Source organism: Aristolochia californica, unplaced genomic scaffold (assembly GCF_029961685.1).
Source record: "Aristolochia californica isolate CCGP_79_NKW_82.1479 unplaced genomic scaffold, dmAriCali1.0.hap1 SCAF_12, whole genome shotgun sequence".
Lineage (NCBI taxonomy): Eukaryota > Viridiplantae > Streptophyta > Magnoliopsida > Piperales > Aristolochiaceae > Aristolochia > Aristolochia californica.
This window is the reverse complement of record NW_027181793.1, coordinates 2,315,336-2,459,306: the sequence shown is the minus strand read 5'-3', so window position 1 is coordinate 2,459,306 and position 143,971 is coordinate 2,315,336. Positions and strand designations below refer to the sequence as shown.

Here is a 143,971-nt window from a genome sequence, read left to right as displayed (position 1 = left end):
GACCAAAACCGGCTTTTGGGAAGAGCTGGATACAGATGTCTGTGGCGATTTCTTTGACCACATCAATTTGGTATCTTTGTTCTTCTCCTGCTCTTCTTCTCCATCTTCTTCTCTTTTTCCATCTCAGATCTTTCCCTGCTCTGATATCGTGTTAACACTTAGGATTTCATGATATATAATCAAAGTAGAAGAGGATTAAAGGGTGAGAACAAGAAAGAGAGTTGTGGAGAGAAGGTGTAGGAGTAGAAGAAGAAGAATGACGAATTTGGAGAAGGAGAAAGAGGCTAGAGAATTAGGGTTATGGACTTGATCCAAACCCTCTCCATTGAGCTCTATTTATAAATGATAAAAATAAAATATTATAATTATACCCTTCACCCTAGTAAGAGTGAAGAAGAGACATAAAACATAAATTAATTACTTCAATGACACCCTAATTACATCATATCTTCCAATATAGGTAAAAATTGCTCTGATATATATTGAGCAATTTTGAATTACTCATCAGTCGCAGTATGGGTGACTGAAGGATTCAAATAATAATATGTAAGTATAATGATAACTTTAAATTTCTTATTATTTATACACTTTATTTTAGGTGAAAGTAATATCCTACTTTTTTATGCACTCTTGATAGGAGGAGATGCAGTGGATGGTGCGAGAGGCACAGGAGGCTAGTGAGCAAGTTGATGAGCGAGCCATAGTGTAGAGTGTTTGTGGAGCTAGTTTTAGGGGAATGGATTTAGCTCAACTGCTTGTGTCCAAGATGGGTCGATCATCTTCTTATCACACAATACGTCTTGAGGAGGAGCAACAACACACTAAAGAGGCTTTGAACAAGACTCAGGACCAACTAAGGGATGTACACTCTTAGACTCAAAAGTAGTTGAGGGTGTTAGACCTACGGTAGAATCATATTGATCTCCATTGTTTTGACGATGACAAAATGGGTAGCTTGAAAGTGTGCGACTAATGGTGTTATTTGTGTAATTAGACACATTCCTTCCAACATGAACATTACAGGGTCTACAACAAAAGCTTAAAATAAACAAATGCTGAATCAAGTTGCCAAGTCAAGACCCAAAGCAAAATGACCTTAAAGATTGTTGTTGAGAGGAAGAATTTACGAAAAGAGAAAGAGCGGAGAATTGAAGATTAGAGTCTAAGAGTTATTAAAACACCTCAAGAACTCTCTACATTGTAAGTAGACAGTCAACCAATCTTTGATTGTTAATTACATCCACTTTAATAGAGCTTTAGGACATGCATATTTCAAAATCGTGTTTAGCCGATGCATTAAAATGTTTTGTAACTTGTTAAACCACTAAGGAAAAGTTTTTATCATGCTCTGAAGTCAATTCTAGCAAACTGGATTTGGATTGATCAATCATCATATTCCAATGATTGATCAACTAGAATGTGCACTTGCAAGAAGTATAAAGCATGATCGTTCAATATGTAAACATTGATCGATCAATCAGAACTCTGCAAACTATGCTATAAAGCATTATCGATCATTCCATGTGGGTTGATCGATCATACATGTCCAAACATAAGAAATTTTTAGAGCATGATCAATCACCCTGTTGGACAAATTGATCAAGCAAAATTATGCCTGTAAGGGACTCAATGTATGATCAATCATTGCCTAGACATTAATCAATCAAACACGTATTGCATAGCCAATAACTTCATTGCATGATTGATCAGTCTATGTACACTAATTGATCAACTTAACTTGTTAGGCCCAATAATAAAATATTGATTGATCATTCCAATTGATCAATAAGCCATTTCTAGCCAAAATTATAATTGTTACACTTGATTGATCTGTCATCACTTTATATTGATTGATCAATGATATCTCAATTTTTTGTAAATTGGCAAATAACGACTAGTTTGGTTTGGGGAATTTATAAATACTCCTCCAACCATCTCAAGGATGTAGAGTTGAGCCTATACTTGAATATCCAAACTTTGGAAAATTGATTTGAGCCTCACTTCCTTTTTTTACACATTAGAAGAGAAAATTCTGAAAATTGCCCAAACTTTAATTCTCTCTTCAATCTTCTTATTCATCTTAGTTATTACCAAGCTCCCTACACATTCTGATTTGTTCTTGAATTCTTGAGACTTTGGATATCACTTGGACAAAGGGCTGTCTCTAAAGTAATTTGTAAGTTTGTGTATTTTTCCTTTTTCTCTTTCATTGGGAAAGCCTACTGAAGCTAGAATCTAGTTGTAATTCCTTGGGAGAAATTGTATAATGTATTTAGGAATACACATAGCTTTAAAGAAAACCAAAATCTCTTTAAAGCTATTTGTATTTCCAGCTATTAGATCCAGATACCAAAAACTTCCCAAGCAAAGGTTCTTGGGCAATGACTACCAATACGGGAACATTAATGACCAATTTATTTTTGTTCCTTTTTATGGTTGTATGCTTATGTCTTAAATTTACAATTCATGTTTAATTTTCACAATTTAAATGAATGATCAATTACACACCCCCCCCCCCCCCCCCCCCCCCCCCCCCCCCCTCCGTACATACACACTTTGAGAAGCCAAATGGGATAATAGAGGGATGTACACGTGAAACTTAGGAGTCTCATTGTATCGCTAAAGAGCAACTACAACCTATACGAAATGAGTACAATCATAAGATGAGAGTTATGCAAGCTTTCTTCCAGGATGAGATGTGTCAATTTTTTTAGTAAATGCAACATCAATGTCATCCTCCTCCAGATCCTCCCTCAAATGGTGTATAATATTTTTTTGTATTTGTTCCTTTTTATACTATTTAAAAATTTAATTGATTATTTTTATTATTTTTATATTTTATATTATTGTGTTTGTATAAAAATTTTATTTTTATATTAAACAGGAAAATATAAAATTAACAAAAGGTATTATTTTAACTATATTATTACAAAAAAAAAGAAATAGCTATCACAAAATATAAAAACAATCTTTTAGAAATATCATACTTGTGAAATATGAAATTTGATAGTAGAAAAAAATTTTAAATACTAGAATTAGTAATTTTTTTCTGCAATAGGAGAATAGTACCAATAAAAAATGATTTTTTTGGTAGAGATTTGAATTTACTTGTCGTGAATTTCATAATTTGTTGTTGTAGTTCAAATCCAACACCAGCAAACTATATAATTCACAAGTATTTGTCTTCTCTACCAAAAAAATAAAAAATACTACTCTTGAATCAAGAGATGAAGTTCACCTGTATTACTTAGTTCATCTCTTGGCGTCGTTAGTGGTGCACCAGTGTCCGATTCATGTTGATGAACTAGACAAATTCGAAGATGATGCCAAGGTATAATTTCCAGAATCAAGAATCCTTAGTTTTTTTTATTCATCCGGATGAACTGTCGGCACAGGTCGTCCCTCTCTCCCGAATTTTTTTCCCTTTCTCTCCTGCTCTCTTCTCTCTCGGTCTCCTTCTTCCTCTCGCACTTTCTTCTCCCTCTCGACCTCCTTCTCCCTTCTCCCTTCTTCTTTCTCCCTCTCGCTTCTCCCTTCTCCCTCTCAGCCTCCCTCTCTCTTCTCCCTCTCGCCACGAACATCCTCGCGGCCTCCCTTTTCCCTTTGAGATCATTTTTCAGTTCTGTGGAACTTTCATTTTTTGGGTCGCTTGAGGATGCAACAAAATGGGATCCAGCGACAATGTTGGAATTAAACCTGGAGGCTTTGAAGCCTCCGAAAGGTCGCATTCCTTCAAGTACGATGGACTTCTTCGGTGGGGTTTGATTGCAACTGGTTTGGGTGTGAGAAGTTTTCCGTTGTCATGCCTGAAATTTCTTGGATATAAGTCCTTTACCGTCTCCTGGCTTTTCTCTTCTCTACTGATAATGTGGAATTTGAGAGAACTCCATCCTCTAATAGTATCTATCCTCGTTTTTTTTCAGTTGCATTTATCATTTTAAAATTAGAAGTTGCTTTGTTTCTTCTTCTTTGCTCTTAGGGGGGATTAGTTATTAATAAAATAATATTTTATTTATTCTTTATAATTTTTTTAATTAGTTTATTATATTAGTGATTTAATAGTGGTAATTAAAATATTGTTAAATCAAGCATTTGATCAATTATTTTAGTTTAATTAACCTATTTTTTATAAGTAATAAAACCAATGGTTTTAAATTTAACGGAAAATATTATTAACTAATAATACATAAAAATATAGTGTGTTAAAGTAAGCATTTGATCAATTCTTTTTGTTTAATCATTCATTTTTATGTTAAAGTATATCTTATGTTATTAATAAATTAATAAGTTAATTTATTATATTCGCTTATGTCATTTTTAACCTTATTTTTTATAATTAATTATGTGCACAGTTAAGTGGCTCACATAATTACTGTATTAATGTACAATAAACTGCAATCATTCAATAATATAATATCTAATTTAATTAGTTAGTATATTAATATATTTTAATTATACACTAAATTACTTATTAGTGTAGTAATCATGTTTGTTTTACCTAATTTGGTGTTTAGGTATTATATTTTATTTAATTATATTATTACAAGTTACTCATTCTATTATTTTTGTTATATTTCTCATTTTGGGGAATTAACACTGGAAACTGTTTCCAGTGCACACGAACTCCATGTAGATGATTCAAATGAACTTGAACTTGAATTTGAAGTTGAAGTTCATATTGACACTAGTGTTGACTAAAGTCAATTTTGAAATTCGTTGGATGAACTTTTAGCAGAGAAAATACTTAAACAAACTCTTCCAATGGTTTTTTGGTTGGAAGAAGTTCCAATAGAGAGTTGTATACTTTCACCAATGAATTTTTCGAGGGCAAAAGTTTTCTTGTAGTTGAGAGAAGCAAATTTTGGGCAAAATTAACTTAAATAAATAAGTTCTCAATGTTTAAATTTTAAACCATTGAGCTTGGAAAGGGACATTTTGTCCTTTTCTGAAATCTCAACGAATCTCAATTAAAACTTATAAGAAAATACTTAAAATTTTTATATTTTGCTACTAATCACATAGATAGGTCACTTACATATTTTAGAGACCTATCATAGCCGAATCAAAGTCTACAATCATATTCCACAACTTTTCTAGAATGCATTATCTAGATGACTGGATATCAATTGGTCGACTTTCTTCAATGCCTCCTCTTCTTAAGGCCTTCGTGCGCTTTGTTCATCTAGTTGATTCAGCATGCGACTTCCAATAGAGACTTTTTTGTCTCCAGCCATTTCGATTGAGCAATAATCGGTCAATCGACCTTCATCTTCCTCTTAACTCCTTTTTCTACACAACGTCTAGTCGATCTAACTCTTATGGACAATCTTCTATCCCATCCTTTCTTTCTTGCATGTTTACATGGGTCGTGTGATCGACTCTTCCCAAGTCAAAGAACTTGCTTTGAACGGTTTCTTTTCTTCTTTTCCTTTTCCTTTGTTCTTTCTTCTTCTACGTTGGGGATTTTGATTCTTTCATCCAGTCGGATGACCTTCTATACTTATCTTTATCTTCTTCTTTCCTTTTCTTCTATTTTCTTTATTCTCTCTTTCTATAATGAGGCTAGTATGCAAGCACTCTTGTTTGGTCAAATAGTTCTACTAAGCTCTATGGATGATGTGCTTTCTATCGTGTGTTACCCCCCATGTGGCTTCTCAAGAGGGGAGTGAATAGAGAATTTGCCTTTAAAAATTTAGTACTTTTAATTAAAATTAAAAGTGAATGAAGCACTTAACAAACACACACCACAATAGGAGATGAAATTTTTATGTTATGATGTTCCTCTATTGCTAAGCACCATCCAAGAACCCTTGCTTAAGAAAATTCCACTAATACCTCTATTACCATAAATTACACAAAATAAATTTTGGCTCTTTTAAGCCACTTGTATGCTCAAATACACAATTATGAATCTCTCTTTGAGATTGATCAACTAGATTCTAGCTCTTGTAAGTTTTCCAATCTAGATTAATTGGCTCTAAATTAGTCATATGAAGAAATCAATGAAAATACAAAATAAAGGAAAAACTTGCACCCTTAAAATTTGGAGAATTCACCTTGAGATTTCCAAGTCTCCAACCTTTGATGCACATGTGGAAAAATTTATGGAGCTTTAAACTCTATGAAGCACAATGAATTTGAGAGAGATCGGGAGCTGTTGCAAGTTGGTATCTATTTTTTCTCAAAAATGAGTTTGAAAAAAAAAAATTGAAGTAAAACCAGTGGGTGAATGCAATAAATTGCCAATAAATGCTCTCATTACTATTCACAAGACGTTTGGAGAGTTATCTATAAGTTTCCCTATCAAATTAGCCATTTTTTTCCGTTTTCAAAAATGCTCTCAGTACTATAACTCAATAAGGTAGGATAATCAGTGACATTGATCGATCATGATTTATATGTTTCTACCAGTCTACATTCTGTATGACCGATCCTGCATTATGCCAAACTATAAAAATTAGATTTGAAGCATGATGATGATTAGTTAAGGGGTTTTGCAAATTTGAACCTTTCTAATGCATCGATTAATAGGGTTGTGAAAAATATGCCCTATAGCACCAAAGTCTCTTGTGTACCTAAAAATCGGAGTTTGGTGTTATCTTCTCTAAATGGCTAGAGTTCTTGAGACATTTCTTTTTATCCTAGACTATAGTCTTCAAATCCCCATTTTTTCACTTGAATATGCTTATTCAAGATGACTTGACACATAGTTGAACTCGAGGTCTTCCATTGAATTTTGTCGGTTCTTTGTGTCTATGAAAGGAATTCAACCTAGGTCTACACCATGATTTGCCTACTTCCATTTTGTATAGGTCATCCAATAAGTCATGTGTAAGTCGAACAAGTATGATGTTAGAAATTTTCTTTGGAGGTTTTTCAAGCTACAAATCATTCTTAATGCACATCATTAATAACTTAAGTATTTTTCATCATCAAAATGATCTCAATATGGATCTTGAGACCAACAAAATTGTGTTGGTTTATTGATTTTTTATAAGATTGAAAATTTACTTGCTACAGAAATACTCAGAATCGATAAAATTGGGGTAGCCTAGGTTCAAACCGGCTTCAACCAAGCTAAGCCAAAGTTAGTATCTTGACTCCGTAGTAGTGGTTCAAACCTACACTGAATAGGTCCATCTTTTGAGTACCTTATGAGGTAGTTGATGTGCCCTCCTTAGTTGTTGTGTCTCCTAATACAACTTCCTAGACATTGTATTATCAAATATGGCCAAATTTTACTAATGTTGTCACTAAGAATAAGGTTAAAATAATTATTATTTTTTCTTCTAAAGAATATTATTTAAATATAAAATCATGGGCTCTTTTTGCATCAATGAGGAGAACAATCCCCTGATTTTTTTTTTCCTAGAAAAGGGACAATGCACCGTTGCACCCCTTCTATAAGGAAAAAAAAGGTGGAGGGAAGCAGGAGACTTCTTTGTATCCTCTATCTATGTCAATTAAAGAGAGACAAAGAGATAAAAAGGTAGGGGAGACTATTCCTTGCTACCATTTTTTTGTAAGAAGGGGCAGCCACACCCCTAAGTTGAAGAGGAAACTTTTTCTCCTAGGTGATTAGTTTCAGCTGGTTTAGATTAGGTTTTTGAAAACTCCAACCCAAACCCAAGAAAAAACCGATTGGGATTTGAAATCCAACTCCATCCCCGCCTAATCCCCGCCCCATCCTCATAAGTACCCCTTTGAATCCATTGTTAAAATATTTGTTTGTATCGACCGGGTCAGTCATTGTATAAGATCCGTGCCGTTGTTATCCTAAAAGGTTCAAGCCTTTTAGCGCATTGGTTTCAACATCCATGCTTCAGCCCATGGCCCAACCCACATGGTAAAAGAGAAACTCCTAACCTCTCTGTCAAACCAAGTTTTCTTACTCCAACCTTAAATCATTTTATCGTCGCATACTACTAATTAGAAAAATTAAGCAAGTGAAAGAAGAAAATCAAGCTCTGCTAAATGTATCCGTTCGAATCAACCAAAATGAGAACGAGAGGCATATCATCTTCGTTTGCAAAATTCCGAATGAAGTGTATATTCAAAACCACGTTACAGATTATTCGTGCTTGTGATTAGGGTAATAAGAACGAACAGCTCGACAAAACGATCCTGATTATTGAGCATCCCCTCGGTTGCCTGAACAAAGACTCACATCCTCGCAAGCTGCCGGATGTTCATCGGGTAGACGTCGGAGCAAAGTTTCGAGCTGTAAGCTTTTTCGGCAAGGACTATATTGGCCGCCTCTGTCAAGTGAAATGCATCCCAAAACAGGTACTCGTCCCTGTTCTCGCATGGTAGTTGCAGAGGAAGACAAGTAATTTGCCCATTGTTCCTCCCCACTCCACAGCATCCCTTATCAAACACTTTGAAGCCTGCCTCAAAAAGAAAGATTTATTAAAGAACAGTACCATATTCATGCAAGAAATTTACAATTCAGCGAATTTGGCTTCTTACCATAAGACTTGGCATGATTCACTATGTTTTTGGAAGAACGCTGCGTGTTAACGAAGACGAAGTGAGCACCGCGTAGCTCGCCGCTGTTATAACGATCAACCATCTTAACGAGGGCAGAGTTGAACATTCTAATGGCGTTGTTGATTGCTTCGTTACATCGGTTCGTCCTGCTACTGCTGTTGTCGTTGTTATCGTTATTGTTATTGAACCGGGCTATCTCATAAGGGATGCAGCCAATTTCTCCGACACCAGAGACAACTATTTTACGCGCACCCAGGTCGTAAAGTTGCTGCAGGGAATCAAAACCTTAATCCCTAATCAGATTGCATTTCCATGGAAGATCAGCTCTTGAAGAGATTGAACATTACCTTCAGTTGCAGAGAGTAGTCTTGAAGAAGCGATTCTGCGTAAGCTCTTGGGCTGTATTCCCGACTGGTTGTGTAGTACTGAGGCATGAAGTAGTTGTTCAGGTAATCGTTGCTCCCCATTCCCGCAAAGAAGATGCATTTGCTCAGATAGTTGTTGAGACTTCTTCTGTTTCCACTGAAATACATCCTCAGCTGTTCAACTGTTCTTGCAAAATTCTGCACTTGTCGATTCATCGGCCAGTGATCTCCCTATAAGAAACATCTTTTTTTCGTTAATATACAGATCATCTAGCTACTTCATTTCACGATTACTTCGTTTACAAAGCTCACCAAATTATTCCCAGTTTCATCCCTGATCCCTGCGGCGCCGGACGCATAATTTACTCCTCTTAGTAATGCCGAACCTCGAGTGGTCGAATACGGCGGAATGAAATCTGAAAACCCTAGTAGCTGAGCTGAAAAACGGAAGAGACGTAGTCTTCTTAATTTCAATACAAATCTAAATCAATACATGAAGAATGGAGGAAGAGGAGTTGAACAAACCTAAAACATCGACAGTCGTTCGGCCGTTTGTGAACCTTCCGGTGACTCCATGAGAGAAGTCGATTCCGTAAGGCATGTAGTTGGCTCTTGCAAGCGTGAGGATGCCATTGTTGTTGCCATTGTCCACCAGAGAGTCACCGAAGATGAACATGCCAGGCACTTGAGGCCTGGAACTAGCCCTTAAGAGGCAAGGGAAGGCGACGATAACCAAGATTAGGGAACTTATTACTGCCCTCATCGTAATTTCTCACTCGAGCTCCTATCTGGGGAGTTTTTTCTTGTTTTCTTGAGGTTTTTTCTTGCAAGAGAAGAATTTATAAGAGCGGAGCCTGAAGAATTCATTCTTCTTCATGGGTTGCATGAGATAATGGTAGCAGAAGGCACGTGAATGAGAGGTGGAGTGGAGAGAAGATGACTCGTGAGCCCTGATGCTATTCATTCAGATTTGAAAGGTGGTGTGGTGAATCATAATTGAAGCTTGATATAAATTCATGATTTATTCTGTATTTTGAAGTTCTACCGCCAACCGCAGTTGACAACGCCATCTGCCCTCCGCTTTGGGAACGGAGTAATTCCCTCTCATCCATCTTCCTGCAACCTAATGCCGGAATCAGAAAGGTATTAAGGTGTTCATAAGGTAACAAGTAAAAAAAAGGTATTATTTACATTAAAATTAATTTTAAAATAATTAATAATCAATTTTTTATTATATTAAAGTGAAGGTAAATGAAATGGAATGTGTAAGATTTTTTAAAACCAGAAATTAATATTTTTAATTACAAAGTAACAACCTAAATCAATCATGAAAAGAAAATGAGAGAAAAAAATAAACTGATGTGGATGGCTTACGTAGCATCCGATGATGTGTCAAGATGACATGTCATCCTACATGGAGGATGGTGTGGCTTCTCGATGATGTGGTGGGTAGCATGTCGTTAGACTCTTTGGATGCTAATGAGGCATAATGATATGGCACCACATGTTGGAAGATGGGTCCAAACTCACACGACCAAGGAAGGGCCACATATCAAGTGTATTGGAAGATGGGTCCAAACCCAGAAGATAGGGACCCACCATGATCATGTGAGGTGGCATAAGAAATCTTACACAATAGGGGGGGTTAGTGTGGACGAGTTCATGTCCACTGGAAAACAATTTCTAGAGTTAGTGCCCCCAAATGAGAAAAACGTGGAAAATAACAAAATCAGTAACTTGTAAGAGTATACTTAATTAAAATATAATACTTAAACATTAAATAGGTAAAATAAACATGATTACTACATGAATTAGTAATTTAGTGTATAACTAAAATAGATTAATATACTAATTAATTGAATTATATATTATATTAGTTAATGATTACTGTTTATTGTACATTAATACAATAATTACGTGAGCCAATTAAATGTGCACATGATTAATCATAAAAAATAAATAAATAACGTTAAAAATAACATAAACGAATATAATACATTTAGTTATTAATTTATTGATAGTATATGGTGTTCTTTAATATAAAAAAATCATGATTAAACAAGAAAAATCGATCAAATGCTAACTTTAACACACTATATATTTTTACATATTATTAATTAATAATATTTTCCATTAAATTTAAAACTCAAATACCTGCCACTTTCAAATAAAGATAAGTTCTTATCCACTACATTAGCCACTAAATCAGGCTCCAAATAAACTAAAAATCATATCTTAAGTGAAGTAGATCAATAACTCACTTAATACCAATTAAAATCTTCTTTTTGGTCTTCAAAAACTCAAGAACTTATGGTTGGTTCTTAACCCAAGCATGGCTTAACTTTCCTTATGATAGGTGTCATATTTATCACATAAAAAGACTCATTTCCCTTACTCATTTCCAAAAATCCTTTAGACGATGAAATTGCTCATAAGTCTTAATGGATTGGAGATGGAAATAGGAATTCCAAAAAATCATAAATCACCAAAAACCTACTGTTCTTTGAGCTTAACAAAGTCCCTCAAACAATTTCAATAAGTTTGGAGAATCCGAGTACCATAAATCATAAACCAACTTGATTTAATCCAAAAAAATCAAGTAAACTATTGGTCTTGAATAATGAGAGATCAAGCTAAGTGTCATGCAAGTCTCAGATCATTCTTCCAACATACAACCATCAACTTCATAATCAATAGGTCTTCATAACCTTGTAGGCAACCGATCTTGATCAAACTTACAATATTTGAGTGCAAGAAGATCAAGGTTGTAATATCCTTTAAACACCAAGTATAAGCTTTCACAACTTCACATATGAAAGCAATTTTTTTCTTTATGTAATATAGAGATTAAGGACTCGGTACATAGTATTAATGTAAGGAAAAATATAACTAGAAATCACTTATATTTTCATGGTTGAATCTCTTCCTTCAAAAGCACCTTGCATGAAACCTTCAAGGGTAGTTAAGCCTCACTTCAATATGGGAGTCCTAAATCCCCAGATCTGATACCAAGTAGAATTTAGGACTCCTTCATAATGATCTCAAGCCAAAGAGGGAGAGGAGAAGAAGAAAAAGGATAAGAAGAAGAGAAGACAAGAGAAAGGAGAGAGAGTTTAGATATTGACTTCCAAGATAAGGGAGAGGAGAGTTTGGATGAATTTGAGAAGAAGGAGAGAACTTGATTCCTTGGACGTGTGGGCTTGAGTCCATCTTCTAACATAATGCAATAGGTATGCCAATGAAAGATCATTAAATTCTCAAAACAAAGTCCAGTGGGGTATTAATAAGTTCCCCAAGCAAAACTAGTCATTTTTAACCGTTTGCAAAAGAACTGACTTTGCATTGATCGATCAGTGTAAATTATTGATTGGTCAATTGTGTGTAAAGTATCGATGGTATGATCAATTAATAACCCCCTATTGGGTCAGATAATTTAAGTTGATAGATCAATATATAGGTAATGATCAATTAGTTAGAATTCCTACTAGCAGTTTATAACAAGTATGACCAATCAATGGCTTTGCTATGAATGATCATGCTTTACGTCCCTAGTTTGCAAAGTTATTTATGATTTATCAATATTTGGAGGTTGATCGATCAAGTAGGATGACTTTACATTGTTTGGGCCTTGATAGATCAATCCACTGAGAATGATAGATCATGTTTTACAACACAGTTTGGCCATATTCTCATTGATCGATCAATTGACCCTGATTGATCGATCATGCTTTACAATTTTTTCCTGTGCATTTTTTGTTAATCGATTATTGGTAGATGTTGATCGATCAATCCAATGCCAATTCACTAAGTGGATTTTCAAATAATGAATGAAAATGATCCTAAGTGACTCTAACATGTTTGAAGTATGTGTATGCATCGGTAAAACATGTAGAAATACAAACTTTTCCTAGAGCTCCAAAGGTTTCCATTGGACCTCGAGTTTGGAGGGTTTGGGGATGTTCTCTTACATAGACTGAGTTTTGCGATTTTTATGACTTCCTAAACTCTAGTCTTGAATTCATTGTTTCTTCAAGAACACGTTGACACAGTTGTGTACCTCAAAGTCTTTGAGAATTTTTTCTGGTTCATCACATAGACTTTGATTTTTGTCTCTTGAATGAAATGTATCTGAAATGCTAGAATTACCATTGTTACATCAATTAATTTTGTTATCATCAAAAGCAAGAAGGGAGTCAATGCTCGGTAAACCTAACATTGTCATCCAAAAAAAAAAAAAAAATGGTAAGATGTAAGTGGGTCTACACTGTGAAACATAATACGGATGGTGGTATTGCTCGTCCTAAAGCCTGAATAGTTGCCAAGGGGTATACTCAATCCTATGGGATCGACTATGAAGAAACCATCTCTCTCATTGCTAAAATAAACTTGTAAGTGTTCTTATTTCACGTGTTACAAATTTTCAATATGACCTTCACCAACTTGACATTAAAAATATTTTTTTTAATGGTGACAACCAAGAAGAAGTTTACATTATCCAACCACCCAGTTTTGTGGTTGAGGAGGAAAAGTATGCAAACTTCAAAAATCCATGTATGGTTTAAAATAATCTCCTCTGGCATGGTTTGACAAGTTCAACAAGGTCATTCTTGGGCTAAAATTCCAAGAATATGAAACTAAACGCTTTGTATTTATTAAACACACTAGGTTTGGCACAAGACTTATGGTTGTCTATGTGGATGATATTATCTTGAATGGTAGCGATAAAAGTGGAATAGAAAAAACAAAACAAGGAACTGAGTAAAACACTCCAAACCAAGGATCTAGGTGTACTCAAATACTTCCTTAGCATAGAGGTTTTGGAGTCAAAATATGGCAGTCTTATCACAAAGAAAGTATGTGCAAGATTATTGGAAGAAACGGGTATGATGCAATGTGAACCTCTCGACTCACCAATGGACCCCAATACCAAATTACACATGGAAGAAGGAGATGAGGTAGATACAGGAAGATTTCAAGGACTCCTTGGAAAACTAATCTATCTCATTGTAATCTTACCTAACATTTCCTTTTGCAGTAAGTATTGTTAGCTAGTTCATGTATCACCCTTGAATAGCCCACTAGCAAGCCTTAGAAAGAATCCTGAGCTATCTCAAAAAGAGTCACGGACAAGGATTATTATACAAAAACCATGGACACATCATAATTGAAGGATTTGCTTATGCGAACTGGATTGGATCACCTAATGACAAAAAATCCACTTCCAAATATTGCATGACAGTGGGTGGCAATCTGATTACTTGACAGAGTAAAAGATAGACAGTCGTAACCCGATCAAATGCAGAAGAAAAATATCGAGCCATGGCCCATGCAATAAGTGAAATGATATGGCTAAAATCCTTGTTATCAAAACTGGGTTTCTCTTGTAAAAATCAATGCAACTTCTCAGTCAACAATTCACATAGATACAAACCCAGTATTCCATGTAAGGATCAAGCATATTGAAATTGACTACCACTTTATTAGAAGCTAGAGATATAACCATACACTAAATTCCATCAATGAGGGGACTACCAGATAAAAATTTTGTAAGAGAGGGACCTTATGATGTTTGCCAACTTGGAAAGCAACACAAAACTTCTTTCAAGGTTAAGAATGTAGTTTTAACCTCTCGTCCTCTTCAACTAATCCACACGGACTTCATTGGACCTACCCAAACCTTAAAGCCTAAATGGGAATCACTTCACCCTATTGGTGGTAGATGACTATTCAAAGTTGACATGGGTAGATTTCGTAGCCCAAAAGGATGATGTTTTTCTAGTCTTCATTAATTTATGTGAAAAAGTTAAAAAAAAACAAGGCTATAGCATTATCAAAACTAGGAGTGACCATGGAGGAGAATTTGAAAATTAAAACTTTGAGGAATATTGCACAAAGCATGTTATAGACCATACATTCTCAACTCCTCAAAATCCTCAACAAAATGGTTTTGTTGAGAGAAAAAATTGAACCTTAATTGAAATGGCTAGAGCTATGCTTCATGCATACAACATGCCACATAGGTTTTCAACTGAAGTTATAAACACTACATGTTATATCATTAATCGACTATGCATAAGGCCACTTGTCAACGAGACTCCTTATGAGTTTTATACAGGTACCATTCACAACATTACTTATTTTAGAACCTTTGGATGCAAAAGTATTCACATTGAAAGAACCAGAGGAAAAATTAGGGAAATTTGACTCTTGTGCTCATATAGGAATTTTCTTGGGTTATTCTACTCATAGCAAAGCTTATAGAGTTTATAACAAGACATCTATGAGAGTACACGAGTCGGTTCATGTTGAGTTTGATGAATATGATTCGCCAATTCCAACTCCAACTCCAGTTTTTTATGACGAAGAGGGAAACCCCTTCGATTCATCCCCGAGATCTCAACCTCTAAACCAAAATCTTAAAGAGAACCCAAATTACCCGAATAACCAATAAGAGCCAAGGAACTATAAGTTCATGGCTGATCATCCTTTAGAACAAAGTATTTGTGACCCACAAGGCAAGATTGCAACTAGAAGAACAACCCATGAAACTATGGTAAATAGTGGTTTCAATTCTCAAAAAGAGCCCAAATGCTTTGTCGAGTCGAAAAGGATGACTTTTTTATTATGTCAATGCAAGAAAAATTGAATCAATTTGAAATAAATAAAGGTTGGACTATAGTACCTAGACCCAAAAATCAACAAGTCATAAGAACAAAATGGGTCTTTAAGAACAAAGCAACTGAAGAAAATCATGTAGTGAGAAATAAAGATAGGTTAGTTTCCAAAGGATGCACTCGTGGCAAGAGTAGAGGCAATTCAAATCCTCCTAGCCTATGCTTGTCACATGAAATTCAAATTGTACCAAATGGATGTAAAAAATGTTTTCTTAAATGGGTACATCCAAGAAGAGGTATACGTTGAACAACCCAAAGGATTTGAAGATGTGAGTAATTTTGACCATGTAGAAAAATTACATAAAGAACTGTATGAAATAAAGCAAGCTCCAAGAGCGTGGTATGAAAGATTGAGTGAATTCTTAATGGCTATAAGAAACGAAGCATAGATAAGACTTTATTTACTAAGAACCATGATCAAGACTTGATTATCATTCAAATTTATGTGGATGATATCATATTTGGTTCTACAAACCCCTCTCAATGTGAAAAATTTGCTAGTGTAATGAAAAATGAGTTTGAAATAGTTTAATGGGTGAACTTACATTCTTCCTTTGACTTCAAGTAAAGCAAACTAAAAATGGCACATTCATAAATCAGTCTAAATACACTAAGGGATTGCTTAAAAGATTGAATTCCAAAAATTTTAAGTCAATTAGAACACCCATGAGTTTGTCCTTGAAACTTGACTCAGACAACTCCGGTATGGCCATAGATCAAAAACTCCATTGAACCATGATAAGATCCCTACTTTATCTTTCAGCCAGTAGATTGGACATAATGTTCTCGGTATGCCTATGTGCTATATATCAATCCGATCCTAGAGAATCTCACTTAGTGGTAGTGAAAAGAATTTTTCATTATCTACTTGAGACACCAAACTTACGTCTTTGGTACTCAAACTCTTCGGCCATTGATCTAGTCGGTTACGCAAATACTGATTTTTTAATTTGCAAAATTGACAGAAAGAGTACTAGTGGAAGTTGCCAATTACTTAGAAATATGTTTTTTTTCTTGGTTTTCCAAGAAACAACATTCAGCTGGACTATCCAATACTAAAGATGAATACATAGTATGTGGAATTTGTTTCAACTTCTTTGGATGAAACAGCAACTACATGACTACAGCTTAAAGAAAAAAGAAATTTCAATCCATTGTGACAACATGAGCGCCATAAGTCTAAGTGAGAACCCGGTTCACCACTCTCGGTCAAAACACTTTAGAAATCTGACATTATTTCATTAGAGAGTTGATCCAAACCAAGGTCAATAAAAATGGGTTTGTCCATACCGAAAATCAATTAGCTGACATTTTTACAAAGCCATTAGGATTTGACCATTTCTCTAAGCTTCAAAGAGAACTAGGCATGAGTAACCCACATTGAGTCACTTAGGTTGAAAATTTTGAGCTTAATGAACACATCCCATCATTGTAGTGCCAAAAGAGTGAAGTGGAAATTAAAAGATTATATTTCAATCACTTTGCACAGGTCATTGATCAATCAATGCCTATTGGTTGATCGATCAATCGAAATAGATGATCGATCATTCACAGCACTTATAGTCTCAAGATCTCTTCTTATGTGAAGAAAACGCCCATTTCTATTCAGATTCCCACTGTGAATGATCTCCTCAACTCCATTGTCATGGGCATGACGAGATATGTGAAATAAAATTAGCCGACTGATCTTCATGAGGACCTCCCTCAGAAAATTTAAGATGTTATAATCACTATCTTTGGACAAACAGACTGGAGCTCTTATGAGGTGAGGATACGGGATCTCACCATGCCACTGAGAGTCACCATAGAGATACTCATGTGTTGAATCCAAGGAAGGGAACCTTCTTATGGCTCACAACAATCGACGTTCTAGTTGATGGATATCTTCCAGAAAGTCTCCTTGGATTATGGATACTTAATGACCAGTAGGATAGCCAAGATTGTTGTTAACTCAAGGACAGAAAGTCTACCATTCACTCAGGAGATCACAGTCATCCTTATTCATAATGGAGTAGACCTATTGGACATGAAAAAGAAGATGTCCATTGGAGAAATAAAATTTGGAAAATTTGGGTTCACCAAATGGCGAGGACAGTGGATACAGAAGGAAAAGATATCGAAGGAATCTACCATGCAGCCTACCGCTTCCGGAGATGAGCATAGTTCAGAGCCTCCAACGGATCAATTTGAATTCACAAAGATGAGAAGAACAGAAGAATACGACTTGTCATCCACCGATTGGCTCTCTGCTCTAGAATTTGTCATGGATGATGTTAGAGCTACTCAGGTATCAGTTCTATCCATTCTAGACGATTGAAGGCATGATGACAAAGAATTGAGCATCTCCTCGATAGCATCCTCAGTCGACTCTCGCCACCAACTTAGTTGACCTAGGATCCACCCATCTTTTTTTGACTCCCAGTGTAAATATTTTTAATCATATACTTGTATGTACTAAATTTTATACTTGTACACATCATTTTGTAAAGAATTGAAAACATCTTTATTATATGGCCTTTGACCACTTTTTGTTCTATTCTATGCATTTCATTTAACCATCTTTTGAGTATGACAAAAAGAGAAATTAGGGAACTTGGATCAAACGACCTAGGCACTCACAAAATTACGCATAAAAGGATTAAAACAAACTATGTAAAGATTAAAGAGGAACTTATGATAGAATTGTATCATTTACTTAACTCCAACCCTTAGGGAAGTGTAATTTTTTTTTTCCAAGTTATATTTTTTCATCATTAAAAAGGGGGTGATTGTTGACTTTAGATTGACTCCCACATTGCTTTCGATGATAACAAAACTTAATTAACCTAATAACTTGAAAATCTAAGTATTTCAGATACTTCACCTTCAAGAGCATCTTAAGGTCTAAAGCATTAAATCCAAATTCAATACCTCAAGCACAATTAAAGAATGTCTCTTGAAGAAACACCAACAAGGAAGAAGACAACGAGAAGACTCAAGTTCAAGCATTATAGACAAACATCTAAACTCAGTCAATTTTTGTAAGAGAGCATGCCAAACTTCTTATTCTTTAAGTACATTTGTGAAATCGGAGCTTCAGGTTATAAATTGCATATAGGCATATTTAGGATCATCATAAACATCATTTAGAAACATTTTAGAGAACTTAGAGAAAAATTCTCATGCTTTAAAAATTCTTCATTTTTAAACTGGCATTGGAATGATCGATCACCCAGAATTGTGCAAGCCATAAATATAAAGTATGATCGAGCAACCATAATTTGATCAAGCATCCAGGACATGGTCATTTCATACTATAATGCATGATCGATCGTCCTACTTGGATTGATTGATCATTACTATCCAGGCAAGCAAAATTTTCATGGAATGATTAATCATCCCACTTGATTGATCGATCGGTTAGAATCTTGCCAATAAGGGACTTCAAAAATGATCGACCATAAGAAAATGCACTGATCGATCATACTTAAATTATAAAGCCAGTGAGAATCTCGATTGATTGATCATCCATTGTTCATGATCAATCAACTTGACTTGTTTGGACTGTTGAATTTATAGAAAAGAGAAAAAGTTCATTGACTTTATGTAATTAGAGTACATGAACCCCTATTTATAATATAGGAAAATAGTAGAGTCCAATTACAATTAAACTACCCTGGTCCCAATTACACCCAAACTCTAACACTTAAAGATAAGTCCTAGCATAATTAAATAACTGAACATAAATAAAAGACTAACATAACTAAAACAACTTTAAACTGAAACTCTTCTGTGAGACCTCCTTCCATAATAATTTTGGCTCTGTAAGACTTCTTATTGTGAGAGTCATGTAAGACTCTTCCATACTTGATCTTCGACACTCGCCCTCAAGCTGGAGTTTATAACTTCAGCTCGCAATGAAAATGATTTTTGGTCTTCAATTTTCTTTTGCTGAAAAAAAAATCTTTACAAATACAATTCTTCATAGATGCAAAAACTTTGCCTTTTGTGCTCCCCCTTTCTTGAATATTTGGGTCACATAAAAATTACCACAACATATAGAATAAAGTACCTCTTTCTTGTACTTCTTGTACTTCTCCTCCTCAAACTGGGAGGTAGTGGCAGTGATCCCAGCTTGAACCAAATAATATAGATGTAGTAATAAACTCCCCATCACGGTGTCCCAAGTATATGTACGACACTAGGTACCAACTCTCAAAGGGTAGAAATGGGTCATGAAATATAAGTCGAAACCAAACTCAAAGGATTTCAAACAAATATAGTGATAATAATCACTAAAGTGGGTAATGCTTGTCATTCACAAGACAGCAATAAAAGACCCATGGATACATATGAAAAGTCTCAATGGACTTAAAACATCCATATATCTAAATAAAAGGGACAAACCAAAGCAATGCTTTAAAATGGTTGGCCAGTAAGGGTAAGTGAATGGTAGGAGAAAGATTGCCAAAGGGTAATAGGTAAAAAGGAAGATAAGATGGGTAAATGATGTCTCTCTGCAATCATCGGCGCCGTGAGGAAGAAGACCCATCGCTCCTATTGTGTCATTTCAAGTTCCGCATCAGACGAACCAATGCTGACAACAGTCAACAAATAATGAACCCAAGGCAAGCAACCAAGGAGTTCTTCTTCAGAAATAAAATCTCAATTAAAGAGACACAACAGCAGTAGCAGAAAATGGGTCAATGCCCAAATAACATGTAACACATGTGCAGTTGTATAGTAGCGGATAATAGGTAAATAATAGAAATCAATAAGAGTAGTAAGGACACATGAAATAATTCACAGTGAGTCCATCAAGAAATAAGGAAGTTGCACCAAATAGTATGTTGGAATCGAGTAATAATCCAAGATAATAATCCAGCCAGAGATAGAGTATCGAGTAAGATATCAGACCAATATAGCCTAGTCGCAAAAAAATAGGTATAAACCTTGTGACCCGGACCTGGACCCGTATAACCGAGGAAAAAAATAAGTGGGCCGAGTCACGTTGACCCGGGTTCACTTGGTAAAATAGCAGCAAGTGATCCTCGGGTTAGCAAAACCATCGTTGGGTGAACTCGGATGGGCCCGGTCCGAGACTCGAGCAGAACTAGTGCTCGTTTAATTTTTCCTAAACTTAGGAAAAATTAAATCGGTAGCAATGCGTCTTCTTCCTCACGGCACCGATGATTGTAGAGAGACATCGTTGTGACCATCCGCTCAGGCAAGTATTTTTGGAAGATGTCAACAATCGATGAGAGCAAATAACTCAGCGAAAAAAGAGTTCATGGCAGAGGAAATAATCCAGCGGACCGAGACAGAAAATTGACTCAATAAAGTCGTCTTCTTTAGCAACGGCAATGGGAATCAATCAGCGAATAGAGAGGATTGCCGGTAATGAACTAATGATGGCAGACAAGTCCGAAATAGAACCCGGTAGGCTGGACCAGTGTCTTCATCCTTTCGAAGTGGTTCTGGTGATTGTCGAGCAGAGTGGGATGAGCGGATGAGACAGCTCTATGATTTCCAAAAAAATAGCATAAACAATAGAAATAAGATCTTATCAAGTAGGTTCAGCAGATTAATCAGCAAGAAAATTACTAGAGGAGACCATAGGAGTTTCCGGAAATCAATTGGCAATAGCAATGGAGAAAATATCTCACAATGCTAAAAATACGACGAACCATGCTTAATCAACGTCTCCTTCATCCCCACGATGCGTGAGACAACAAAAATATTTTCAGATGATTAGCATCGCAGCAACGGATTAACAAAGACTTTTTTACCAAAAATAATTGTGTTGGACTTATTCGAACCAGCAAGAGTTTCCGAAACCAGCAATGAAAAATAAATCTAGTTGTTGTATTTGCTGTCGACGTCAATCCGACATCTTCCTTCAATATTTGGATTATTGTGAAAGCCTTGATGTTTGTGGCTTTCGGGGTTTTAATATGGCACGATGACAGCTAGACAGAGTTGATCTCGAATGATCTTCTGAAAATAAACTAATAGCAACAAAGAGTCGAACCAAGATAGTTGCTATAATCGAGAAATATGCTATCATTTTCCCCGTAGCACTGGCTACCGAACAACGCGGGATCAGAACTAGCTCAGTAAACCAACCGAAAGATTTTGACAATAGGAAGATACAATTCTATCTTCGAAAGATAGCAGTCAGAAGATAGTAGAGAACTCGGATTAAAAACAGTAATCGAAGCGGAAAAATAGAGACTCTCTTCTGACAGATTAAATTCAAGATGAATATAGTACTAGAAACCAAATCCATAAACCAAAATGCCAAGGCAGCAAAGATAGAGTAAAAAATTTGATAGATTGGTCATCATGTTGATCATCCACCAAGTAGTCATCCATCGAGCAGTAGTAAACAAAATAGAGAAGAAGATGATTCTTAGAATAAAACTCTGGCAATATATAATATGCAATATTAAAGGCTTAGTATAGAGGTGAAAACGTAAAGCAAACAACGGGTATAGGGTTTGAAAAGAGAAAAAAATAGATACGAACCTAAACTGCTAGAGATAATAGATTAGAAAATGATCACATTATCTCTGTGGGTTGATTGAGTCAACTCACAGAACTTGCTTTGATACCATGTTGAATTTATGGAAAAGAGAAAAACTTCATTGACTTGATGTAATCAGAGTACATGAACCTCTATTTATCATAGAGGAAAGTAGTAAAGTCCAATTACAATTAAACTACCCTTATCCCAATTACACCCAAACTCTAACACTTAAAGATGAGTCCTAGCATAATTAAATAACTCAGCATAAATAGAAGACTAATATAACTAAAGCACCTTTAAACTGAAACTCTTCTGTGAGACCTCATTCCATAATAATTTTGTCTCTATAAGGCTTCCTATTATGAGAGTCATGTAAGACTCTTCCATATTTGATCTTCAACATGGACCAATGGTAACATATTGATCGATCAGTCCATCAATCAATAAGTCACTGTCTAACAGAAAAGTGATCATTACGATCGATCAATAGAAGTACTTATTTTTTTCAAATGGGCGAATAATAGCTAGTTTGATTTGGGGAAGATATAAATACCCCCACCAAATCGTGAGTACAGGAGTGAATGAGCATTTATTAGCTTATCTTTAAGCCACAATCCTTTATCTTGCAAATTCCTATCAAAAGTGCTTTATAAAGAAAGAGAGAGAGGCACATACTCTGAAAAACCATTATTCTCTTTCAATCATCCTAGCATTCAACATAGTACAAGCTCTTTGATCATTTCTCAACGAGCTAAAAACAAGAGCCAACTTGAATCTCTCAAGGAGAAGCATCTCTCCAAGTAATTGTGTATTTTTTCTCTTTGTTTTTTATGTATTTGTGAAAAGGTTCATCTAGAACCTGTTAATTTAGGTAGAAAGGCCTAGCTAGAGCAAGAATCTAGTAGCAATCTCTTGGGGAGATTGGCATTGTGTAAAATCATGTAATGAGCTACATGTGGGTAGCTGGAATCTCTTTTGTAATTTTCCTAGTATTAGAGCTTAATAGTGGAATTTGTCCAAGCAAGGATTTTTTAGCAGTGACTATCACTAGGGGAATATCAATAACCAAAAATCTATTTGTCGTTGTGGTGTGTGCATGTTGTTCTTTTCTTTTAATTACTTTTATGCATGACTTTTTAATCACATGTACAAGTAAATTTTAATTTAAATATCTCAATTCACCCTCCTCTTGAGAAGCCACCTGGGCCAACAAAGAAAGGTTAAAGTTCAATTCCAACGTTAAGCCTCTTGTGTCTTATATAATAGCTTAAACTAAAATATTACATAGCTTCCCTTAAATCTAAGGGCTGGAAAAAGTAATTAAAACATAACAAGAATTAAAAGTATACCATTCTACTTCTTATCTTCTAAGAGTGCTGATTGAATAAGAAGCAAGAGGACAATAGGAGAAAATAGTTGTAGATGATAAGGGGCCCAATGTCAACCAAGAGAAGGAGTAAGATTACTTTCAACAACATGGTAAGGTGAGTCCACACAAAGGGACTTCCCTTGAAATTCAAGAAATTGATCTCCTAGTAACGTCCTTTGCCAAAAGAATCAGAATGAAGCAAATGGCTTAGATAATTTTAAAGAGAAGAGATCATTTATAAAGATTAAGGCACACAATCTTCTTGTAACAAGAAGATTCATGAAGAAGTCATAGAGAGTCCTATGAATGAGAAGGAGATAGGAACAACATTTAAGGTAGACCCCCACTAAGAGACCCTCTAGATAAAGATAGCCATTTCTTCTCCCCAATAAAAATTGACTTCTCTGACATGAATTCCTATCAAATGAGAACAAGGAAGCTAGAATCACATCTCATACATGCACACCCACAATACCTAATGAACACCCAAAAAAAATAGAAAAAATGGCTTGGGATATCTCCATTGACCCATGATTGTCCCATGGCCTATTTGATTGCTTTGAATTGAAAGCCACGTATACAATATTTTTTTATGAAACACAAAGCTCTCTTTTCATCTCCTTTGCATTCTATAATTTTGATGATATCAAAAAGACGAGAAAATATTCCAACACAAAGCAACAATAAATCTTAGCTCAATTCACTTAAAAGTTTTGAAAATTTCAGACGTAGGGAGTTAGCTCAATTCACTTAAAAATTTCGAAAATTTCATACACAGGGAGCAACTCAAAGAAGTACAAAACAAAAAACAGATATTGGACTTGGAGGGAGCAAACTCGGGGGAGTTTGCACATTCATGCATCCATTAAATACTCATTAGCAACTACATCTTTTATTGTTCAATGAGTGTTTATCATCATAAAAAGGGAGGAGATTGTTGGTCATATGATCCCCATGAAGTTAGTTTTGATGATAATAAACACTTTAGAACTAATTATAAAAATTAAATGAGCAATTTTGGGAAAAAATAAATAAATAAAATTGGTAGCACACACATCCAATGGTTATGCATGACCAACTAATACATGCATAAAACTAGCTTGTCCAAAGAAGCAGTGAGGGTCGATTTTTCACTAGTTACTCGACTAAACGGCAGGACAAAGAAAAAATTCTATATGCAATCATCCACTTAGATGACTAAATGGGCAAAGCACACAAAGGCATAAAGAAGGGAAATAAATAGAAAAATCTGACCAACTAAACTTCCCCAACCAATATAGGCTGGAATGAAAGAAGGAATAACAAAGAAGACCAACTAATAGGACAAACTTTGTCCAAACGACATGAAAGAGAAAAGGCACTATAAGTGCTCATTCAGCTTGTAGATTAGTCATCTTTAAGAAATGTGAAAGAAGCAAGTCAGAAGGATTAACTGCCAAGAGCCTTACTAACCAAACAACTTGATCGAAGATAAAATGTGGGAAGTGCTTCTCAAATTTGATCCGGCCAGCATAGATCATCATAATTTAGAAGTGGTCTACGATTGTGTTTAGTAGCTCAAATAATGATTTTACATTATTTTTTCAAATATTTTACAATCGATGTGACTGACTTTTTCAAAATGGCATTCTTTTTCATGGATAAACGACTCTTAAGAAGCTAGTTTTTAGACCATTGTGTCTATATGAATGATATTATGCCCTATAATGCTTAATAAGCCTGCTATAGTGAAAAATGAAGATCTCCTTGCATCATAAGTGTATTATTATTTTTGAATCATTTCATTTGTAACAAAACAATGAAGTATTTCAAAATATTTGAGTATTCAAGCATGTGAATTTAAAATTGAGTATGAATTTAGTATTTTATGTGTTAAACTTGATTAAGTTTATCTTAAATCATTTGATTTGTATTTAATATTTGGTTGTTTATAAGTCTATCATATTATATCAACCATCCTACAACTTTTAAAACTCTAAATATCAAGTTTTACAAATCTCGTTGAGCATATACTTTGAAATCATTCATTTGAGATTAAGTTTAGTTGTTAATAATTGTTGTAGAATCATGTAGGATTAGGTTTGCTTTTATTGTGCTATGTTATTTTCATGTCTACTCAATTAAAGAGGCTTTGGGTTTAAATAAAAAAAAAGTAATCCTTAATGTGCTGCAAATCAATCAAGACCTAGATAAGTTGATTGGTAGTGAGTGCTAAAAATTCCTTATGGGACTATGTGCTAGCACTAAGTTGTTGTTGACCACAAGTCCCAAGTATCCGGCAGGTTTTGTAATTTGGACCTTTTAGATGTATTGTTATAGATACCTTTAGGTTATTGATCAGTGGATTCAATTTTAAAGTACAAGCACCACGGGAATAGATGTAGCAACTTAATTTTGGATTATAAATGACTAAATCTTGTTCAAACCTTGTAAAACCAAACATATTAGACAAACAGAGAAAATGCACAAAATAAACGGAAACTACGCAGAAAGAATTGTCTAGTGCATTGCAAAGTAACAAAATAATGAGAAAACGTACAAGGGTAGCATATTTAAAGAAGAACAGAAGAATAAACCTCCAAAGTAACGACAATTGACAGATGCCAATTGTTTGATATATGAGAAGAGAACTCGAATTGGAGATCATAGTTTTTGGCGATTGAAGGTCATTTTATGCAATTATACTTCCAATTCTGTGTCTCCCAATCCTTTCCTACAAATACTGTATTCTTCTCTACAGCGAAATGATAGATCGACGGTATACTCTCGATTTCATCCCTTCTAGGGAGATACTGCCGTCTTAAATCTCTTCCAGTTTTCTCTCATTTCCCTGCGAAGATGTTTGCAATTCAATGAACACCAAAAAAGTGTCAAACCTACGGGTCTGTTTGGAACCCCTAGAAAAAAAAAAAAAGATTTGACCATTATTATTCCCAAAAAACAGTTAGTAAAAATGAGATAATGATCAAATTCTTTTTTTAAATAATTATTTTTTTAAATAATAATAGCCAAATTTTTATTTTATTTTATTTTCTTTTCTTTTCTATGGTTCCAAACACAATTAGTTTTAGGGGTAGTTTTGGGTTTATAAAATCTCATCCCAAACCCGACCAATCTGCACCCCTCATTATCACCGCTTAGAGCAGGAGCGGCAGATAAATTTTATAAAAGATTAGGGGTATTTCAGTCACACAATTCTCTCTCTCTCTTCTTTCTCTAAGACCAGTCCTGGTACTAGTAGCAGCGAAGAAAGATCCCAGAGACGAGGGAGCACGTAAAAGCGGAGTGAATCTGAGAGACCTGCGGGAGCGGAAAACATCAGAGCGAGAGAGAAACCGGAAGTGAGGGTATCGGAGTTTCGGCCTCGATCCGACACGATCGATCCCGATCTGCTCGGATTCTGTTAGGGAGGAAGAGATGGCGAGGAGACCGGATGAGGAATACGACTATCTCTTCAAGGTGGTACTGATCGGCGACTCTGGCGTTGGCAAGTCCAACCTGCTTTCGAGATTCACTCGGAATGAGTTCTGTCTTGAATCCAAATCCACTATCGGTGTCGAATTCGCCACTAGAACTGTTCAGGTTCGACCTTTTGTTTTTTCCTTTAGTTTTCTTATAATGGAGTTACATGGAGTAATATTGTTTTTCTTGTTCCCATTTCTTAGTAGCGCACACATATCGTAGATGCCTTGTTGGTTCTATCCCGTTGCCTTTTATGCTCGTCTGGTTACTTTTGTTGTATAACTTTTTGGAGCATTTTGATTGAGGGGTCACATTCATAACGGTTTTGCACTTTCAAAGTGAAGCTCTTATTCTTTGATTCATAAGGTTTCGTTTGGTGATTCTCTCCAGATCCTTGTTTAATGGTTGGCGAAATGCAATTGGACTTGTGTCTCTTTTGCTTCACCATGCTTTTGTGTTTTGTGGTTGTCTCTTGGCATTTGTGGGATTGGTGCAGAGATCTCTACTTATTGGGATCTGCCTAATTCATACTGGATCTTACAGATCCTCGGGTTTTAGTTGAGATGGGGATAGGTGTGGACTGCATTTCACTGGCGTTCACTTTAAATTTGTCAAAACAGTTCATGATAACATACATATCGAAATTGAACTTCTCATTTTTAGTGTAATCGTCATTGAGCTAAATGTTTGATTCTAATGTCTTCAATAAAAGATGGAGAATCAGGGAAAAGGTATCTCATGGCTCTGTACGAATTCAATAGCTGCTCTGTGGTGTAAACTGCTTTCTTTCGTTTTTTTTGTTCATGAAAAAGAAATGAAATAGTTAGTTTAGATCTGTTTCATAGAATAGATTAGTATGCTAGTGATATAACAGTTCTGAATAGGGCAAGCAGCCCTTTCTCAGTGGATTGGTCACTCATTTGGTGAACCTGATATTAGCACCAGCCAGGTAGCTGAAGTTAGAGATAACTCTTTTGGTGACGCTGGGCACTGCATTCATGAATGCAAACAAATACACCTTACACAGGTAGCCTGTTGTTGCTCACTCAAGGTGTGGTCATACATGTAGTAAACAGAAATGTCCTGGACACCAAACAAGTCATCCTTCAAAGTCAGCAGGAGCTAAATTAAACTCTTTATTTCGTGGTTAATTATTATTATTATTATTATTATTACTATTATTACTATTATTATTATTATCATTATTGTTATTATTATGACTACAATAGATTTTAAGCTGCCTATTGTTGAATGTTATTCCCTGTTTCAATTTTATGACATCTTTAACTTTTTTCAGCTTTGTCACTTATTGGTTGTTAACAATATATTGGTGGTTAACCGCCTTCAAAATTCAACATTTTTTTCTTTAAAAGATTCAATAAAGAATTATTGCCTGAGAACTGCACCTTCTGAGCTTCTAAGTTACATTTATATTTGTATCTAAAAAGAATTACATTTATATTCAAATATGCCCGATGCAAATGCATCCAGATGTTTCTAGTCAAGGCTAAGGAGAAGTCAGGAGGCAACTCACTGTGTCACTGAAGCTTCCACATTAGTAAGAAACGGATGAGCTGCATAAAGACTTTTGACGAGGATTCATTTTAATTATTCCTGAAGGACCTTGAACGTGATGCTTTAATTTTTTTATTATTTTTTGAATGGTGATAATTTTGTTAAAGAAGCAGGAAAAGCTATAAAGCCACTTACTGCAGTTGGAATAAAGTACCTCTCAAACAATTACTGTGCAATTGGGCTGTGGTTTGTTGTCAGTATAAACATCATATGTTGTAGTTTGATTTTTAATCAGCAGGCAGTGTTCCAAAACCTGATGAGCATCTAAACTTAATTGCATTGTTCATGGTCAAATGGATGAACTGGGCAGATAGCAATAAAGTGTGAGCTATTAGTTCATTGAGCTGGGTTTTGTAATCAGGAGGGCTTTCCATTCACTGCCTTAATGTTAGTGCAAAATCTTTCATCTTTTTTGTTTATTTGAAGTATAGATACATGCTAGTAGTTCATTGAGCTGGGTTTTGTAATCAGGAGGGCTTTCCATTCACTGCCTTAATGTTAGTGCAAAATCTTTCATCTTTTTTGTTTATTTGAAGTATAGATATATGTAAGTTTTTTTTCATGTGGCATTTTTCATACCCATGAGGTTTATTGCACGACTTGTTTATCAATATATTATATTTCTGTTTATTTCTCTAAAACAAAATGTATGAATTTCTGCTTCACACCAGTGAGGCAAAAGCCAGTTTACACTTTACAATTGCAGATTCTTGTTGGATCTAGTAGTATGACTAGATCTTGTATGGTATATATGTCATCCCTATCTCTGGGATCAGAACCTATACAGTTGAAAACAATTAACAAGAAGATAATGTGTGTTACTTTACCCATTTATGAAATTGTTGCTAAGCAATATTTATCTTTCTTCTTTCCCAAATTAATATTTCTCAGGTTGAGGGAAAGATTATAAAAGCACAGATATGGGACACAGCTGGTCAGGAGAGATACCGGGCTATAACGAGTGCCTATTATCGAGGAGCACTTGGAGCCCTAATAGTGTATGATGTGACAAAGCCGACAACATTTGAGAATGTGAGCAGGTGGCTCAAGGAGCTTCGAGACCATGCTGACTCCAACATAGTCATCATGCTTATCGGCAACAAGACAGATCTCAAACATCTACGTGCCGTTGCCACTGAGGACGCCCAAAGTTATGCTGAGAAGGAAGGTCTATCATTCATAGAGACCTCTGCCCTTGAAGCAATCAATGTGGAGAAGGCTTTCCAAACAATCCTCGGTGAGATATATAGGATCATCAGTAAGAAGTCTCTGTCATCTGAGGATCCAGCACCAGCTAGCATAAAAGAAGGAAAGACAATAGCGCTTGCAGCAGCAGAGTCTAACGGGAAGAAGCCTTGCTGTTCGTCGTGATAAATTTCAGGTGATGAGTTTCTGCCTCATGTCCTTTTTTGCAGCAGTCTCTTGTTTGTTGTGCTTTAAGTAGTGATTGTGTCCTGAGTTGCTTTGCACTTCACCATTTATCCGGTGTATTTGTATGAATTGTTTCCAAAATGTTCTTCAGTATTCTATTGTATTCTTCTCAAGTTTTGTCGGAAAATAGATACAGAAATTCTTGAGAAATCTAAACAAAGTAGGCAATAGCCTGTAACTTTGATTGGTGCCTTGTTTCTTTTCCATGTTTAAATAAGAAAAAAACAAAGAATAGTGTAGTGGTTTTCCAGTAGAAGTCTGCCCTGGAACTAGACAGGTTCTTCCTCGTCTACATTCCATCCTGTGATGCTCGACCTAATTTGGTTTATTCAAAACGAAATTTCTTAAATGTACCATTTTTACCTATCCTGATTAATTTTTAGAAGTTTGGTGGTGACAATTTTCCTATAGCATCCAGTTCATATAAAGAACCATTTTTACTTAAATTTAAAATTATTTAAATCGATACAACATCCTTTATTATTCTAACAAACAAAACTTGTCTATTAATAACTTTTATGCAGAGTCCATTTAATAGACCCGAATCTGACTTTATTCCAGGCAAAAACTTCAGACCTCTAGATCTTGAAAAAAATTGGGAGTCTGATGAGGACCTCCTCTACTAAGATATACTAAAAACAATCGTGAGAGAAAAAATGGAAAATAAGTAGCTCAGAGCAAGACGTGTTACAAAATAAATTGATTCATTCTCCATTGTTCGGCAATCAACAACAACAACAAAGCCAAGAAGTGAAACATAATAGATTTCTGTGTTCCAATGTTTATTATGTAACAAGATTACATATTTATACATACATTTGTAAATCAAATCGAATAAAAAAGGATTATCATCTTGGTGATGATATTTATCTTCAATTGTTATTTGTAGGATCTTTTGAGATTTTCGTCTCAAGTTTATCTCCAACACTCCCCCATCAAGTTGGAGTGTATATTAATGATATTCAACTTATCGAGTAATGCATTAAATTAAGACGAACTCAACGCCTTAGTGAGTCTGCAGTTTGGTTGTTGGTTCGTATGTGTGTTATCTTAATCAAACCTGCTTGAATCTTTTCACGAATTAAGTGATAATCAATTTCGATGTGTTTGGTTCGCTTATGAAAGATCGGATTAGAGGCAATATGTAGAGCAGTTTGGTTGTCACAGTATAGCATGACCAGGTGATTATGTTTGATTTCCAAGTCCTTCAAAACATTCTTCAACTATGTGATTTCACAATATGTGGTAGCCATAAAACGATATTCTGCCTCTGTAATTGATCGAGCCACTGTTCGTTTGCTTCTTTGTTTTCCAAGAGATGGGTGATTGTCCAAGAAATATCAATACCCTGTTATTGACCTTCTTGTGTCTTTGCATCGAGCCCAATCTACATCACAAAATGCATTTAATTGGAGTACATTTATGGAGGATAGAAGAATACCCTGTCCTGGAGTTTATTTCAAGTATACAAGGATTCTATGCGCTGCTTCAAGATGTGGTGTTCGCGGTTTCTCCATAAATTGGCTTAAAACATAAACGGTGTAGACCAAATTTGGTCTTGTAATGGTCAAGTAGATCAATCTTCCCACAAGACGCTTATATGATGAAGGATCATCTAGGAGGTCTCCATCGGATAGTGTAAGATACAAGTTTTGTTCCATCGAGAACCTTGTAGGTTTGGCTCCTAGAAATCGAACATCTTTTAATATCTCCAAAGTATATTTCCTTTGGGAGAGAGAAATCCCCTTTGAAGATTTTGCTACTTTTATGCGCAAGAAGTATCTGAGTTAACCAAGATCTTTAAGTTTGAATTGTTCGCATAATAACTATTTCACATCTTCAATATGTTGTAGATTATTACCAGCCAAAATCAAGTCATCAACATACACAAGTATTACCATAAAACTTCCTTTGTTGGATTACACGAATAATAAATAGTTTACCTTTGATTGGTGAAAACCAACAGTCTTTAGGGATGTTGAAAGCTTCAAAAACCACTGTTTAGAAGCTTGTTTCAAGCCGTATAACGACTTATTGAGTTTAAGTCTCTCCCTTTCTTCCGAATCTTGGAGGTTAGGACATGTACACATCTTCATCAAGATCACCATGTAAGAACGCATTGTTGACGTCATATTGGTGAAGATAACATCCTTGAATAGTAGAAACACTAAGTAGTACAGTAACCAATTTGGCGACTGGGGCAATTGTCTTTTTATAATCAAGTCCCTCAATCTTGTTATAGCCTTTGGCGACCAAACAGGCTTTGTAACATTTGATGGTTCCATCAAATTTGAGTTTCACTTTGTATACCCATTCACATCCAATGGGTTTCTTGCCAGGTGGAAGAGACATGAGAGTCCATGTGCGGTTATCTTGGAGTCTGCTTGAATTTCATCATGCATAGCTTTATGCCACTTCGGATCCCTCATTGCCTGTAAGAAACTAGTTGGTTCTTTGGTGATGGTTAATGAGTTGGCAAAAACTTCATGAGAGGTGGATAATTGGGCATAAGAAAGAACTTGAGAGAGTTCATATGGTGTACTTGATTTTGTGACCACGCTGGAGGTAGATGATTGTCCAGGTTGTGACAGTAGGGTCGTTTTCACATGATATTTTTGGAGGAAGGTGGGTCGTTTGGTGGTGGATAGGCGACGAGCAGGTGGTGGAGTGGGAGAAGGTATGTGGAAGGAAGGAGAATTATCAACACTTGCAATTTTATGACTTTTTGAGTGAGTAGGTGTACAAGGGATAAGATCATCATAAAAAAATGGAGTCTATGGGAGGCGCAATCATGGGACTCTCATTGGTAGAAAAAATTTATAGAAATAGGAATTATTTTTCAAAGAATTTAATATCTCGGGACACAAACACTCTATGAAGTTCAAGATCATATACTCTATATCCCTATTACCCATAAGGGTACCCAAGAAAAATGCAATGGGTTGCATGTGAATCAAATTTGGATGGCTTGTGGGCATAAGTAGAGGCAAAACATAAACATCCAAATACTTTTAACTGTGAGTAATTAGGTATAGTATTAAACAATTGTTCATAAGGTGTTTTACCTTGCAAAATTAGTGTAGATGTTCAATTTATGAGATAAATAGCAGTTAAAATGGCATCTCTCCAAAAACTTATAGGAAGATGGGCTTTAAAAAAAAAGGTTGGTGCCATGTTTAGCATGTGTCTATGTCTACATTCGGCTAGCCCATTTTGTTGTGGAGTATTAACACAACTTGTTTGTTGGATAATACCTTTGGATAAGTAATATGTCTCAAGGGAATTCAGAGCCATTATCACTACGCACAACTTTGGAAGAGAATTGGGTTTCTACCATACTAATAAAATTATTCAGGTGAGTCTGAGTTTTAGATTTGTGGTTCAGCAAATAAACAATGTACATCTAGTAAAGTTATCAACTATAGTGAGAAAATATTGAGCTTTAGAAATAGATGCAATTTGGTAACTCCCCCAAATATCAACATGCAACATTTCAAAATATGATTTGCTAGAAATTTTATTCAAAGAAAATGACAATCTAGTCTGTTTAGCTAAAAGGTAAATCATGCAATTGTCTGTACTATAAGAGTTTTTATTTAAAAAGGGAAACGGAACAAATACTTTATTTGAAAGATGCTCGAGACGTTGATGCCAAAGACCAGAAGGAGAATGGACGGAGTAACAAGGTGATTTTCGTAGTTGATCAAGGTAGTAGAGACCCTTCCGTTCAGTTCCAGTTCCAATCATCTTCCTTGAGCGTAGGTTCTATATTGCACAAAAATAAGTAAGGAAGAACCATTTGGTAATTCCATTATTTTGTTCTTAACAACTATCCATGTTGTAAGGAATTCAGGGCAGTTAACAATATGTTCAGTTGCTCCACTATTGAGGATCCATGTGGCTTTCTTACTTTGAAAGGAGAAGTATATGGCTTTACCCGAAAGTTCTTCATGGGTTGAGGAGTTACCCACATGATTTGCCATGGAAGTCTTGTTGCTACTGAACATTTGCAAGATTTGTTAGCATTGCTCCTAAGTAAAGGGGAAGGAATTAGAAATATCCTTCTTCTTTGTTTAGTCAATTATGCATGCTTGAGTTTTCAACAAATATCAATTGTGTGACCCTTCCATCCGCAATAAGTGCATTTCAAGTGTGCCCGATAATTTGCAGCGTTGTGACCATCTTTGTTACATTTGGCACATGTGTAAGTACCACCTCTGTTGTTGGAATTCTTAACGGCAAAAGTTGCTGCTTCAGGTTGAACTATGCTCCTTTTTGCGGATACATCTTTTTGTCGTTCATGTCTGAGCACAAGGGAATAAACTTTGCCCATTTTTTTACAAAGAATCCATTGTCATCATTTGTCCACGTACTGCAGCAAAGTGCTTATTTAATCTCATGAGAAACTTAATTTTCTATGTTTCTTGATAGGATAATTCCTCTTCCATAGCTCCACAACTATATCTTGAGATAGGACAAAGAGCATCTCTCTTGTCCTACAATCTTTTGAGTTTGGTGAAGTATGAGCCAACAGACATATTATGTTGTACGCAATCATTTATCTCATTTTCAATATAAAATAGTTGAACATTATTTACCTAAGAAAAGTGTTCACACAATTCACTCCAAATTGCATGTGCCTCCTCACAATAGAACACACTTGTCGCAATGTCTTTAGAGATCAAAGTCTATAATGAAATTTTGACAAGGTTATCACAACAAATCCACTGTTGCAATTCATCATCGCTTTCCTTGTCTGGTCGTTTTATTGATCCATCAACAAAACCATAATTGTTCTTGACTATTAGGGTCATAGTCATGGAATGATGCCATGTATTATAATTCTCCTCAATGAGGAGTTATAGATGCACGGGAGTCTCTGCATGTCTTCCTACGCTAGAAAGACCGCGAAAGGAAAAGTATCGGGACGAGCATGTCTTCCCGGGCTGGAAAAGTCTCAGGATAAGGCACAACGACGGTGTGAGCCGAAGTTCAGTGGTCACAGTGCCCGGGCGGTGCTAGAAAGACCACTGCACCGAATTAAATCGAAGGTTGTTTGAGGCTATGCAAGCCAAAGAAGTTTGGTGATCACAATACCAAGGTAGTGCCAAAATTTTTACCAAAGAAGGGTTTTTAAAGGTTACCGAAGCTGAAAGTCGGTGTCAGCAATAGCATTGAATGTCACCCACAAGATGGACCTCAATACAAGGAGCTCGTCTTTTCAATTCATCTAAGAAGCAAGTTCCCCCACCTATCCATGTTGGGACTAAAGGACTATGACAAAATGGCCAAGTTTCTGTTTACTGAGAGGTTTTAAACCTCAACAGTATCGTTGCCCCCAGCGACAACAAGACGAACAACAAGATATCTCACTAGAAGCAACGATTTCGGGATTGGCAAAAAGCAAGTACACTTTGATACCATAATAGATTTCTGTATTCCAATGTTTACATGACAAGATTACATATTTATACATACAATTTGTAAATCAAATCGAATAATAAAGGATTATCATCCACTGATGAGATTTATCTTCAACCGTTATGTGCAAGATCTTCTGTGATCTTCCTCTCAAGTTTATCTTCAACAAAACATCAAATTCTAAACGATTCAGACAATCATAAAATACCCGGAATTGTGCTGTGAATTCGGTTAAGTCTTATCACAAAGATTTAGCCTCAGGCCTCGCCTGATTTCCAATAGCCAGTCAGATTTTTAAAATATTTACAAGATTTCTTCAGCATTTTCACATCAAATGCTTAAGTGGAACTAGCTGTAGAAATCAACTACCCTTAACACGAAAACACCAAACCCAACAGTTCAAAGAAGAACATGTTTCTCTTTCCTGTCCTTATCTAATTTTGTAATTAACATCAGTAAGCTACAGTAAGAACGGCTAACCACAGCAGTTGCTGTTCTGCTGGAGTGGCTCCCCCCTCATCTGCACTGTATTAGCTGGTTTTTTGCTCCCGCTAGGCTGGGTTCCCAATCTGCAAATGCAAAATCTCAACTTAGAACACATGCTCTATGACAGACAAAAACAAGGATTTCCAAACTCATCAAATGAATCTCATGAATCCAATAAAGCAATCAAATATTCAAAGGACACAACATAGATCACTCCGGAAATTAATTTTTTTAGAAATATACTAGTATAGAAGTGACTATACGACAAGTTCCACTAGTACCTTTTCTTGATTTCCCCAGCCATGGTCAAGAAAGCTTCTTCAACATTAATTGAATCTTTTGCACTCGTTTCAAGGAAAGGAATCCCAAGCTCATCCGCAAATGCCTACAGTTGTTGCATCAAATCAACCAAACACCTCATAATAGAGAAGATCTTCATGTAAATGACAATGGTACTGTCCAAGAGGTTATTATTACTGCCAGCAGCACTAACAGGTGATGGAAGTGGTCTATCATCAAGGCAAGAAGAACGGGACGTTTCTTTTCTTTTTTTTTTTCGAAGAGGAAGACTTTACCTGAGCAGTTTGCGTGGCCACTACTTTTTCATCAACCAGATCGCACTTGTTTCCAACAAGAAGCTTGCACACACTGTCACTGGCATATCTGTCAATTTCACTCAGCCACTGCTTCACATTGTTGAAGCTCTCCACGTCAGTTACATCGTAAACAATCTGGCACCATCTAGCATTAGTAATTTGGTGTGGAAGAAAACTTTCAGAACATGTAAGTAAAACTCACATTTTACATGTAACTAACATGAAAAATACACTTGGAAACTATAACATAGGAGGAAAAGATTTAAATGATCACCAGATTTTTATGAATGAAGACAATATGAAGTTATAGGCATTGTGAATAGGAATGAATAAATGGAAGAATGCCGTAATGTGGTTACTCAACATCACACAACGCATAGGAAAAGCTGAACAATGAAGACCACAGCTCATGAGCCAAATGGTAAAGGAAAATATTGTTGAGCAATGAAAACCAAATCAGAAACTCTGAAATATCAATGCCAGAGACTAATCCCAGACCACGTTTAGTGCACAAAGCAATATTATTGTAGTGGTCCATCAATAACATCACTGGTTTGTGAATACAATTAAAATATTTAAAAAGCTTATTTTGTGAATTGCTTTTCCCTAAAGAATGCTGAATACACGCACATATTGCACCCCAAACACGAGTGAGATTTGATCGAGAACCTCAAACAACATATCCCCCCAAAGGGCCACATAGTTTTCACAAGAAGTTCAGAACCAGTTAATCAAGGGAAAGTGAGCGTACAGTTTTATTGAATAAAATATGGTATTGGCACAGGCAGATTTCTGCTATGCACAATAAGAAAAGAAGGCTAAACTGTAATGGGTATTTTAAGAAAACTCCTACCAAGCACTACAAGAAAAGGAGGCCAAACTGCAATGAAATGTCTTACAATGATTCCATGTGCCCCTCTGTAATAACTGCTGGTTATAGTCCTAAACCGTTCCTGTCCGGCAGTATCCCACTATCACATGAAAAAAAAAAGGAAATCAGAAACTAATGAAGATATTGTAGTAGAGCATCATGAGAAAAACCACTTATAAGAGACTTCAACATTCTCTCATAGACAAATAGAGGAAGCAACGCAATTGGAATGGTTTTCCACTTTCATTGCTAAGTACACGTAAAAGCAATTTCTGATGCAAATAAATTTTCGATTTGGGTTCTTCTCAAGGTAACCACAAATTTTTGCAAACAATGAATAAGGAACCAGGACTGAGACCAATAGCTTTTGTCTGAATATCTATCCATTAGAACCAAATGCAACTCTCAGCAAACAGAACCTACAACAGGTATAAGGCAACTCAATTGACCCTCTGGGAAAAGAAAGGTTGTCTGCAGCCAATTCATAGATCATGAAGTCAACCATCAAACTATGAAAAGGAACCCATCCATCCATAGTGAAAACGACCATAAATTTCCAGGTCCTATAAGCAGTATTTGCTAGCCACTAGTATATGCTGTTGTTTGACCTGATTATCAGGAAAAAAAATGCCGCCACTTGCCAGGAGCTAAACCACCATCACTTTAATACCTTAGGAAAAAATTGTTGAATTAAAATTAAAATTCAAGCTTAACAACCAAAATGCAATAAAATTTTAAACCAGATTTAGATTATAAAAATTTATTTTAACAACGAATATATTAGAAAAACCCTCGCATAGGGAATAACCTCCAGCATTGTACCCTAAGAAATGCCAAGTAACGAATCGGTGATATAATAAACAAATAAAACATCTGATCACCAGTTGAAAATCGCACTAAAAATAAAAAAATAATTAAGAAAAAAAACTGCACGAATCTTCATCTCATTATCATGAACAGAGAAGTTAAGTGAAAATCTGATAACCAATTGAAAATCGCACGACAAAGAAAAACAGAACAAAGTAAAACACAGCACGAATCTTCGTCTCATTATCATGAACAGAGGAGTTCAGTGAACCTCCAAGGCTACTCACAATCTGCAGCTTTATAGTCTTCCCATCCAGCTCCACAGTTCTAATTTTCTGAAATTCGAAAACGAAAAGAGGGTTATTAAAACAATATAACAAGAAAACGAACAGAAAACGAATAACATCAACAAACTGAATGCCAGAAATGTCACTCACGAAATCGACCCCAATCGTGCTGATGTAGCTGTCAACATACGAGTCATCCTTAAAAGAAGAAAAGGCATCAGAAACATAAAATCATAAAGAGCAAAATGTCAACTGTGAAAAGCTAACACATCGCACATTCCAAATTTCAGTAGAGAAAAAGTATAGTTACAGCAAATCTCAGAAGCAGACAAGATTTCCCAACAGAGGAGTCTCCAATTAGTAGCAGCTTGAAAAGATAATCGCTGTGGAAGGAAAGAGTGGAAACGATCGTGAAATGCTTCGGAAAAATAAAAAATTAAAGCACGGAAAAGAAAGAATCAAAGAGCAACGAACAGAATCGTACTAGTCGTTGCTCATCTTCTGCGATGATCAAACAAAATATGGTAAATTTGTAGCTTGCTTAGGGCTTAGAGGGAATTCAGAATTTGGGGGGGAAAACGGAGCGGTTTCAGGTGTTGAAGACCTCTCCCACCTATAGTTTAAAGATTGCTTTCCTCCGACAGCTTTAATAACAAAAATACCCTTACTGCTTCAAGAGCAACGTCTACATTTTCAAGCGAATCCAAAGCTATAATAAAAGGCGAATCTTAAGTAGCATAACTCGCGACTGGGGCGAATCGACTCAGATGGGCAAAGCAGAACGGCCCAAGAAAATACGATTTGGACGGTTTAGGTATTCGAGCGGGGTGAGTCACTTGTAATGCAGGCCCTACAAGATGTGACTCTCCCTCGGATTCTTTTTCCTAAGTTGAACTTAGGTCAAATTTAAAAAATATTTTATTTGATGATCATGTCACTATTTGAAATTTTTGAACATGTAGTCAGTTGATTAAAATTGTTAGTTAATTAATTAAACTTTAATGTAATTAGATTTTTAACGTATGTTATAATTTCATGTAACGCCTAAGTTAAACTTTAATATATATTTTAATTATTTAATGCTAATAAGCTCATGGGGAGGGAGGGGATCACTTGCCCTAACTTAAGACCCCTAAGTTTAAGGTTGTGCAATATGATTATGCAAAGATTATAGATTACTATGATCTATTATAAATGAAGGATTAAGGACCAATAATTATGGATAATAATATTTAATTATTATTATTATTATCAAGTTATTTTTAATTGATAATTTAAAGACATAATGGTCGATAATAGTGGTTAATTAATAGGACTTGTTATCAAAAAATTAATAATTTAATTTTGATCAGTTATTAATTAATAGATTAATTAATAAATAAGTCATTGAGTTAATTAATAAGAAATATTATTTATTTGGTCATAAATTATCTAAAAACATTTAAACTTATTAATAATTTTAGGTTCGTATTCTACATTTTTTCTTTATTTTTTATCCCAATACCCGTTGTTTCTTGGCATTCACACCTTTATATTGAATTTTTTATATTTTAAATTATATAATAATGGAAGTATCTTTGACTCTAATTTCCAACGCAAAAAGAATTTTGGTAATTGTAGTATTCTACTAGGAGAAATCGATATTTTAAAAGAAGACAATAGCAAAAATATTCAATTTTTGAGGCATTTTATATCATTATTACCAAGACTTTATATGGATAATTATATTTTGAAATAAAGATTTGTAAGTTTATTTTCTAAATTATTAAACCAATTCTCAATATGATTTTTCTAGAAGGAGATATCAATATTAGAAGAGTCAATAGTCATATTAGCTAAAGAAGAAAGAAGACTTTTAGTTCGACATGATTGCAGAGTCCAAAATCTAATCAAATTATTACTCTCAAAATAAGTCTATTTATTAAAAAATATTATACTTTAACAAAGTCTAATTTTGTAAGGAGCAAATTTCATTTCAATTTGATCTATATGTAAGGAGATATTCTTATTAGACTCAACGCTACAGAATGATAAAAATAAAGTGGTTATAAAAGATTCAAGAATGACGATTTTTATATCAAATTGGATATCATATTAAAACTCTTTAAGTCCAGTTTCTTGATAAATGAATCGTTTGTGATTCTGAGCTATATTTTTGGATATTTAATATTATGTACCAAATGTCAGTCCTATTGAAAACCTCTCTTTTTTCTATTTTCTTTCCTATTACCTCTCCATGCATTGACCAGAATTGAGTTTCATTTTCTCCTTGACTCCTAGTTTTTTAGGCAAATTTATCTTCTAATCAGAGAGTTTTGATCAGATTTAATCACTCCATGATGTGCTTACTCAAGCTATGCAATATCCTGCTTAGATGTTGTTTTAAATATTTTGCAATTTTGTTACTTGGTTGTGTATCTTTTGCACCGTCATCTCCAAAAATTATACTCTCCCCAAGAAAATTTCTTTGAGGTCATACTTGGTCAATTCTACCATCATAGTCTCCCCTATTTTTTCTCAAGAAAAAAAAGGTCACATTCTAGATTTGATTGGAAGTATGAGTGTTACATAGTTGTCTCCTTCCAGTTAAAGCTATTTTTCTCTAGTAATTCTTTAATTTGTCATCTTTTGTTTTCATCACTTTAGAGCATGCCTAGACCCACTAACAAAAAAGTATAGGAGTGTGCCCAACATCCAACTTGGGTCAAGTCTTTTATTTTTCACCCAAGAGGTGATTTGTGTTTGAGTTATCATTAGAAAGTAAGTAGTCTCTTTGTTGTATCCTGAAGTCGGGCCATTTTTCTCTTTGAAAATGAGCAGAGTGTGCTCAAACTATGACCATTGTTTACTATTGTATGGAGCTTTGTCTAATGGCTTGAAGTGATTTTCTTGTCCCATATTATTTTTTTTCCTCACTAGGTGTCTATGTCCTTTTTATCCCCAACTTGAGAAGGAGCAGTAGAACAAGAAGTACAAGAAAGAAGTATTTGTTCACATGTTGTGGTAATTTTTATGTAACCAAAATATTCAAGAAAGGGGGAAAATAAAAGATAAAGATTTTACATCTATGAAAAAAAATTACAAAAGAAGATTGAAGACCAAAAATATTTTTCCTTACAAGTTGAAATTATAAATTCCAACTTGAGGGGGAGAGTTGAAGAGCAAGTATGGACGAGTCTTCCATGAATCTCATAGAAAAAAGTTTCACAGAGTAAAAATTAATATGGTGGAGTCTAAGAGGAGTCTCATGAAGACCAAAAATATTTTTCCTTACAAGTTGAAATTATAAATTCCAACTTGAGGGGGAGAGTTGAAGAGCAAGTATGGACGAGTCTTCCATGAATCTCATAGAAAAAAGTTTCACAGAGTAAAAATTAATATGGTGGAGTCTAAGAGGAGTCTCATGAAAGTAGGTTTCACGGAAAAGTCTCTGTTAAAGGTGTTTTAGTTATCTTAGTTTTTTATTTATGTTCAATTGTTTAATTATTCTAGGACTTACTTTTAAGTGTTAGACTTTGGGTGTAATTGGAACAAGAGTAGTTTAATTGTAATATGATTCTACTTGTTTCCTCTATTATAAATAGAGGCTCGTTGTACTTAGTTATGAACAAGCCAGTGAATTATTTCTCTTTTTCAAAAATTCAACACCCATGTTACATTCTTTAGTTCCGTCCTTGAAGTTTAGTTACTAGCTTAGCTTGTGAATTTTGTGAGTTAAATAAACATCATAGGAGTGTGTTTCCTTCTTGTTCAAATAATGTTTGTTAGCTCTAGTCTTTTCTTTGGTTCTCTCAAATGTGTAGGGGACAATACATGTTTCAAATATTACACAATCTCAATACTTTGTCATATTTGTGGATGATTGCACTTGTACGCTTAGTTGTTTTTAGTGAAAGATCAGTCCAAAACTTGTTCTATCTTTGTCTCCTTTTGTACTATGGTGTGCAATGGTAGAAACATAATTTCAAACCAAAGTGAAGATGTTTTGTTCTATCAATGCCATAGAACATCTATCCTCTCATTTTCAATCATTTTATAAATAATATGGAATTATCCACCAAATCTCATGTGCCTACAAACCTCAACAAAATGGTGTAGTTGGCATAAAAATTGAAGTTTACTAGAGGTTGTTCATGCGTTATTACTATCCATGAATGTTCCTTAGTTTTATTGGCTCTACACTTTTCTTACAACATATTTTCTTATTGATTGGATGTATTACTGATTTGGGTAATAATTCTCCTTTTCAACACTATTTCTTCATAATATTCCATTTGCTCTTGTTGCAAGAGTTTTTGGATATGTGTACTTTGTTCATGATTTATCTTTTGCTGAAATAAACTTGATCCTAGTTCATATTCCTTTGCTACTCTAAAAATGAAAAAGGTTATGTATGTTATCATTCATCACTACATAGAACATTTATTTTGGCTGATGTTAATTTTCTTTTTGAAGATTAGCCTTTTTTATCATTAGGTTGCATCTTCTCCTCCTCTAGGATATCCATCTTTTGTATGACAATCTAAACTACTTCTACGATTGGACCAACTTATACTACAACCACAAGATGAATCTCCTACTACTACTCCTTTGGCTGGACACTCATATGTGTTGTCTGTTGATTTTGAGGTTAGTAGTCTCTCTTCAATTTCTCAAATTCCTTTTGGATCAACATATTCAATTGCTATAAAGAACGAATCTCGTGCTTGTGTTACACACACACAAAAAAAAATCTACTTCTCATCCTATAACCAATTTTTTCCCACCTATTGATTTCAAGATTCCATACTATAAAGTCTTCAACCTAAGACAATAAAAGAAAAGGGTAGAAGAAGAAGAAGAAGAAGAAGAAGAAGAAGAAGAAGAAGAAGAAGAAGAAGAAGAAGAAGAAGAAGAAGAAGAAGAAGAAGAAGAAGAAGAAGAAGAAGAAGGGTTGTGAAAGATATCCAAACCCTCCCCCTTAACTTTTATTCATAGATATCAAGAGTACATAAATTAAAAGTATACCCTTCACTCTAAAGAGAGTGAAGAAGAGACAAAGAACATAAGATATTTACAATAATGCACCTAAACCTATATATGTCTTTCAACACTCCCTCTCAAGCTGGTGGTGAAAAAAATCGTATATCCCTAGCTTGGTATATGTGGTGGAGAGATTTTTGGAGTTGACTGACTTCGTTAACATATCAGCAAGTTGTCTATGAGTTCTCATGTGGATTGTTGCTTGATATTCACAATAGAGTCCCATAGGGCCTTCTTTGTGGAATCCAAATTATGTTAAAAGAGATTTAATTCATACAAGCTCACTTACTGCATGTGCCATGGCTCTATATTCTACTTCTGCACTAAACCTTGCAACCACATTTTATTTTTTATAACAAAGTTGCCTCCAACCAGAGTAAATTTTTTATAATATCCTGAAGTAGATTTTCTATCATCTGGTGCTCTAGCCCAATCCATAATAACAAAACCTTCAATATTGAGATGACCATGACACTTATATAAGAGCTCTTGTCCTGGTGCCTTTTTCAAGTACCTGGGATTCCTCTCCAATGCCTGCCAATGAGACATCTGAGGTTTATGCATATATTGATTGACCACACTAACTGCAAAAGAATATTTGGTCTAGTCACAATGAGATAGATAAGCTTGCCAACTAGCCTCTAGTACTTGCTAACATCAACTTCTTCTCCCGAGCCAGCGCAGAGTTTTGTTTTTGTCACCATAGGGGAGTCAGCAGGGTGACATCCCATCATTATTGTTTTTTCAAGTAAGTCAAAAACATATTTTCTTTGTGATAAGATAATATCATGCTTCGACTGAAAAACTTCAATACTGAGAAAGTACTTAAGGAGTCCCAAGTCTTTTGTCTTGAATTCATTGCATATCTTATTTTTTACTTGACTGATATTATCGGTATCACTACCTGTCAAAATAATATCATTCACGTATACAACAAGTAGTACGACTCCTTTCTCAGTATGCTTGAAAAATATATAATGGTCCATAGAGCACCTTGTGAACCCAAATCGAATCATTGATTGACTAAACTTATCAAATCAGGCCCGTGGAGATTGCTTTAGGCCATATAATGATTTTTTATGTGGCATACCAACTCTCCCTCAACTACATATCCAGGTGGTTGCTGCATATAAATTTCCTCCGTAATATCGCCATTGAGGAAAGTATTCTTTAGATCTAGTTGAAAGACAGACCATTGAGAATTAACAATGAGAGATAAGAAGAGATGCACCGAGTTGAGCCTGGTGATTGGGGTAAAGGTTTCTTCATAATCAATCCCATAACATTGGGTATAGCCTTTAGCAACAAAGTGGATTTTAAGGCGGGCCACTGTCAGTTTTTTTTTTTTTTATAGTGAAGACCCATTTACAGTCCACCGTTTTTTATTCTCGTAAAAAGTTGTCATCACTTTGTCCATGGCTGCTTTCCATCATGGATTCTGTAGGGCCTTCTAATAAGACTGCGGAATAACAATAGAAGAAATAGATGTAAGAAACCGATAACAAGAAGGTCATAATGGATGAGTGGATAAAAATGAGCAATCGAGTGAGAGGTAGAAGATCGATTGCAGGCCCTGGGTTCTTTCCAAAGAGCAATGAGCCACGTATCAAATGGAGGACCAAAAATAGGAGGTGGAGAAGGAGAGCTTACCTCAAAGAAATCTAGAGACTCCACAGGTGTAGTGTCAGCCAATGCTTCAGGGAGCGGGGCAAGTACATCAATACAGCCATGCGTTGCTGAGTCATCAATCGGCACGATAGGTTTAGGAAACTCATTGGCTACAGAAAAATCAAGTGGGTCACTAATGGATGAAAAAAAAGGGCTAGTCCTCAAAGAATGTGACATCACAAGAAAAAAACATTTTCAAAAGAGATGGATTGTAACATACGTATCCTTTATGAGTACGAGAGTACCCCAAAAAATGCATTTAAGTGTCTAGGATCCAATTTAGTAGTATAGGGAGAAGTATTATGAAGAAAACAGGTACATCCAATACTCTCAAAAAAAGAAAGAACAACTTATCATGAGGAAAAAGATGAGAATATGGTGTTTGGTTGCCAAACACTGAAGAAGGTAACTTGTTCATAAGATAACAGATTGTGAGGATGGCATGTAGCCAATAGAAATGAGGCACGTGCATATGATGGAGTAGAGAATAGGCAACCTCAAGAAGGTGTCTATTTTTTTCTTTCAGCTACACCATTATGTTGTGGTGTGTAGACACAAGAGGTTTGGTGAATGATGCTTTTATCCTGGAAAAAATATTAGAAGTATGTAAATAGACATTCCCTGGCATTATCAGGGTGAAGAATCTTTAAAGTAGTGTTGAACTGGATAGATATCATGGCGCAAAAGACTTAAAAAGAGGTAAGATTCTTTATCTCTTTTAATAGGAACAACCATGTAGTATGAGAGAAATAATCCTCAAATGTAAAGAAATACTTTGACCAGGAAACATTTGAGATGTTCATAGGACCCCATATATCAATATGAAATAAAGAAAATGGGGAACACTTTTTGTTTCATCGCAAGGAGAATAAGTACTTTGTTGGTGTTTACTCACTTGACAATCTTCACAGTTGAGACCTGGAAATGGACTGTAGTGTGGGAATAATTTGTTTGAGGGACTAAAGGGATGAATGTCCTAGTCTATTGTGCCATTGAAGAGCCCTATGTTAAGCACTAGTGGTGGTTGTTGATGCTGGTGAATCAAGATAGTAAAGCCCCCCTCTTTCACGACCTCCACCAATAACCTACTTTGTCTTCAGATCTTGAAGAACACAAGAAGTGGGAGAAAAAGTGATGGAACAATTAAACTTTTTCATGAGTTGACTAACGGATAAAAGGTTCAATGAAAACTCGGGCACAAATAAGACATATTTTAAATGAAGAGTAAGTGTAGAAAATATGGACCCCATGTACCTTGGTTTGGGATCCATTACCTATCAAGTGCTCAGAGGCCCCAAAGTTAATGATCTAAGATGGAGAAGTAGCTGAAACCGTACCTGTTATAGAGGTAGCAATAATAGAATAAATCTTGTTGGATGTGGTCTGGCTATTTGTATAAGCCATTAGATGCTTTATTTTATGAATTAGGGCAAATTCTTTGATAGAGATAGTTTTTTGGGCTCTAGTGTTTTTAAGAGTCATTGTAGTGCAAGCTGATAATAGAAATAATCCAAGGTAATCAATCCTAGGATTTTCTTCTTCAACAAAAATATCTTGATTAAAAGGACCCAATATGCAACAACGAGGATAATGAGACACAATGACCAAGTCAACCCAAGTTAAGATCCTGAGTTAAGCCGAGTCAAGAGATCGAGTCCAACAGAGCCAAGGTTCCGAGTTAGGCTGAGTTAGGAGACCGAGTTGAGTTGCGTCAGGTACCAAGTCAATCCGAGAAAAGTGGAAGGCTCAAGCTGAGTCAATCCGAGTTAATTGGCAATCTCACATCAAGTGACTTAGGCCGAGTAGTAGATAACCTCTGACTCAGTTTAGACGTCCAAATAAAGACTTAATCAATGACTTATAGTGTTCTTAATCAACCATTAATCAAATAGAAAAATAATGAAGACATCTAGCTTAAGATGAAATTGTCCAAACAACATCGGGAAACATGCAATTTGGTGCTTAAAGAGATACAATCTGATATATACCAATAATCAACTACGTCAACCAAGATAATATTTGAAGTTGGGGATGGAAAGTTGTGGCATACCAACTCGAGATACCAGGCCCAGGATGGAAAAATTGTGAGATAGCTATGAAGATGCCAATAAGAAGCTACGATACAATCGGGTGCTTAATTGAAGATGTTGTCGATGTTGCTGGGATGGTGGAATCATCAAGATATGCTTAAACTTTCGCCAGTTGGTTAAACAATATCAGGATGGAAATAAGATGATGCCAACAAAGCTTTAATTGAGTTTTGATTTTTGCACAATATGGGGACTTCCAAAAATAACAATCCAAACGAAAATCCTGCTATTAAAAATGCTAAAGCAAGATAGAGATCGTGATCTTTAGATAAAAAAACAACGTCCCAAAAAGGTATAATCTCCGAGGTAGCTAATGACTAATGGCTTCCTGATTGATCTTAAAGATAGATACGTTTGAGCTTGCCACCTTGGTGATTGTCATTCATGCCTTTGCAGTAGCAAGGAAAGATTTCATCAATGACGATGATGATACTAATTTGTCAAAGATTTTGCTTACCCTGTTGAGATGAAGCCCAAGGTAGCACAAGAGAAAAATAATTCCAAGGTATCATCAATGGCGGTCGATCTTAGGGTAACGACTATCGGTAGGAACGAAAGCATGTAGGTATCAAGTGGGCTATGTAATAGCAAACTCAAGTCTTTACCCGTGTAGGTTCAATATCTCGAGATGATTTAGAATTCTGGGATGAAGCTGCTGGACAATCAGCAAGGACGATGATCTTGTGATATCCTATGTTGGTCTTTAGACTGTAGAATACCTGATCACTAGGAATCACTCAATGTAGGATCCCAAAGAGAGAGAAAATACCAAAATTTACCCACACAACCGAGTATACAAATGGCAGTAGTAAGTAATCATGATGCATGCAATTGTGTGCATGATTTCCAACTCAGCGAGTGTTGTAGAAGTGTTCACAAGAGTTGATCATAAGCTTGATCTGATGTATTCAAAGTGTGCTTTTGTGCACCGGTATATGACAACAGAGAGAAAAAAATGGAACTTGGGCAACAGATGAGCATGTGTAGCAGTAAATAATAATACCAAATAACAGTCGTATATTAGCAGTAGTAGATACCAACCAATAGTACCAATACCAGCAATAGTTTAGCAGCAGCAAAATAAGTGATATAAGAAGTGACCATCCTTCAATTCAGCATTGTAAAAAAAATTGCAGCTCCTCCATACTGGCCAGTTTTTCATAAATCATAATCCTGAAATCACTTATCTGATACCATGTTGATTTTAAGATTTCATACTATACAGTCTTAAACCTAAGACAATGAAAGAAAAGATAAGAAGAAGAAGAAGAAGAAGAAGAAGAAGAAGAAAGGACGGGTAAGAGAGAGGAGAGAATAAGGGTTTGTGGAAGATATCCAAACCCTCCCCCTTAACCTTTAATTATAGATATCAATAGTACATAAATTATAAGTATACCCTTCACCCTAGAGAGAGTAAAGAAGAAACAATTGTATTCTAGTTGTTGTTCATTTCTTGCAGCCATATCTTTTGTATCTCTTCCCTAGAATTATAAAGAGATCCAAAGTGGAGAGCTACCATAGAAGAGGAAATGACTGCCATGTATAACAATTACACATGTCAATTGACCTCCTCGTGACAAAGGAAAAAAAAATTGTGCGGTGTAGATTGGTGTTTACTATGAAACACAATGTTAATGGTGGTGTTTATCGTCTTAAGGCCAGAATTATTGCTAAAGGGTATACTCCGTTCTATGGAATTAACTACGAGGAAACATTCTCTCTAATGATTAAGCTTAACTCAGTATGTCTTCATGTCTTTTGATCTATATTGCTACAACTTATGATTGTTCTCTTCATCAATTGGATGTCAAAAATGCATTTCTCAATGAATATTTGAGAGAGAAAATTTATAAGTCTCAACCTCCAAGTTTTGAGGTTGAGGGGGAGCAGTTATGTTGACTTAAAAACTCAATTTGTGGCCTCAAATAGTCACACAAGCATGGTTTTAAGAGATGCGGAGCTATCATTCTGTCCTTGTTTAACACATTGGTCATGGCTTGATCCTTATGGTAGTCTATGTGGCTGATATTATATTGACATGAAGTGATGCATGTGGTATTCGACAGACCAAAGTAGAGTTGAGTAGGTTCTTCTAAACAAAGGATCTCAACCTACTAAAATATTTCTTAGGCATTGATGTTTTGCAATCTCAACATGGTAATATTCTCTCTCAAATGAAGTATGTGTTGGATTTATCAGAAGAAACCAGTATTGTGGGGGTGTAAGTCCCTTGATACATCTATGAACCCAAATGTAAAGTTTTGTACTAGATCAAGAGAGGAGGTTGAAATGGGAAAGTTTCAAAGATTAGTGGATAAACTGATCTATCTTTCCGTGATTTCCAACAAAAGGATTTCCTTCATGCTCTTTCTTCACCTTGAGTTCTACTTTATCATCGGATTTTCCACATGTGGTCGGACCTCCTTCCTACTCGTACCTCCCAAAATACCCCTGTTCACTATATAGGTTCATCTCATTGTTTAATAATAAAGTTCTATTTTGATATGAACAAATTTTAATTATTTATCATTTATTAATAATCCAAAATTTTGCTTCACTTGTCTATTTTTTGTTTTTGTTTTAAATCTAGTCATTATAGAAAGATGGGTAATAATAAATCCGCATGGGCTAGGGCTAAGAACAACCATTTTGACGATATATTTTATGTATCTTTGACATGTCTCAATGTCGCATCATATGTGATACATAATGTTATACATTTTTCTTTGATATGGATAGTTTCAGATATGAACATCTTAATTAGATATGACCGATAAGTGTTGTACTTTGAAACCTTGTAATTCAAATTTAATGAACAATTAAGGTAACACCATTACAAGATTTTACCAAAATATTAGATTAAATATATTTTTTAAAAATAATTATTATATATTTTATAAGATATTTGAAAACAAACTCATCTTCTTCCTTACACACAAGAGGAGGATGAGATCCCTCCTCATGGCCCCTTTACTTTTTAGTAAAAAATATTACTTATTTGTTAAAAAATAAATAATAAATCTAACCCTCACAGTTGATCAAATATGAAAAACCATTTAGTGTAAAACATGTGAAACGGTTATCTCATCCCATCATGATCAGACAACTGAGATAACCATTGATCAGACAAATGAGATAATCATTGATCATGTTCGGTTGAGATAACGTTTTGCACCAAATGATTTTTCGTATTAGATCAGGTCTTATATAAACCTAAACTTAACTGATTTCTATTTGAAATTTAGTCATGTCTGAATTGCTATATCTAAACGGTTCCGGTTCTTTTAAAAAAAAACTTGTCTGAGATAAATTCCAAACATTTGGAGTGGCTCTCGAGCTGGCCAGTAGGTGGACCCGAAGCATGGCGATTCTGATGCACTTATGCTCTCCCGCGACAGAGCTCATGAAACAGATAACGTTCCTCTTGCTTTCCAAATCTAATTCCAATGGAAATCATACTCAACCAGACATTACCAGCTTCCAATCCCGCCTCTTTACATAGGTAACTTCCGAGGCCTCTGTTTTTTTCTTTAAAATTTTCAGAAACTTCGTTGTAGCTTTTCTTGAATTTCACTATCTTTAAAGTTTGATTTATCCCTGTTTCACTATCTTTTTATTGTTATTTTTAAGTTCATGCCGTTTCTGCAGGAATCCGTACGAAGACAAGAAGAGGTTGAAAAGTTTCCGAGTTCTTCCAGAGGTACGGATGTTTATTAATGTGCTTAATATGGTCGAAGCCTCAGGTAGGAAGAAATAAAGAGGATTTCAACAGTGAAAAAACTCAAAAGTTTGACGCCAGTAGCCCTTTTATTTTTTGGGCCAATTTCGCGTGTTAGGCGTTACTTTCTATCAAATATGTCAGAAAGTAATGTTATTCTTTCTCTGGCTAGACAGTTGGGATCGTTTTCTATGTATGATATTATCTGTTTGAAAGTTTCTAGATATCGGATTCCACTTTGAGGTTTGAAGTCCGTTAGGATCCAGTAATGCGATCCTGAGATATCGTGGTATTGTCTGTCTGCATTATTCAACAATTTACATCAATGCTCCTAATTGGGGTTGTGGATTACGTAGGCTGTGGTGTTACCGCAATCACTGTCTGCCTCCACCGGGTCCGCATCATCTACATCATACACAAAGATATCGGGTTCTAACATTCTAGCCTCTCATTTTGATTCGAGGTTCGAATGCTTCGAAAGTTCTGATTTTGTTGCAATCTAAGAGCTGGATTTTCTGTGTTTTTTGGTGCATCCTTCAGAAATTTAAATTCTTTCTTGGCATAAAGTCCTCAAATTTAGCTGACTACACATCTTCCTGAGATAGTTTTTCAGCACTGAACGGTGGTATTCTTAATCTCTGTTTCAGTGTTACGATGAGATTGTTTGGTGTTTCTCTCTCTTTTCTTTCTTTTAAGTTTTTCTACTTCCTTTTTGTGGGTTTTGCATACTGACGGTCTATTATGCATTTAGCTCTTATTTAGAAAAGAGAGAGCTTTGAATTATGATAGTTTATAAATATTAGTTTACTTAATGTAGCTCTTGACTGATGAACTGAGATACCATTAAGTGAACAAGGATATGGTCTTTTAAGTTTAAAATCATTCTCAAGCTATTCAAGTTCCATTTATATTAATCAATGTAATCATCTTAAAAGGAGGTGAAAATAATACTAGCAGTCTGTATTGTATTTTTCTCTTATGTCATCCTTCATTGGATTGTCTGCATATTCCTTTCTGTTTTTCTTGTTTAATCCTGATAGATCATTTATTCGATTGTTGTAGAGCCTGACTTTTCAACCACACACGTCATCAAATTGTCAAAGTTCGACTAAAATGTTCATCGTTCATGTTGTTATAGAGTATGTTCAGCTATTTGTTTCATAATAAAATTTGTTTTCCTTTTATAAGTTTTGACTCTATGTTACATATTTTGACAGTCAGATAAACTACGGAGTCAAATGCTTAATTTTCTAATATTTCATTTTTTAAGAGTTTTATTTCTTTTGTTATCCAAGAGAAAGTTCACTTCTACTATTCTTTATGTAGTTCCGATACATAAAATGCTTGTTGTCAGGGGTGAAACTTTACCATCAATCTCAAGACAATATGGCTTGTCTTTAGGGGAAATTCTTGCAGTTAATTCGGACATAGTTGATATGAATTTTCTTAAGGAAGGGCAAAGCCTTACCATACCTCTCATTTTACAAGAAACTAAGTTGGTGATTTTCAGTGCTGATAGATGCTTGGAATAGCTCAAATAATTAGCTCCTTCATCTTTAAACTCTTGAACCTGAGAATCCAAGATTTTGAGGTTCATATATTTAATATAAAACGTCCCTGCAGAAAGTTTTATTCAAAGAAGACACTTCACCATGTTTTTCTTGGTTAGAAACTATGGAGATACTTAAAGAAATTCAATTTCAATTTCTTCGTAATTTCAGTGTTGGACCATGTCAATGTTTAAGCATCTTGAGGAGAAAACATATTAAGGATATTAACACTCTTTTTCTTTGATACCTTTCTCGGCCTTTTGGCTAAGATCAAGTGTAGTATCTGTTCTTATCAGTTTAATATCTGATACGTGGTCCATCGGATCACATGATATTAAATTAATTTTTTGTGGGAGAGGTCAATATACGCACTTTCATAAAAAAAAAAACTCTTTTTCTTTCTCTCAAAATAAAATCCCTTCAAAATAATTATTCATTTTGCCTGCCTGAAAGGGTATTACTTATCCCTCAGGTTATGAGAAAAGAGCATCCTTAATTCAAGGTCTATCTAGAGCATATGCTATAAGATCCATATTCATGTTGTACTGCTCTTTTCTGTTGATAAGACAACTTTCCCTCTATCAATCAAATAAAAGAACAAATGGGGCTATCTGGTGGAAAGGCAAATTCCAGCCAAATGAGCAGGTTCCACAAATGTAAGGGTATTTGTAAAAAAGACATTTTATTAGCTATAAGAGTTATTCATTCTTTCCGAGTGATGAATTTAGTTGATCTACCCTTGTAAGATGGAAAGGACATGGAAGCTGTGAATAACACATTTAGAACACCAGGATACATGCAATATACCATTTTCTAGGTTTAATTTCTAGTTTAGAAATGATATTAGGTTTATTTAGTTTAGTTTATTTTTCTAGGAAAGTGTATTCCTATTAAAAGTAGATTACTAGTGTTTACGAGTTGCAAGGACATGAATATTGTTGAAAGATATGATGGACTGCCATTTTATATGGGAATATCCTATACACCATTTGCAGCAAGTTGGGCGTTTATGATATTCTCTTACCCCCAGCTTGAGGGGGAGTGTTGGAAGATGGGCCTAAGTCCACACGACCAAGGAAGGCTTACACGTCCAAGTATGTGGAAGATGGGCTCAAGCCCACAGACCAAGGAGAAGGCCCACATAGTGGTGGCATGATGGTAAATAAAGAGTTATCTCATAAAGATAACACTGATATAATTATTTTATGATTTATGTCTCTTATTGACTTTTACTAGTGTGAAGGGTATTCTTGTAATATTAGTACTTTTGATATCTATAAATACAATTTAAGGAAGAGGGTTTGGATAAGTTCATTACCCTAATCTTCCTCCTCTTTTATTTTTTTTTCTTTTTCTTTTTCTTTTTCTTCCTTCCTTTCTTCTCCATTTTCTTCACCTTTTACATCTCAGATCATTGCCCGCTCTGATAACATGTTGAATTTCTAAAAAAGAGAAAAAACTTCACTTACTTCATCTTTTGTGAGACTCCTGTAAGACTCTACCATATTAATTCTGGCTCAGTGTGTCTTCTTACTGTGAGAATCATGTAAGAGTCTTTCATATCTTCTCTTCAACACTCCCCCTCAAGTTGGAGTTTATAACTTCAGCTTGGAATGAAAAGGAGTTTATAATTGATGTAATTAGTTTATGATTTATGTCTCTTATTCACTCTTACTGGGGTGAAAGGTATTCTTGTAATATTAGTACTTTTGATATCTATAAATACAACTTAAGGGGAGTATCTATGAAGTGAACTCTCTTTTATTTGACAAGATCAATTCTTTATTTTTTTGTTGGCACTCTTTATTTCACTTCAGAATTTTAAATACTTTATGTGGTTCAAACTTTTTCTGGAGAAATTTTTCTCATGTTTTGTGGATCTGAGTGTGTCAATCCCTTTCTTTAGTTCTTTGGGTAGGTTTTCTTATTTTGGTGTCTATAAAATTTTGTCCTTGGTGACTTATTATTGTTCTGAGTGGTTTTCTGCTATTGTCCTTGAGTGACTGGTTTTTCTAGGTAATGATTGATATTACTTTTTGTTTTCGAAATTATACATTGTGTTGGCTCTAAGTTTGTTTTAATTTTTTTGCCAACCATATTTCTTCTACCCTTTTCTTAGTTTGTATCCTTTAATTGGGGTTTTGAGAGTCCTTTCCTTTACTAGTATTTGTTCTGGTTATTTTGTCTAATTGGACATCTCAAGGTGGTTCGTTATTTAGGAGATAAATGATGAAGATAAATGTTGAAATATCTAGAGTTTCTTTTATGCTTAAAATGGAGATCATTGGCTTCTACTCCTCAATTTGAGGGGGAGAAAGATAAGAGTATGAGTGTTAATGAAGTTGAGTCTAAGAATCATCCAACATGGGCACGCTCAAAAACCAAAGGTCCCACGAACGCCACAAAGAAATGACAAATTGTGCTTTCAATTGCAAATTTAGAAAACCAAATTGATATTTCCTTTTTCCTTATGCCAAGAATGGGGAGTTGTGAAACATATTTTGTAAGAAGTTGAAGCTATATCCTCTAGCTCAAGGGAGAGTGTTAGAAATATTACCTTAGTTTTTTATGAAAGTGTTTTCTTATAGAAAGTAGATTCCTGGGGTTTACAGGTTGTAGTGACATGATTGTAATTTTGAACAATGTTTAAGTTATAAATAGGGGAGAGGGGCTTTAAATCCTAATCTTTCCCATCACTTTTCTCTTGCAAATTTCACACTTGTTGTGTTGAAGTAATTATATTTTAGTAGTGAAAACACTGAAAAGTCACCTTTCATGTTATGGAATGAAACGACATTAAATGGCACAAGGAACTATTTTATTGTCTAAAAAGCATCTTGAAGTACTCCTTTTATGATTACTTTTTTTGAAAGGAATTAATTTTCTTATTTTGTTACAGGACCCCAGACTAAAAAAGTTATCACATTCGACAATAGTGAAAGATAAATGCCTGAGACACATGCATTTCTGTGGTTCTGCACTTGGAAGTCCAAAAATCTTAAGTTTGATATCCTGTAACAGGTTAGAGATTGTAAGTAACTCTTTACAGTTTTATGGATATTAGTTAGGTAAATCTTTTATATCGTATGTGCAGTAAATTGAAGTTATTGACACTACAAATTTCCATTTTACTATCAGGCTAAGCAACCTGGTTATTTTCTAGTTCTGGTTCCTCTTATTGCATTTTGCATCAGATGCATTGTGGGTAAATTTGGCCATCAGATTGCGAAGCTATGGAAACATGGAGCTGTAAATGAGTCAATGACACATCATGATAGTTTGAAAAATATAAGGTGGAAATCTGCTCTTTGTGACACATTGGAACTTGAAGTTATCAATGAGGAATCAAGTGAACGTTCTGTTGTAAGTATTCATATGCTATATCCTCATTTGGTGCTTTTTATGTGTGCCTTCCCCTGTATGTGGCATGAAAATGTAAGTAGAATTGACTGGGTTAGGTCTCTTTGAACTTTTGTTGCAAAATGATTCACAACTCTTGATGTTGCAATTTTTTGTGAATTTGTATGTTTTTCCTAGATGCATTGCATTCGAGATTTTATTAGATTATTAAATAGTGCTTTCTCTTATCAAATGGAAATATTGAGTAATAAATTAGTTTTAGTGATTCTCTACAGCTCATATAAAATCTTTCTTCCCTCTCTCTCTATGCTCTTTTTATAGAATAAAGGATGACACTTGTTCCTTTTATCTTTCCCTTAAAGGATTGGTTTACAATGTAGGTTTCAGGAATCAAACCCAAGTTTAAATTGAAACCCTAGAAACTCAGATTGAGCTACCTTGACAATAACTGAAGTAGCACTTTATGAGGTATAAGCTGCATCTTGTTCTTACTGCACAAAGCGATCTAAACTTTGCTTATTTCTTTTTTTGGGGATGGGTGAACCAAATGATATTTCTCCTTTAATTTCTGCCTTTTTATTTTCCCTCTGAATCAAACTTTTCCTTGCCATAATTGTTCAGTTCCTATTTTATTATCAATGATACGGGTCGGATCAAAGATGTAGAAATATAAGAGGGTAGTGGTAGTCCCCCTTCTCCACCGAATCAAATGAGATTGTTCCTGATGGAGCACATTACAAGAAAAATGAATTAACCAAATTTGATCTGAAACATTGTCTATCAACTCTTTTTTTCCTGAAGTTGCACAGCTGCTATTGGATTCATATGATAACTATCCTAGTAGGTGATAGAAACAAAAATTGTCTCCCAGATCGGAGACGTAGCAAACTAATGTTTATTCAACTAGTGATAATGTTAGAACACCCACCATGACATAATCTTAAAATCAAGTGGTGACCTGCCAGAGAAGGCTTAATGGACAAGCTGTCTGTCAATTATGACCTAAATCTTATCTGGACTCCTTTTTGAATTGTGTAGAAATCTCCAGCAGATCAATCTGGGGTTCATAATGAAGACATTTTTAAGGCCTACGCCACACTTGAGCCTGCTTATCTCAAATTCCTATCTGAATGTGGAATGGGTAAAAGGGGCTACTGGCGAGGAAGCTTGTCCGAGTAAAGGTTTTTCTGTTGTGAACCATTGTGCAAAGCTGCTTCAATGTCTATTTTATTTTTCCAGTCTTAATCTGGTCTTGTTTATTTGATTTCTTCTGAAAATGGCAGTTGTCAACATGGAGTTCTTGCGTCCATCAAATTTGAAGAGAGCAATCATATTTGCAGGGGCGTTTGGGTTTTCAACATCCCCGGTGGTGGTTGTAGACTCAGATCAGATTAAATGACACGGTGCCCCTTTTATCTGATTTGTCCTCGCTTTAATACTGTATATATTAGTATCAGAATTTATGTCCTCTGTAAATATTGTCCATGGGTTTGTCTAGAAAAAATTATATTGGAGAGTGATTCGCCTAATCCTGCATCTTTTGGGTCAGCATTATTCCAGAAAAGGAGAATTTGATCAGTATCTTATCTTCACAGATGTTACTTATTGCATCTGGTCCACAGATAACCCTATTGCGTCTGGTTCACAGATGTTACCCTGGATCCTATCCAGGGTACCGGTGGGTTTCTTGTCCTTTGCCATGTGATCGTGTGAAGCAGTCAAAACTTATTTGGCTGTTCCACAGGAAATCAAAGCTAAAACTTGGAAACGCAGGACCCATCAGTAGGCAAAACAATCTTCCTCCCGAGAAATCATTCAGATAGTACAATTGATGAACAATAGCTACAGTGAATGAACAGTGTCACATCAGTTTCCCTATTCCCATGAGCACAGTTTCCAGTTTGTCTTTGTACACAATTGATCGTGTAATTAAGATATAAAATTCGTAGAAGTGCACAGTTGATGGGAATGAAATTTTTACTGGCCTTTGAAGCTGGGAAAGAAAAAAAAAAAAAAAACAATAAGGAGCAGAAAATACTTTGGATTTTTACTGTTACTTCTTGTGCATCCTGGACTCGGGAGAGTTCGGCTGTAATGGTGATAGAGGCAACCTTGAGGAATCTGGTCCACTAAGATCAGATGCCTGTTCATTAGTATTAGCAGTTCTGGGTCTCGATTTTCGCTTACCCTGCAATAGAGTTCATTTCTTTCAGGTATCTAAGAAAAAAATATAGAGATAAATGTTGCACAAGTATTCAATACGAATCTCACATTTGCAGTACTATTGGCGTTCTCGCCACCAGATGCATGTAGCTGTCTTTCTTTGTTATACTTCTTTAAGAGTTCCTCCATCATCATATTGTCATCAAACAATAATTTTGCCTGATAAAAATTAAAGAAATATTAAATAATGTCCAGAGTAAAACACATCAACATCTCTATTGGATAGAAATGCCTACCTCCTCTTCTGCTCTGTGGAGGTTAATCTTTAACTGTTCATTATCTTTCTTTAGAGTCCCCAGGTCTTGTGTCAATGTTTCACAGTTACAACATTGGGGCAATGACTGAAAAGTCATAACTGTGGTTAGTACTAACAGAATTGGAAATGAAAATTTTCCTGAAGTTGTTGAAATTAGGTACTACTGGCAAGTATTGCAGAAGTTGACACCATGAGTACCAGCAAGATAATAACATAAGGACTTACGAGTAATTACTCAGGCTACCAGACTTAATCAAAAGAAATCTAAAGTTTGAATGGAGCTACATACTTTATAGAAATTTTGATTTTAATTCGGTATCGCACCCTTTTTAAGAAAAAAAGTATAAACAAACATGAGAGTGGCAGAAAGAAGGCAATTCTTGGCCATAAACTTGCTAAACTGAGTAATAGTATCATAATAAAACTTTCCTATTACTATACTCTTTAGTTATAATTCAACTTTCACTTTTTGAACTAAAACAACTATCCATACAAGTCCAACAGCTAGCTTAAAAGAACCCACTAACAGTATACTTGCTGGCATTAATACTTACTACTGAAAAAAAAAGACTTGCCAAGCATAAAAATCTAGGAAATGTTGGATAACCTTTTATTCATTGAAAAAGAATGATTACAGTGAAGATTTTCCAGCAACATAGCGAGAGAGCACCCAATTACAAGAGAAAACCTAGATATACCTTTTGCAAAGAGAACTAACACAAGTCTTTGGTAACTCATATAAGCAGATATTCTAAAAGTAAAATTTGCAGATAAAGCAGAATTTTTCAAATTCTTTGTCATTTTTCCTTGAAACATGACTTTCCATAAGAAACAATCTTCAATATCCACTGCATCAAAGCGTACTGGATACAAATGGTTTCTTTAGTACTTAAATGTGCCAGAGAAAAGAAAACAGAAAAGAAAAACTCCACTTTAAAGAAGTTAATTTTGTCCTCCAAACAAGGAGCTATTTATGAGATTACTTCATAAAGAAATCAGGTTTAAGTTTGCTACCTATAAAAGCCTAGCAATGTAGGGTTCTAGTGCATGGCAATATTCTTTATTACATTAAAGACAAAAATAAAATATTGGGCAATATAATAAGATTTTGAATAAGTTAAAACTAATATGTTGAATAAATGCATGAATTGCAGCCCACGAAATCTTATTGGAAATTTAGTGAAGAGAAAAAGAAATTCATCACCACAGAGAAGAATCCCAAAGTGATTTTTGTACTGGTAGAATCTAAGTAATCACTGTTGTTTGTGTATATGAAGAAAGCTTTCCTTGTTAGAAAACTTAGAGGTTCAATCATACCGAGTTAAGCAATACAAAGTCCTCATTGAAATCAATCTTCATGTAATTTCAGTTATAAATTAATGGATTTGGAGAGGAGACAGATAAGCACGATCTCCTTCTTTCTCTTTCCTTCTTTTCAATGTCTTCTCTCTCACTTCTCTCCCTCAAACTCTCTAGATACTTTTCTATCTTCATGTTGCATTAAGAGGCTCTACAATTCATCTAGGTATCAGAGCAGCAAATTCTAGCCTCAAAAAGCCATTGGCTTAAAAGAAGGTCCGGCCTCAAGCCATCAGAACGGACAAAATTTGCAGTAGTCTTCCATTATCAAATTATCCGGATAAGTTTCTTTCTGCTACTTGCTCTATGGTCAAAAATGTCAGAATTGAGTCTCCTTTTGGTATATATTTTAGTTTTAGCAAAATTTTACTGTTTCTGAATGATTTGTGGGATGTTACAGAGTCACAGACACTGTGCGACACTGTTTCATACCTGTTTTTTTGTTTACCCATACAGGAGAAAAGTGATCTCACTTTCTGTATCATGTATTTATCAAGAAGAGTATGTCTCCCTCTCTCTGGTTCGTTGTTCCAAAACCTTAACAGTTTGATGGGAGGAAGAAGACAAGAATTGGATTTCTCTCTCGTCAATTTTTCCTGGATTTGGTTTTCCAGGTATCCTAGAAAAGGGTCTTAGTCATCTCATAATTGAGTTTCCAGGAAATCCTTTCCAGAAAAGATTCTGGAATTTGAAAAAGGTCCCTGTAACTCGATTGAATTTGGAAACAAGTCCCCATGTCCATTAAAATAGAAAAAACCAAACAATACAGGGAATCCCAGTGGAGAAAAAACCCCTTATAACCCTTCCTTTTCCCATGGTTGATCAGAAGTATCATTTTTAACCATTAAGTAGGAGGAAGAAGAAACCTAAGGCCGTTTGGTCTAGTTGTATTCTGTTTACATTAGGTGCGTCAGGTCGCGAGTTCGAATCGCGCCACGCCCCTCAAAAAAAAAAAAAGGAGGAAGAAGAAGAAGAAGAAGAAATCTATACACTGTGAACTAGAGACATCATTCCAAAAGGTAAGATCCGAGCGGCATTCTTCAATTGTTAAAGTGAAAGAGAACAAACAAAGAAGGAAAAAAAAGGAACCTGGCCCAGGAAAATACCATCAAATTAGCAAATCAACGTAAGAAAATAAATAATGTTAAAACTAATGATTCCAAGGCCTGGTTGCACATGAATTACAACTGAAAGGACCACAGATTAGTAGTTCAATAGGTAAACAAAAATCTCAAGGGAATGAGGGACATCATAATAAGTGGTTCTAAGGCCCCAAAAACCATCTAGGCTCTTACACCTCTACAATGAGCTGGCAATATCCTAGCAACATTGCTCAGGGTGATTGGATAAGGTCTTATCACCAAGAGCAGGATGGCCAGGCCAAAATATTTCTACAGTTATTCCCTCTATTAACAGAACATGCATTAAAGAGATGGATCAATGAGATCAAAAGTGACAAGCTATACACTTGGAGAAATTTTGGAAAGCCAGAATCCAGAAAAAAAGTTCTCTATATTGTCCTTAACAGTTCATATAGTGAATTAATGTGCATTATCATTTGTTTTTTATGGTGTTGAAGGGGAAGTTTATGCATAGGAACTGCTGAAAGAGACCAAAAAGCCATTTCGTGACCTGATGATGCCATTACTTTTGGCTTCTGCAAATTGTATTGTTCATAAAACTACCTTGACAGAAGATGCTCAAACCTGCTCCTGGTTTTGTAGGGAAAATACTATGCACTCTGGAGTTGTCTGCTTTCCTGCAGCAAACCCCAAGCATCCCCACATATTTCTTTTTATTTTTTTAATGGACATAGATGCACTAAGGTTAAAGGTCAAAGATCAACTTTGATGTTTTAGCTTCTATCTAATGATTATACAAAACTAAAGTGCTATTCCTGGAAAAGGTTCAGGATAGTTTTGCCCCAGCAGATGAAAAGATGCATTTACAACACACAAAACCTCGAATCACATGAACAGTTTAACATAACTGAGTGACAGTAGAGCACTTACAGACACAGCAGAAAGCAATTGTAGCTGTAGCTCCTGATCTTCCTTTTTAAGTGCATCATTTTCTGATGCACTCAACCTGTCATGGATAACTATAATTCAATATAAAACTACCAAGCAGCAAATTAAAAGGTTTTAGTTCACAAATATCAAAATGGAGAGATAATTCCGATACTACCTAGTACAATCAAGTTCATCAATATGTCTTCTCAACATGTGCACCTCCTCAGTTGCCCTTACTTCTTTCTCCTGCAATTCACATCCAAGTATCCACGTAGACAATTCATTTGAAATAAGAGATGAAATAAAAATAATAGAAAGAGTGCAGTAGGAGATAAATCACAGGATTACCCTGAGCATCAGGCATTCACTTTTGAAATCCTCAAGCTCCAGCCTGACTTTGCTTAAATTCTCCTCAGCTTCCAAAGCACGCATCTCTGCATCTGCTGCCCTTTCATCGGCTTCATTCCCAAACTCCATTAAAGCATCCCTGTCACGGTCATAAAGAGAGCACTCTTTCTCCAACTTGTCGCACCGATGCAACAGATCACTGCATTCCGCCCTCAACGTCATATTCTCCTCGATATGTTTCTTTAACGCTTGTGCATTTAAAGAAGCTTCCGCCTGTTAAATAAACATGGCATCATGAAAAGCTAAAAAGAAAAAAAAATGCAACAAAAAACAAATAAAAGCAACCTCAATGTGAGATCAAGATACCAAGACTAGAAAGACAATAAAAGACAAACCACTGATAGCTGGATTTTACGGTCTTTTTTCCTCAAAGAATCGTGCAGTTGGAAAATCTCTCCTTGAAGCCGATGACGTGCCTCTTCCGAAGCCAACAGCTTCGACTGCAAGGTCTTTTCAGAGACTGGAAGACCCAAGCAGTACTCCATCGACTGTTGTATATAGTCGTCGATATCCGAAGTAAGAGCCATTTTCTTGAACTAAACTACTTGACAGAGAAAATTTCAAATCGTACCAAAAACGAAGAGTATACAAATTATGAACCCTAGAATCCAAGAACCACAAATCTGAACAAAGCAAAGTCAAGATAAACCCCCCGCAATCTAGGTAAATCCGAAACAAAAACAATAAAAGTTTTTCGCAAAAGGAAGAGATAGCCGAGGAGAAGAGAGACAAGATCAGTGGTGAGTGCCTGCGAGGGTCGTTGAACGATGTTTTTGCCTTTGGTTTTGAAATCCCAGAAGGAAGAGCCGTTAAAGGTCTCATTTCAATTCTCAAATACAAAAAGGAATGTGGGGACCACTGTATGAGTTCCAGTTTGCCGACTCGGGACCAGGACCCGGCTCGCCTTTGCCCGATTCCGAGCCGAATCCCCTCAACGTTTTTACGCGGTGTCTCGATCAGAAATAAATTTTAATTTTTTTAAAAAATAATAAATATCTTAATTATTTTTAATTCATAAAATTAGTGACTCGGGATCTGAACCTGACTCAGCATGGCTAGAGCCCGAATAGGGTCGACTCACCTAACTCGGTTGATTGCTAAAAGAATTTCTAGAAAGAGTTTTTAATCACAGCAATGGTTGCTGCATCAATGGCTCTCTATTCTCTTCTAGCGAACTCCGTCGTGCGGAATGGTCGAGAGATGTCAGGGAGAGGTAAGCCGCCTTTCAACATTGATGATTCTTCCATGGTTGCTGAATCCATTTCATCCTTTAAAACAGTCTAAGCGCTAACAGTGGACGTCTTTTCCTTTTTCAACGTCGCCGGAGCAGAACCAGTCTTCTTTACCTGAGTGTTAAGTACCCCCTTGCTCATTTTCCGACGTGCTGGCGTTCAGCGGCCAGGCGCCTGAAAGAATCAACGGGAGGTTGGCAATCCTGAGTTAGTCGGCTGGGCGGGTTGCTCCTGATCTTTCTTTCTATAGGGTAACTCTGCCATATAAAATTTTCAAAAAATATAAAAAATAAGAAAAAAATCATTTATGGTATATATATTTATTATATATTATTATCTAAGTATCCTAGTGATTTGTAATGCATAAATTTAGTGTAAAACTAATGGCTGTGGCTTTAAGAATTGCGATTGGTAATCGACTTTATGTTTAATGATCTTGAGTCCGGACTCGATATGCAAATTTAATAACTTTCTATAGGGTTACTCGGCCGAAAATATATTTCAAATAAATATCAAAATAAAATTATTATAATTTTTAATTTAATATATGATTTACCATGCATGGTTAGCTAAAAAGTCACCTTTATAATCTAAAAAAATGATGAATTTCGATGAGGGTCGTGTTGATTTTCATAGAAGAAACATAGAAGATAGAAGAGAGGAGAGAAGAATAATTTGAGAGAGAAAAGAGAGGACAAAAAGAGGCACATTGGTATTGATTAAGAGAAGAATGAGAGATATGTCTTGCTCTCTTACATTATGTCCTTTTATAATGGAATACAACTTAAATCATACTAAATATCTCACTACATCTAAAAATAATGAGTTCTAGAAAAAAAACTAAAACTAAGAGAATAAGAGGAAATCTTCCTCTATTCTATCTTTTTTCCTTTTTGAGTTTTCTTTTTTTTTAGACCGGTCCTGCATGACATTCACCTTATACTCCATGTAGTTTGTCAGATATGCTTTGTAGGAGATTCATCTTAGACTCCTTGATATGGCTTCTTCAACACTTCCCCTTCTACTAGAGTTTGTAATTTTAGCTTGCAAACAATCTTGCTCTGTAACTTACGTGCCTAAAAAAGAAATTCCAATCTTGTGTGGCTTGGAATTTTTTTTTGATCAACTCGTCTTGATTCATTTTCTTGTTTACATCTTGATTGTAATGTCCATCTTCTTCTTATCTTGTTTTCCCCCCTTACTTGGACATTTTGGTTACATAAAATATGATTAAATTTGATTACTACAATGTATGGAATTCTTTATTGTCGATTACCTCTTTTTTGTACTTTTTTTACTTATCCTCCTCAAGTCGGGGATTTCTTTATTCTTTGCCAAGACACTTAGTTTGCATAAAATAATAATAAGAGAATAAAAATCACCCTCCCAATGAGAAAACTCCAACTTTAGTTTGAAATGGAAAGAGTTTTAGTTACTTTTTTTAAGGGTAACTAAAAAATACTACTTAGGTATTTAGTTGGGTAAAAAGAATAAAATAATTGAATTAAGTTGAATGTTGGGCGCATTTTAGATTTTTGCAGGTAGTGGGATAGGCTCTCTGAAGCGATTTTAGAAAAATAAATTGAAAAAAGTAATAAGGAAGGGGGGTGTACAATCCAGCTCTTCGTACTTCCAAATAAGGAGGAGTTTTTAGACCAATAGATAGATAAAACTAATCAGGTTTGATTCAAGAGGGAGAAAAAATAATCCATCTATGAACATGTATGATTGAGGAAACCTAAAAAAAAAAATTTAATAAGGAAAATTTTGAGATAGAACATAGTAATATGAAACTTTCTAAAAGAAAAATTCTGATGTACGGTAATTACTTTTCATACAACTTGACTAATTTGGAAAGAAAATTTTCAAGAAAAAAATTCTGGAATAAGGGAGATTTAGAATTAATATATTTAAAATTTAGAATAAGAAAATAAGATTTTTTAATCAAGAAATTTCAGACTTTGTAAAAAAAGGAAGTTATGGAAACTCATGTAATGTGAGATAAAATAAAAGAAACTCTTAAGGAAGGAAAAATCGGCTGAAAGTTCGAATTTCCACATGCAATAGGCCACCATCATGACCTTTGATTCTTCCAATATTTGATATATCTCTTTAGGAACATTAGATTGAGAAATGGTTCATTAAGTTAGAATATAAACTCATAGAGATTTTTTTTTGAGATATAATTCTCTATATAATTTCTCCTTCTTTATGGTATAAAACATCTCGATAATTGAAGCTTTCAACTGCTCCTTGAATCTTTTCTATTGTTCGACCTTTGCTACTTCAAAAAACTAGTTCTCTTTTTTAAAAACTATGATTTAAAAAAAAAATTGAGTTGGAAATTCTTTGATAATGTAAAATTCAAAGATAAATATGGATAATGGGTAAGAAGAAGGACTACAGGGAAGGGAGAAAGAAAACTTCTCTTTTTCTCTTTTTGTTTTTGTTTTTGTTCTTCCCCTTTTTCTCCTTCTTCTGCATCTTATTTTATTTTTTTCATTTTCCATGTCAAAGTCATGAATGCTCTTATACCATGTTGATTTTCAGAGAGAAACCATCGAAAATAGAAAAAAATATATGAGAACAAACTTGAGAGAGAAAAGAGAAGACAAGAAGAGGCAGATTGTTATTGATTAAGAGAAAAATGACAGAGATATTTTCTTATCTTACATCATGTCCTTTTATAAATAAATACAACTTGAATCCTACTAAAAATAAACTTTCCCAAAGTTCCCAATTAAACTCAAAAAAATGTCAGTAAATCTAATCACAATAAGTTATAATAATGACACTAAAACTAAGAGACAAAGATGAAATCTTCCTCTTTTACTCTAGTTTTTTCCTTCGAGCTTTCTTCTCTTAAGAAAATTGTCTTGCACGAGATTCACTTTAAGCTCCATGAAGCTTACGAGATATGCTTTGAGTGAGAATCATCTAGACTCTTTGATATGGCTTCTTCAATAGGACAAAATCTATTGGATATCCAAATGTGTAATCTTATTAGAAGATAAGAAGAAGTGGGGGCATATTCATAAATTATCTTTATTTCTCTTGAGTTTCAGCCTTTTAGGTTAAAGGGTAATTGTGTAAACTTGCTTTATGAAGTAATTATATAAAGAGGTGAGGAGGAGGATTAGGGTTCATAACTTTGAACTCTAACCTTCACACAACTTGAGCTCTCCTCTCATTCACTCTTCCCTCTTTCTCTGCTCAACTCTTCTAACTTATAACTCTCTTTCTTCTCTCTCACCTTCTTATCTCCTCTCACAAAAGCTCTCTAAGATTTCATTAATGGAATCCTAAGGTTCAACATGGTATCAGAGCAGAGATCTTAGGATTCCATATTGTTATTTGCTCAGGTTACATAAAGGCTACATGGGATAGTTTTTTTAATATTTTTTAATGGATGATTGTTATCTCTCTTCCTAGATAAGTATTGATTTCGTTATATGTTTTTTTTTTTTTTGCCATGACTGAGGCTTAGTGTACACACAATAGTTTGTTTTCTTCTTATGAGATAGTTCTCACTTCTGTCCATGTATATGTAGAGCAACCATGATTTTTGGTGCTTTCTTTTTCACAAACCAAAGCTGGAATTGCATGATTTGTATAAGTTGCATGCATGTTGGAGTTGATTTCTTGATTAAATTTGTGGGAAGAAATCAAAACATTCTACTATCGATTAATAGAATAATCAATGTGGTGTAAGAGTGAACAACAACAAAGTTGATAGTAACAACATAGATGTTTCTTGATTTCTTCATGGTTAATGTTTTGAATTCAGGAAAGGCTTCACAAGGAGTCTTCAAAAACTCCCTTGCAAGATCTTGGTGTTCCGAACTTTGAGAACCTGGGAGGCCTCGAGACCACATAGTCCTGGTTGGATTCTGATATCTATTTTAGCTAGAGACCACATTTGTACTTCATACTTTTTGTGTTTCGAGTGCATGATGACACTTTCAATCTCTCTTAGGTCTGTTTGGAATCCCTAAAAAAGAAAAGAAAATGATAATTTAACCATTATTATTCCTAAAAATAGTTAGTAAAAATGAGATAATGATTAAATTCTCATTTTCATTGACTATTTTTGGGAATAATAATGGTCAAATTCTCATTTTCTATTATTTTCCATGGGGTTCCAAACAAACCCTAAGATTCCTCATATTGAAGAGTACAACAACAGAAAGTCTCACAAAAAAGGGCTTTCTTTTGTGTTCATGACTGTTGGCTCCTTTGTTGCTGCCTGTTTGCTCTCGGGCTGTGCATACCCAAGCTCTCTTCTTGAATCCTTTTTGAATTAGGTCTCTATATGATATGATAAAATAAGAAAGGATATTATATGACTTGTTGAAGGAAAGGTTATTGACTGTTTAATACAACAAGTGTATTCTCTTTGTTGGCTGAAACAAAGAGTTGGATCTCTTAAAGTTTGCTTGCTGAAAATACTTGTTGAGTGAAGCATTTTGAAATTTTCTTGCTGGAATTTTGAGTGATATTTTGCGAGTAATTTCTGGTATTTGTGTAGTTAAGGATACCTATAAGATACCCATAGCTGAAAATTTTCAAATATGTTTGGCAAAGGTGATTTACTTAAGATTACCACTACCTTGCTTAAAGGGCTATCAAACTACTTGAGCTAGTCTTGGTCCGTTAAGCGGTCTCTCATTACTCATCCGGTTAAGCCTCCTCCTCTTGTTGATGAAGAAGATGTGGTATATAAAAAAATGGCTTAAACATGATACTCTTGTTATTAGTTGGTTGATTAACATTATAGGAGAAAGTGTTGCAAATAATTTAAAAATTGCAAAAATTGTTTGGAACACAAGTGCAAACTTTATTCTAGAGCAAACAATGTACAAAAGTTATATGATGTTTTTCAAACAATATATAATACCAAATGGGGGACAATTTGCATGATTACTTTCCAAAATTTAGAGGGCTCATGCAATAATGGAAACTTGCCTAACCATACTCTACTGACATAGTAGTACAAGAGAAACAAAGGGAAGCACTAGTGGTTGCTATTTGCTTTACAAATATCAAACCATACCTTTAAGTGGTTAAAACTCAGATTCTTAGTTCCGTTGCACTGCTATTGTTTGATGATATATGTGCCACAATATTACGTATACCAGATACATCTTCGATTTCAAGCACTCCCACAGATACATCTTCAGCAAGGTATTCTAAGAGTAGGGGAGACAACCAAAATAATAATGATCAGGGAAGAAATAATAATGGTGGCAGAACTAGTCAAGGTCCTCATAGAACAAAAAATTTGAATAGAATGTGTTGTGGATTAAATCATCTAGTTGAGTAATGTTGGAAAATACATGGTAAACTGGAGTGGATTAAAGCTAATCAAGCCTCCACCACCACTGTAACTACTTCAACTTCAACTTCAAATTCAACTGAATGATCTAATTCAGCTTCAAGTTTAAATTGGGTGTTAGCATAGACGAATTCAAGTGCACTGAAAAACAGTTTCCAATGTTAGTGCCCCAAAATTAAGGTTTCAATTAGAGCTACGTGGAGATAAGGCATATTGTCCATTATTCCATTGGTTAACTTTGACATGAAATCATCTATGTTTTGTTTTTTTATCTTTTTGGATTACTTCCTTAACTTGTTGAAACAATTTCTCCTAAATCGAAGGGTGCTTTACATAGCATGTAAAAGAACCACCACAGTGTTTGCAGTAGAATCTTTTCTACTGAATCGAAGGGCGCATTTCATTAGCAAGCCTTGAAGCGAAACATATAATCAATCAAATTGAAGAACCACAAGGAAAGCTGAATATCACCATGGAGCATCAGTGGGTGTCTGAAAATTCACTTGAATATCAAAGCCACTTCTTTATCAATGGGTGTCTGAAAATTCACTTGAATATCAAAGCCACTTCTTTATTTTGAAAACTTGTGAACGATTAGTGCAAGTTTGATTGAGTTTTTTCCGAAAGATGCTGCAGCTGAAGTCTATGAGGAACCTGGTGGAGAACTCGAAGCTAGCGAGCTTCCTCTATTTGCGCCACTTATCACCATCAACAGCAAAGATGCCATCGTTGAAGAGATCACTCACAATGGTGTAGGTGTATTGACCCTTGGGGTAATTCTCGAATTTGGTTTTGAGAATGTGCTCCACATGTAGAGTTCGCTGTGTTTGAGAGCGAGGAGTTGGAAAGCCGGGTACCGACGGCTGAAGTCAGTGAGGTAATCAAATAGATTGTTGAAGTAGAGAAGTTGATGGAAGATAGTCGCTACCGTAGGTGGGTAAAGAGGGTAGGTCGTCGACTTCCCTGTGAAGATTCTAAGCAGGAAGATTAAGAAGTTGATTAAGGGAAATCAAAGTAGAATCGAATAAATCGAAGCCCAAATAGGAAAAATCGAAGGAAATCAAAACCGAAATGGAGGAAAACGAAGGTAATCGAGAGGAGTTTTAGAGGAAAAGAGAACAATGAGAGGGAGAAGGGAGAGAGAGGTCGAGAGGGAGAAGAGAGAGGGAGAAGGGAGAGGGAGTTCGAGAGGGAGAGCAAGTGCGAGAGAGAGAGAGGGAGGCCGAGAGGAGGAGAGGAGCGAGAAGGAGAAGGGAGAGGGAGAAGAGAGAGCCGAGGGAGAGAACGGGGAAGAGAGTGTGAAGACGAAGAAGCCAAGAGGGAGAAGAGAATGGGAGAACAAAACAAAATTCGGGAAGAAGAAACGTCTGACGAATTCAAGTGGATGACTCGCAAAAAGGGGTGGATTCCTGATTCCACAATTTAAGCTTGGGCGGTTTCATCCTAATTATCTGATTCATTCAGTTGAAGCCGACACAGGTGCACCATGGCTTTTTTGAAGGATCTAAGTAATTAGGATGAACTTTATCTCGTGATTCATGTTGACTAACCCATTATTGATCACTAAAGAAGATGACACATATTCAAACTTAAAACTTATACATGCTTTTATAAAAAATATTCAAATTTGATCACATAAGAAGGGACTCTAGGAAGGGCGAGTGTCAAAATTTCTATTTAGCATAAGTAGGCAAATTTAAATTACACTAAACAAAATCAAAATACTCTATTGTAGCCAACGAGACAATAATTACTTACATTTAAGTTTCAATACAAGTATAAGAATCAAACATAATATTCACGCATAAAATAAAATTTTCGAGTGAAAATTGATTCATCGCCATGAGATGATATTCTCAAGACCTTGATAGAGATTGAAAAACATAAGCATATTAATTCCATAATAAAGACTAATATGCTTAATCAAGTCGTGTCCTTTTTAACTCACCCAACTCATTAGCTCTTACTCTCCAAATAAGGCTAATGACAATGTAAGCTTAATTTGACTATACCAAAAAAATTTAATAATCTTTTCATGTTTTTGGCTTATGAGATTTTCAATATACTTCTATAAACTGGGCAAAAGGCATCCAAAGTAACTGCACAGACTCTAATGGTAGTAGGACCTAATGATTTTCTAATCGTCTTCTAATTGGGTGCTAGTCCATTTCTATTTGTTTGTATAGAAGCACATAGTTTCATGGGTTTCATTTTTTAGGCTAAGTGGTGAAAACAAAGTAACTATCTTGGAGTAGATATTATAAGATATCTTGGATAAAAATACCAGGCTGATTGGTACCAAAGTAACAGATCCATGGATTCTTGTGTAACTGATTGACTTATAGATAAAATGATGAGACCCAAGGCATATTTTAAGTCCAAGGCAGAAAAGATACCTGTATGGCATTTATAACATTAGGATAAACAGCACAAAGCAGCTGGTCCACAGCAGGAGAGGCCAACCCCAACTCGTCCTAGTACATTCTTTATCGCTCCAAAATTTCTGCATGCTAAATACACTTACCACTACATCCATACACAACTTCGCCACTGCAAAAGACCCAAAAACAAAACTCACAAAAATCACAGCAAGACCCTTGTTCTCCATATTTGCCTGATCTTGCCCAACTTTTTCCACCTCCAACCTGCAATACACAAACAAACAAACAAACAAACAAACAAATAAATAAACACAGTATGCAAGTGATATAGCATATAGCCCATCTAATATGAAAGGCTATTTAGTGCGAAACATGCGAAACGGCTATCTCAACCGTCCGATCATCGGATGACTGAGAGAGCCGTTTTGTATGTTTTGCACCAAATAGCCTTTCGTATTGGATCAGCCCTCAACAAACAAGCAAACAAATAAATAAACACCATGATCAGCTATCCTCCAAGAAACATCCCTTACAATTCCAACCTTTGTGTGCAAGTGATATAGCATGGCTTATATCAATTCAATATGTCATATTCATATAACCCATCTTCAATCATGAAGAAACTAACCAACCATAAGCTATGTTAAGCACTGACATGCAAGTCACAAACGAAAAGCTGCAACAACAGAGCTCAAACTGGCATTTGCATGAAACTAAGCACTACTGGCAGCATTTGGCAATTTTGTGAGTGCCACCAATGGCACTTGATTTATCCCACTCAATCACAACCCCTGACGATAATCTTGTTTTATAATAGAAGAGGCATATAGGCTGTCCATCAACTGCCTCTCCAGTCCCCTCAAATTACAATATCATAGTTCCAGGGCCTGCTTTCTCATGATAATATTATCATCTCGTTAAATGGTTTAGAAATAGAGTGTGTGACAGTGGGAACTACTGTTGGTGGACCAATTCATGGCATGGAAACCACAGCACATTTCTCCAAATCCAAACAACTTCAAATCTACTGACAGCTACAAAGCAAGCAGTCTCTATACTTCTTCGCTCAGCCTCTAATTCGAGGAAATATACAAGTTTCTTCAGTCTATTTTGCAAAAAACTTTTAACTTCCTTTGAAATTAGAAAATACACACACACATATATATAATTCTCCATATGGTGACTACAAGATTTTTGAACAACGTGTGAATTCCATTGATAGTTTATCAAGAGAAGCATTTATGAACAGCTAAAAACGCTTAAACAGAATTCTTAGAAAAGCATATATTAAATTAAAAGCCTCATAACTGAAAAATCTAACAAAGTTAACAAGTGCAAAAATGTAGAAGATTAAGACAAATGTGGACCTCAGGATCGCATTCTCTCTCAGCAAATTATTCAACTGTGAAGATACAAGAGATTTCCAAAAGAGAAGCTCTTCAAAGTCCTTTACCTGAAACAGATAAATTCAACATAAGCTCAAAATGTCTAAAAGAATAAAGCAAAAAACCACACAAATCTTCACACAAGAACTCATGCAAACAAATGCACATGAACAAACACAAGAAAGGAAAAGGACAAAGAAGGGGCAGCAAATAGTTACACACCAGAATGGCCTCATGGTCAATAAGACTCTTAATCTGCAGTCTCAATTGCTCCAAAAGTAAGTCCTTGTCAGCAATCTCATCATCAAAATCTTTGAAAATGTCACCGTATCTAGCATTCAATTCCTCCAAATATCTCTCCAAAACAGAGAAGTTCAGGTCAAGTGCCCGTACTTTCTGCATTAGAATCTTAAGAACACTTTCTCTTTCTCCTGGCATCCTAGCAGCTTGCTGAGGCCGCACTTCTACATGTGTATTGGGGACACTGGTTTTAGGAGATTCACCTCGGCTATTAAAGCATTCAGGTGCAGAATCATATTCAATTTCAGAAAGAAGACTCCGATAAAAATCACTCCCATCAGCAGGTTCAAGCTGCAGTGATGTGGGCACTGACTCAGTGGCCATGTCCTCAGGTATGACCCGGATATCTGGAACTGAGATCAAATCCTCCAGCATCCGCTCAACAGCATCCACACCATAGACTTCTAGCACACTTAATGTACAATAGAATTCTGAACCATAGTGGCTAAGCAGATTCAATTTGATATAGCGGGCCCATTTTGGTTCTGGAAGTGTAAATCTTTGTGCATGTTTCACACTACCAGCAGTGAAATTCCCAAGTTCGACCCAATTATCTGTTGGATAAATCGAACTACTTAAAAGCTCAAAATCTTTAAAGTTTGATGAGTAGTGCTCAAAATTGGCTATTTCAATAGTATCTACCAAGGTTTCTTCAGACAGCTCTACAACGACAAATTTCTCTTCTGCTGAACATGGATTCCTAAGGTATTTGTCCTTATCTTTGTCTAAGATATTTGAGGCACCCTTTGCTTCCTTGTTGAAAGCCAGAACCTTTGCTCCCTTGGCAGCTGAAGCATAATTATACTCTCTTCCACCAGGCTCCATTCTGTGAATGATACTGCCAGACTGGCCAATTGCAGATTTTCCCTTTGGATTAACTGCTTTGCTCTTGAACTCATCTAGACCAGGAGGAGCTATGCGAGCCAACCGTTCATTTTTTGGACTTTCCTTTTCTGGTTTTATTCCATGAACCATGGTACCATCAACTTCCAATGGTTTAACTAAGTCAGACAATAATTTTTTTCTGTTTTCTTGAGCGGATCCAAATCCAGCACTTCCACCTGCAGTCTCTTCACTATCTTGACAGTAGATGTTTGAATCTAATCCCATGGGATCAAACTCATCTGTGTCATCAGGTGCTTCAACTGGTTCTGCCTCAGCTTCTTGCCAAATTGACCCATCCACCAAAACACCTACAAACCCATAACCCAAAACCCAAGGGAAGATCAGCCAACAACCCGATTTAATAAAATGAAAAGAAGATATATTTGAAAAAACGAAAGAAACAAATGAAGAGAAATGTTATCATAGCGAGTGAAAAGCTGCAATCCAAAATTACCACGTGCATCTCAAGCCTAAAATTTCATTTACAAAAGCTCAGAACAAACAAAATTCTTCAATTGCTAAGGCAATCAGTACATGGCCAATGACAACAAAGCTTACTAAACAACCAGCGAAGAAAAAATCAAGGAAGAAAGAAAGAATTCTTGAATTCCAGAAAGAACAAAGAATATGCAGAGAAAAGTGTACCTGAGATGCTATCACCATGGCCAATCCACAAGCTAAGGAGAAATACGAGCAACCACATGGCAATAATGAGCGACACTTTATGCAAGGGTTTCTTTCCAGATCTAGCATTACCCAGAGCTCTTCTTTGCAGAAGGGCTGTACGAGATCTCTGCATAGCTCATAAATCCAGTCTGCAGTGGTGGAGCAAAAGAGAGAAAGGAATTTTATTCAGTTCGTGATGTACTCGTTTCTTCCGAAATCCAAAAAGTGAACAATATCTCTTGTGGCTCTAAAAGACACGCATCCTCAACTAAATTCGAATTTGATTAGATCAGACTTCTCCACCAAGAGGGTATGCATCCTCCTTTCCGTATAAGCATCCCACCTTTATTTGCAAGTAAAGAGCTTCTCTCCAAAGTAAACTACAGTGAAACTCATAAAATCAATTCTCCGTATCATTTTGCCACAAAGCAGTAACTATTTATCTGGTTCCTGTCCGATTTTGTCTCTATTGGAGATACAGAGAAAGATGCTTAGAAACGACGAAAGAGTTTCCTAATTGTACAAAACTCAGAATCCTAAGAAATTGAAACTGTACCATTTCAATTGACTCTATTAATATTATATTGTGTATCACCCACGATTCCGAATTGGAAGCTCTGTCCCTTCTCAAACCCAAAGAAACCGAGAAATCTTCAACTAATCCTATTTGTCTTAGATCTCCACAAGAAACAGCATATCCAATTTGTGCGTCTCCTCCCTCTTTCTAATTCTAAAACACTAGTCAAGAAACAGTATTGAATCCCTGGTACTGTAAACAAAGAAACTCCCTGACAAAGTAGCTGAGGCAGTAGGAGAAGATCTCAGAAAACCAAATGCAGATGTCAAACTTGAAAAAACGAGAACACCGCAAATAAAATCAAGAAACCAATTTCTAATTTGCAAGTAGATCACCTGTTTATGTCCATCTATTTGACGAATTCGCAAACAAAGTGAGGAACTTGCCCGCGGCGCGGATGAAGAAAACTGACTCAAAAAGCCGTAAATCAAGCTCTTTTTTCCGCGCTCGTGCCGTCCGTCTCCATTTTATATTCATTCCCTCTTCTTTAACGAATTCGGTGCTTTTTTTTTTTTTTTTCCTTGCCTCGCCGAATGACCGAGAGATGATAATTTTCGATATTTGACACCTTCTTTTTAGAATTTTTTAAGTAGTAAATAGACGGTCTCGACTTTTTACCAGTTCTGGTGAACAATAGAGGAACTCCGGCCTCGATCTGCACTTTCAGAGACTTTCAGAACATTGGAAACCTGAAAACCGAAAGCCAAAATCTACAATTTCGAAAACATCCATGGCGGACAGCCGTTTTCCACCAGAAGAAAACGTGGTTTGTCGAGAGCACACATAAGCAGGATAATAATGACAGAAAAAAGCCAAGAAACTCGTTTTCGTGTCAGAATGACCAGAGTTTTCGAATCTCCCCATTTTTTCTAACTTCAAAGCTCTTCAAAGCAAAGCCCTTCAACCATCCGCGATGCAGATTGACCAAAACATCACTCCCAAACGAAGAAAACAGAGAATTCTCCCTGCTTCCAGTTCATGGACTAGAAGAAAAAACAACGAATTATGTGCACGCAGCTCACGTACAGTCATACAAGGTTTGCTGCGACAAGAATCAGGTGGAAAGAATGAAATGAGGCCTGCGCTACCCGAATCCACACAGAATAGGCTTTGGGGTATTCCACAAGACACAAACCAAAGGCCAAACCAATTTGGAATTGGTAGTGGCGAGAATTCTGAAGAAATCAAGAACCTGAGGTTCTGCTGAACAGGGGACAGTCGGCAAGCAAGAAATAGGACTCAGTGGCAGAGCGAATTCCAAAACTTCGCGTTAGAGGAGGAAAAGATTGAAATCTCCGATCACCCACCAATTCTACTGAAATTTGCAGAAGCCTGCCAACTCCCAGCCGCTAAGTTCAGAGGTTGAGATTCGAGATTTTTAATTTTCTATTATTCGCTGCTCATCGCATCTTCGGGAATGTGATGCGGAGGTGGCCGACCTGAACTGATCCCTAGTTGTTCCCATCCGACATCACTCACCATTAGTAATCTAAAACTGAGGCTGGACTGATATTGGTGCAACATTGCAAATTCCCATCGTCGGCATGGAATTGATGTCGTATTGGCCTACAAAACCTGCTACTTGGGAAAAGAATGTGTGACGGAGAACCCAAGTGGCTACCAACGGCCATTTATACATATCTTCCACAACTCTTATTCTCCCCTCTTTCTCTCTCCCACGTTGTCCATCTCTCTCTCTCTCTCACTCTCTCATTCTTTCTCAACTCTCATTTTATTCACCTTACTTTACTTTTTCTTCTTCTTCATTCTTTAATCATACTTCTTCCATGAAGATCCAATTCTGTTTGTCTTCTTTTTTTTTGCTCTTCCAAAACTCTGATTACTTTATGTAAATGGTGTATTTTGGAAGGGGATCAAGTAACAGAGATTGGGGACCAAAAAACATGTCTTTTTAGCCAAACTCCCATCAAGCTATATGGCCCTATGTAACTACCGAGGAAAGGAGTTATAACTCTTGATAGAAGTTGAGGACCAGTGCTTCTGAAAATAAAGGGAAGTGGTTAATATTCTCCCACTTGCTCCACACTTCTAATATAATCTTAAACCCATCAATAATCTCAATTTAAATAATAAATACATGAATCATATCGATAGGTCCTCTAATGACGAGTATTACCTTCCATGTATTACTTTGTATTTATTTCTTATAATTTAGGTAGCAACAATTTCTTAATGAATAAACTTTATGTTTATTCTTGGTCCAACACAAATGAATTTTCTCAAAATTAAGGCGCACATAAATATGAGAACACACATTACAATAATTAAGAATTTCATTAAAATAACATTGTTCATACAATAAAAAATTACATAATAGAACCAAATCCCATATTCACAACATGAATCTTGAATTTCAATGGTGGCATGCCCTTAGTTAAAGGATCAACTATCATTAATTCAGTGCTTACATGCACAATGATAATTTTCTTTTCTTTAACACGCTCTCTTATGACCAAATACTTTATGTCGATGTGTTTACTTCGACTTCCACTATTGTTATTCTTGGTCATAAAAACAATAGCTGAATTATCGCAATACATTCTCAATGGCCTAGAGATAGAATCCATAATTCTAAGCCCAAAAATGAAACTCTTATGTGAAGTAGCCTCAAAACAGGAAACTAACTCGGCTTCCATAGTGGACATGACAGTCAAAGTTTGTTTGGCACTCCTCCATGATATAGCACCACTAACCATAAAAAAATGTATCCTGATGTTGATTTACATGAATCAATACAGCCAGCAAAGTCTTAATATGAGTAGCCAATTACTTCTAGATTGTGCGTTCGTCTATACATCAACATGTAGTCTTTGGTTCCTTGAAGGTACCTCATCACTTTCTTTGCAACTCTCTAGTGGTCTGACCCTGGATCACTCTGATATCATCCCAACATTCCTACAACAAATTCAATGTCAGGTTTTATGTAGACTTGAATATACATTAGGCTTCAGACAGTAGAAATATATAGAATGTCCTTCATTTATTCTCTTCCAACGTGGTTCTTCGGGCATTGGTTCAAATTGAACGTACCACCCTTAACAATGAGGGGTACACTTGGTGAACAATCCTTCATCTGAAGTCTCTCTAAAAATTTATTAATACAATTTTCCTGAGACAAACCTAAGATACCTCAAAATTTGTCTCTATGAATCTTAATGCCAATGAAATAAGATGCCTCACCCGTACCCTTTATATTGAAATTTTTAGAGAGAAATTGTTTCACCTCATGCAAAAAACCTTTATCATTGGTTGCTAGCAAAATATCCTCCACATATAAAACAAGAAATTTTTTTTTAATCTCACTGACCTTCTGGTAAATACATGGATCCATAATATTTTTTACAAAACCGAATGAAGAAATTACATTATGGGATTTCAAATACCATTGGTGGGATGCTTGTTTTAATCCATATATGGATTTCTTGAGCTTGCAAACCAATTGCTCACCATCACTAGAAGGGAATCATTCAGGTTGTTTTATTTAAACTTCCTCCTCTAGATCTCCATTGAGAAATATTGTTTTCACATCCATTTATTGAAACTCTAAGTCAAAATGGGCTACTAATGCCAAAATTACGCACAAGGAATCTTTCTTAGATACAGGAGAAAAAGTTTCCTTGTAATCAATTCCTTCTTTCTGATTGAATCCCTTAGCGACAAGTCTTGCCTTGTATCTCTCAATGTTGCCCAATGAGTATTTCTTTGTCTTAAAGACCCATTTACATCCAATGGCTTTAATTCCATTAGGCAACTCAACAAGATCCCAAACTCCGTTCCTCTTCATAAAATTCATCTCTTCCTTCATGGCATTGTAGCATAATTTTGATTTTTTCCAATTCATGGCTTGTGAAAAGAACTTGGGATCATTTTCGGCTCCAATGTTGTAGTTAGATTCTTGTAGATACACAACATAATCATCAAGAATTACTGATCTTTTTGGTTAGTAGATCTTCTTAATGTTGTACCATCATATTCCTGAGAAGTATGTGGTTCAACTAGTTGTTCAAAAGTTCTTCGCAACTCTTGAACTACCTGGTCTACTGGAAAGTCGTCAACAACTTGTGAAACTTCAATAATTGGTTGTTCAACACCAGTTTGCACTTGAGTTGTGCCGTAAACAATAACCAATCTATCACTTGAAATGGAAGGTTGAGATTCTGAATGATCCTTCTCAGAAACTATGTTTCGAGTTTGATTGCTCCCCTAATCAAGTCATTTTCAAGAAACTTTGCATTTCTTGATTCCACAATCCTAGTGTTGTGAGATGGACAATAAAATTTGTAACATTTAGGCATATCCCATTAAATACCCACTAATGGTCCTTGGATCCAGCTTCTTTTCTTGTGGATTATAAATTTTCACTTCACACGGGCATTCCCAAACATGTATATGTCGCAAACTTGGTTTCGAACCTTTCCATAATTCAAATGGTGTTTTAGGAACAACCTTGGTTGGAACTTGGTTTAGGTTGGAACTCGGTTTAATATATACACTACCGTCTTAAGTGCTTCAACCTATAATAATCTAGGAAGATTGGAGCTGCTAAGCATACTTCACACCATGCCTAATAATGTTCGATTTTTTTCTTTCTGCTACACCATTTTGGTCTGGTGAACCAGGCATGGTGTATTGGGCAACAATCCCATCCTCTTGAAGAAACTTCGCAAATGGCCCAGGTGCCTGTCTATCCTCTATGTATCTACTATAATATTCTCCTCCTCTATTTGATCTCACGATCTTAATTTGCTTACCACATTGTGTCTTACTTCAGCCTTAAAGGTTTTCAAGGCATCTAATGCTTCATTCTTGTTATAAAGCATGTAGAGATACATGAATCGTGAGTAATCATCTATAAAAGAGATTTAGTATTTTTTACCATGTGAGTCCATGTCTGGACTACATATATCTATGTATGATCTCTAATATGTCTGAACTCATATTGGCACCTTTCTTTGACTTGTTAGTCTGCTTTCCTTTTATGCAGTCTACACAAGTCTCAAAATCAGTAAAATCCAGAGTATTAAGTACCCCTTCATTTACTAATCTTTTAATTCTTTCCATGGAGATATGACCTAATCTCCGGTGCCACAATGCAGATGAATCCTCATCAATAACACATCTTTTAATGCCAATGTGAACATGCGTTGAATTATAAGTGGCAGTTTTGTAAATTGATGCAATAAAGACCATCAGACAAAGTACCATTCCCAACACAATCAGATTTATAAAATAAACTGAAAGATGTATCTAAAAAATTAAAGGAATATTCTAAAGGTACAAGCCTTGAAACTGAAACAAGTTTCTAGAAAAACTTGGAACATAAAAGGTATTTTCTAACTTTAAAACAAATCCACTACTTAAAATTAAATAGCAAGTTCCTATAGCTTTCACATGTGAGCTCATATTGTCTCCTGAGAAGACGCTTTGGTCACTTCTCACTGGCTTCCTTAGGTTTTACAAACCCTGCAAGGAGTTTGAGATGTGGATCATTGATCCAGAATCAATCCACCATGTGTTAATATTGACATTAACCATATTAGATTCATAACAAACAAATGAGGTTGGATTGCCTTTGCAAACCATTTCTGAAAGTTTGCGCATTCCTTCTTCATGTGACCCTTCTTTTTACAGAAGAAACACTTGGAATATTTTTTTATACCAGCTTACCTTTCCCTTTCTGATTGGCTTGATATTTGCCCTTTCCATGCATTGCCAGCATTGCACTTTCTCCTTGTTCCATCACCAATCTCCCTTCCTCTTGAACACACATGGTCAAAAGTTTATTAATTGACCATTTATCCTTATGTGTGTTGTATGAGATTGTGAAGGGTCCATATTTGTGTGGAAGTGTGTTCAGGATGTAGTGCATAAGGAAAGAATCCGACATTTCAACCTCAAGTTTCTTCAATTGAGCTGCAATATCCCTCATTTGCATGATGTGCTCGCACACACCTCTCATACTGGTGAGCCTTAGGGATTAGAGCTTCATGATTAGGGTGCTTGCTAGTGCCTTGTCTGAAGTGACAAATTGATCATCAATGGCTTTCAGCAAGTCTTTGACATTTTCATGTTGATCAACAGAACTACAAATACCAATAGATTTTTTTTTTTAATGAACATCATGTTGAGGTGATTAGATCGCTCCCATCGTTCATAAAGTGTGATTTTAGTTGCGGTGCTGGTATCAGTAATTGTTGGTGGTTCGCCTTTCCTAATAGTATAGTCTATATCCATCCACCCTATATGAAGAAGAATTATCTAATTCCAAACCTTATAGTTATCTCCCTTAAGGTCAAGAATATCAAAACAAATATCAGAGAACTTTGCAGGTTGTACAACTGCATAAAATTATAAATTACATGCTTATATTAAAACTGAGGCCTAAATTAAATATCATACTTTACCAATGTAAATTATCCTTAAAAATTGAATCTATTAACATAAAAAATTGCATGTGGTGTTACAGTCCCGGATCTGACACAAGGATTCTTTGGGAGGATCTGCAATCTGCCACGGGTTACAGGTCTTCCAAGCATTACCATAGGGGTAGTAGGAAGACATGGGGAAGACGAAAACGAAGATCAAGCCAAAGGGAAGCTTGATACCCTAGAGCTCGTTGAGGAGAACTCTAAGCCTCTCTACGCTAGATTTAACCTAATTCTTAATACTTCAATGCTTCCTTTTCTCATTACTCTTACCCCTTAAATAGGGTTTACCCTGTTAGAGTTTAATAAAATATTACAGAAATATCCTTATGAAAAAAATATTCCAAAAATATCCCTATTAATAAATAATTCCAAAAATACCCCTATGGCCTAAAACTGAAATAAAATAAAGTAAATTAAATAAAACAAATAAAATAATAATGTTATTGCGTGCATAACATTACACCCCCCTTGGAAGACGAGCTTGTCCTCAAGCTCGGAAGTAGTGTCTGTATGTCGATGTCTTCACAGGTGGTGAAGTAGCATCCGTGATAGCTATGACGCCCCCTCTGTTCACCCACTTTTTTTTTTTTGGGCCGGTCCGAGTTAACCTGGGTTGACTCGGTTCCTAAACCCGGTCTAGCGTGAGAGTCAGCGGACTGGGCCGATTAAATTTTCCTAAGTTAGGAAAATTTAATCGGGAGTCGTCTTCTTCCTTCGGCACTCCCGAACTGCGGCCGGTGGATCCTTTCCTCACGGCACCGACGAAGTCTAGCGACGGACGTCTCCTTCCTCTCTCCCGGCACCGACGGAATCGCCTGATTTTTCGGTGATGAAGAGCAGCCCGTTGGGGCTTCGCTTCCCCGATGGGAGAGTTGCCGAGACAGAGGGCTCTCGGAATATCGGCGACGGTTCTGCTGGAATGTCGCCGACGGTCTTCTGCGGAAATGTCATCGACGATCTTCTGCTAGAATGTCAACGGTTCTGTTGTTGGAATATCGCCGAACAAGGCGAAATTGTCGCCGACGGAGTCTCATGCTGCTCTTGTGGTGACTAGCAGCCCTTGGAGGCTTTACCGATTGGAATTTTTCCAAGACAGACTCTCGAAAATATTTCCCGGTGGGAATGGCCGGGAAATTTTTCCCCTCCCGTGCGGAACGGAAATTTTCCCCCTCCCGTGCGGAACGGAATATGGCTGCGTGCATAACATTGGCTTGTTGCCGTGAGTAGGGGAGGACTGATTTCTGTTGCTTTTCTGCTTCCGCCTCTCGAGACGAAATTTTTGATTTTTTTGGCCATGGGCCGTTCTGCCCGTCCGAGATAGAAATTTGAGGTCGTATGACTTGTTTTGCTGCAACAACGAGTTTCTCCCTTCCATAATGTTCAATGGAAGCATCTAACCGTGCTCGTATTTCCTCCAATTCCTTACCCATAGCAATCCATCTTTCTTGGGATATAGAATAACCCATTGTGTTCCCGCTCTGATACCAGTTGTTACGGTCCCGGATCTGACACAAGGATTCTTTGGGAGGATCTGCAATCTGCCACGGGTTACGGGTCTTCCAAGCATTACCATAGGGGTAGTAGGAAGACATGGGAAAGACGAAAACGAAGATCAAGCCAAAGGGAAGTTTGATACCCTAGAGCTTGTTGAGGAGAATTCTAAGCCTCTCTACGCTAGATTTAACCTAATTCTTAATACTTCAATGCTTCCTTTTCTCATTACTCTTACCCCTTAAATAGGGTTCACCCTGTTAGGGTTTAATAAAATATTACAGAAATATCCCTATGAATAAAATATTCCAAAAATATCCCTATTAATAAATAATTTCAAAAATACCCCTACGGCCTAAAACTGAAATAAAATAAAGTAAATTAAATAAAACAACTAAAATAATAATGTTATTGCGTGCATAACATGTGGGCTAAATGTTTTTAATTCAAGCATATTCAATTATTCTTTATGATTAAACTTTATGATAAAACTATCAAATTATTTATGAATTCATAATTCCTGTGGGTAAATTATGAATAACTTGATATTTTATCCTAACTAATATACTCAATATAATAAAAATTCTTGTGGGATAAAATTTATTATATTAAATATAATTAATTAAAATTAATATATAATATTCTTTATGTGATCCTAATCAATCATAATATATATTTTTATTAATTAAAGATGTTGTGGCTATTCTTTAATTAATTAAAATTATAGGGATCACTAGACATTAAATCGCCTAAAAGCTAAATTAATATGAGAATAGTTATGAATTGCATAATTTTAACTAATACTAACATGTTATCATTATGCACAAATATTATCATAATATAAGCATAATTAAAAAACTATAAAATTATGCTTAACATTTAATTTCATGCATTTAAGTATATGTTAAAACGCATAAAAATAGATACATGTAATACAATATATAAAATACGACTTATTAGACACAAAAGCCTAATGGTCACTGACGCCAGATTTATTTCCATCGTGAGGGTTCGAATCGCCGCTTGCGCAAAAATTGATTTTGAGAACCGAGTCGGCTCAGTCCTCTCTCGAGCGAATTAGAATGGGCGAGCTGACTCAACCCGTTCGAGTCGACCCCTTTATTTATTTATTTATGTACATCGAGTCGCCTCGGCCTGCGACTCAGTTGCCGAGTTGGAACGACGAGTCACAAATGACTCAGCCTGAAACAACTCGGACAATATTTACAAAACAACCTTATGATTTTAATTAAATGTTTATGTGCATTGGAGGTCATCTTCAACTTCCAGCCGCACGCAAAAATGACTTGGCACTAGCAAACCTTACAGAATGGTCATCGACGTCGGTGTTGTGTTTGCTTTTGACGCATTACGTTGTCGGTCGTCATGCTCGGTGACCGCACAACGGAGCTGATCATCCTTCTAACCGAGTGCCACTGGTTTGCATGATCGGCCGCGGCCGCGGCCGCTCGACAGCCATGAGTCATAGGGATGTTTTACATCGACATTCTCGACGACTCTCCAACCAGAAAAATATTATTTGTCATAAAAAACGACGCTCCCCAAACAGAAACTGAGAGCAAGAGAAAATAAAATCACTCAAATGGAACCGATACGTAGGTAAGAGGTATTTGGTCTGATACCACAAGTAAGATTTTATAAAAAAAGTGATAAAATCATACCACCATCCATGACGATCAGATTCCGTATGTTGTCTTGATTTTGCTCTTCCAAAACTCTGATTACTCTTTGTAGATGGTGTATTTCGAAAGGAGATCAAGTAACAGAGATTGGGGACCAAAAAACATGTCATTTTAGCCAAGCTCCCATCAAGCTATATGGCATCGTGTAACTACTAAGGGAGGGAGTTATAACTCCTGATAGAAGTTGAGGACCAGTGCTTATGAAAATGAAGGGAAGCGGTTAACATATCTTCTAAAGCCACTTGAAACCCCATCCCCACCCCCCCCCCCCCCCCCCCCCCCCCCCCCCCCCTCTTAAGTCTATTTCACACGTGTGACATAAACAAGTAAAAAAAAAAGCTCTTTGTCCCTTCCTCGCTCTTGAAGAAATTGAAAAAATATTTTAGTAGAAATACATTTTTAGAGACTATTAGTGGTTTTTTCAATAAATGTTGAAAAGGCATTTTTAGTAGAAATATAGGGACCATTAGTGCCTCATTTTTTTGAAAATATTTTTCTAATTAGAAATTCTTGTTAAAAATCATATAAGTTTCTACGTAAGATTTTCTTGCCAAGATGGGCTAGAAAACTGCATAGAAAAATTTTGAATAAGTATTTGACAGTTGATGATATAATACTTTTAGCATGAGGCAATTTTCATAGCAATTTTGTGTTTGACATTTTATTTGATTAAAAATTTATCGATAAGTATAGTAATATATTAGATTAATTATTAATTTTTATTTATTTCCTTAGAAGAGTCAATAAGAGGACCATTTAAGTTTTCTAAGAAAATTTTAAAATATTTCTTGTAATTTTCTAGTAAGTCTCTAATAGTAATAGGATTTTATTTAAAGGTTTTTTTTGGAAATCTGTATCCTAGGAAAAACATTTCTAGTTTTTCCTAAAATATAAATTTTCAATGAGGGGCACTAAGGAGGTTATAGTAAATTTATGGCCAGATTCAAAAATTACAAAATAAGCTAGACAATATTTGGGGTAAAAAAGATTAATATTGATGGGTTCTAATTCATTATCGAGATTCAATCCCAAACCTCCTCTATCATTCTTTTTTTTAAATGTATGCATAATTTTATAGATAATTTATTTGACATATATTTTATGTAGAGTATTAAATGTAGGTTAAATTCGAACTCGCCTAGAGCTCGAGCTCGAACTCGGTTAAAATTATTAGGCTCGAGCTCAAGTATAATTTTAGGCTTGAGGTTAGGTCGGCTCGAGCTCGAGTTCGAAATCATTAAATCAAACTCGGCTCGAACATAGGAAGGTTTAGACTCATCTGGATTTGATACCACCCATATGCTCAATTTTAAGTAGAGGTCATGCCCACTTTTATGTAAAATGTATGTATAATTTTATATACTATTTATTTGACATGTATTTTTTGAAAAATTTTAAATGTATGTTGGAGCTCAAACTCGAGACATATAATTTTTGAAAAATTTTAAATGAATGTTAAAGTTCGAGCTCAGCTTGAACTCGGTTAAAATTATTGGTCTCAAGCCATGATTGCACTTTGATCCTTACTCTTACTCTGTTGATTCTTACTATGCAGTTTCCACTTTTGCTTCATCATGATGATCATGGGATTCAGCCTGATTTGTTACTGGTAATCTCTCCTGGTTGGTATTCTGTTGAAGGTCTCATGTAGCCTGATAATAGACTGGTTGGCTGAATGATTCCAGCACATTACAGTAAGAGGAATCTCCTTGATTGGCGTCAACAGCAAGATCCAACTTCTACTAAGGATCCAGCCTATGTTGTTGCATGATTTATTATTGGACATTGCCAACTAAAGATATACATTGCTGATTGCTATAGATATATACCTTCTCTTCCGCTAAAGATATACGTTGTCGATTGCTCTCCCGTGGCGTCATTCCTGTTGGCGTCTCCTTTCCCTTTAGAAGTCTTGTTGGCATCTAAATCGGATTGATTGTTAGTAGCAGATCTTCGGTGTTGTCATAATATTTCTTCATCATGGCTTACCAGTTGGAGGATTAGCTTGGTTTCTCGTGAGATTTTTGGTGTTGGCATATCGTGATTGCTTCTGGTATGATACTTTGGAAAGTGATTCTTTAGCATATCTTTGGAAAGTTGCCTCCGAGCCAACGCAGGCAATCACACTTCCAACAAACAACATCCAGCTTCGTTTGGCATATCTTCTGGTGGACAGCTTCGTTTGGTTGATTGTCTCACTCATCTTGTGATTTCATTGCTATCTTGCAGATTAATGGTTCATCTACTTCGTCTTATTACAATATCGCTCATCCAATTTTGTATGGTTGGTATTACTGATTGCAAGTTGGTATCATACGATATCAAATTATTGACATTTCGTAGCAATCTGATTACTGGAATTTGGTTAAATAATTATTGGACGTCAGAAGTCTAAAACCAAGCCACTACTGCTTAGTCTGACCCAGTACCTGACTCAGCCTGACTCGGTCTCTTAACTCAGCATGACTCGGTACCTAACTCGGCTTGACTAACTTATTATTTGCTATTGTGTCTCATTGCTACATATTGGGTCTTTTTAATCAAGACGTTTGTGTTGAAGAAAAAAATCCACTGATTGATTACTATTCACTAACTACTATCACCTTGCACTATGATGGATCTTCAAAACACTAGAGAACAAAAAACTATCTCTGCTGAAGAATTTGCACTACTTCAGAAGATAAAACATTTGAAGGCTTATACAAACAACCATGCCACCTCCAACAAGATTTCTCCTATTGCTGCTACTTCTATAACAGGTATGGTTTGAGCTAATTCCCCATCCTAGATCATTGACTCTAGGACCTTTGAGCACTAGGCAGGTAAATGGTAGCCTCCTGGATTTTATATCTCCTTCTTTAAATGAAAATTTTGTTTCTATAGTTGATGGATCCCAAACCAAGGTACATGGGGTGGAGGTTCAAATTTACTACACCTACTCTTCATTTAAAAGACGTCCTATTTGTGCCTGTGTTTCCATTAAACCTCTTATCCGATAGTCAACTCACAAAATTCCATCATTGTTTCTCCCACTTCTTGTGTTCTTCAAGATCTGAAGACAAAGCAGGTTACTGGTGGAGGTTGTAAAAGAGGGGGGCTCTACTATCTTGATTCACTGGCACTAACAACCACCACTAGTGCGCAGCATACGACTCTTTAGTGACACAATAGGTTAGGACATTCATCCCTTCAATCACTCAAATAGATTATTCCTTCCCACATTACAGTTCGCTTCAAGTCTTGACTGCGAAGATTGTCAACTGAGTAAACACCAGTAGAGTATTTATTCTCCTCATGGTGAAACCAAAATGTTACCCCATTTTCTTTAGTTCATACTAATATTTGGGGCCCTATGAACATCTCCAATGTTTCCCAGTCAAAGTATTTTGTTACATTTGTGGATGACTTCTCCCAAGCAACATGATTGTTCCTCTTAAAAGAGAGATCAAAAGTCTTACCTTTTTTTAAGTTCTTTTGTGCTATGGTGTCTACTCAATTCAACACTACCTTAAATATTTTTCCTTCTAATAATGCCAAGGAATATCTGTTTACAGACTTCCAATCATTTTTTTCCAGGAAAAAGGCATAATTCACAAAACTACTTATGTCTATATACGACAACAAAATGGTGTCACTGAAAGAAAAAATAGACACCTTCTTGAGGTTGCTTGAGCTCTACTCCATATGCATGTGCCCCATTTCTACTAGTCTCATGCCATCCTCATAACTTGTTACCTTATTAATAGGTTACCTTCCTCTGTGCTTGGTAACCAGACACCATATTCTTAAATTTTTCCTAGCGATAAGTTATTCTCTCTTCCTTAGAGAGTTTCTTGGGTGTATCAATTTTGTTCATAATACTTCTCCACATACTACTAAATTGGATCCCCGGGCAATTAAATGTATTTTTTGGGATACTCTCGTACTAAAAAAGGAAATATTTGTTGCACTTCGTCACTTTAGAAATTGTTTGTTTTTAGTGATGTCACATTCTTTGAGGACTAACCCTTTTATCCATCCACCGGTGCCCCACCTGGTTTTTCTATAGCCAATGAGTTTCCTAAACCTATTGTAACAATTGATGACTCCTTAACTTATTGTCGTATTGATGTACCTGCCCGAACACCTGAATCATTGGTTGACACTGCACCTATGGAGTCTCTAGGTTTCTTTGAGGTAAGCTCTCTTTCTCCACCTACTATTTTTGGCCATTCATTTGATACCTAACTCATTGCTCTTTAGAAAGAACTTAGGGCCTGCACTCGACCCTCTACCTCTCACCCATTGCTAATTTTTTTATCTGCCCATCAGTTATCACCATCTTGATGTTAGTTTCTTGCCTCTATTTCTTATGTTGTTATTCCTTAATCTTATTAGAAGGCCCTACAAAATCCAGGATGGAAAGCAGCCATGGACGAAAAAATGACAACTCTCTATAAGAATCAGATGTGGCGCCTTATTTCCCTACCATCTGAAAAAAAAATTGGTGGGCTATAAATGGGTCTTTACTGTAAAAAAAATCTGGATGGCATAGTGGCCCACCCTAATGCCCACCTTGTGGCTAAAAACTATACCTAATGTTATGGGATTGATTATGAGGAAACATGTTCTCCAATCACCAAACTCTACTCGAAGTGTCTCTTATTCTCTCTCGCTACTAATTCTCATTGGCATGTTTTTCAGCTAGATGTAAAGAAGGCCTTCCTCAATAGCGATATTAAGGAGAAAATTTATATGTAGCAACCATCTGGATATGTGGTCGAGGGAGAGTTGGTGTGTTGCTTTCAAAAATAATTATATGGTCTAAAGCAATCTTTGTTGGCCTGGTTTAACAAGTTTAGTCAAGAAATGATTTGATTTGGGTTCACAAGGTGCTATGCAGACCATTATGTATTTGTCAAGTATACTGAGAAAGCAGTCGTACTACTTGTTGTATATGTAGATGATATTATCTTGATGGGTAGTGATATTGATAGTATCAATCAAGTAAAAAATAAGATATGTAATGAATTCAAGACAAAAGACTTGGGACTCCTTAAGTATTTTTTCGGTATTGATGTTCTTTAGTCTAAGCATGGTATTATCTTATCACAGAGGAAATATGTTTTTGACTCACTTGAAGAAATAGGAATGATGGGGTGTTGTCATGTTGACTCCTATGGACACAAATACAAAACTATGTGCTAGCTCAGGAGAAGAAGTTGATGTTGGCAAGTACCAGAGGCTAGGAAGCAAACTTATTTCTCTCACTGTGACTAGACCAAATATTTCTTTTGCAGTCAGCATGGTCAACCAATATATGCATAAACCTCAAACGTCTCATTGACAGGCATTGGAGAGGATTCTCACGTACTTGAAAAAGGCACTAGGACAAGGGCTCTTATATAATTATCATGATCATCTTAATATCGAATGTTTTGCCGATGCAAATTGGGCTAGATAACTAGATGATAGAAAATCTAATTCATGATAATGTACTCTAGTGGGAGGCATCCTTGTTACATGGAGGAGTAAAAAACAAAATATGGTTGCAAGTTCCAATGCAGAAGCAGAATATAGAGCCATGGCATATGCGGTAAGTGAGCTTTTATGGATTAAATATCTTCTAGTTGAATTGGGATTCCACAAAGAAGGCCCTATGGAACTCTATTGTGATAATCAATCAACAATGCCTCTAGCCCAGTTTTCCATAAGAGTACTAAAATTATCGTGGTGGAATGTCACTTTGTGACAGAAAAGTTGCAAGCAGGAATCATAAGTCTTAAACATGTCTCAACTCATAGACAACTTGTTGATGTGTTCACAAAGTCAATCAACTCCAAAATTCTCTCCACTGCACGTGCCAAGCTGGGGATATACGATATTTTTTCATCACCAGCTTGAGGGGAAGTGTCAAAAAGCATTGACAAGCATGAGTGTCATTGTTCTAAATATCTCAAGTTTTTTGTCTCTTCTTCCCTCTCTAGGGTGAAGGGTATACATGTAATTTATGCACTCATGATATCTATAAATAAAGGATAAGGGGAGGGTTTGGATATCTTCCACAACCCTGCTCTGATACCAAATGTGAAGCAGCTAGCTAATACATCCCAAAAGACTAACCTGTTAGGTGCGGAAGGCATAGGTACTTAACCCTAGGACCATAACACCCTCTCTCTCTCTTTCACTCTCTCATCTGTTTTCTCCTCCCTCTTCATTCACCTCACTTTACTTCTTCTCCTCTTCTCTTTTCTTCTTCTTTCCTATATTCTAAGATGAAGATCATAGTATTATGGAATCATGAAATCAACATAGTAATATATGTAGATGACATTATCTTGCGAATAATCGATCCATATGGAATTCAATAATTGAAAGATGTGTTATGTTGAGAATTCCAGACCATAGACTTAGGTCTACTCAAATACTTCCTTAGAATTGGAATGCTATAATCCAAGTATGGATTTATCTTGTCCTAGAGGGAGTATGTACTTGAGTTGATTACCAGTACATACCCCTCTAGCCACTGCCTTTAAGGTAAGTGTTGTTTTGGACAAGAAGTACATGTTTGGGAGTTTTAGAGGCTTGCAGGAAAGTTAATCTATCTCCATATAACTAGACCTAACGTATCTTTTTTTGTAAGTGCAATCAGCCAGTATATGCACAAGCCACAAGAATTACTTTGGTACTTGAAGAAATCTCTTGGAAAATGTCTTCTATACAAATGCCATGGACATGTCAATATTGAAGGTTTTGCTAATGCAGATTGGGTTAGCTCTCTAGATGAGAGGAAATCCACCACAAGTTATTGTACTTTGGTTAGTGATAATATGGTGACTTAAAAGTAAGAAGCAAAATGTGGTCGTTCGATCCAATACAGAACAATGGTGCATGCAGTGAGTTGGGTAAACTCTCTTCTCTCTGAATTTAGATTCCATAATGATGTTTAATAAAACTTTATTGTGGAATCAAGCAGTCGTACATATCACATCAAATCCAGCTTTTTCATGAAAGAACCAAGCATATTAAAATTGATTATCATTTTATTCGAATCATATGCATTGAATATGTCTCTTCTCATAATCAAGTTTCAAACATTTTTACCAAAGCAATTGCAGTAAGGATACTTCAATCTACTTCTTCTAACTTGGGATATATATGATGTTGAAGCACCAACTTGAGGGACAGTGTTAAAAAAGTTAAATTTTGGGACCCTAGTTATGTAAATTTCCGTTATTTACTTGTCATTTGTCTCTCAACCCATTCTAGGGCATTACTATAACTTGTATATACAAAATTATGGAATAAGGAGAATAAGGAGAAGAGGGGGTAGAGATAATGCCTTAATGCTCTCTCTTTCACACACTATATCATCATCTCTTGCATCCTCTTCATTTTCTTCTTCTCCCTTCTTGTTTCCTTCTCACCTTCACACTCAAAGGCAAATCTTTAAACCACTTAATCATGAGACCTTAAAATCTAGCAACGCTCATTGCATCCATAGTAACTAAGGTGAGACTTTCTCATACAATTTCCCTGTCTAGGAGGGTTTGAGTAGATATTTTACCAATGGGACCAACCAGGAGACACCAAGTGCTGGTCAAGAGAATTATATGATGATTTGGCCTAGGTTTTAATAAGCTCAAGGATCAATTGGACCCAACATGCAACTTTACAACTGCACCTGAAGAAAAGCATCGTCTTGTCAACAAAAAGTCCCCCTAATACTTTGGTGGGTTTGATGGAAAATAAAGGTCGTTGTATGGGGATAAGGGTCAGCAAGGGGGTCGGGTCGAGGTGAGGTATTTGAAAACCCGAGTCATCGAAAAAGACCCGAAACTTCCGAACCCTTACCTAATCCATCCCCGCCTTGTCCCCGTAAATTCGATCCATCCACGCCTCATTTTCATAAACCCAACCCATTCCCTTCGATTCGAGAAAAACTATACCCAACCCAAAACTTGATAGGTGTTTTTCCACCCTATTTCCGACCTGTGGAATGAAACCTGAAACTCGAACCCAAGTTTTTCAAGTGTCACTGGATTGAATTCCCCACAAAACCCGACCAAATACCCACCCCTATGTGGGGAAGGGGGACAAGACCCATTAATGAAGGAGAATATTGGGGATTTGATGCAAATAATTAGATTGACCCACTCTAAAGAAAAGCTGAATTTAATCAAGCTGGGCTCATGAAAATCTCATTCCAAACTAATGAAAGCATTTGCAATGTCAATTTATGTTTGTATGCTTATTTTTAGTTAAGAGAAATATTTATTGTGAGAAGGGGCATGAGAGGTGCAAAAAGATCATTAAGAGTCATGGGGCAAATGAGGGGACTGTTTAACTTAGTAGGGCAAAGTTGTTTATATGAGGTATAAAAAATTAGAAGTGCAATTGGCAATTTGTACAGGTTTGTTTTTAATCCATTGTTGTGAAATCTACGCAAGGAGTTATCTCATGTTCGAAGCAGAATCTGTAATTCAAAAAATCTCAATCCAATAGTCATAATTTAAGCTGCTTTCGAAGGCAGAGTTGCAGACACGGGAGGAAGAAGGATTCCAGGTCTTGATGCCCAACCTTTGCGATTTCTGTAAGCTTCAACTGCTTCTAATCGGAGTCTTTCATGAGAAGCATCTCGGAAAGTAGTAGTTACCTACAGAAATAATTTGTCAACTGCTAAACACATAATCCAGAATTATATATTTCTTAATCCAATTGCACAGAGAAGATACCTTTGGAAATGTCAGCTTCGGTGGACCTTGAACAACTTCTCCAAATTTTATATTCTCATGCTGAGGGAAATCTACTACTCTTTCATCTGTCTTCACTTTCTTGCTTTTCTTCTTTTTCTCCTGCGAGTACCTACAAGGAGTGGTCCAATAGAGTTGCTTATGACTACATATGTTGATCAAAATTTAAAAGGGAAAAATCCTACATCTGAACAGAATTCTTTCTGGTTGAAGAATCTCTTTCCAGTTGCTCTGGAACAATTAGGAGATTCTCTGGGAGAAATACAGGGTTCTGCTTCTGGCGGTAACATGCTATTGGGTGGTGGTCCCGCTTATGGGTCAAATCAATACGTTCTAAGAAGAAATATTTGAATATTAATCTCATTGATATCATCGATCTCATAACTATCATACCGAATCCCATCAATTGAATCACTTTTTCAGGAAATACGAGACATCTAAGTCGTACAAGTAGTTATCCGATAAAAAAATCACACCTGTCATATAACAATTGTATTGAAAAATGCTACTGAGAACTTTCCTAACCTAAGGGCAAGAAAAACATTTAAATACAAAAACAATAAGGAGAGAGAACAAGAAAGTTTTAATCAATGATGCCATGTTAGTGCCCTGGCTCAAAATGTGTTTCTTAGTAAAAGCTATAAATTCCTTTCTTGATTATAGGTTTTTTAAGAAAAATCTTTAATGTAGAGACCTTATTACTGCTCTACTAAAGAATAGCTCAGAAATTGATCAAATCTTTCCTACTAGTTATTCCGGTAATTTCCAAGGAAAAGATGGAAAAAAACATGTTTTCAGTATTACTGAGTTGACTCAGATTTAGACCTTACGGTCAAGAGGCAAGTTCAATAGGACTGTATATCATGCAAAGACTTAACCTTGTATCAGTCTGACTCAGATGATTCAAGCCAAACTTCATCTCACTCAATCAGATCCATCTCGTTTTGGCTTACAAGACAGGTTGCTTGACTCAACCAAGATGAACCATCTTGCTGATCAACTTGGACTTTGAATGTCCCAATACAAGACCCAAGTCCAAGCCATAAATCACTAAAAAATTCTTAATTAATTCATAATCATTAGATATATATTACAAATAATGTAACATATTAAAGAACATTATTACATTTACATAAAATATTTTATAATAAGAAAATAGGCCCAATTCTACAGCCTGGCCCATGCTTCTCAATATAACATATATAATTAATTAAAATAATTAATGTACTTATTTATTATATTGTTATTATTGAGAGAAGCAGTGGCTGGGGAGGGGTCTCCACCCTTATCATCTTCATGTGGGAGGTTATTCGTGATAGCAAGAGCATGGGGATTACAGAGGAGGGGGGAGAGGAGAGACACCAAGCCCTCTTCTTTTGCCTCAGGTGAGGGCCACTCTCCTGTCCAAGCAAAAAGGAGGGGAAGAGGAGGCTCTCTCCCCTCTTCTGTTCTGTCAACTTTTAACAGAACAAATGGGGAAAGGGGGGGTTGGCACTGGTCCCTTCCTCCCTTCTCTTTCTGGTCAACTGGGTAAGGGCCCCACCCTTCTGCCTGTAGGAGCTCCTGCTAGGTGACCAAGCAAGGGGGGGTTGGGCCCCTTCCCCTCTTCTTTCTGCTCAAGTCAGAAGGTGCACCAGTGGTAGGAGTTCCACCCTCTCAAGGCTGGAAACCTCTCTCTGATACATAAAGATATTTCTAGGACAATGGAAGGCACTAATATTCCCTGGAAACTAAGTTTTCAATATGTCCTGGAAAGGGCACTTACAAGCTCTAAAAGGTTAAATCCAAGCAAAGACCTGTTATGAACAAATGTACTATGGCAATCCACATACAAACAGTGGCTAACCATCGATCCAAAAAAACTATGACAATGCTTCTAATGTCAGGGAGCAACACAACTGAAAGACATAATTGTTTCATCGATCACAGAGCCGCATTTATCTGCGATCCTTTTTAGTTATTGATGGACCCCCATCTCCATCCTATGTATACAGCAGAAGGGGTAAGACAAATCAGAGGAAGGGTAGTCAGTTAGACAAAGGGAAATGGGACACCCATGGAGCCAATGGGACCCATCCACCTGGCAGTAGCAAAGCTGTCCCTTAGAAGACAGTTAGTTACAAGAATAAAGAATAAAGGAGAATGGTAGCAGAGAAGGGGGAAGGAAGAAAAAGGATCAGGGAGGATTCTAGACCCTCGAAGTCTAGACAGCATCAGACCAGCTTCTCCATCAGCTTTCTTCTTCTCGGAATTGCCTCTCCATTATCAGTAAGTTTTCTTCATTCCTGGCTCTCCAACAATCTGGTATCAGAGCAAGGACGGACAGAGCATGGTGAGATCAATGATGAAAGGCAGAATCAGTGGAGAAAGAGGTGTCGGAATTAAAGAGTGGAATGGAGGGACTCAAAATCGACATGACATCGATACACAAGAGCTTCTGATGGAGATCCGGGAAGGAATGAACAAAAGAGACATCGATGGCTCAGGGGGAACAACATTTCGGGAGGGGGGGGGGAGGGGGACCATCGAGGGGAATCAGGCACAGAACAGAGAGGAAGGGGACTGGAGCTGCCCATTTTTTCCAGCGAAGACCCCTACGGCTAGCTCTACCACACTAACCCATACTTCACCGTTAATGCCTTCAAGGAGAATGATAAGATCCCGTCAACTATCATCTGTCCAGAGGGAAGAGCCCTGAACTGGTTTCAGAAGGTAGAGAACCAAGCTTCGATGCATACCTGGTCACAATTCTGATCAGCCGTCCTCCATCGCAAACTGGTAGGACGACACCATCGCCGCCTACAGGGAGCAGTTCGAGCTCCTCTGAGCCCCGCTTGTTGAAGCTTCGGACGAACTGTTAATGGGAGCATTTATCAACGGACTTTGGGATGATGTCAGAGCCAAGCTCCGAATCAACCTGCCCATGTCTATCCTCGCGCTTATGGAGTCTGCTCACTGGATCGATGAGCGTAACTCGGTATTGGGCTGTACTCGTGATTTTAAGTGACCTAGGACTGGACATGTGGGAACAGGGTCGATCGCAGGATCGATAGATCGGTCTTCGTCCCGGATCCCACCCAGCCCCAAACTGAAGGGGTTTTCACCTTCCTCTTTGGCGATGACACCTTTGCGGCCCCAGCCACCATCCGAATGGCATCCAACAGCGACGGCCAGGCAAGATTTCTTGTACCAGCGACTTTCCAACGCAGAAGCTAGGTGAAAAGGGAGAAGGCGTTGTGCCTCCGCTGTGACGAGAAATTTTCACCCAAACACTATTGCAAGCTACGCCAACTCCATGTCATGATCATCTTTGACGAAGAAGAACCGCTGCCAAACCATGACGACACCTTTGCCGAGGATCTGGAACCCTTACACATGAACAGGAAGGTTGGATTTCAGGGAGACCCTACCTTGGCCAGTGTAGGGGTATCCATGAAAGCCATGACTAAGATTCTGACAGGGATGCCTTGAACCCATGGAACGGACAGAAGAGGTGACACCTAAGTTAGCCTCTCAAGTTGCTTCCTTGTTCATCAGAGGCATCATTCACTTGCACAGATTCCCCGTTCCATAGTGTCTAGTAGCGACAGGATCTTCATCAGTGCCTTTTGGAGGGAACTTTTTAAACGATCTGGTACTCACCTTCGCATGAGCTCTGCATATCATCCTCAGACAAACAGTCAAACCGAGGTGGTCAGCAGGTGTTTGACCACGAACCTCCATTGCTTTGTGAGTGGCCACCCTCAAAGATGGCCAAAATGGATCCCGTGAGCAGAATTCTGGTAAAACAACACATTCCACAGGGCAACCAGCATGACTCCCTTCTGAGCTCTCTAGGGGGGGGGGGGGAGGATCCACCATCGTTAATCAGGTACTCCCTCGGTACCTCCCCAGTAGATGAAGTAGACCGCCAACTTCAGGACCGCGATGCCATCCTAGAAGAGCGCAAGCTCAATCTACACAAAGCTCAAGCTCGAATGAGAGTACAAGCTGATACTAAACGAATGGACCTCCAAATTCAAGTCAGTCATTCGGTTTATCTCAAGCTACAGCCCTATCGACTCCAGTCCCTTGCCCGTCCACCTAATGAAAAACTCAGCCCCTGTTTCTATGGCCCCTTCCAAAATTTGGACAAGATAAGTGACATAGCCTACACCCTTGACCTCCCCTCTTACTCCTGCATCCACCCCATCTTCCACATCAGCCAACTCAAAAAGTCTACCCACCAACACCTACCTCATTGCCTCACAGAGGACATGGAACTCTCTGTCCAGCCAGCCAACATCCTCAATACCCGGCAACTCCAAGATGGCTCCCTTGAAGTTCTCGTCCAATGAAAAGGCCTTCCTGACTTTGAAGCCACATGGGAACCCTACAGCACCATTTTGTCCCAATTCCTGTCATTTCACCTTGAGGACAAGGTGCCACTCCATCAGGGGGGGTGCGATGATGGACGCCCCATCCCCATCCTATGTGTATACAACAGAAGGGACAAGGCAGATTGGAGGAAGGGCAGTCAGTTAGACAAAGGGAAATGGGACACCCATGGAACCAATGGGACCTATCTACCTGGCAGCAGCAAAGCTGTCCCTTAGTGGACAGTTAATTACAAGAATAAAGAATAAAGGAGAATGGTAGCAAAGGAGGAAGGAAGAAAAAGGATCAGGGAGGATTCTAGACCCTTGAATTCTAGACAGCACCGGACCAGCTTCCTCATCAACTTTTTTCTTCTCGGAATTGTCTCTCCATTATCAGTAAGTTTTTTCATTCCTGGGTCTCCAACAGTTATCTAAAATTCTTAATGGGAAAGCTGAAGGGAACAAGGAAAGCAACATTACGGTTGTTTGGGCCTTTTACATTCCAAGAATAGTACAATTATGTTCCAAAAGAACAAGAACAAGAACAAGAACAAGAACAAGGGCAACACAACTGAAAGACATAATTGTTTCATCAATCACAGAGCCGCATTCATCTGCAATCCTTCAACAAATTATTTAGCTAAAATTGTCAATGGGAAAGCTGAAGGGAACAAAGAAAGATTAGGATTGTTTGGGCCTTTTAAATTACAAGAATAGTATAATTATGGTCCACAATCATAATGCTTCTAACGGCAGAAGGACTTGTTACTTATATGATATCTCATAAAGAGACACTAACGTTATGTGCTAACTCAGTGTATAGTTGGAAAGTTTCCTTTAGATTTTCTATCCAACATGCTCACTATAATCGATGTCAACTGATCCAAGTTGCTTGACAGAAATCTTGAGCTATATAGAGAAGACAGTGAGAAATCCTTAACGTGTAACTAAAACCTAACAACAATGAATAAATTGCACAAAAGGCTTAGACAAACACAGGAATGTTACTTTGGAATATGCTTACTTTGTTCTGCGTTCTCGTCTTTTTGAACTACTTCCAGCCAATTCCTTATTCATCATCTGAAGCCGAAGGTCATCCATGGTCTTCCTCTTGCGTTTTGTTTTTTTCTTCATATTTGCTTTTGTATTTGAAATGTCCTCACTCTCATCAATTTTTTCAGCTGCAACCACATGACAGACTTCATCATCATCTGGATTCTTTTTCTGCAATCAATCAAGGACCAAAAATTATTAGAACAGTGGTGATTCTATTGAAAATATTTAAGGAAACAGATTTGGGTGCAGATTTGCCAACTGAAAATTTGGAGGTACAAAAAAGTTTATTCATGTTTTCATGTAAGTGGCTACTTAAGGATTTAAAATAACAGACGCCACTATGACAATCATGATTTATTAGGATCTGCACTTTCTTCCTATGGTTTATTAGATTTGGATTCCTCTCAGATTACCCTGTTATGAGAGCTATACTTACAGAGCTGAAGGAGCATAAAAACAAAAAAGAATAGTAAGTATCACATATACAGATTGTGCTGGAGCTTTTTATGGAGCTTCACTAGTTCAGCCCAGGAATTCAGTCGGGAAGGACACTTTCCCTGGTGGTTGAAGCTGAAGTCACAGTGGTCCTTTGAACACAGAAGACAAAGAATATTCATGTGAATTTCTCCCTCTAGATTCAAGGCCACTGCACACAAAGACACACACACACACGTATATATATGTAACGACTTAACTACATTTCAGGCTAGCAAACCCGAAACGATCCTCACCCAAATAAATCCAGTACGAATGAGTTCCAAGAAAACTCCATAGTATGAGGCTCGCAGACCGGGATAACCTAGCTTGACCAGTTAGATGCTTCCAGAGATGTAATACACTACATAACTAATAACTTAAGATAATTTACAATACAAGATGCCATGAGTCTCACCCGGTGGACCGTGGAATCTCCTTCCCTCTTCCCGAGCTTCGTCTTATCCTTAGAAATCTTAACAGAATCTGAAAGGCCTAGCTTCGATGAAGGGTTTTTGAACTCCATAAGCTTACGGAGTTTTGCAGGGACAGCATCAAGGTCAGAGGTTTTAGGGGGGGGAGGAAGAGTATTGTTGCCGCCATGGGCTGCTAGGTAGTTCTTCTCTCGCCGCCTTTGGCCTTTCCCTCCCATTGTTGGCCTCCTGTCTTTCACACTTTTAGTTCACAAACGATCTTGATTCTGCTATTCCGAGGGGAAATCGTAGGTTACTTCCCATTAGTTGAAGACCCGCTTTGATAAATAAGAATACAAAACCCATCAGCTTGTAGTCTTAAACCCTGCAGCTTGTGGTCCAAACACTGCTATTTTGTAAACGACAATAGCCACTACAATCCTGCAGCTTGTAGTCCAACCCAATAGCTTCTAGCTTTTAACTAAAGCAGACCCACCCAAGAGTCAGGTGAGTTTTTTGTTTCAAAATGGTTAACATCAATTATAGCAATAACAACCTAGAAACGAAAACATATGGGGATATTGTTTGATTTCCTCAAGCAAGTCATGCAATTTTTAGAAAGACCATAAAACTTATAGAATTTTTATCATGTATTGATGAATTTATGCATATATTATTATTATTTTTTTAAATAATTATTATTATTTGGTTTTGGTTTTGGAAATTACTATCCATCGATCTTCAAACAAGCATGCCCTCATTTTAGTTCTCTACCCATTTCACGATTCAAAAACGGTAATAAATGCTATAAATCGGCCCGAGCCCTTGGTGTCTCAAGTGAACCAAGAAAGTTGTTGACAGAAAGAAGTCAGAGAGCTTCTATGCAGTCAACTACTTTCTATTTTAATACTTAACGTGTAACGAGATTACTTTCTCTTCCCCGTGCGGAGCATGGCAAAGCAGAAGGAGAAGGTGGAAAACCTTTTGTACCTCACCTTCAACGGGTAAGATCTCCACATAAACTCCTTTTGTCAATCTCTTTTCTTCCGTTCAATTGGTTCCCCTTAGGGGTGGCATCGAATCGAGTCGAACTCGAACCAGTCTATGTTCGAGTTGGACTTGATTTAAATATTTCAAACTCAAGTTCAAACCGAGCCTTACCTCGAGCCTAAAATTATAATCGAGTTTGAGCCCAATAATTTTAACCAAGTTTGAGCTCGAGCTTGACCCAAGTTTGAACTTCAACATACATTTAAAGCTTTGTAAAAATTTCATGTATTAAATTGTATATAAAATTATATAAATATTTTACATAAAATTGGACATGACCTCTACCTAAAATTGAGCATAACCTATGTACATAATACCTGCATAAAATTGTCTACACATTCTACATAAAATTATTCATAAACAATGCATAATATTATGAATAAACTATATACAATAACCAAACACAAAAAAAAATGAAATATCAATATCAATTTACAATCACCCAAATAAAAACTATAAATCCAGTATAAATTTATAAACTATAGCCCTTTCTGTTCAAGCTAGAAAACAATATACTAAGTCCTCGCATGAGCAAAATCTTCACCTATGACAAAAACAAAAGAATAACACTTATTATTATCAGATAAAAAAATACTCTTTCACTACTAATTACTTAATTTAGTGAAAAATATTAAAATTACCATGATGAGAAAAAGGTGAAAAATCAAGTAATTAGTAGCATCATCTTTCCAGTCTTCTTCTCAGGCTGTAATCATCAAACAAAAATTTCATAAATAAAACTAAAAACTTACTCAAAAATATCATAATAAATAATTATTCAAAAGTAGCTCACCTTTTGATTTTTCTTGACACCATGAAGAGCCCGAACCCAATTACCACCACAAATCAAAGCTTGAACAATATTTGGTGCCAAGGAAGAACGATATGGGTCTATTACCCTACCACCAGTACTAAAGGTAGACTCTAAAGCTACTATTGATATGGGAATTACAAGGATGTCCGCTGCCATCTTAGATAATACCCAAAATTTTAAATTATTCACTTTCCACCATTTCAAAACATCAAAATCATATTGAGATATTTCCTCACAAATATACACACCTTCTTCATGATAATTTTCTAATTCTAACTTTGGTGAATTCACTACTTCTACTTGTTTCACATAGGTCATTAACTTTGACCAACTTGAACTTGATGAAGAATGTGACATATGACTTTTGAAAAAACCCATAGAGCTAGTACTTGAAGCAACCCCTTCATTATTAATCTCCATGTTATATAAGAATACATATTCACCATAAATCTCACATAAGGTTTGTCAAACTACGTTTATATTCATTGTAACTTCCTCCTCAAGATATATCTCTAGAAAACACATTTCAATCAATCTTAATTTGACGCTTGGATCCAAAACTGAAGCAACAACCATCAACAAATTACATTCACCCTAGTACTTCTCAAATTTCCCTTTCATTCTACCAACCATCAAAATATTTTCATTTTTAGAATGAAAATTCAAAACTTTTTATACCCTATATACCTCACTAATGTACAAATTAGAAGTAGGGTAGTTACTCCCAAAAATTATATTAGTGACTACATTAAAAACTTCTAAAATTCCACACACTATTTTAACCTTTTTCCCACTCGTCAAGACTTGGCAAACAGTCATAAGGTTCTCTATCTTGAAATCTAGGGAATGCATCTTTGAATTTTAATGCAGAAGACAACATGTCATAAGTGATGTTCCAACAAGTTGGACAATCAATAACCAACCTTGTTGTACCTAGTTGTAGTTGTTGCACAATTTCAGAAAAAAAAGTGTGAAGTCTAACCTCAAACAGATTTATAAATTTGACACTCTCATGCACATTCTCAATGATATCCTTAATTTGAGCAGGACCATGTTGGACTAATAAGTTCAAAATATGAGCACACAAATGCATATGGAATTACTTTCCACCACAAACTAATTTCCTATTTCTTGAAATATCATCTTTCAAAACTCTCAAACAAACATAATTATAAGCAACATTATCGATTGAGATACTAAATACTTTATTTTTTATATCCCAATCTTGAAAACACTTATAAATAGCATTTGTTATGTCAACACCACAACGAGGAGGAGGAACATGCACAAAACTCAAAACTCGAAACTCATTTTTGTAGCTTCCAACTATTATCAATAAAATGCCCAGTAATAACCATGTATTCAATCTTTTGATTCTGGGACTTCGAAAGATATGTGGTAAGACTAATCTTGTTAATCTCTTTTAACAAAGTTTTCAATTTCTTTTTTCAGCCTCATACAGCTCCATACACTCCTTAATGGTCTTATGAGATATTTTTTCATAATTCACATTTGCCATCTTCATTACAAAATTAAATCCCTCCTTTTCTACTATCATGAATGGATGCTCATGCATAAGAATCCAATGAACAATGAGCACTATTATTCTAGCTTGATCATATTAGCCTCCAAAATCCATAAAAGGAAGGTCAAATGGACTCTGATCAACATTAGACCCCATTGGTTGAAAGTCTATGGTTTTTTGTTTTCACATTGCCACTTTTCTACAAAAAAAATATTTCAAATGTCGACTTATATGTGTGGTCACTTCACTACTAATAATACTCAAATTGGTTTTACAATGAATACATTGAGCCTTTTTTGTACCATCAATAAGTGAGACTTCTTTGAATTCCAATCACACATGAGACCTTTTTTGTCCTTTTGAACTTTGGATAAAGTCACCTATTAGGAACTAGACGTCCTAATTCCAAACTAACGAGAGTAATAATAATAAACGCAGAAGAAAGAAAAATCAAGCACGAAAAAGATAACAAGATTTATACAAATTCGCCTCAAGGTGAGACTATGTCCTCTCTCTCTAAAGATGAACGTAGTTTATAAGAGAGATCACATACACTTACATGTGTTGTTTTTCTCTAACCTCTCTCGATCGTAACTGATGTTCCTCGGATGATTGATAAAACCATAATAGTGGCGCCCCTCCAATTATAAAGAGAAAATTAAGGCAACCGCTTTATAAGAGTGAAATTTTTAAACTACCCTTAATGAAACAATAGTCAATATATCGTGGATCTAGTAAGGGCTCTACCCCCACACCCCCGAGAGACCTATTCGCAAAGGTCAATCCACGTACCAACTCAACGTAGTGCGTTGATTAGGCTCCACAACTTAACAATCTCCCACTTGGAAACTAATCTATCACCAATATCTTCTAGCTTTTAACTAAGAGTCAGGTGAGTTTTTTGTTTCAAAATGGTTAACATCAAACCAAACTTATTGTTCTTACAAACAATTATAGCAATAACAACCTAGAAACGAAAACATATGGGGATATTGTTTGATTTCCTCAAGCAAGTCATGCAATTTTTAGAAAGACCATAAAACTTATAGAATTTTTTATCATGTATTGATGAATTTATGCATATATTATTTTTTAAATAATGATTATTATTTGGTTTTGGTTTTTGAAATTACTATCCATCGATCTTCAAACAAGCATGCCCTCATTTTAGTTCTCTACCCATTTCACGATTCAAAAATGGTAATAAATGCAATAAATCGGCCCAAGCCCTTGGTGTCTCAAGTGAACCAAGAAAGAGAAGGTGGAAAACCATTTGCACCTCACCTTCAACTGGTAAGATCTCCACATAAACTCCTTTTGTCAATCTCTTTTTTTTCCTTCGATTGGTTCCCCTTAGGGGTGGCATTGAATCGAATTGAGCTCTAACCTATCTATGTTCGAGTTGGGCTTGATTTAAATATTTTAAACTCAAGCTTGAGCTGAGCCTAGCCTCGAGCCTAAAATTATAATCAAGCGCGAGCTCGAGCCGAGTTTGGACTCCAACATACATTTAAAACTTTGCAAAAAAATACATGTCTTAAATTGTATATAAAATTATGCATATATTTTACATAAAATTGGGCATGACCTCTACATAAAACTAGGCATAACCTATGTACATAATACCTGCATAAAATTATTTATACACTCTACATAAAATTATTCATAAACACTGCATAATATTATGAATAAACTTTATACAATAATCAAACACACAAAAATAAATGAAATATCAATATCAATTTAAAATCAGCCAAATAAAAACTATAAATCCAGTATAAATTTATAAACTCTAACCCTTTCTCTTCAAGCTAGAAAATAATATACTAAGTCCTTGCATGAGCAAAATCTCCACCTATGACAAAAACAGAAGAATAAAACTTATTATTATCTGATAAAAAAATACTCTTCCACTACTAATTACTTAATGTAGTGAAAAATATTAAAATTACCATGATGAGAAAAAGATGAAAAATCAAGAAACTGGTAGCATCATCTATCCAATCTTCCTCTCAGGCTATAATCATCAAACAAAAATTTAATAAATAAAACTAAAAATTTACTAAAAAATATCATAATAAATAATTATTCAAAAGTAGTTCACCTTTTGATTTTTCTTGACACCGTGAAGAGCCCAAACCCAATTCCCACTACAAATCAAAGCTTGAACTATATTTGGTGCCAAGGAAGAATGATATGGGTCTATTACCCTACCACCAGCACTAAAGGTAGACTCTAAAGCTACTGTTGATATGGGAATTACAAGGATGTCTGCTTCCATCTTAGATAATACCCAAAATTTTAAATTATTCATTTTCCACCATTTTAAAACATCAAAATCATACTGTGATATTTCCTCACAAATATACACACCTTCATGATAATTTTCCAATTCTAACTTTGGTGAATTCACTACTTCCACTTGAACTTGATGAAGAATGTGACCTATGACTTGTGAAAAGACCCATAGAGCTAGTACTTGAAGCAATCCCTTCATTAATAATCTCCACGTTATATAAGAATACATATTCATCATAAATTTCACATAAGGTTTGTTGAACTAAGTTTATATACATTGTAACTTCCACTTCAAGATATATCTCTAGAAAACATATTTCAATCAATCTTAATTTGACGCTTGGATCCAAAACTAAAGCAACAACCATCAACAAATTACATTCACCTTAGTACTTCTCAAATTTCCCTTTCATTCTACCAACCATCATTCTAATGAAAATTCAAAACTTCTTTTACCCTATATACCTCACTAAGGTACAAATCAGAAGTAGGGTAGTCACTCCTAGAAATTATATTAGTGACTACATTAAAAACTTCTAAAATCTCACACACCATTTTAACCTATTTCCCATTCGTCAAGACTTGGCAAACAGTCATAAGGTTCTCTATCTTGAAATCTAGGGAATGCATCTTTGAATTTTAATGCAGAAGACAACATGTCATAAGTGGAGTTCCAACAAATTGGACAATCAACAACGAACCTTTTTGTACCTAGATGTAGTTGCACAATTTCAAAAAAGTACAAAGTCGACCTCAAACAAATTTATAAATTTGACACTCTCATTCACATTCTCAAAGATATCCTTAATTTGAGCATGACCATCTTAGACTAATAAGTTCAAAATATTAGCACACCAATGCGCATGAAATTACTTTCCACCACAAACTAATTTCCTATTTCTTGAAATATCATCTTTCAAAACTCTCAAACAAACATAATTATAAGCAACATTATCGACTGAGATACTAAATACTTTATTTTTTATATCCCAATCTTGAAAACACTTGTAAATAGAATTTTTTATGTAACCACAACGAGGAGGAGGAACATGCACAAAACTCAAAACTCATTTTTGTAGCTTCCAATTATTATCAATAAAATGCCCAGTAATAACCGTGTATTCAATCTTTTGATTTTGGGACTTCCAAAGATCTGTGGTAAGACTAATCTTATTAATCTCTTTTAACAAAGCTTTCAATTTCTTTTTTTCAGCCTCATACGGCTCCATACACTCAATGGTCTTATGAGATATTTTTTCATAATTCACATTTCTCATCTTCATTACAAAATTAAATCCCTCCTCTTTTACTATCATGAACGGATGCTCATGCATAAGAATTCAATGAACAATGAGTACTATCATTCTAGCTTGATCATATTAGCCTCCAAAATCCATAAAAGGAAGGCCAAATGGACTTTGATCAACATTAGACCACTGGTTGAAAGTCTATGATTTTTTGTTTTCTCATTGCCACTTTTCTACTAGAACAACATTTCAAATGTTGAATTATATGTGTGGTCACTTCACTACTAATAATACTCAAATTGGTTTTACAATGAATACATTGAGCCTTTTTTGTACCATCAATAAGTGAGACTTCTTTGAATTCCAATCACACATGAGACATTTTTTGTCCTTTTGAACTCTAGATAGAGTCACCTATTAGGAACTAGACGTCCTAATTCCAAACTAATGAGAGAAATAATAATAAACATAGAAGAAAGAAAAACAAGCACGAAAAAGACAATAAGATTTATAGAAATTCGCCTCAAGGTGAGACTACGTCCTCTCTCTCTAAAGATGAACATAGTTTACAAGAGAGATGGCATACACTTACATGTGTTGTTTTTCTCTAACCTCTCTCGATCGTAACTGATGTTCCTCGGATGATTGATAAAACCATAATAGTGGCACCCCTCCAATTATAAAGAAAAAATTAGAGCAACCGCTTTATAAGAGTGAAAATTTCAAACTACCCTTAATGAAATAATAGTCAATACATCGTGGATTTGGCGAGGACTCTACCCCCACACCCCCGGGAGGGGGGCTTCCCACCCCCCATCCAACTCCCACGATGACCTATCAGCAAAGGTCAATCTGCGTACCAACTCAACGTAGTGCGTTGATTAGGCTCCACAACTTAACAATCTCCCATTTGGAAACTAATCCATCATCAATATCTCCTCTACAGTAGCAACAACTTTTCAATCCTCAGAGAGAATTCCAACAGAAGTTGAACACAATTTTAGTTTCTCGATCGTAACAGTATTTGTCAACATATCAGCTAGATTTTGACTCCCTTGGATCTTCTCAAGTGCTAAGACTCCATCCTTCAGAGCCAATCTGATGAAGTGATAACGCACCTGTATATGCTTTGTTCTGACATGATAAACACGATTCTTTGCTAAATGAATAGCACTCTGATTGTCACCATACAACACATTCTTCCCAAACTTGAGACCTAATTCTTCTCAAAAAGACTACAACCATACCATCTATTTGTTGGCTTTGATCACGGTGACATATTCTACCTCAGTGGTGGAAAGAACAATTATCTTCTGCAACTTAGAGACCCAACTAATTGTTGTACTACCCAATGTGTATACATATCTAGTGGTACTCTTCCTGCCATCAATGTCTCCAGCAATGTCAGCATCTACATAATTTTGTAATCCCAAGTCTGACTTTCTAAAATATAAGGCTGAGTTTGCAATGCCTCTCAAATACCTGAGAATCCACTTCACTGTTTCACAATTTTGTTTACCTAGATTACTCATATATCTGCTCACAACTCCCATTGCATGAGCTATGTCTGGTCTAGTGCACATCATGGCATACATGAGACTGCCAATAGCAGAAGCATAAGGAACATTGGTCATGTTGGCTCGTTCCTATTCTCTAGAAGGTGACTGCTCCTTAGATAGCCTAAAGTGACTGGCCAAAGGAGTACTCGCTGGTTTTGCATCATTCATGTTGAATCTACTCAGCACCTTCGTCACATATATTTCTTGTCACATATCTTTGTCATTCCAAAGATTTCTTTTGTAGCACCCAAATCCTTCATTGCAAACTTCTTGGACAACTCCCTTTTCAACTTATCTATTTCATGTTTGCAAGCACCTGCTATCAACATGTCATCAACATATAACAATAGAGTAATGTAGGAGTCAACAAACTTCTTCACATAACAGCAATGATCTGCCTGGCACGTCAAGAAATCATTAATACTCATAATGGTGTCAAACATCTTATACCATTGTCTTGAAGCTTATTTAAGACCATTCAAGCTCTTTTGAAGTTTGCACACCATTTTCTCCTTTCCTTGTGTTTTGAAACCCTATGGTTGCATCATGTAATTTTTTCCTCCAAATCACCATGAAGAAAGGTTGTCTTTACATCCAACAGCTCTAAGTGCAAGTCTTCATTTGCCACTAGTCTAGGCACTATTCTAATAGTAGTCAATTTCACTACTGGAGAGAAAATCTCAGTGTAGTCAATGCCTATTTTTTTGAAAGCCCTTTACCACCAATCTTGCCTTGTACCGCTTGCTGCCATCATGTTCGTCTTTTATTTGGTACATCCATTTATTCTGCAAGGCCTTCTTCTCTTTTGGTAACTCTGTCAACTGCCATATCTGATTGGACAACAATGAATCCATCGCATCCATCATGGCCAACTCCCACTTGGTTGATTTATCAACTTGCACGACATCCTCATAACTCTCTGGTTCACCTTTATCAGTCAAAAGAATATAATTCGGTGTTGGGGAGTACCTCTATGGTGGTCTGCTAGTTTTGGTAGATCTCTTGACTTCAGTCACAAGAATGTTCTGATATACTTCTGGGGGTATGTTTTCCTGATTTTCCTGAGCAATATTCTCCATCTCAATAACTGGAAGATCTCTCAAATGAATCACTTCAGACTTCATAGCTTCATTGCTTGTGCTTTCAGAATTTGTTCTCAACCTGTCTTTATTCAAGACACCTTCATTGAAGATCACGTCCTTGCTCATGACAGCCTTTTGACTTTGGTCATCCTAGAAGCGATAACCAAACTCGGTACCACCATATCCAATAAAGAAACATATTTTAGATTTAGCATTAAGTTTACTTCTAGCAACAGAATCAATATGAATATAAGAAGTACAACCAAACAATTTCAAGAAAGAAAGGTTTACCTCTTTGCCGCTTCATACCTCTTCTGTTATTTTGCAATCTAATGGTGTTGATGGACCTCTATTGATCAAATAGGCAACGGTGTTAATAGTCGCAAACTAGACCATCTTGAGGGACCTCTATTGATCAAATAGACAACGGTGTTAATAGTCTCAAACTAGACCATCTTTGGTAATCCTGCATGTAATCTCATACTCCTAGCATGCTTATTCAAAGTTTTGTTCATCCACTCAGCCACACCATTCTGTTGAGGTTTCCCAGGTATGGTTTTCTTCATCTTGATTCCATTATCAACACAGTATCGTTTAAAATCATTATCTATGTATTCTCCCCCATTATCTGACTGCAGATACTTCACCTTCAAATTTGTCTCGTTCTCAACCATTGCTCTCCATCTCTTGAAGGTGTCAAAGACATCAAATTTCTTTTTCAGGAAATAAACCCATACCTTTCTGTTTTCATCATCAATAAATATCACATAGTAGTTAGAACCACCAAGGGAGGTAACAGTTGAAAGCCCCTACACATCTGTGTGAACCAACTCCAACTTTGCTGTTTTTTGGTCCGTTCCACCCTTAGAAAAGTTAACCCTTTTCTGCTTGCCAAAGATACAACCTTCACACAAACTGTTATTTATAGTTTTCAACCCTAGTAGCTTCCCTTTGGACTGAAGCACTTTTAGTCCCTTCCCACTCATGTGACAGAGCCTATAATTCCACAAATCAGAATCAGTAACAGCATCAGCAACTGCAACCGTGTCTTTGCAACTAGAAGTAATGTATAGAGTTCCAGTTTTAACTCCTCAAGCAACAACCATGGCTCCCTTAGTGACTTTCCAGGAAGCACCATTAAAAGTCACATTATGACCTTCATCATCAAGCTGCCCTACAGAGATCAAATTAAGAATTAGTTTTGGTACATGTCTCACCTTGTGAAATTTCCACACTAAGTCATTTGACATCCTCAAATTGACATTACCAATACCATCAATATCCAAAGTTTCTCCATCAGCAAGATACACCTTCCGGGGTTCTTCAGTAATGTAATTCTCCATGATCTCACGGTGTGTAGTGGTGTGAAAAGAAGCCCCTGAATCTAACACCCAAGAATCAATAGGGCTATCAACCAACAAGAGTAAGCATCTTGTACTTCTTCAGTCACCGCATTTACAACATCTCCTTTCTCTTCATCCTTATTCGGTGCTCTACAGTTCTTCTTTATGTGACCAGATTTGCCACAATTCCAGTACCCTACATTCCTTCAAAATTTGGACTTGCTTCTTCCATTCCTTGACTTTCCTTTACTATTGCCATTTTTGGAATTCCTCTCAAATTTTCTGCCCCTAATATCAACACTTAGGGCATAATTAGATGTCGACGATTCTCCGGAGTCCTTTCTACGAACTTCATTAAAAATCAACTTCCCATTGCCTAGAGAGTTGCTGACCACAACCCTCATAGGCTACCCAAAATTTGGTAGAGACGCCAAAAGAATTAAAGCATGAACTTCATCATCAAATTTAATCTGAACCAAGGTCAATTAATTGACAATCATGCTAAACTCATTCAAATGCGATGACACTGATATATTTTCTATCATCTTTAAATTGAAGAGTTTTTACATGAGATGTACCTTATTATTTGTGGAAGGCTTCTCATACATGTCAGACATAACCTTCATCATCCCCATTGTGGTTTTCTCCGATGCCACGTTATGAGCAACATTCTTCGATAGTGTTAACCAAATTACTCCTAACACCTGTCTTTTGAGGAGATTTTAGTCATCATCTTTCATACCTTCTGGTTTCATATCCAGAAGTTGTGCATGCAGCTTTTTACTATACAGATAATCTTCGATCTGCATCCTCCAAAATGCAAAATCCATACCATCAAACTTGTTGATTCCAAGTGTCAATCCTTCTCTGCCAGCCATTGCTATCAATCATGAACCAAAGCTCTGATACCAGTTGTTAGGAATTAGACGCCCTAATTCTAAACTAACGAGAGAAATAATAATAATCGTAGAAGAAAGGAAAAACAAGCATGAGAACAAATAAGATTTATATAGGTTTGCCTCAAGGTGAGACTACGTTTTGTCTTCTGCCACTGCAATAAACCACTATAAAGATGAAATAGTTTACAAGAGAAATTGCACACACTTACAGGTGTTTTTCTCTAATCTCTTGGGCTACAACTCCATATGTTCCTCGGGATGATGATACTCATCAATGTGATAAAACCCTAACAATGGTGCCAATATATATAGAGACAATTAGGGCAACCGGCTTAAAAGTGTGAAATCCGTACACTACCCTTAATGACACAATAGACAATATATCGTGGACCCGTCGGGTGCTCCACCCAGAGGTTAAAGTGTTAATTAGGCTGCACAACTTAACATTTAGCGTTATAACTAATGAAATGCTTATTCAGAAAATACATTAACCATGGCACTTTGGACTTTTTGAACCACTCCGTTCAGAATGTAGACACTTCAATGTGGTTCCATTCACTTAAAAAGTACTATTTGGACTCAAAACTTGCGCGCCATAAGAAATCAATCATCACCTTTTCATTATACTTCTAAAACTCTGGCACTTCAGGAGCCATGTACAAGGGAGACCCATAGACTATTTCCACACGATCACCAAGATGTACAACTCTATTGTTAAGTAGAGAACAATCTAAGATTATTGAAGAGAAAATTTTCACTCAACCAAGAAATATATGAATCATGAACAAAGCAAAAATATACCTTGAAAAATCAAAATCGGATACCGTCAACAAACCATCATTACCAAGGTTGGAGAGAAGAATATTTTGCTCCAATAATGGCTCTATTATGCCAGATATAGTTAATCTTGCTCAGAAAATAATGAATTGGTTGGGTAACACTGTAGGCCCACAAGTTGTTTTTATGAATAGAGCACACTTACCTAGCAGGTAAAGGCCATTTAAAATGGCAATATTTTATAGAAATAGAACTGGCCATTCTGTTACAATTGAGATCTATTGCAAATGGCCATTTCAATATTAAACAATCTCTAAAAAACCTAAATAGAACTCTAAAACCACCATTAAAACTAAAAAAAACTAGCATTAATTCCTCAAAAAAATAAGGGGCGAGCTGATCTGACATGCGGGATGCGCCTGCCCAAAACAACTTCTTGTTGGCCAAGCCCATCTAAAGCAAGAACAACTTCCTGCTGGCCGCAAACACCTCCAGTCAAGAAAGAGAAAGGGGAGAGAGTGGCAGATGAGCTTCCTTCTCTTCCGCAACATTTCAACAGGCTCTGCTCACCTCTGTTATTTGTTCCTTGAATACAAAAAACTAATTGACGACGAAGAACAAAGAGATTGAGGAAGAACTCATATAAATAGAGTAAGAAATCAAATAAAATGAAGACTAACCTAAAGGGGCAAATTATATACCTCTTCTTTCTATGTTTAGACTCGGGGAAGATCCAACTGAGTGAACTTCTCAACGCCATTAGTGATTACTTTCCCATTTCCTTTCAATTTTCCTCTGATTTTGTCACTGATTCCCCAAAAATGAAACTCGAAGACAGAAAGTCGACAGTCGAAATCGAGCCCGAAGAGGCAAAAATAGAAAGCCCTTATTCGTTGATTCCCTAAAATTGCTCATTAAGTAACGAGTCGGCTAGTGAGCCACTGAATCTAACCACGGCTCACTTGAGCTCGGTTCATTTACTTAAACAAGCCCACGCCTGAACTTCAATTTGATTTGGGTTTTGGATTTATTGAGTCAAGCTCGAGCTGTTCGCGAACCAGCTCGATTCGATGTCACCCCTAGTTTCCCTCTCGTTCTTATATATATTTTTCCAACTTTCCAACCCCTATCTCACAAAGGAGAAGCGAGGACAAGCATCCTACCCTAGAAAAGTCACTATACGTCCTTTGTTCCATCCCTTTTTTATTCTCATTTCTAATCTATCTTTGTTTTTCTTTTTCATTCTTTGATTTTTCTTTGGGGTTTAAATAAACTCATACTCTCTCACTAAGATGGTTAGGTTTTTTCATTTTAGTTTGTATAAGCGTTAGTAAATGCATCTTTTCTATATATAGAATAGGACTATCATGTTATGTCATGCATTTACTTCCTTGAAGTGTTGTTTGGCAAGTTAGGAGTTATTGAAGTGCAAAAATGGAAGAGTGTACATGACTCTCACAAAAAAAAGTGTACTTGACTCTCAAGGGAAGAAGTCTCACACAAGTGTTTCAGTTCAGAGGTGTTCTAGTTCTTTCAACTCACTTTAATAGTGAGTTTTATTTTTGGTGTAATTGGGATATGATTAGTCTGATTATACATTGATTCTAAAATATTTATCTATTATAGATAGAGACCCATTGTATTCAATTTACATAAAATCAATAAATTATTTTCCTTTCTAAAATTCCAATATGGTACTAGAGTAGGGTCAATGAGTTGGCTCGATCAACCCATAAAGACAATATTCATAACAATCTTGTGTCTCTCCTTGTAAGGTTTTATTTTTTATTTAAGTGTTTCTTATCCTATTAATTAGTCGAGACTAGCAGTACTCATTAGTGTCCTAATAACAATCAATGCAAATATTCCTTTTGTTCATAGAATCTTTAAAACTCCTTGAAGTCTCCTTCTAGGCAAACTCCTTCCACTCGGTGATGGGTTTCGATACCTTGAAGGCACAATAATGGTTATCGAAGTTAGTTGAAGGCTTGTACCTAAAAAATCCACAATTTCAATCTCTCATACCAGGGATGGCTGCCCAACTACCTCATGGTGGAACAGTGATACTTCAACACCAAATATCCTTCAACTACTAAGTCACCCATGAAGAAAATTGAACACCAACACTCTGTTCTTCTTTGTTGATATTTGTGACGACAAGAAGAAGATTAAGAATGCAATGAAGAAGATGGAAGTCATCCGAACCAAAAATTTGAATCATTTGATAAGGATGTTAGGACAAAAAAAAAAAGGTCATGTACATTTGACACCAGACAATGATGCTTTGGATGTAGCAAACAAGATTAATATCACCCTTCTCATGATGTCTCCGAAGACCAAAAAATCATAAAACAAGTGTACAAGGCCTTGAGAACCAGCCCACAATGAAATGACATCCATTGCATCATCACCTACGATGAGCACGACTACTTCTTTTATCAAGTCCCACCATGTAATCAATGTTCTGAGTCCAAATGACATTGTGAATCCTGAGCCATTCAATTTCTGATTCTCTCATTTAGGGGTGAGGGTTCCCACTGTCATGATTTCTCCAGAAGGAACTGTCATGTACATTGGATTGGGACCCCACCCTTCATTAGATTTCAAGCATTCTTTAATTCTTGCAATGGTGAAGAAGATTTTCAATCTCAAGGACTTTTTCACTAAGCATGATGCCTGGGTTAGCATATTTGAGATTGTGATCAATTGTCAAACTCAAAAAACAAAATGCCCGTTGAAAATGTCGAAACCAAAGTAATTGCAAGTAGTGGACACAAACGAAGAGCCTAAGCTAGTTTTATATGGTTTGCCCAAGGGCAAGGAAAATTGGAACCCAAATAGGTGACGGGGATGAGGTGTTAGAGGTGTGATAGTAGAGAATCCTTTGACACCTCAAATTGAGGTTGTTAAATAAACCAAAACTATATTTGAGGTTGTTGTCAGATTGATATCTTCCTTGAAGCTTCCATTGAGCACAAAAGGTCAAGGCCCTCATTTTGTTGTATTTCGACAATGTCTTCAAGTATTATTCTAATAAGATATAAGGTAGATCCTCAAGAATTGGGTCTAGGTTATTGGTTTTTCTAGAAAAGATAAACACTTCAATGACTTGTTATAATTTGAGTGCAATATGCCTCTATTTATAATAAATGAAACAAATAGAATTTAATTATAATTAAACCATCATTATCCAGCTACACCTAAAAAATAAGTCCTAGAATAATTGAACAACTGAGAATAATTAGAAAACTAACATAACAAAAACACCTTTAACTAAGACTCTTCTATGAGACATCCTCCTGTGAGACTCCTATAAGACTCCACCATATTTATTTTGGCTTTGTGAGAATCATGTAGGACTCTTTCATATATGATCTTCAACAGTCCCCCTCAAATTGGAGTTTATAACTTCAAGAAGCAATGAAAATGATTCTTGGCCTTCAATCATTGTCTTCAATCTTCATTGGATGATTTTTTCATAGATATCAAATCTTCATCATTTGTTTTCCCCCTTTCTTGAATATTTTAGTCACATAAAAATTACCACTCCATGTGGAACACAATACCTCATTCTTGTACTTCTTCTTCTACTTCTCCCCCTCAAGCTGGGGATAAAAAGGACATAGAGACCGGCTTGGACAAAACACAATATGGGAGAAGAAAATCACTCCTAGTCATATGACAAAGCTCCATACACCAGTCAAAACGGTCATAATCTGAAACATACTTCGCTCAATTTTAAAGGTGGAAAAACAATCCCACTTTAGTGCTTAACAAATGGACTATTCACATTTTAAGGGTAGCTCAAACACAAATCACCTCTTTGGAGAAAAATAAAAGACTTCACTCAAACTGGATGTTGGGCACACTCCTATACTTTTTAGATAGTGGGTCAAGGCATTGTTCTGAAGTGATGAAAACACTAGAAGATAAACTAAAGAAAAACTAGAGGAAAACAAATTTAACCGGAAGGAGGCAACTATGCAAAACTCATACTTTCAAACAAATATATAATATGATTTTATTTTATTTTTAAAAGACTAGGGGAGACTGTAACGGTATAACTTAATAAATGTTTTTTTTGGGGGGGGGGGGGGGCAGACCACAATTTTCGCAGTTGACGATGTGTAAGATACACAACCAAGTAACAACAATTAAAACTTGATAACAACATCAAAGTAGGAAATTTTTGCACATCCTTAGTCGCATCCGACTTCCGTATTCTATGGCAGGCCTCACTCTAGCAATTTCAAGGTCAGAATGTAAACTCTAATTAATTGAATGTAGAGCTAGCATTCTTTGTTTTGTGTTTTCTTGTATCTATTGTCCTTATTTTATTTGTTTGGGTGATTCTACAATTTTTTTATCCCATGGAGCTTATTACATGTGTTTAAGTAATTCCTAGTGTGGGTGGTTGGAGCTAGGGTAGGGATGGGTTGGGTAGAAGCTAATAGAATGCTTCTTTCTACCGGTTTAATTTCTTTTCGAGATGAGTTTCCGTAGCTTGCCTCAAGGACATTTTTGTTATTATAAACTTTCTTTTAGTTTGGATTTTACTTTCCAGAATCGTAGCTCCTTTGATTAAGCTAGGTTTTTATTTTTATAATCTAATTGTTCTGTTTGTTATGTTCTTGTAATATTTTCATCTTTTTCTCCATGTAATTCCTTGTATGCTATTTTGGTGTCGTTGGCTTCTTGGAATTGATTATTTTTTGTTGAATAACGAGTTTACACGATTCTGGTGCTACATGCGCTACAGTTGAGCCCAATGTCCAGGTTTGTAGTGTTTTTGAATTGGCTGACATTCTTTGGTTGATGGGAGCCTGAGCTAGGATCTAGGGTACTATTTCAATGAGAGTTTATCAAATAATTCTTATAGGAGAAAGTGTTGAAGGATTTCATTGGAAATTTGAGGCACACGTCTTCATTTCATCTTTCTTAAATTTGTCTACCAGAAGTGGGATTCTATCATTATGTACTAGGATTTAGAACAATTGACTGGCTTGATTGGGGATCTTTATTTTCTGCTAGTTATGTTTCAATAGAGTTGATGTGGATGTTTAGTACAAATATATGTGCTTTTGAACTTTGAATAATTGGAAAGGTTTTAATGTATTGAACTTATTATGCTTCTGTTTCATGTGGCTTCTAATGAGGTTGAGTATGGTTTCACAATCACAATTTTCCTATCTTTGGTGTACCTTTTATGTGATAAACTTGGTATTTTCTATCACCATAGAAATCCTGAGTGAATGTTTTGTAATTTCTTGGTGATTGAAGATTCTAATTTTTTGACTTGTTGTGGTCATGATGTGGCTTGTCAGTTTGAATATATATTATTTGAGGCAAGTATAAATTGGAAGGTAAAGAAGTGCTGACAAGGAGTAGCTTCTTCCTTTTAAATCTTATTTTTAAATTTGTGAAAATTTAGAGAATATTTATGGGTATAAGACATTTTGGAGATCTATATGAACTTTATTTACTTTGGCTTACTATGTTTATATTATTTGACTTTCTAAACCACCATGTTGAGAGATATTTTGATGAGGAACGACGTGATTTTGATGATTTTGACAGTGAAATTAGGGAAGAAAAGAGGAGAGACATAGAAAGAGAAGAGGAGTTGAGGAGAAGATGAAAGAAAAGATTAGAGGGGAAGAAGAGAAAGGTCGGGAAGGGGAGAGTAGAAAGATAATTTCAATTCTTCATCAATTTATTTCTCACCAATCCGGTTACAATTCCTTAATAAAAAATTTAAATTCAAAATTAAAAAGGAGCTAAATCACTAACAGATAAATCTAGTAAAATCAGGGAAATAAATAAAAATAAAATAAAATAAATTAATTAAAAAAATATGACAGTGGTGGATCTTGGTGGGGCCCAATGCCTCCAAGTGTGAACTCAAGTGACTGGTGGCACACTGGTGTCCCCAACAACTCTCGTGGGATAGGTGAATCTCAACACCATCTAGTGTAGATCTTGGAGGCTCTGGTAATAAGAAAACAAATTTGGATCCAATTGCTGTAGTGACTCGCAAGAAATCTAAGTGTTGTTTGAATCTGGATGCCCCGCCCAACAAACTAAGAAACGTTGAACTGCACTGTTCCTGGTAAAAACTACTTATTCATCTAAAGTAACATCAATCTGATCTTTTTGTGTTGGTGGTAAAGGAAAAGGGGAAGGAGTCAAAGGGGTTGCAGGGGTAGGAATGGGTGTTGTATTGGACAAAGTGGAAGAGTTAGAAGGGGCCAAACCAAATGGATCATCAAGAATAGATAGAGGACCCCTATATGCGATAAAATCGTCAATGTTAAAAGTGGAGCTAATGCCAGATTCAAGTGGCAAATCAAAAACATAAGCATCAGTTCTCACTCTTTTCATCACCATAAATGGTCCTACACTGCGCGCTTGCAGCTTTCAAGTTTGCCTCGAAGGCAGCCGCTCGGGTTGAATCTAAACCATGACATTGTCACCCTCATTAAATTCTTTAGCATTTTTGTGCATATCAGTATCCATTATGTACTGGACATTACTTGTGTGAATATGTTTATTGACTTCAACATGCAATTCTTGGACTTGACATGCAAATGAAACAGTGGACTCAAAAACCCTAGCATGGGGAGACATTGGTATGAGATTTAAAGGTTTCCTAGGTCAATACCTATGGACAACATGAAACAGGCTCATACCTATTGACCTATTCACCGAATTGTTGTACACAAATTATGCAACTGGAATAATTAAGTCCCATGTCCGATGATGGTCAACAACCAGACATCGAAGTAGGTTCCCTACACAACGGTTACCGACTTCACTCTAACTATCAGTTTGTGAAAGGTAGGCAATAGAAATTTTCAAATGTGTACCTACTAAGTGCGACTAAGTTTTCCAAAAGTAGCTCATAAAGCGTACTTCCCTATAAAAAAACTATGGTCTGAGGAACACCATATAGCTTGATGATCTCATCAAAGAATAGTCGAGCAACTCTAGATGCATCAAAAGTTTTAACACAAGGGATAAAATGAGCCATATGGGAAAAAGGATCTACCAAAAAAAAAATATGGAGTCATTTTTCTGAAAGGTACGCAGTAGACCTAAAACAAAATCAATGTGAGGTCTTGCCAAGGGGATATAGAGACTGGTAGGGGCATATATAACCCAGTGTTTTTTTTTTATTTTGTTTACCCAATTGACATGTCCTACATTGTCCAATCAATTTTGCAACATCCCTTTTTAATCTCGGCCGATAAAATCGACTTTCCACCTCCTCAGTTGTTATATTTTGTCTAAATGTCCTCCGAGTACTCCCGCAATGAGTTCCCAAACCAAAAAGTCGGGACAAGAAGCAAAATCCTCTTTGATCTTCTCAAAATCAGTAACATGCACACTCACAATGGACAATAAGATAATCCTACACCTAAGGACATGTGCCACTTTATTCACTCTCCCAGATTGGTGCTTCAAGACAAAAGAGAATGTTTGTAGGTACTCAACCCGTCGCCCATGCCTAAAAATAAGCTTCTTTTGAGAATTGAGATATTGAAGAGCCTCGTGATCAGAGTAGAAGAAAAATTCATGTGGAAGGAGATATTGATGCCAATAATGTAAAGCTTGTACAACCACATTGAATTATTTCTCATAGGTCGAGTAATTTTGTTTGGTGTCATTAAGTTTTTCACTAAAATGCGCAAATAGATGTCGCTCTTGACTCAGTACTCCACCTATTCCAATACCTGATGCATCACATTCGACTTCGAAAACCTTAGAAAAATCAGGTAGTCTCATAACAAGTGCCCTTGTAATACATTTATTTATTTCTTGGATAGCACGAGAGACAGCTTTCGACCACAAGAACTCACTTTTCTTCATGTAATTGGTAATGGGTGCCATGATGGAATTCAATCCCTTGATAAATCATCGGTAAAAAATGGTTAAACCATGAAATCTACAAACCTCATGAATAGTAGAAGGTTCTAGCCACTCAACAATTACTTTTACTTTTTGGGGACATGAAGGCTTTATAAAGACTTACGACAAAGTACAAACCTCTTTATTTTGGCTAGGCCTCAAAGCTGATGCAAGGCGTAAAAGCCATGTGCGATATTTGCCAATGAATCAAATACACCATTAAAATGCCGACAACCCTTATGCAACCCTTACCTATCCCAAACAAAGTTAGGGAAAATGTATCAATGGATTTCATCGAACTTTCTCCTTCAAAAGGTAAAATAATGATTTTTGTCGATGTGGAAAAATTAAGCAAATATGCCCATTTGTTCCCTCAAGCCTTGTATACTACAAAGACCATTTTCAGAGCCTATCTCCCTCATGTGGCTAAACTACATGGCATACCACGAACTTTAACTTCAAACATATATTCAATTTTGCTAATATCCTTTTGGAGAATTTTTTTTCTTTTGCAAGGCACAACTTTACAATGAGTATGACTTATCATCCTTATACTGTTGGCCAAACTGAAGTGGTCAATCAATTCTTAGAGATCTATTTGTGTGGATTGCCGACAAACCATCTTTTGGGTCCTCTGTCTTTTTTGGACAGAGTACTCTCACAATACTTCATATCATACTTATCTAAAGTTGTCTCATTTTGAAGCAGTATATGGCAAACCTCCTCCTATCATCGCATCATATGTCAAAGGCACCACACATATTGCACCTCTTGAAGAAGCCCTAGTAAATCGAGATCAGACTTTGAAGAAGCATCATCTTGCCTTAGCTCAACAATGCATCAAGGGCCAACATGACCACAAACACAAGGAATGACAAAACAAGATCAAGGGACTGACGGAACAGTCCAAACATCCACAAGAGAGAGCGTAGCTCTCTGGTTTCACAGCGAAACGAAACACACGACGAAATCCAGAATTCTGTCCGTTGGAGATTTTTCCCCTTTCATTAAATATATATCCTTTAGGTTTTCCTGTTACAAAATGGCCCATGGGCCCAAGACAATACCCCCTCATCCCATTAAGCCTAATCAAATAACCCTATATACATATCCCAAATTATACAACAATTATGAATATAAATTACATTGAATATACATTTTAACATATCGTAACATCCCCCCTCAAATTGATGATGGTGAGTCAACCAGCAACAATTTGCCAACCAAAAAATTATGTCGGGATTGAGACAATGCTTTGGTGAAGACATCGGCCACTTGAAGATCCGAAGAAATGTACGGTAGAGATATTACCCGGCGCTCCAAAGTATCACGGATGGAGTGACAGTCAACCTCAATATGCTTGGTACGCTCATGAAAAACCGGATTGGCTGCAATCTGTATAGCACTTGTATTATCTGCATGAAGCGGTGTAGAGGAGGGCTGAGAAAACTGGAGCTCAGCAAGAAGACCACGGAGCCAAATAACTTCCGAACACGCAGTAGACATAGCACGATACTCGGCCTCGGTAGATGACTTGGACACTCGATCTTGTTTCTTACATTTCCAAGAAATTAGTGCATCGCCTAAAAACATACACCAGCCTGTAGTAGATCGACGGGTATCGGGGCACCCTGCCCAATCAGCATCACTGTAGGCAACCAGATGTAGCGCAGAGCCAGTAGGAAAGAATAAACCACGAGCAGGGGAGCCGCGCAGATAGCGGATGATGCGCTGAACGGCCGCAAGATGAAGATGTCGAGGAGATGCCATAAACTGACTGACCTTATGAACAGCATAGGAAATGTCCGGGCGAGTAGTAGTCAAGTAGATGAGACTCCCGACTAGACGTCGATAGATAGTCGGATCATCAAGGAGAGTCCCTTCATCTTTCCGATATTTGACATTGACCTCCATAGGGGTAGCCACCGAAGATGTGTCCTCCAACCCAGCGAGTGTGATAAGATTTTGAATATACTTATGTTGGTTTAAGAAAATACCTTTAAGTGTGTGATGGACCTCCAACCCTAAGAAGTAGGTGAGGCGTCCAAGATCCTTCATATGAAAAGTGGCATGCAACACCTTCTGAAGCGTGGAAATCAGTCCAGAGTCAGTGCCAGTAATGATGATGTCATCCACATAAACCAAGAGAATGACCATGCCTGCAACAGACTTATGATAAAAGAGGGAGGAATCATACTGACTCTGGGTAAACCGGTGGAGAATAAGAGTGCTACGGAATTTCTCAAACCAAGCCCGAGGGGCTTGTTTAAGCCCATACAAAGGACGTCGTAGCTTGCAGACGTGATCGGGAGAGGATGTAGACACACCCGAGGGAAGCTTCATATAGACATCTTCCTGCAGATCACCGTGGAGAAAAGCATTCTTCACATCCATCTGATGCAATGGCCAAGATTGAGAGGCTGCAATGGCTAAGATAGTATGGACTGTGGTCATCTTGGCAACTGGGGCAAAAGTTTCCTCATAATCAATCCCATATTCCTGCCTGTTCCCCAGGGCCACAAGGCGGGCTTTGTACCGATCCAATGATCCATCGGAACGCAGCTTGACAGAGAAGACCCACTTACTTCCAAGAGGCCGAATAGTGGGAGGGCAAGCCACAATGTCCCAGGTGTGATTCTCCTCTAGCGCTTGTAGTTCAGTTTGGATGGCCTTTTGCCAACACGCATGTGCTATGGCCTGTTTATATCCAGAAGGAATGGAAATAGAAGACAAAGTAGCTACCAGAGATACAGGGGAGGGAAAACCATATCGGTCAGGAGGGTGAGAACTACGTGTGGATCGACGAAGATGGAGGGGAGCAGAAGTAGAGGGAGGATCAGGAGCAAGCGCTAGGTCAGAAGGGGAAGAGGGCAGCGAAGCAGTGGATTGAGGCTCATCAAAGCTCGGCAAACTAGACAAAGAGGTAGACGGAAGTGTAACTTGAGATGGAAAGAAATATTGGTTTTCAAAGAAGACCACATTCCGAGAAACACGGACTCGACGTGCCTGAGGATCATAGCAAACATAGCCCTTTTGAACACCGGCATACCCAAGAAATGCACACATAACGGATTGAGCTGTAAGTTTATGTCGTTCATGATCAGGTAAATGCACAAAACAAACACAACCGAACGTCCGAAGAGCTGTGTAGGACGGAGAGTAACCGAATAATTTAACAAAGGGAGAGACATGATGCAAGACAGGCGAGGGCAGGCGGTTAATTAAATGGACGGAGGTAGAGAGAGCTTCACACCAAAACCTAGGAGGAACGGATGATTCAATGAGAAGGGTGCGGACCATATCAAGAAGGTGACGATTTTTGCGCTCAGCAACACCATTTTGTTGGGGTGTCGAGGGACAAGAACGTTGAGAGATAATGCCTTTGTTTTGAAGAAATTCTTGAAATTCTGCCGACATGTACTCGCCCCCAGAGTCAGAGCGGAGTACTTTAAGGTGAGCGGAGAACTGGGTTTCAATGAGTGCAAGAAACCTCTTAAAAACGACAAAAACGTCAGACTTAGCTCGTAGGAAGTAGACCCAGGTAAATCGACTAAAGTCATCAATAAAGGTGACAAAGTACTTAAAGCGTGCATGCGAGATAACAGGAGCAATTCCCCAAACATCACTATGAATAAGGTCAAAGCAGTGGGAAGCATACGAGGCATGATGCGGAAATGATAAAGTTTTACTTTTGCCAAGTTTACATGATGAACAGTCAAATGACGTGTCACGAGACATACAATCTTGATTGCCTAATAAACCTGATTTAAATAATGTACGAAGTACAGCCGAGTTTGGGTGGCCTAGACGTCTATGCCACAACTTAGGGCCAGATCCAACAACATTACAAGCAAAAGAAAGTACAGGAGAATGTGGAATAACAGTGGATAGAAAGACTTTAAGTGGAAATAGCCTGCCCACTTTAGGCCCCTTCGCGATCACCTTCCCCGACGCTTGATCCTGCACAACACAGCCAAAGCGAGAAAACTGAACATTACAGTTTTTATCAACCAATTGACCAACAGACAAAAGGTTTGTCGACAGGTCAAGAGACACAAAGACATCAGCTAAAGATGGAGAGAGATCACCAACAGCACTGATAGGCAGAGTGCTGCCATCAGCAGTGTTGATGTGCAGATTGCCATCATACTTTCGGACATTCGAAAGAGATACCACATTGTTGGTCATGTGGTTAGAGGCACCAGAATCAAAATACCATGGGTGAGTAGAAAAGTTCTGTTTACCTGAGATACCAAAAGTAGAAAAGGCAGAAATGATCATCTGTTGTACCATTTCAGGAGTGAGAGTGGTGGAACTGGCAGGTGCTGGTGGAACAGGAATGATAGGGACTGAAACAGCAGGTGGCAATGTGGTAGAACTAGATGTACCAATGGATGCATGATAAGCGGTAGGCTTCCTCCGTGGAGGTCGTGTAGGACAAACGGTGATGTGATGACCCGGCTTCTTACAGTAGCTACAGAATAGAACCGACTTCTTGGGGCAGTCCCGAACAAAGTGACCATAAGCCTTGCAATGGAAGCACTGAACAGAACTGGTGTCCCGACCCTGAGGCCTTCCTTGTGCTACATAAGCTACAGGAGCCGAGAGATCTTCCTGAACGCGAGGTGTCGTGCTAGCCTGAGTAGTAAGGCGTTGCTCCTCCCGGAGAAGGTCACTCAAACAGGCATCTAGGGACGGCACCGGATGACGATTCATCAGATGTGATCGAGCAATCTCAAACTCGGGACGAAGCTTCATCAAGAATTGATCCCGTTTACTGGTGTCATGGACAGCTTGCACAGCAGAGAGAGCAGCAGCAGGGACATCCTCATAAACAATGTCAGTGTAGTCAGCCCATAGATTTTGGAAGCCCGAGAAATATTCTTCAATCGAACGACTGCCTTGGGTGAAATTTGCAAGTTCATATTCAACTTGAAATCGACGGGCCGTGCTGGTTTGACGATAAACTTTGTGGAGGTAATTTCACATATCTGCGGCAGTTTTGTAGGGCCTCAGATTTGGGACTAGGTGAGGCTCAAGAGATCCAAGTATCCAAGTCATGACTCTAGCATCCATGATGATCCATTTTGACAATGCGTCAGCATCGCCAGGGGCCGGATCACTCCCATCAATATGACCCCATAAACCTCTTCCCTGAACAAATAACCAGAACTGAAATTCCCAAGTACCGTAGTTCTTGCCCGTGAACCGAATAGGAACGAAATCGGACTTATCTGCTGACATGATAAAATTGAATCTAGCAAAATTTCTGATACACCCCCGCAAGATAAGAAATTCCAAGTAAACCCTCACTTTTCAGAAATTGCAAATAGACCCCTATACTTACAGAAATCCAAGAGTTGCCCCCAGGTTAACAGAAATTCGAATTAGGCACCCAAACTTTCAGAAATTCGAAAAGCACCCTCGTACTTTCAGAAATGCCAGAATGGCCCCCCAAGCTTCCAGAAATTGCAAAGAGGCCCCCAAAATTTCATAAATTTCAAAGCGGCCCCCAAACGTGCATATATTTCATAGCGGCCCCCGATCTTTCAGAAATTTCAAAGAGGCCCCCAATCGTTCAGAAATTGCAAAGCGGCCCCCAAAGATTTTAAAATTGCAAAATGACCATATGCCAAATAATCACCCGAAACGAACGCGCGGGAGAAAAAAAAATTTACCTTCGTTCCCCCTTCCGGCGAGTTTCTGCCGAGAACCTCCGTCGCGCTGTAGCTTCTCCGGCAACGAAACCACCGATGGAGCTGTTCCGACGACGGAACCACAACGTTTCCGAGCTCGGAAAATACTTGCCGACAACCCCTTTTGTTTCCCCTTCCGGCGAGAGCCTCTACGGGTCGTTTCCCCTTCCGGCGAGAAGCCCCTTTCCGGTAACGGAACCCCCGTAACTCGTCCGGCAACGAAACCACCCCACAAGTATTTCTAACAGCGCACGAAATCAATGCCGAAGTGAAGAGAAAAAAAATTGGTCGGACAACACAGGTCGTCGGACGAGAAATATGTCGGGGTTATTCTTCAGAGCTCTGATACCATGACAAAACAAGATCAAGGGACTGACGGAACAGTCCAAACATCCACAAGAGAGAGAGTAGCTCTCTGGTTTCACAGCGAAACGAAACACACGACGAAATCCAGAATTCTGTCCGTTGGAGATTTTTCCCATTTCATTAAATATATATCCTTTAGGTTTTCCTGTTACAAAATGGCCCATGGGCCCAAGACAATACCCCCTCATCCCATTAAGCCTAATCAAATAACCCTATATACATATCCCAAATTATACAACAATTATGAATATAAATTACATTGAATATACATTTTAACATATCGTAACAAGGAAGTCGAGTTTTTCATGGGTGATTGGGTCTATTTTAAGCTTCAATTATAGGTAACAATGGAATCAGAACTCACCACAAATTTTTTGACCCTTCTAAGAACTTCAATGAATTGGCAAAGTAGCGTACCATATGCATCTCCTAGAGGAATCCGCCATCCATTTAGTATTCCATGTCTCTCAACTAAAGAAACAACTCGAAAAGGCAGAAACCATTTCCACTGCCCTGCCAACAATTGAAGTAGAAATGACCGTTCTCCCATTGGCTATAATAAAGAAATGTCGAGTATGACATGACTCCCGCTTACATACACATGTCTTTGTTCATTGGGATCAAACCCTACTAGAAGAAGCCATTTGGGAACGTGAGGATGACTTCCCTCTTTGCTTTCCAGATTTCCAACCTTTAGGATAAGGTTGGTAATCAGGAAAAGTGAAATGATGGCAAACCTAAAACATCCAAAAGCAACAAGAAAGAAAAAAGAAGAAGCAAGAGAATAAGGGAAGGGCCACCGCCTAAAATATTAGCAGGTGTCTCACATGCTCATGCACATGCATGGGGCATGTAAGCTAAATAGAGATAAAGGCCAAGGGAAGAAATGAGAGTTTTACTTTCCTCTTTTTCTAAGATTTCTAGAATTTCTACTTTTCTCTCTTAAAGATCTCTAGAGATAAGATTTTATTTGATTTAGAAGTTACCTAGAATATCTCCTTTAGTTATGTAATCATCTCTTAATTTATATAAGTAGGGAATCCTAATTAATTAAGGACTTTAATATGTATTGAAAAATATAAATAGGGGTGTTGGCTGAAGGAAAAATCAATTACGTCCTTTCCAAAATCTCTTTCGCCTCTCTTTCGCCCCTCAAATTCATGCCCTAGCACCTCGCCTCTTTTTTTCTCCTCTTCTTCCCACTTTTCCTTCTAGCTCTCTCTTTTTCCTTCTCATCCTCTACTTTTACTTCTCTTTTCATCTATCTCTTATTCTAATCCTCATAACTTATCTCTTTCAACTCTTTTGTGCGCTTTTAAGAAAATAAAAAGACCTCTCACAAGTGGGTTCTTATTCACAAAGCATGAAATGTCATTATCTTTTTTTTTAGTGTGATTAAATTAAATCTCTTACTCAGTGCAATTTTTGAACTTTTGACATTATTTTTTAATATATATTTTTAAACCTTTATATATATATATATATTTGAATATTAAACTATATAGATATAATTTTGAGTTTATTTTTTAATATGTATATTTTATTTTATAAAAAGCTTTAAATAAGCATACAAGAAATTAAAATAAAAATTAAAAATAATTACCTGTGAAATAATTTCATCAAAAAATAGTTTTAAAATTTTAATAAAATATTATTTACAAAATAATTTTTAATTGAATTAAATGTCAAAAATAATTAAAAATCATTCTATTAATTAAAATAATTCTCACCAAAACGATTTCTCTGAGAAATAATATTTTTAATTTAGTAACATAATCCTCTACAAAATTATTTCATTGAGATTTAATTTTTAAAGTAAAGATTTCTCCAAGAAATGCCTTATTATTGGTGGTGAAATTTGTTTTTCATCTATAATATCTTTTTTCGACAAATTATGCCAACAAAAATTCTTGTCAAAAAATTCTGTGAGAATACCTCAGCGAAAAATGCACTTTTTCCGGCAAAAAACTTTTACCAAGAAAAGTCAAAATTTTTATAGTGATCCTAAGACTTGAATCTATACATAATGTATGAGTGAGGGGTCATTGGGATAGTATTTTATTTTGTGAATTACCCCTGGCGCTCAAACATGTATTAGAAGTTTAATGGCCGGAAAAAAAAAACCCATTGAAATGGCAAAATTGAAGTTTATGAAATGGATGTTTGATGCTTATATTTTTTTAATGCTCTTAATTTCAATAGTTTCCTCCTATGGTTGATTTTATATCTTATATTGGACCAAGATTTAGAGGCCCCATACCCATAGATGATAATGCACAGGGGGAAAACTTTTGGATTTAAGTGTTGCAAATGTTAAAGACCGCGTTGAATCTTTTAAAAGATATTTGACAGAAATAGGATACACCCTTATAGGCTAAAGGTTGGACAAATAAAGTAAGAAGACTTTAATATTTTTTGGTTTATTGTCCTTGAGTGTTGGTTTCCTTAAAAGTAATAGATACATTCGAGGAATCTAAAAGTGCGAAAATGTTGTCCAAAGTGTTCAAGAAATTTATGAACTCCATATGAGTAACGTTTAATGCAACAGTTTCCAAAGTTGTATTTGATTTGCTATAGTACACATTGTGTGGACTTGATGTTTGAGGATTTTGCTAGATATATAGGAGAGGTGCAACAAGTGGTTAATCATGCGAGAAATATTTTTAAGTTTGTTTACAATCATATATTTGTATTGACTTTGATGTAAAAATTCAGCAAGGGGAGAGAATTGATTTGCCCAATAGCTACTTGCTTTGCAACAAATTCTAATATCTCAAGGTCTTCAAAGAAATAAGCTTGTTTCATAATTTATGGTGACTAGTGAAGAATGGAATATTAATGTTGAATTTATGGAAAAGAGAAAATTTTCACTAACTTGATGTAATCTGCACATATAGGCCCCAATTTATAATAGAAGAAAGTAGTAGAGTCCAATTACGATTAAACTGCCCTTGTCCCAATTACACCCGAAGTCTAGCACTTAAAGATAAGTATTAACATAATTAAACAATTGAACATAAAGAGAAGACTAACATAACTCTTCTATGAGAACTCCTTTCATAATAATTGTGGCTCTATAAGACTTCTTATTATGAGAATCATGTAACGCTCTGTCATATCTGCTCTTCAACAAGAAATAAGATATACAAAATACAAAACGGACATGCAGTTCTACCACTTGGTATTAAATTTTGAGCTTTAGTTCTCATGCACTAAAATTATTAATATTAAAAGCCTTTTATTAAAATTATTTTAACCCAACATCAGCAAGTTAACTCCCTCCGGTCAATGCAAATCTATTTAGATGTCATAAAAAAGTTTTATAATAATGATCAAGATATTCAATTGCCACTACTAATGAACTTCAAACATATAGAGACTCATAAGAGGACCCGAATGGGTGATGGCCATCAAGTCACGTGACAAGATGCTTTTAGGTAGATACATAATTTTATAAAAATATATTTTTATTGTTATTAATTTTTAAGCTTAGATATTACTTATTGGATTTATTTTTTCATTTGATTATTTAAAGTTGAATGGTGGAGGACATTTGGGAATAGTTTTCCAAATTTGAAAAAAGTTGCTATTAGGGGTGGGCATGCCTGAACCCAATAAAACCCAACCCCAACCTGATCACCATCCTTGCAACCTCGTTCATGCCCTGTCCTTGTAAACCTAACTTAAACTCAACCCATCCCCACCCCATCCCTGTAAAGTCGATTCATCCCCGCCCGGCCCCCATAAACCCGACCTATCCCCTTCAACTTGATCAATCCCTGACTTGTCTGTACTTTGTTTTATATCCTCATCTCATCCCCATGGGTTGGGTTTACAGAAATCGTCCTTGATTTAAAACCCATTGGATTTTTTCCATCTTGTCCCCAACCTGCGGGGTGAAACCCAAAACCATAACATGAGCTTTTTTAGGTCGGGTTGGGTCGAGTTCCTTGCAAAACCCGACATAATGCCCACCCTTAAGTTTTATTCAAGTTTTGAGTCAAACATGTAGAGTATTCACATGCACAAAATGCAATAGATTAGTGCATAAAAGACTTAACGATCTTGTATCTGTCTGTTACAATTTATGTTTAGGGTAAGTTAATCAAACTATCTCATTAGTTTTAGTTGTTAGTTCAATTATTTGTCCCAAAAAAATGTAGCGAGTCACTTAGTGATTGAACTTAGATTTTTTTTTTAACTTGTCCAAATAAACAATGATTTGGCTAGAAAAATTGACTTGACATTGTTTTTATTTCTATCATTAAAAGTGCTAAACACAAAAATTAACGTGACGTGTCATCTCCTTGTTTGTTGTTCTAACCTTCAAACAACAACTTCGTTCTAATATGATTTGGATTTGTTAAAATCAATGTTATTAAAACTAAAATAGCCATCAAACGGGTGAGATTTTTGATTTTAACTGAGAAGATGTCACCTACCTATATAGAATAATTCTAGTAGGATACCCATGTACATAAAAAATAAAATAAAATGAAAATTTATTAAAATGACTTTATGAAACTAACACTTTACATAATCTAACCATATTTAAAATTAAATTATCCTAAAAAATTAATTATATTTTTAATATTTCTAATATAATCAACTCTTCTCAATTAGCTTGATTTTTGCTTAGAATCAAAATTATTTTTTTATTATAAAATGTTAATTTTAATTAACTGATAGAAGTGACATGCTTTTTATGAAATAAGGTTTAAGAGAAGACAGAAAAGACAACAATTTTAATTACTTTTCATTTCTATTGAAAAAGTGACTATGTGTCACATTTTTCTTGGTCGTTAAAATATGGTCAGGATTCAACTTTAATTACTCATTGCCCAAGCATGTCCGATGTGGTCAAAGTTGATAGGAGGCCAGCGAGCATTTCCCCTCCCCCATTTAAATGCCCTAACCCCAGCCTTAGCTGCAGTTATAAATTGTTGCCTCGGCACCTCTTTTTCAGGTGAAAGCTTCGCATATTTTGTTGGTGCTTGTGTCTTTGAAATTTGACTCGCTGGATACAGATCTGTGTAAGTCTTTTATGTTTTCGTTTAAGCACTTAATGCGGTAACTCCCATTTCTCTATAATTCATGTAGAGGCCATTCACTTCCCATTAAGCATTGAGTTTCTTTCAGAGATTGTTTCAAGTATCGTAAAAATGTTTGCATTGTGATGTGTGTGGGATATGTTGGCTATACTGAAGGAGGATGAGAGGCAGATGAAATGGAAAAAGAGTAGATAAACTGGGTGCTGTTTCAGTTGAAGTAAAAGGAGTTTTTTTTTTACTAATGACGTCTTAGTTTTATATTGATTGGTCTCGCTCTTGGTTAAACCTTCGGAATTTAGAGTCTTTTCTGAAACAGTTTGCTGCATGCTATGTGTATGACAGAAAATTGAAGGTTTAGTTTGTGGCTCAAGTAATAGTGGACCATTTGGGGCTGACTGTATTTTCCTTTGTTTGTGATTCAAGTAATACTGGGCCATAGGGGCTTACTGTGTTTTCTTTGGGTAGTAAATTAATGAATTACTGTGGTAGATGGCCCTGTTGAGTGACTACAATACTGTAGGTTATAAAATGCTAAGTATCATACTGTTATAGATTTGCTATGTGGGTTTTGGGTTTAAAAAAACTTGAGTTTGCCTTAGTTGTTGTTACTTTAGGAGATGTGGTATTTTTTTGTGACAAAAAAAAAAAAAAAAATTATTGAGGAGAATAGAGTTTGTGAAGTGAGGCAAAAGATTAGCAGAAACTGTCAGAAAGTGCACCTACCTTAACAGCTTACTAGAGAATGAAGTAAAAACTCCATTCATTATGTTGTATAGGATTCACTGTGTCAGAGCTTGACTTGGCAAGACTTTTCGTGTGAAGCTTAAATCAGTGATACATCAAATATGCTTTTGCATATGCATGTGTGTTCTTCGTATAAACATTGATCATGAGGGATCATATGGTGCACACGAGCAGACACATTTCCAGAACTACATATGACTTATAGGTACTGACACCCTATTTCAGTTTTTAACATCAGACTTTTTGGCCCTCTGATCTGTTGTTATTTGGCTTGATGAGTCAATGGAATAGATACAAATTTATATTGATGAAAACCTAAAACTTTTGCAAGACATGACTGACTGGCTCAACGACATCCTTCTGGGAGGAAGGCCATCTATGTGGAGATCGTTCTAGAAGAGTCACCGCCTTTTTCTTTTTAATGATTGGAAGAGTAAATGTTGATCAAATACATGCATTGAATAAAACAACTGCTCTTCACCCATGGTAAATAGCTTCAATGTAACTCCAAACGTACGTGCTGGAGTTATGAAGCAAAATTGTGATTTCGAAGTGGCTTGAGGAGAACTCACACATAGACCAATGTCTGTGTTTATGCGGTGGGCATAAGATCTCACATGGGGAGAATAAAATTGTAGCAGTGGTAGTAGAGAATTTCTCAATGTCACCCAAAAAAAGGCGATTTGAAAAGAGACAGTGAACAAAAGACAACTTGGTCTTTTCATCTAGTTAAAATTCAAGCTTGCCACCATTCAACCAAAAAAAAAAATCAAGCTTGCTGTGGGGCCGCCCTCTTAAAGTGCCAAAGCATGAGGCAGGGTTGATAATGTTTTATTTTATTCTGTGAAATGTCTCATAAGTCTATTGTTCTCACAAGGTGGGACAGCACTTTCAAGTTCACTGCTTCAGTGCTGAGCTAACTATACTCCATTGTCTGGTAGGACCACAGAACAGGACTTGGTCAATGGCCTGGTTGGCTTATATCTCACATGATGAATTTCCAGTATTGTGAGAATGATCGATTCACAAGTTTCAAATGCAGCCAAGGAGGCAAAATTTTCCATCTGATGAGGGTATGAGAGCGTCTACTCATATTATGCCTTGTGAAGTTACATTTTTGAAGTTAAAGGAAGCCATTGATCAAAACAAACTTGACAATATTTTTACTGTGGATGTGATTATCCTGTCCTGTAATACTTCTTCAAACTGTAAGATTGCTTCAAGACAATTAGAAGGCACAGGAAAAACTAGAGATCGATGATTCTTGCTTGTAATGCAGATGAGTGTGAGAAACGGGAGCCCTTTACTGTTGCCCTTCTTTGAACTTTAAGGTACCCACGAGAGAATACAATGGAGGAGAAATGACAGAAAGGGGCAATATCTGCTTGCTATTTCAGGATTCAGCAAGTAAGTTTATTATATTAGAGAATTATCTGATGACAAATTTGACAAAAGCCTTTGGAAGGATAATTAAATTCTGAAATTCTTGAACAAATTTGCCTTTTGTTCTCTCATGCAGGAGTCATTAACGAAAGAAGAGGCTTATCATGTAGTATTGGAACAATATGAAGGTTCAGTTCTTCTCTGTCCTCAGCTAGATGCAAGAATTATTCTTGCCTTTTAGTGTCATTATCTAGACTTGGAGCTGGAGAGAAATATATAAGGTTAAACCAACTCCAAGCAATGAGATCAGTGGTGCTAGGCGGGAATTCAATTCCATCCAACTCAATTATGAACTAGGAAGTATTACAATTACACATCCAATGTTTGATCCAGTGTAAATGGTCAACCACAGCTGTGGAGGATCCATCAGAATCTGTCATCGAGGAGTCTTTGGTAAGACGGGAAGGTGTTCTAATTGTACAGAACCCAGTGAGCCTTTGAAGGCTTATCCAGCATGCACATGCAGAGATGGGTCAAGACTCAAGAGATAGCATTTGAAGGAGATATTTTGGCTTTGGGTGATGAAACTTGTGTGAAGGGAGGAACTGCATGTTAACTTATACCCCAGATGTGATACTTAATACCCCAGATTTGGTTTTATAGGATAAACAATATACTAAGTTTACATGATAATGGTCTAATTGATAATGACTTTCACCCAAATTAGGAAACTGTTTTTATTTTTGTGTTACAGGTCCCATTTTGGCTCTAGGTAACCCTTTTCATATGGGATGGTCTTGACTTTGAATCAAGCAGTTAGTTCCACCTTTTTAAAAGCTTTCACTCTGATCATAATAGCCCTTTTGATAGGTTTACACTTTCTAGGATTCTTGGTTGTCCTTTTCATAGGTACCACTAGTAATAGAAGTCTTGTTAATCTCATATTTCTCTTATAATTTGCAACATCAAAACGATTCTTCTAACATAGTTTGATTATTTTATTTTGGTTACATATTACTTGTGACAACAAAACATCTATGTAGGTTTTTTCTTACAATTTGTGACAATAAAACATCTCTGTAACAAAATATATCTTTTGACACATGATTATTTTTTTATACATTTATGGTCCTATTATTTATTTTTGTTGTTCTTTGCATATTTTTTTAATTAGTTTACATTAGTTGAATATGATGTACGAAAAAGGGGATTTATCTAGGCCCATTATAGTCTTTTTGATGAGCAAAGAAGTGAACAAATAAAATCTATTTGGCTGACCCTAAGGTTATATTTGAAACACAGAAAGTGAAGAGAAAAGAAAAGAAAAAGAAAAAGAAGAGAGAAAATAAAAGAGAAGAGAAGAAGTTTCTTCTCTTGTTTGGATACAATTTGATACAATTTGAACTCTGGTCCTCATCTCATCCAATCCTATTCCTAGATTGTTTTCTATCCAAAATTATTTCTGAATTAGTGTTCATGAAAAATAACTAAAATACCTATAAATGTTTAAAAAACAACCATCATTAATGGATTTGAACCACCATCCTCTCAAATAAACTTTGAGCACTTTTCGCATTTTGAGCTTAACGATCCATTAAGAAAATAACAATAAAAAGAAGATGTTACATTAAAAAAATCTTAGAATTTAAAGTGGGACAAAGGGAGAAATAATTCCATAAACAACTAAAACAACACCTGCAAAGAGGAACACTAGCAAAATCAACATTGAACATCCCTTAAAGTGTCACACAAATCTCAACATATCCTTCCATATCATGAGCAAGGAAGCTAAACAAATAAAAGAAAATACCCACCGATTTCACAAGAGAAACACTCGACCTCATCTTGTAGCACTAACCAATTGGTTTCCTTGAGAAAGATAAAAAAAAAAAATAGGAGTGCATATTCTCTTTGATAGGCTCACAAGGCTCATGAGTAACTTTGTCAAAATTTCCTTGAATTAGGGAACATTTATGTTGAATTTATGGAAAAGAGAAATACTTCATTGACTTCTTGTAATCAGAGTACATGAACCTCTATTTATAATAGAGGAAGGTAGTAGAATCCAATTACAATTAAACTACTTTTGTCCCAATTAAACTCAAACTCTAACACTTAAAGATAAGTCCTAGCATAATTAAATAATCCAATATAAATAACAGACTAACATGACTAAAACTCCTTTAAACTGAAACTCCTCTTTGAGACTTGATTCCATAGTAATTTTGGCTTTGTTATACTTCTTATTGTGTAAAACTTCTTATGCCACCTCACGTGATCATGGTGGGTCCCATATCTTATGGGATTGGGCCCATCTTCCAACAATCTTGGATATGTAGGTTTTCCTTGATCTTATGGGCTTGGGCCCATCTTCCAACACACTTGGATATATGGGTCTTCCTTGGTCGTGTGGTTTTGGCCTATCTTCCAACACTCTCCCTCAAACTGGGGGTGAGAGAACATCATGAACTCCCAACTTGTTGCAAATGATGTCTATGATCTTCTCGTATAAAATAGCAGCCCTCCATATCTTCCAACACTCTCCCTCACACTGGTGCTCTCTTCCATGAGGCCCAGCTGGTATAAGATTAGTGAGAGTAAAATCACTCCAAGCCGTATGACATCGCTCCATATTCCCTGAGGCCCATGCTGGATGTAGGGCACACTTCTATCATTCTCAGGTAGTGGCACTCCTATCTTTCGCAGGTAGTGGATCTATGCATAGTGCTCAGAAGTGTAGTAAAAACTCCTCCATCATTGTGTCCCTCCACATGACAACGACTCTCAAGTGGTAGGAGTAATAAATGCCAATTAAGGGGAGTATAACATAGATGTAGTAATAAGCTCGTCCATCATAGTGTCCCAACCCAGGTACTGACTCTCAAAGGTAGAAATGGGTGATAAGTGGGTATTGCCTATTATTCACAAGACAACGATAAAAGACCCACGGGTGTATATATATATATATATAAAGTCTCAATGGACTTAAAAACACCCATATGTATACATGATGGACTTAAACTCCCAACCAAAGCAACACTCAAAAGGTTGGCCTAAAGATATGTGTGAGAGTCAAATAAAGGATGATATGAGAAAGGATACTAAAACCACCAGTTCTTCAATTATAATGTCTCTTTCAAAGAGACACAATAGCAGCAGTTGAAAAGGGCTTGGGCCCATATAACACTAACCAAAATAATAAAATCCTTGAAAAATGACCCATGGAATAATCCAATGCAAGTATTTGTACTAAATAATATGGTGACCAAGGAATAAGTTATCAATACTGTAAAATAATAATCCAGCTAGAGAAAAAGTATTGAGTTGCGCCGAGTCAAATAGTAGACCAATATAGTCGAGTCGCAATAGAAATATGTATAAACTGTGGTCTTGGACACATATACCGAGGTAGAAAATAAGTAGGTCGAGTCTATGTTTTCTCACTGAGTTGACCCGGACCAGGTTGACTCGGTCTGAGTTGGTCCGACCCACTGGATTAACCTGAGCAGACAGAATGAGTCTAGTGGGTCCTGGTCTGGAATGGCAGAACCAGCGTTGGATTAAATAAGTTTCTTAACTTAGGAAACATGTAATTTCACAACAATCATTGTCTTCCTCACATCACTGAACAGAGAGGGAGACCAGAGATAGCAACCCAATCAATTATTTCCCAAATATAATAAATCATGGCTATTTGCCGAATTTTTCTGCTGGGGAATAATCTAGTGAACTGAAGATTTTTGGCAGATAAATCAGATCAACAATTTCCAAAGATAAGAGATCCGTCAGAATAACTTGAAAGAAACAACAAATAGCTCGGCAATAATTTTGCGGGATCAGTTTGTCGTTGTCTTCATTGGCGCCGAACAGAGCGAGAGAGAAGTAAATATATGGAGATCGTCTTCGGATGGCAACTCTCGAAACAACAACGCATGACCTTCCGAAAATAAGAATAACAGAGGCAACGACAAATTAGTTTCCATAAATAGCTCGGACAGCAGTAGAATCAACAGGCTGGATCACTGGGTATCGAATATGATAAATATGGAAGACACTTTGGAAGACTTCCAGAAATAAAACTCACAACACCAAATTGTAACAAAGACGTCCAGACAACAATGGAAAAACTGAAAATTCTGCTCTTGTTCATGTTGATTGCTAGAGCAAAAGCGTTGTTTTGGAATAATAGATTTACGGAATGAAATATCAAATTCCACAACTGGAAATTATCGTTGTTGGTTTCCTCTTGAGTGTTTTTTGATGAATTTAGAAACGGCAGCAATAAGCAACTCCCTTTGCGCTACCGCTGTTGCATGTGGATCGGATTCAATGGCGATGATAATGGCTCCTCTAAGGGAACAAACAGTCTGCAATGAGAATTAAAAGTCTTCGATCAAGCCTTTCAATCAGAATCCACTAGCTACAACTTCAAATATGGCCCCTTATGAAGCGCTCGCCAATGCGTTGGCTGTGCGGTAGTGTCCAGTCTCAGAAATAGAATAGCAGTATAGAGGTAAAAGCAAATAACAGGTGTATGGATTGAAAAAAAGAAAAATATGAACCTAAACTACTACGGATAATAAATCAGAAAATATCACATTACCTCTGTGGGCTGACCAGGTCAACTCACAGAACCTGCTCTGATACCATGTTGAATTTATGGAAAAGAGAAATACTTCATTAACTTCTTAATCAAAGTACATGAACCTCTATTTATAATAGAGGAAGGTAGTAGAGTCCAATTACAATTAAACTACATTTGTCCCAATTACACCCAAACTCTAACATTTAAAGATAAGTCTTAGCATAATTAAATAACCCAATATAAATAGAAGAGTAACATGACTAAAACTCCTTTAAACTGAAACTCCTCTATGAGACCTGCTTCCATAATAATTGTGGCTTTGTTAAACTTCTTATTGTGTAAGACTTCTTATGCCACCTCAAGTGATCATGGTAGGTCCCATATCTTATGGGTTTGGGTCCATCTTCTAATACTCTTGGATATGTGCGTCTTCCTTGATCTTATGGGCTTGGACTCATCTTCTAACACACTTAGATATGTGGGCTTTGCTTGGCCGTGTGGGCTTGGGCCCATCTTCCAACAATTTCCATGGGTGTTTAGACGTTAGAATGAGTGAGATGTTGGAAAAGTAAATGTCTTGAAATGTATCCTCTTCAATACCCTCTTGGATGCCAACAACTCTGATAGTGCTCCCACTGACATCTTTGAAAGTGATCTTGTTTATGGTAGGCAAAGTAGTTGGATCATACTTATCATCTGGATGGTCACTATAGTGGCTACTAAACCTAAAGGCCATGTCAACATTCTCCCTCATCACGTCCGATATAGAAATGTTTTGGACATAACCATCCCTTCCTGAAGATTCTTACCAAGAAGGTTTTTTCCTCTTTCGTGGGCTCCTCTACCCGTGATAACTGGAACTGTTTGGCTCAGATACGGATTGGCATCAAGGCCCCAATAATGAAAGCATGGACCCTGTTAAAGCCCATATTTCTCAAGTTAAATTTTGATAGATCTTCTCTCGGTAATCCTGGGATTGCTGGCTTCTGGGGAGTTATCTCTGACTCCTCGTGCAATCGTTGTCTCTCTAATGTGGTTGCTCTGGGAATTTCTGACTCAACATCGGCTGAGCTGCATGGTCTCCTCTACGGGCTTCGTATTTTTAGGGACAACTATGGGGGTCCACTTCATATTGAATGAGATTCCAAGGTGGTTATCGGTTGATGTGATTGTGCATCTGCACCCCCACCCCCCATAGCACCACTAGGACACCTTCCTAGAGATTTTAGATATTGCCTCTCACTTTTCCAGTATTTGGTTTCACATTTCGAAATCTGCAAATTGCCAGCTGATGTACTTTCCAAGAAAGGAGCAACCCTCCAATCACTTGTTTTGAGGGGTTTGCTCCGCTGATTTTGTCTTGTTTTCTCTTCTTTGTTAATATATACATTATTTTCAAAAAAAAAAAAAAAAGTCTTCTTTGGCTTCAATGGAGGCAGGACAAGAGAGATTTGTCCAATGAGGGAGAAAGATCTGAACCCAAACAAGTACTCTCTAGCTTCCACGGAGGTAGCGAAGGGTGTCTTCTCTGGTTTCAACTACAAGTAAGGAGGGGCAGAGGGGGTGAGTTGAGTTACTCAAATTAAAACGATTTGTGTGTGTAAGCTAAATATTATGCATAAAAGTAATTCAATATAAGTATAGACATGCACACACCATAGGGACAAAAAGATTTTTTGTTCTTGATGTTTCCTTAGTGGTAGTCACTGCCCAAGAACCCTTGCTTGGGAAAATTTCCACTATTATGTTTGTTAAAAGGTGGGTTCCAGCCCACACGTCCAAGGAAGAAAGCCCACACATCCAAAAGGTGGTATATGGGTAAATAAGAAGATTTCTCATAAAGATGGCAAGAAGATGTAATTACTTATTTATTTATGTCTCTTCTCTTGTAATGTTGTAGCCCTAAGGGTATTGTAAAAAAACTATAAATTGAGGCCCTTGGCTAAGAGGTAGAGTATTAAGTTCTCTCATCTCTTCTCAAATTCGTCCAAACTCTTCTCTCCCTTCTCTTGGAAGTTGATCTCTAAACTCTCTCTCTCCTTTCTCTCTTCTTCTCTTCTCCTTCTCCTCCTTCTCCTCTCCCTCCTTGGCCACCTCACTCAGGTTACCTCTTTTTTTGGACAGCATATTATTGCTTTAATTGTTTCTCAAGCTTGATTATTAGATTATATCAGTTCTACTTCAGTCCACATCAGTTCTTCAAATTTGGATTATAGAAATTGCACCATCTTAATTGGAGTTTTAGTTTGATTGGATCTTCATCATATCCTCCTCATGTTTGTGCTTTACAAAGCATTGATTGACCTAAGATGGCTAAAGGAAATACAACTAGTAAGAGTGACATGCTCAATATTACTACTATTCCCTTATGGGGATTAATTATCCAATTATCTTAGTTGGTCTCAATCGATAAGAAGGTTTCTTATTACTTGAGACTTTCTCGGTCACTTAACCAAGCCTTCTCCACCGGTTGATGAAGAAAATCAATCCTATCTAAAGTGCGTTAAGGATGACGATTTGGTAATTAGTTGGCTTATTAATAGTATGGAAGAGCATGTAGCCAATAATGTTGTCTACTTAGAATAAGCCAAACAGATTTGGGACACTTGTACTAAGTTATACTCTAGTGCGGCTTCTTTATAGAAGTTATTTGATGTATTACAAAACATGCTCAATACTAAGCAATGAGACAATATTCATGAATTTTCTGCTCGATTTTAGGGTCTACTTCAAGAGTGGAAGATCACTCAACCGTACTCCACTGATATTTCGGTTCAAGAGAGGCAAAGGGATGCTTTAGTGGCAGAAATTTCTTTAACAAATATCAAGACATACCTTGAAGTTGCTGAGACAACTTCTTAGCTCCTTCGCACTACTGTCCTTTGATGAAATAAGTGTCACATTGTTGTGAATCCCTGATCCATCTATTAATTCAAATAATGATGTTTTATTTGCTATGTATTCGGGTAATAGACTTACATCATCCTCCTACTGAGGCTGCAGTAGAAATTCTAGAGGAGGCAGAACAAGAGGTGGTAGAGCCGGTCCTAACTACTCTCGCACAGAGCCTCCAATATCCACTTATTGTGGCGGTCAAAACCACCTTGTGGAAAATTGTTGGAAGCTTCATGGAAAACCAAAATGGGTCACGGCTACTTCAACCTCCGTTACCAATGATAAATGGGAAGAAAAGGTTGAATCACAAACCGGGAAGATGACTCTCACTCATGAAGATTATGAAACATTTCAGAAAATGAAGTCATTCATGGGTTCTTTCCTTACATCTTTACCTACGGCTGCTACCATTATTGCTTCAAGTATGATTTCTTCCACTTCCTCCTCTTCATCTTGGATAATAGACTTCGGGGCCTCTGAACATCTCTCAGGTAACAAACATGTGCTAATTTTTTATCTCCATGTATTTCTGATAATTTTGTTACTATAACTAATGGTACTCAAACCAAATTACTTGACAAGAGATCATCTTCTATTACACCCTCTATCCCACTTCGAGATGTCCTATTTGTTCCTCATATCCCTTTATACTTACTCTCGGCAAGTCATCTCACAAAACATCTAAATTGCTTTGTCACCTTCTCACTCTCTTCTTGTGTATTTCAGGATCTAACAACGAAGCAGGTGATTGGTAGAGGTCATGAAAAGGGGGGTTTATATTTCTTAGACATGCCTTCATTAGCTTCACTTTCATCTTCTCCATCTGAGATGCAACTTTAGCACAACTAGCTTGGCCATCCTTCTACATCTTCTCTTCAACGTTTATTTCCTTCTTTAAAGTCTTTGTCTACTTTAAATTGTGGGTTTCTCAGTTAAGCAAACACCAGTGGAGTAAATATTTTCCTCTCCCTACCAATAAAAGTGTTGCTCCCTTTTCTAATGTATGGGGACCCTTGAGTGTTTCCAATTTCTCAAGTTAAATATTTTGTTACTTGTGTTGATGATTTTACCCGAGTCACTTGGTTATATCTATTTAAAGAGATATCTGACATATTTACTATCTTTAAGGTCTTTCATGGTATGGTATTAACCCAGTTTGGCAAGAAAATTCAAGTACTTAGGTCTGATAATGCTAAAGAGTACTTGTCTAGTGAGTTTCAGTCCTTTTGTGAAGGTAATGGTCTTATCCATCAAACATATTGTGCCTACACACCTCAACAAAATGGTGTTACCGAAAGAAAGAATCGCCATCTCCTTGAGGTTGCTCGGAGCCTCCTCTACTCCATGAAGATATCCTACTTTTATTGGCCTCATGTCATACTTACGGCTTGTTTCCTTATCAATAGGTTACTTTCTTTTGTACTTGGTCATAAGACTCCCTATTTTGTATTATTTCCTAGTGAATACCCATTATTTCTTCCCATAAAGGTCTTTAGGTGTGCTTGTTTTTTCCATATCACATGTCCTCAAAAAAGTAAACATGTTTCTCGTTCTATGAAGTGCATTTTCTTGGGTGACTTTCGTACCCAAAAAGGTTATGTCTGTTACAATCCTACCCTTCAACGGTTACTTGTGTCTAGGGATGTGACCTTTTTTTAGGATACCTATTTTATTCCTCGAATGATGCTCCTCCAAGTTTATCATTCCCTCCTACCACTTCTCGTCCATTTGTGCCCTTTACAGCCGATGTCACTCCACCCCCCAAAGCATCGGCCAACACCACACCTGTGAAGTTTTCATATCCTACCGAGGTAAGTCCTTCCCCTATTCCATTTGGTCCACAATTTGATACTCGAGCCATTGCTCTAAGAAAAGAACCTCGTACTTGTACTACTTCTCATCCTATATCCAACTTTATGTTTCACCATCGTTTGTCTTCCGCATGTTATCAATTCCTTGCGTCTCTTTCTTCCATCTATATTCCACAGTCCTATCAGTAGGCCTTGAAACATCCAGAATGGAAGGTGGCTATGGATGAGGAAATGCAAGCCTTATATGAAAATTAGACATGAAACTTAGGACCGCTTCCGACAGGTAACAAACTGGTGGTATGTAAATGGGTTTTTACCGTCAAACATAATACGAATGGGTTTGTTGCTCGCCTTAAGGCCCACCTCGTTGCTAAAGAGTACATTCAATTTTATGGAGTGGATTATGAGGAGATCTTCTCTCCTGTTGCTAAGTTAAATTCGGTAAGTATTCTATTATCACTTGCCGCTAAATCTTCATGGCCAGTCTATCAACTTGATGTCAAAAATGATTTCTTAAATGGTGATATACACGAGGAAATTTATATGATTCAACCACCTGGTTATGTGACTGAGGGGGAGTCCGTATGTCGCTTAAAGAAGTCCTTATATGGGCTTAAATAGTCCCTTCGGGCCTGGTTTGATAAATTTAGCCAAACACTACTACAGTTTGGATTTCGTCGGTACTGAGTAGACCATTCAATATTTATTAAAGATACCTCCAAAGGAAAGATATTATTGGTTGTGTGTGTTGATGATATTGTCTTAACCGACAATGATGTGAATAACATACAAGAAGTAAAGAAAACATGATATGTCGTGAATTTAAAACTAAAGATCTTGGACTTCAAAATTATTTTCTGGGCATAGAATTTCTCCAATCCAAGAATGGGATAATATTATCTCAGAGGAAGTATGTCTTGGACCTCCTCGAAGAAACGAGAATGATGGGGTGCCACCCAGTTGACACACCTATGGATGCGAATATTAAATTATGTGCAAGTTCTAGAGAAGATATTGATATTGGCAAATATCAAAGACTTGTGGGTAAACTTATCTACCTCACATTAAATAAACCAAACATATCATATGTTGTAAGTGTGGTGAGTCAGTACATGCATAAACCACAACTTACCCGTTGGCAAGCCTTGGGAATGATACTAAGATACTTAAAAGGAGCCCCGGGAAGATGATTGTTTTATAAGAAAAATGACCACTTCAACATAGAAAGTTTCTCAGGGCTGGATCACCTAATGACAGGAAGTTGACTTCTGGATATTGCACTCTTGTTGGAGAGAACCTGGTTACATGGAGAAGCAAGAAGTAAAATATGGTTGCAAGATCTAGTGCAGAAGTAGAATACAGGGTTATGGCTCACACAGTCAGTGAACTCCTATGGATCAAGTCCCTTCTTACCGAATTAAGATTTTATAAAGGAGGTTATATGGGTCTATATTGTGATAACCAAACAACTATTCATATCACTTCAAATCCGG

At 36.5% G+C, this 143,971-nt stretch overlaps 7 protein-coding genes, 1 long non-coding RNA gene and 1 pseudogene across 19 annotated transcripts; 4 read left to right on the top strand and 5 right to left on the bottom strand.

Annotated features, from left to right (window-relative positions):
* Positions 1 to 8,027: 8,027 nt before the first annotated feature.
* On the bottom strand, positions 8,028 to 9,639 carry LOC137946314 (GDSL esterase/lipase At1g33811). Its single transcript, XM_068792555.1, has 5 exons — positions 9,381 to 9,639; positions 9,168 to 9,292; positions 8,838 to 9,086; positions 8,470 to 8,758; positions 8,028 to 8,387 (listed from the first exon to the last, which is right to left on the bottom strand). Exons 1-5 carry the CDS (start codon positions 9,616 to 9,618, stop codon positions 8,164 to 8,166), a joined length of 1,125 nt encoding a protein of 374 aa, XP_068648656.1. The 5' UTR covers positions 9,619 to 9,639; the 3' UTR covers positions 8,028 to 8,163.
* Positions 9,640 to 26,669: 17,030 nt separating this feature from the next.
* On the top strand, positions 26,670 to 30,082 carry LOC137945314 (ras-related protein RABA2a). The gene is made up of 2 exons (XM_068791152.1): positions 26,670 to 26,988; positions 29,335 to 30,082. Exons 1-2 carry the CDS (start codon positions 26,824 to 26,826, stop codon positions 29,812 to 29,814), a joined length of 645 nt encoding a protein of 214 aa, XP_068647253.1. The 5' UTR covers positions 26,670 to 26,823; the 3' UTR covers positions 29,815 to 30,082.
* Positions 30,083 to 35,325: 5,243 nt separating this feature from the next.
* LOC137945317 (ras-related protein RABD1-like) lies at positions 35,326 to 38,966 on the bottom strand. Of its 2 annotated transcripts, none has more exons than XM_068791157.1 (8): positions 38,827 to 38,966; positions 38,653 to 38,725; positions 38,493 to 38,540; positions 38,343 to 38,390; positions 37,277 to 37,348; positions 36,357 to 36,464; positions 36,063 to 36,166; positions 35,326 to 35,864 (listed from the first exon to the last, which is right to left on the bottom strand). In XM_068791157.1, the coding sequence occupies exons 1-8, from the start codon at positions 38,838 to 38,840 to the stop codon at positions 35,771 to 35,773; spliced, it is 561 nt and encodes a 186-aa protein (XP_068647258.1). In that variant the 5' UTR covers positions 38,841 to 38,966; the 3' UTR covers positions 35,326 to 35,770. The 2 variants fall into 2 exon arrangements, with proteins under 2 accessions (XP_068647258.1, XP_068647257.1); XM_068791156.1 differs by having other exon boundaries at positions 35,331 to 35,864; positions 36,357 to 36,512; positions 38,827 to 38,965.
* An 11,517-nt stretch (positions 38,967 to 50,483) lies between these two features.
* LOC137946534 (uncharacterized) lies at positions 50,484 to 57,288 on the top strand. 5 transcript variants are annotated; one of them, XR_011111084.1, is made up of 7 exons: positions 50,484 to 50,624; positions 50,771 to 50,822; positions 55,290 to 55,421; positions 55,529 to 55,753; positions 56,131 to 56,218; positions 56,789 to 56,931; positions 57,034 to 57,288. XR_011111084.1 is itself a non-coding variant. In XM_068792872.1 (6 exons), the coding sequence occupies exons 1-5, from the start codon at positions 50,569 to 50,571 to the stop codon at positions 56,927 to 56,929; spliced, it is 540 nt and encodes a 179-aa protein (XP_068648973.1). In that variant the 5' UTR covers positions 50,484 to 50,568; the 3' UTR covers positions 56,930 to 56,931; positions 57,034 to 57,288. The 5 variants fall into 5 exon arrangements, 4 of the variants coding, with proteins under 4 accessions (XP_068648973.1, XP_068648972.1, XP_068648975.1 ...); XM_068792872.1 differs by lacking the exon at positions 56,131 to 56,218 and having other exon boundaries at positions 55,290 to 55,411; positions 55,585 to 55,753; XM_068792871.1 differs by lacking the exon at positions 56,131 to 56,218.
* On the top strand, positions 52,634 to 52,785 carry LOC137947123 (U2 spliceosomal RNA; annotated as a pseudogene).
* Positions 57,289 to 57,541: 253 nt separating the features above from the next.
* LOC137946297 (MAR-binding filament-like protein 1-1) lies at positions 57,542 to 62,791 on the bottom strand. Its single transcript, XM_068792536.1, has 7 exons — positions 62,344 to 62,791; positions 61,949 to 62,221; positions 61,776 to 61,846; positions 61,601 to 61,676; positions 58,210 to 58,314; positions 58,022 to 58,132; positions 57,542 to 57,938 (listed from the first exon to the last, which is right to left on the bottom strand). Exons 1-7 carry the CDS (start codon positions 62,533 to 62,535, stop codon positions 57,804 to 57,806), a joined length of 963 nt encoding a protein of 320 aa, XP_068648637.1. The 5' UTR covers positions 62,536 to 62,791; the 3' UTR covers positions 57,542 to 57,803.
* Positions 62,792 to 68,148: 5,357 nt separating this feature from the next.
* LOC137946546 (SUN domain-containing protein 4-like) lies at positions 68,149 to 76,362 on the bottom strand. 4 transcript variants are annotated; one of them, XM_068792891.1, is made up of 7 exons: positions 75,105 to 76,362; positions 74,172 to 74,341; positions 72,564 to 73,834; positions 72,324 to 72,409; positions 71,154 to 71,220; positions 70,972 to 71,078; positions 68,149 to 68,429 (listed from the first exon to the last, which is right to left on the bottom strand). In XM_068792891.1, the coding sequence occupies exons 2-6, from the start codon at positions 74,323 to 74,325 to the stop codon at positions 70,983 to 70,985; spliced, it is 1,674 nt and encodes a 557-aa protein (XP_068648992.1). In that variant the 5' UTR covers positions 74,326 to 74,341; positions 75,105 to 76,362; the 3' UTR covers positions 68,149 to 68,429; positions 70,972 to 70,982. The 4 variants fall into 4 exon arrangements, with proteins under 4 accessions (XP_068648992.1, XP_068648991.1, XP_068648989.1 ...); XM_068792890.1 differs by having other exon boundaries at positions 70,972 to 71,220; positions 74,172 to 74,572; XM_068792888.1 differs by having other exon boundaries at positions 70,972 to 71,220; positions 75,105 to 76,361.
* Positions 76,363 to 92,732: 16,370 nt separating this feature from the next.
* Positions 92,733 to 99,783, bottom strand: LOC137946922 (uncharacterized). Its single transcript, XM_068793203.1, has 4 exons — positions 99,451 to 99,783; positions 98,527 to 98,726; positions 93,127 to 93,256; positions 92,733 to 93,047 (listed from the first exon to the last, which is right to left on the bottom strand). The coding sequence occupies exons 1-4, from the start codon at positions 99,682 to 99,684 to the stop codon at positions 92,904 to 92,906; spliced, it is 708 nt and encodes a 235-aa protein (XP_068649304.1). The 5' UTR covers positions 99,685 to 99,783; the 3' UTR covers positions 92,733 to 92,903.
* A 31,122-nt stretch (positions 99,784 to 130,905) lies between these two features.
* On the top strand, positions 130,906 to 134,171 carry LOC137946194 (uncharacterized). 4 transcript variants are annotated; one of them, XR_011111048.1, is made up of 4 exons: positions 130,906 to 131,042; positions 132,754 to 132,877; positions 133,084 to 133,211; positions 133,324 to 134,171. It is a non-coding gene; the product is annotated as an uncharacterized lncRNA (long non-coding RNA). The 4 variants fall into 4 exon arrangements; XR_011111050.1 differs by having other exon boundaries at positions 132,754 to 132,994; XR_011111049.1 differs by having other exon boundaries at positions 132,746 to 132,877.
* The last annotated feature ends 9,800 nt before the right edge of the window (positions 134,172 to 143,971 follow it).

Coding starts and splice junctions, on each gene's coding strand:
- LOC137946314 (XM_068792555.1), bottom strand. CDS start 9,618: ATGAGGGCAGTAATAAGTTCCCTAATCTTGGTTATCGTCGCCTTCCCT. Junction 9,293..9,380: donor AACGACTGTCGATGTTTTAG/GTTTGTTCAACT, acceptor TCCGTTTTTCAG/CTCAGCTACTAGGGTTTTCA. Junction 8,388..8,469: donor GAATCATGCCAAGTCTTATG/GTAAGAAGCCAA, acceptor TTTTTGAGGCAG/GCTTCAAAGTGTTTGATAAG.
- LOC137945314 (XM_068791152.1), top strand. CDS start 26,824: ATGGCGAGGAGACCGGATGAGGAATACGACTATCTCTTCAAGGTGGTA. Junction 26,989..29,334: donor TCGCCACTAGAACTGTTCAG/GTTCGACCTTTT, acceptor AATATTTCTCAG/GTTGAGGGAAAGATTATAAA.
- LOC137945317 (XM_068791156.1), bottom strand. Junction 38,541..38,652: donor GTCTGCTTCTGAGATTTGCT/GTAACTATACTT, acceptor TCTTCTTTTAAG/GATGACTCGTATGTTGACAG. Junction 35,865..36,062: donor GCTGGGGAAATCAAGAAAAG/GTACTAGTGGAA, acceptor TTGCATTTGCAG/ATTGGGAACCCAGCCTAGCG.
- LOC137946534 (XM_068792871.1), top strand. CDS start 50,569: ATGGAAATCATACTCAACCAGACATTACCAGCTTCCAATCCCGCCTCT. Junction 50,625..50,770: donor AATCCCGCCTCTTTACATAG/GTAACTTCCGAG, acceptor CCGTTTCTGCAG/GAATCCGTACGAAGACAAGA. Junction 50,823..55,289: donor GTTTCCGAGTTCTTCCAGAG/GTACGGATGTTT, acceptor ATTTTGTTACAG/GACCCCAGACTAAAAAAGTT.
- LOC137946297 (XM_068792536.1), bottom strand. CDS start 62,535: ATGGCTCTTACTTCGGATATCGACGACTATATACAACAGTCGATGGAG. Junction 61,847..61,948: donor GTGAATGCCTGATGCTCAGG/GTAATCCTGTGA, acceptor TGTGAATTGCAG/GAGAAAGAAGTAAGGGCAAC. Junction 58,133..58,209: donor TCCACAGAGCAGAAGAGGAG/GTAGGCATTTCT, acceptor AATTTTTATCAG/GCAAAATTATTGTTTGATGA.
- LOC137946546 (XM_068792890.1), bottom strand. CDS start 74,325: ATGCAGAGATCTCGTACAGCCCTTCTGCAAAGAAGAGCTCTGGGTAAT. Junction 73,835..74,171: donor CCATGGTGATAGCATCTCAG/GTACACTTTTCT, acceptor ATGGGTTTGTAG/GTGTTTTGGTGGATGGGTCA. Junction 72,410..72,563: donor TTGACCATGAGGCCATTCTG/GTGTGTAACTAT, acceptor TATCTGTTTCAG/GTAAAGGACTTTGAAGAGCT.
- LOC137946922 (XM_068793203.1), bottom strand. CDS start 99,684: ATGGGAGGGAAAGGCCAAAGGCGGCGAGAGAAGAACTACCTAGCAGCC. Junction 93,257..98,526: donor AGACGAGAACGCAGAACAAA/GTAAGCATATTC, acceptor CACTCCTTGTAG/GTACTCGCAGGAGAAAAAGA. Junction 93,048..93,126: donor CGAAGCTGACATTTCCAAAG/GTATCTTCTCTG, acceptor TTATTTCTGTAG/GTAACTACTACTTTCCGAGA.